We start from the raw sequence: 144179 nt of genomic DNA, 5'->3' as shown, positions 1-144179 counted from the left end.
TTTGTAAATTCTACTGGTCTGGGTTAGTCAAGTAGAGTAATCCAGGTTGTCCCATAAGTTAACATGCTCCTCCTTCCATGGCAGGGCCCATCTATTGGCAAAGTCAGTGCATTGCTCAAAGCAGGCTGCAGCTGGTCCTCAGTGTCCAAGAGCCAGCCCGTGACTCAGACAGCCAAAAGGTCTCTGCACGTTATAGTAAAAATAAATTGTATGAAGGTCAGAACCATGTTTCTTTGGTGTTCTTTTTAATTCAGCCATTGTGCCTAGTGTTTCTGTCAGAATGAAATGCAGGCTATCTTACCATCCCATTAATGCTTATCATAACAGGCATGTTCTTAAGCACACATAGCAAATTAAACCGCTACCCTTCGAGTTGTTCTCTGAGGTTTCTTTGTCACAAGCCTTGGCTTCATGTGCAAATCAGATAAATTTGTTTTGCTAGAATTTCAAGGGTGTGCTGACCTTTTCATCCTGAAAGGAAAATATTGATAAAATCACTAATTAATGATTGACTTTGAATCACTTGTCCCAGATATGTGGATAAACAAAGAAGCTAAAGGTCTAGCTATTAAACAGGAAATAAAGGTTTTTCTTTGTAGAGCAAGCTTGGCCGTTAAAATACCTAAAATGGTGGTAATTGATTTATATTCAATTATTTCAGTGCACAGAAGCAATTATAGCCAATCCTTAAAGCCTAGTTCTACTGTGAAGCTTAACTACACTAAAAAAGATTCTGTATTTGTTACCCGCTGATGAAAAGGGATGGTAGGAGGATGGAATTTTACTTTTATTTATAATTCACACTCAATTTTGTCTATCTGATCTTTGCTTTTTATACATTGAGACCAATCACAGAATCATTTAGGTTGGAAGAGACCTCCAAGATCTCCTAATCCAACCTCTGACCTGATACTAACAAGTCCTCCACTAAACCACTAAACCATATCACTAAGCTTTACATCTCAATGTCTTGTAAAGACCTCCAGGGATGGTGACTCAACCACTTCCCTGGGCAGCCTGTTCCAATGCCTAACAATCCTTTCGGTAAAGAAGTTCTTCCTAACATCCAACCTAAAACTCCCCTGACGAAAAATAAACCCATTCCCCCTCGTCCTGTCACCAGGCACGTGGGAGAATAGACCAACCCCCACCTCGCCACAGCCTCCTTTAACGTACCTGTAGAGAGCGATAAGGTCACCCCTGAGCCTCCTCTTCTCCAGGCTGAACAACCCCAGCTCCCTCAGCTGCTCCTTGTAAGACTTATTCTCCAGGCCCCTCACCAGCTTGGTCGCTCTTCTCTGGACTTGCTCGAGTACCTCGATGTCCTTCTTGTAGCGAGGGACCCAAAACTGAACACAGTACTCAAGGTGCGGCCTCACCAGAGCTGAGTACAGGGGGACAATCACTTCCCTAGACCTGCTGGCCACGCTGTTTCTTATACAAGCCAGGATGCTGTTGGCCTCTGTGGCCACCTGAACACCTCAGCTGGCTCATATTCAGCCAACTATCAACCATCACTCCCAGGTCCTTCTCTGCCAGGCAGCTTTCCAACCACTCATCTCCCAGCCTGTAGCTCTGCTTGGGGTTGTTTACTCCAGACCTAATGAATTTAGCTGACAAATCAATGACAGGGAAGAGTGCTAGAACTGGAAGAAGGAAGGGATTTGTTCACAGAATTGTAATATAGACTGGTGATATTCAAATGAAGTTTGTCTGAGTCCAGCTTGACTCACAGTCACCAAGGCTGAATTCGTATAGCCAGCAGTCATGACAATAAACTGTGTTTTCATACGTAATTCCTTCAGATTGTTTTGAAAAAGCTGAGATTTCCTGCAATCACACAAATTCATCATTAATCCCATTTTTAATTTTTTGAAGAAAAGAGCATATTTCAAGCACCAAATAAGCATTCCAGATAGCTTATAAGTTGAACATATCAGAGACCTGGGAGGAGAAGGAAATATTATTGTGGATGTCATACCAAGGGAGGTTCCAGAGCAACTCTCAAGGCCATCTTGAAGCATTGTTTTGGCCACGCTGGAGACCTGAACACAGCACAGGCTCAAGCTCTTCACCATCAGGACTCGATGATCTTGAGGTCTCTTCCAACCTAGAAAATTCTGTGATTCTGTGATTCTGTGATTCTGTGGATGACTGCTTGCAGAAAGGGCCATTTCTGCTAAATGACATCAATGCAGGGATCATGGAGATCAGTTCATACAAACTCATTCTTTATGTTTTAGTAACAACCAATATCACTGTTTGCAATTAAGAAAATGAGGAAGACAACAAAATCTGTGTCACTGCCTCTTCAATGCTGCCATCCCTGGTCCAGACAACCTTGGACAGGTTTCTTTACCTTTGAACAACAAATTAAAATTATTCATGGAGTTTTCACTACTGTGCAGGCACACAGAGGTTTAAGAAATGGGCCTATACCTTTTATAAAGCTAAGCAAAATTATGCTAATCTGCTACTCAAGAAACAGCAGTATTCCCTATCTACAGTTTCTTGTAAAGTATTCTTATTGTTGCCCCATCTTAGGTATAACTCAATACCACCCCACAAGCTGATTTGCTTAGCTGAGCTTTGGCCAAAACAGCTGAGCTGAACAACCCCCCAATTCACTTCAAACCCTCCATGAAGATGCACTCAGGCAATCTTTGGATTCTTTAACCATGGGACAGTTTACTCGACCCCTGGCCTATTGACAATGGATGAAACTCACTTGTCTCAAATGGGAAAAGAAAGGGGCATAAAACAGGGCTCACCAGAGAAGTGCCTAGGGGAACAATGCTGAAGCTGGGGGTGAGACAGATATCTCATCTGAAGTGCATCTCTGCCAATGCACGCAGCATGGCCAACAAACAGGAGGAGCTGGAAGCGATTGTGCTGAAGAACCAGTCCAGGAGGTTTCTAGTGTGTAGAAGATAGCTTTCTGACACAGCTGGTTCAAGAGCCTACCAGGGGAGGTGCCCCACTAGACCTGCTCTTCACTAACAGAAAAAGACCAGTGGGAGATGTGAAAGTTGGGGACTATCTTGGGCAGAGTGATCGTGAAATTGTAAAATCTTCTATTCTTGGTGATATCAAAAGGGTAACTAGCAAAACTGCTATCTTGAACTTCCAGAGGGCAGACTTTGACCTGCTCAGGATACTTGTTGCAGGGGTCCCTTGGGAGTCACTCCTGAAGGACAAAGGGATCCAGGAAGCCTGGACGCTCCTCAAGACAGAAATCTTAAAGGCACAGGAGCAGGCTGCTTCTGTGTCCCATAAGGCAAGCTGGAGGGGAAGAAGACTGGTGTGGATGAACCGGGAACTATTGTTGAGACTCCAGGAGAAAAAGAGAGTCTATGTGCTCGGGAAGAAAGGACAGGCTACTTGGGGCGACTACAAAGAATTTGCTAAGATATGCAGAGAGGAAGTTAGAAAGGCAAAAGCCCAGCTTGAATTCAGATTGGCCACTGCAGTAAAAGAGGACAAGAAATCCTTTTACAAATATATTAACAGCAAGGGAAGAACCAAGGAAAACTTCCATCCTTTACTTGATGCATCAGGGAATGAGATCACTGCGGATAAGGAAAAGGCTGAGGTTCTCAACGCCTTCTTTACATGTCTTTAATAGTCGGATCAGTTGTCCTCAGGGTACTCAACACCCTGACCTGGAAGTCCCCTGTGATTCAGGTAGAGAATCACCCCCTGTGATCCAGGAAGAGACAGTTAGAGTCCTGCTCCTCCATCTGGAATGTCACAAGTCCATGGGACCAGACGGGCTCCACCCGAGGGTGCTGAGGGGGCTGGCAGAAGTGATTGCCAAGATGCTTTCCACCATCCACCAGTGTTCCTGGTTATCTGGAGAGGTCCCAGACGTTTGGAGGCTTACCGACATGACTCCCATCTACAAGAAGGGATTAGGCCCAGCCAGCACAGGTTCATGAAAGGCAGGTCATGCTGGCCACCTAGAGATGTAGTCTACTTAGACTTCAGCAAAGCCTTTGACACAGTCTCCCACAGTGTTCTCCTGGGGAAACCGCACATGGCCTTGACAGGTATATTCTTCTCTGGTAAAGAACTGGCTGTAGGGTCGTGCCCAGCATGTAGTGGTTAATGGAGTTAATTCCAGCTGGCATCCCATTACAAGTGGTGTCCCCCAGGGGTCAGTACTAGAGCCTATCTTGTTTAATGTCTTTATTGATGACCTAGAAGAGGGGATTGAGTGTACCCTCAGTAAGTTTGCAGATGACACCAAGTTGGGAGATAGTGTCAATCTGCCTAAGGGTTGGCCCTTCAGAGGGATCTGGATAGGCTGGACTGCTGGGCTGAGGTGAATGGGATGACGTTCAACAAGGCCAAGTGCCAGGTCCTGCACTTTGGCCACAATAACCCCATGCAACGCTATGGGCTTGGGGCAGATTGGCTAGAAGACTATGAAGAGGAAAAGGACCTGGGAGTGTTGATCAATGCTCAGCTGAACATGAGCCAGCAATGTGCCCAGGTGGCCAAGAAGGCCAATGGCATCCTGGCCTGTATTAGAAAAAGCGTAGCCACCAGGACCAGGGAGGTGATCATCCCCCAGTACTCAGCTTTGAAGAGGCCACACCAAGTACTGTGCTCATTTTTGGGCCCCTCACAACAAGAGAGATGGCGAGGCCCTGGAGCATGTCCAGAGAAGGGCAACAAAACTGATGAAGGGTCTGGAGCACAAGTCTTATGAGGAGCAGCTGAGGGAGCTGGGATTGTTTAGTCTGGAGAAGAGCAGGTTCAGGGGAGACATCATTGCACTCTACAACTTCCTGAAGGGAGGTTGTAATGAGGAGGGGGTCCGCCTCTTCTCCCAGATAACTAAAGATAGGACTCAAGAAAATGACCACAAGTTGCACCTGGGAAGATTTAGATTAGATATCAAGAAAAACTTTTTTCTCTCAAAGATTGGTCGGGCACTGGAATGGCCTGCCCAGGGAGGTGATGGAGTCACCATCCCTCACAGTGTTCAAGAACGCCTGGATGAGCTGCTATGAGATATGATTTAGTAGCTTAGTGGGTATTATTGGTGATAGGAGGATGGTTGGACTACATGATCTTGTAGGTCCTTTCTGACCTTGTGTTTCTATGATTCTATGGCAAAGAGGTGGTATAGCAAATGCGCTCAGTTATCTGCCACAGCAGCATTTGTCAGAATTTGTTCAGAGCCCACAGACTGATCAACAATTAGCTGCAAAGGCTAGAACGGTCTGAAATGCCCAACAGGAGACATCCTGACACACAAAACATGCACTAACAGGAACATCAGAGCACTTCAGAACCAAGATGGAATCCTGTCCTTCTTCCCTCTCTTATTACAGTCCAATCCACATTTTATGTCCCAGGGATACCAGAACAGGAGGAGCACACAGGGTGAAGTATTTAATTGTATCTGCCTTTGAAGAGAGCACAGGGTAAATTGTGTAGTTGTAGCTGCCTTTGAGTGGATCACAGAGATTTCATAATCAGACATGATTTCCCCCATCTCAGAGAAGGACTAGTGAAGGGTTGTTTAGGAGAAGAGCTGCATGTTCCTTAAGTCCTGCATTTGCCAATTCAAGCAATGAAAAATGCAATTAAAAAGCAATTGAAATGTTCTTAGTGATGGATCCATGATATACAGACAGACATGAGTCTGTGGGCTACAGCCAAAACAACCAAGAAAGATAAGGCTTTGACAATACATTTCCTTTTATATGGAGGGATCTAAAACACATAAAAGGCTAAAACCCCACAGTCTAGTGGAATACTTCTCTGACAGTGAGGGAGGGGAGTCACCAAGGATAATCAAAGTTACAGTAAGGTATTAAAAATATAATAAAATTGGAAATAAAAGTTCTCCCCTCACCTTTTAGTAATCATCTGTCAGTGTTTACCCACACAGATTTTGGAAGGGATCACTGCTTATAACATATGTCTTTTTTTTTTTTTTTTTTGCTCTTACATAAATGCATTACAAATAACATTGGATTTTAAATAAGCATTTACCAATCTTTTAAAAAAAATAGAGATGAGTTATTTGTAGAGAAGATAAGCTGTAGTCTCTTGAGTAAACCTAAAGACATTCCAAATTCCTGTTTCAGATAGTCAGGCTTGTAGGCTTGAACAACTCCTGTTGCCACCTTTGTTGCTTGCATGTCTGCAGAATTACCTTCAGTTTTTGCACTGTTGACAAAAGCAGTTTATTCACAAAGTCATAACGCAAACAAACTTTACAATAAACTTCTGTATCTTTACTAACATTGTTTGAACAACTACATAAGCTCATCAAAGATGACTTCTTATTGTCGGGGTCAGACTGTATTAGAACAACCCCAAGCTCAGGTTCTTAGCAGGTTAGTAAGCCAGTTTCAAAAGTCCATCCAAGAAAATGAGAGATTATTTCAGTTTTCTTGAAGGGGTACAAACTGTTTAAGTCACAAAATAGTGAGATGCAGCAATAGCTATTCATTGTGAACCCTTTGCTATTTGTCAATAAAACACCATTCAAGAAAGGTGAGATTCCCTCATTTTAAAAGAGAGAAAAGCACTCTTTTTATTCTGCTTTTATCATCTTGACTGCATAGGAAGTTATTAAGATGTGTACATTTTCATTTTCCCACCAAAAAAAAAAAAAAAATGCAGTAAAAGCAGGTAATATGTGTAAAATTCACCAGCAACAAAATTGTATTTAGAATATCTGAGAAACTCAGTGAAAACTTTGTAGAATTAAATATTGTAATAGTCTGAACTTGATCTGACAAAGCAGAACCCAATTTCAAAGAACAAACTTATTTTAAGACAAAAATTATTAAATATGACAAGATTTCGTTCTTAGGGACAGACTCCTTGGAAAAGTGCACCAGATAAACCAAATTATCCTGCTCAATTCCAAAAGGTTTTATTCTTACAGGTGCTTTAAAAAATACAGAAAGCTATTTCCCAAGGGCATTTACAAGTGAGACTCCTATGTGACATTTTCTGTGCCCGCACTATTCAAACTGGGAGAAAAAAAAAAAAAAAAAAAAAAAAAGCTCCCACATTCACAAAAAAGCTGCAGTTCCGCTAGATGGCAACCCTGGGTCTGGTAAGGGTTCCCTCGCCTCCTCTGCAGCACAGAGAGGAGCTCCAGCACCTCTCAGGAGTTGCACAGAAGTCTTTTGTTTGGCCTGTGCTGTGGGAAAAGCTGTGGGAGCAGCCCAGCCATTGTGAGCTCCTTCCCTGAGCTTCCCTCACCACATACTCCTCAAATACATCCTCTAGCAGAAATGCAGCAGTACTGCAAGGTATAACAATGCTATTTTTTATTATTATTTATTTTATATTTTTCCAGTGTAAGCACCTATAAACTGAAAACCCCGTTTAATGAACTATTACAGGACACAGGCTAAGCTGAAGCAATATCTGCAGCTGCTGCTCAGTCAAGCTGGTTCCTGGAGCTGCCCGAACTTCTGGCAAGTCCATCAAGAAGAACTGCTCTGATCTGGGCAGCAGATGGAGCAGGCTGCCACACTGGTTTTACACCAGCTCAGCTCTACTGACACCCACAGAACTGCTTCTCCCTCTTGTCTGAGACAAAATTGAACCCAAGAAGACTGATGCTGTGCTCCTGAGCATCCCAGAACACCATCTACAAGGGAGCAGAGCACCCAACAAGTGAGAAACACTGGCAGATCAGATTTGTGCTACTTTACAGCTACCTAAAATAAAAGGGTGGGACTTGTGGGGAACCACACTATTCAGGTTTGCAGAGTCTACCTAGCATATCCCTGAGTCTATTCCTGAAGATCAATTTGAGACTTTTTTTCAAGTGAAGTCCCACTGAAGTCTGTGAAACAGCTGAGAGACTTGGATGACTCTAAGGTTTTCAGAACTAGGTCCCTGACTGAGACCTATTTGCACGCTGAGCTTGTGAAATGAATACATTGCTTGGTGAAACCCTAAATGAAAAAAGGCATTATTTTTCCCTTGACAGAACATTGCATTATAAACTTCCCCTTCATCTGCTTGGCCTCCTGCAAGCACAGATCTGAGATGCACACCTCAGGCGAGAAAGCTGAACAGTAAGGTCTGTTAGCAAACACCATCGAGCCACAATACTCCCAACAGCTCCTGCTAATATGTGCTACAAATTCATACTTGCAGTGGTGAGAAAAAAAAAAAAAAAAAAAAAAAAAAAAAAAAAAAAACTCTCCAACAAAAATACCCTCCCAGTAAGTCTTTCTGGACAATCTAAGATGTAGTTATACATAAGCTATGTTTGGACCTGGCAGCATGCTGATCACAAATGCAAACTCGCACTCTCTTCCCTGGGAGATCTGCCAAGGACGGAAGACAGCGGGACGGAATCCATGGGGTACGACATTGTCCAGTCAACCAAACCAGCAGCAGGGCAGGATTAACCTAATTTGTAGCTACCTTGGCTGGACTGGCTGCCCATTGTTCCTCATACATGCTCTCATGAAGCTTAGTTAAATAAACTACTGCAGAATTATATTTGAAAAGTGTGTTTCCTTAACAGCACACAGCTGGGCTCAGTCCAGATAATGGATGCTGGAGTATCATGGCTGTTCATCCATCATGGTTCCTTTCCATAAAGCTTGTACAGATCTTGGGCAACTTTTGGGAAGGAAAGAAATGGTGTAAGTTACACGTACATTACAGTTCTTGCTATTTAAAAGTAAAATTAAGGCAATTTCAGATACAAATTATCTCAAGGTTTATTTCCGTATCTTGTTTCACTTCTCTGTATATCTCAACTTCTTGACCCTAAGTCTCTTAAATCTGGCTTGATGAATGAATAAAAAAAAAATAAAAAATAATAATAATTAAAAAAAAAAAAAGCTTTACCTTTCACGTCTTGTAAAGATAGAAGGCACATGGATTTATCACCACCAAGGGTAAAACTCAGGCTTATCCATATGTGAATCCCGTTTCAAAAACAAACAATCAGCTTGGGACTGGCAGGGAGCCAAGCTGCAGGATTGCCTTTTAAGACTTGCATCTCAATAGGAAACCTCCAAGTATTTTGATCTGTTTTTATAACTGTAACAATTTTCATCCCCTGGCTTTAGTAAGGTATTATCAGTCCCTTCTTTCTAGTAAATTAAAGAAACAGTTGCTACAAATGAAGGCAAAACAAGCACGGTCGCTGTGGATAAAATACAGTGTTTCAAAAGATTTAGGAAAGACAATAACCACTGCCTGTCTTAACTGCTGCCAAGAAACACTTAGAGAGGATGGAGATGCAATGAAAAACACGGGAACACTGCATTTCAACAGCAGTAAGAACCACAGGTCTTAGATCTACTGCGTAGCTTTATTTTTATAGGACCTATCATAGACTCTTTTACATAACTTAAACAATTATCAAATAATCTCCTGTACACAATGAGACTGAGCCACATTGCTTTCCGAGCTTTGACACATTCCTGAAAGAAATCCAACAGTCTGTAGGAATCACATAGCTGGAGCAGCTACAGTACATTTTTGTCCAGAACTTATGCTGTCTGTTAACTTAAATTGCTGTTTGCAAGATCCTGCAAGACATCGTTAAATTTCAGGACACCTAAGATTTGGTAGCATCATTTGTTTTCAAATTTTGCTTCATTGAATTTTTTTTACTCGCCTTTTGTGTCCTCAGCTGAAAATCTGCCAGCACTCAGGATGCACACACTGCTGTGAAAGACGTTAAACACACCACAAGAGTTGACTGAGTTTTACTTCCAAACTGAAATCAATTACAAGTGGTCATGGCTGCTTTCAAGGAGAGCAGACCCCATTGCAATGTCACGCCGGACACATAAATCAAGTCGCGTCTGCCTACAGTAACACAAAACCTGACCCCTAATGAACGCTAACGCACTGTAGTCACTGTGCACTATCAAAACACCTGAAGGAATCGAGTATTTCACGTTTTTATTGGCACACAGCAGCATCTCCCAGGCTGCAGGAGGAGGAGGCGACTTGCCAGGCACTGAGACATCCCAGGTCCCAGTGCTCTTCCAACAGGAGCTGTGGCTAGCTTTCAGGGGGCTGGCAGGGCGAGCACAGCCCCCAGCCCCTCCAAGGTGGTGGAACCCAACTCTTCCCTCACCACCATGAGCATCCACTGGGTCCCATCCTGAGCCCTCACCCAGGACTCAGCCACCCCACGGGAGGTGGGCTCGCCCGCTCCCTCCTTCCCGCTGCGTTACGGTCCATGTTCGAGGCCCAGGGGGCCAAGCCCACCAGCCTTGCCCTACAGGCCGGAGTAGGTGGCCCGGTGGTAGCCGGTGCTGTAGTCGTAGGGCACCTGTGGCGGGGCCAAAGGGCACTCAGGGAAGAAGGAGCCGAAGGCCTCGCTGCCGGACTCCGCTCCACCGGAGTAGAGCGGGCGTAGCGCCTCGGGAGGAGATTTTTTGGGGGGGCTGCAGGGCCCGGCCGGGCTCCAGGGCGGCTCGGGATACAGCAGCCCACCCAACAGCGGGTGGTGGGCAGCGGGCAGCGAAGGCAGCGGAGCCTCGTAGAGGCCGTGCTCCAGCCCCAGCTCGGCGGGCAGGCGGGCGGCAGGGAAGGCGTCCTGCAGGGCGGCGTGCTCAGGCAGCAGCGCTCCGTAGTCGGGGCCCAGCAGCTCAAAAAACTCGGCTGCCTCCGCCCCACCGCCTTTCTCCGTCTCCTTGGAGGCCGGCGGAGGCCCGCGGGGCGGCAGAGCCGGCTCGGTGAAGAAGGAGGGCGGCAGGTTGCGGGCCCGCAGAGGCACCTTCCGAGGGCCACCCGCAGCCGCCGACCCTCCGCTGCTTCCTCCTCCTCCTCCTCCCGCCGCCCCGCAGCCGCTCGCCGAGCCCCTTCCCGGCTGCAGGGAGCCGAAAAGGGCCGCCAGGCTCTTGCTCTGGAGGCTGCTGGCCGCCGTCGAGGCTTCCCGGCGAGGTGGCGGCGGCTGCTTGGCCGGGCAGGCGGCGGCGGCCGGGGAGGAGGAGGAGGAGGGCGGCGGGGCGGCGGCGGCGATGATGCCGGTGCAACGCTTGATCTGCTTCTGCAGGTATTTCCTGTGGTTCACCTTCCTCTTCGACTTCACCGGTTTGTCCAGCGCCAGCTTGATGTTGCTGGAGGCCGAGTCGATGAAGCTCAGCAGGTCCCTGGTGGCTTCCTTAAAGTCCCCCGCCTCGCCGCCGCCGCCGCCGCCACCTCCTCCTCCTCCTCCGCCCTCGTAGCCCTTCTCCAGGTCGGCATAGCCCAGCAGGCCGCCGGCGGGGAAGCAGAAGGAGAGGAGGTGGTGGTGGGGGCTGAGCAGGGCGGCTGGCACGGCCATGGCCGGCGGCGGGGCGCCGCCGCGCCGAGCTCCGCAGGGCAGCGCCGGGATGCAGGCGGCGGCGGCGGGGAAAAGGCGGCGGCCGGGGGAGGAGGAGGAGGAGGAGGCGGAGGAGGTGGAGGAGCAGGAGGAGAAGGAGGGCTCAGGCGCGGGGCTGGCCCCGGACCCTCCCCGCCTCCCCGCTGTGAGCACGGGAGCCGGGCCGGGCTGCGCGCTCCCGGCCGGGGACAGCGGCGGCGGGGTGGGAACACGGGCGTCAGCTCCTGGACAGGTGCATCGCTGCCTCCCCCCCCCCGGGTACACAGATCACAAACACCCCCCCAAAGTAGGTACACGGCACCCCCAGATCACATAGCCCTCCCCAGGCCAGCTGCACAGCACCGCCAGGTCATACAGCACACCCCAGACCACCCCCTCCGGGCCAGCTCTGGGATGCCCATCACTAGCATGTCACCACCCCAAGCACCGTCCCCACTCCTGCAGCCACGGCCCCGCTGGCACAAAATGTAGGATCGCGCCCGGCACTGTCCGTCAGAGTCTGGAGATGCACTCCGGCTGTGGCACCAGGCGGGACGAGGGCACGGCGCCAGCCTGAATTAGTTTGCAGTGAGATTTCTTCCAAGCATAGTTATGCACTTGTCTTGGGAAGATCCAGCGCTGTGATTCGGGAGAGATTTTAACAACTACTTATTTATGTATGCTTCAAGAAGCGTTTGGGCAATGCTCTCAGGCGCATGCTTTGATTCTTAGGTAGTCCTGTGTGGAGCCAGGAGGTGGAGTCGATGACCCTTGTGGGTCCCTGACAACTCAGGAAATTTTGTCTTCCTATGTGCTCAGTGAGACAGGCTTATAAATCTTTCATATTCCAGGTACATGGAGAAAAAAAAAAAAAAAAAAAAAAAAAGGAAAAAAAAAAAAAGGAAAAAAAAAAAAACTTTTACCTTTAGAAAATTGTACGTGTATTTTTAATGATGCAGAATAGCATCATACCCTGTGAGGTACAGATTTATCTTTACTGATTTTGTATGTCCAAATATGAACAAAGACACATATCTGATTTTGACTGAAATGAAGTGAGTTTTCTTGGGATGCACCAATTCATTAGAAACACAGCAGGAAGGACAAACCAGAAAGCAAAACTTTGTGGAAGAAAAGGGAAGCAGGCTGCTTCCTCAGAATGTACTTAGTGGTGAAAAGGAAAAATCAGCCAAATTCACCCCACTGTGATTTCAAACACTGATTGAACGCAAAACAAACAAGCATTGGAATGAGAAAAGAGGGGAAAACACATATTTCATGTGAGAAAAAAAGGCTCAATATCCTTTACAAAACAAAAATGCCGATTTTCTCAGTCTCTCACGCAGTGCCTCGCAGCAGCAGACCTTGCTCACAGCGAGTTTCTGAGCTGACTGAAAACACTCAGATTATTTCCAAGGGTCCAGTCCTAGCTTGGTGGTAATGTTTGGCTGCAACTGAAATCTTCTCATGGGAAGGATCCATCTCTGCTTCAGAGGAGGAGCCGCCCAGCAGCAGCAGCAGCTCTTTCCCAAAGCATGGGCTCATACTGAGTTTCTGGCCATGCAAACACATCTGGGAGCTCTGTGTTGGGCATTGGCCACTTCTCAGCAGGTCTCAGCAGCAGCGCATCTGGGACAGGCTCACAAAGCCGGCTCCATGTTCTGCGGGAGCCTCCCTGAGCCTCTTTTTGAGGGGAGTTGCCCTGAGTGCAACTGTGTAATTGAAGAAAAAAAAAAAAAAAATCACATAGAGAGCTATGGGAAATCTATATATCTCTCCATATAAGAATGTCTACGTAAGGGGTGGATTTAAACTGCTTAGCTGGAGTACAACCGACACGGATTAGCTGCCCTCGGGTCCTGTCAAGCCCTGTCAAGCTTTGCAGCCTGCTCTGAGCTCCCTTATTGATGGGGAAATGTAAAGAACAACATATACATCCCCTGCCTTCTCCACTGCATAGTTTTACATCCACTTTGAGGCTGCTCCAAATTGCACAAGGACCTGGAAAACAGGCATCTCTATCTGCCCAGTTTGGGGCCATCTGGCCAATGTGAGCCAACACAGTAACAGCAGCAGTGGGGTTGTCCTCAAGTTTTTAGCTGCTTCAGCATTACAGCAACGATATTTCATAGCAGCTCTAAAGGAGGTTGCTAATGAGGCTGGGTGGTATTATATGCAGAGTGGCTAAATATCCGGTGGCTTAGAGAAAGAAGCTGAAAGCCCTGGCTTGTCTTCTGTAAAGCTGAATTCATTCAATTAAACAGCTTTGAGAGCTCAGATACGGTTTAGTGGGAGACTTTATTACCTCCTAAAAAGTGGAGAGTATTAAAACAATTGTCAGGCATGCAAAGCAAACTTTGCATTCATTCATGCTAAGCGGCCAAATTTACATATTCTAGACCAGATCTGGAGATTTAGAAAGCTTTCATAATTGCATTAAACATGCTTATTCTCTGTGTTCTCTCAAGCAGAGCTGATTACCCCAAGTTGGGCAATGCCTGGAGGGAAATTTGCTAAGCCACATGATGTCAACAACTTGCAAAGAAGCCTCATTTTTTTCCAAGGAAATAGCCGTTTGGTTATTCCTGCAAAATGTCTCTTTTGCCCTTCAGCCATATGAGCCAATGCTTGTCTTCTGCCTGCGCTTGCTCAGGATTGCACTGCTCAGCCTGAGCATGGTGGCAAGCACTGAAACTTCTTCTGTGGGCTGGGATTAGACATAGAAATGCTTGGACCAGATGTCCAGGTCCCTCCGCTCGCTCCTGGGGGAGTGAACTGGCTGCAGTCCCCCAGCCCACACCTCTATCCTACTAGGAAGCATTCAGTGCTCAGTAAGGTGCTCCACTGCTGTTTTCTTGCCCTCTTTCACACAGGAGATGTATCTGTCTTGCTCTGATTTCTTGCCAATCCTCACATAGGTAGCAGCAGCATCTTGAGAGGCTTTGAGAATTAAACCAAGGCTTTACAGGCAGCAGACCTGGCTCCCATAGTGGCACATTCTCAGCCTGAACTGAAGGGAGCAGGGTCATACAATGATCACTGGCTCAGGCTTTGCACAGCCCACAAATCCAGCTCTTAGCCACAAAATCAAGCCTTTAGTGAGGAGAACAATTTGTTATCCCTATGGGCTGAGTGGGCCAGAAAAGAGAGATTGTCTTAGGCAGCAGAGGCGTTAGCAAACAAGCAAGCCTTGCCCAGCATTACAGTGTCAGCTCCACACTGGAGGCACTTGCAGAAGAAGAATCTGCCCTCCCGATGCTCATGGCATCACCTTGGGGTCCAAACCCAGAGTAAATCCACCACAACACAGGGATGGGTGTGAGATCCAGCCCGAAGGAAATATCTCATGCCAAGAACATGGGCAAGGAACAACCCCTGCTTCACCCCGTCACCAGCCAAACCCTCCCTGGGGGAAGGCAAACCAAGCCCCTGATCTCCAGTGCTCCTTTTCCCTTCACTGCAGCATTGGTAAGGCAGCATGAAAACAGGACCATCTCTGTGGCAGGGGAAGGAGGACTTTTTTTCCTGCTTGGTTGTACAGGCCCGTATGGTTATGAAGTTACGGGAAAGTCTCGCTTCCCAAACAGGTGTCACTATCCGAAACCTACACTCTCATTTCCTGATCATGTCTTAATCTGCAAGTTGGTTGTGCAAGTTGATTTCTTGCACATTCTTATATCAGTGGGAATTTCTGCCCTTCCCTGACAAGTATTATAGGCAGCCTTTGACATACAGCCCTACAGGACCTAAATAGGCTGCTATTCTTTCCCTACACTGAAAGGGAGCTTTGTGCCAGGGATTCATTAAACTGCACTGCACAGCCCTTCATAAATGGGCTCAATAATGAACAGTCGATTTAACTGGAAAAGCTGCTGGAGCTGTTAAATTAAAGGGAAATAAAGTGCACTTCAGGCTCAGTCTGCCAGAAGAAAACGTTGACCTAAAAAAAATCTTCATTTTACTGAATCTCTGCAAACAGGCTAAAATCCTCAGGAAGTTAATACTGACAACAGTTAGAGAAATTTTAAAACATACCAGTTTGCTTCCCTGCTAATAAAGAAAGAAAAACTAACAATAAAACATTCAGTAAAATCAGAAGTGGGGATGAAGGGGCATATTCCACATAAGCCAGGAAGAGTGAATATATCTTCCTAAATTTAGTGTATGCGCATAGATATAAAGTGGTGTGGCTCACCCAGTCTTTACCTGCCTTAAAGCACTACATACTGTAGAAAGTCTCGGCTTCATAAGATGCTATTTTATTCAAATTAGTTTATTATCAGACACAGGAACACAGACTTGGCACCCTGCAAATGAAGCCCTTTTTACCTCTTGAGGCTTCTGGATGCCCCTGTCTCAGTTTCACCTTCCCTCTCTTCACCTCGTTGTGCATTTCATGCTCTCCTGGAATACATTCCTCCACAAAGAAAGGGGAGGGAAGTTTCTGGTCGCTCTTCTGGCACTGGTGAGCAGGTACCATGTGTTCCTGTCACACTGGGAAGAACTGTGCAAGGACAAAGGCCAAAACAGTGCTGTCCTTGTTGAGGGGATTGGTCCTCCATGGGCCCCCACCCAGGCCATGCTAACTTCTGAGATGCCACTGGAGACTTTAGGATCTCAGCAAAGTGCTTACTGAGATAGATAAGGGTGTCTGAGTTGGGATGAGAGTATTTATATGCTTATCTTAAGCAAACAGAGGGGGGAAAAAAAAAACACCCACATGTAAGGATTAGAACTGGTAAAGAAATAGTTGACTTAGGCCCTCTCACCCAATTGACTTTGTGTATCCAAGGTTTCCACTGGAACCAAGTGTATAAATTCATCAGTGAGAGATTTATTTCCTGTTTGCCAATATTTTCTGAAATCTTTGGGATTTCTGAAATGTTTGGGCCCAGTCCTGCAGCACCCTGTTCTGGGATCAAGTTGTGTGCCAAACAGATTGGTAGTTTGCCCACGTGAGCAGTGAAGGACTCAGCTGAAACATGGGCCATGCACTGGGGGACTGCATTTAATCTCCTAGATGATTAGAAAAGCCCATCACTCAGCTCAACCTGACTCACGTCCTGGTTTTATGAATGGAAGTCTTTATTTCAGTGAGGGAACTCTCACATAAAACTGGGGTGGCTTAGTGGTGCATCAACTCTTCCATGGGAGCCATCTTGTCCTTCTTCACCTGAACAGTCATAAATATGTTTCCACAGCTGTGTTACACACTTTGCATACAATTTCACTTGAGGGAAATGTGTCTATGAGAACATAGTCTGGAAGCTTCAGGGCAAGAAGATGAGATGAAGCACACAATGGAGAAGAGAGATGTCCAAATTCTCCAAATTCACTTTTTGGGGCACCTCCTCTGGAAAAAAAAAAAAAAAAAAAAAAAAAAAAAAAAAAAAAAAAGCAGCACCAGATTCAAAAGTTTTTTCAGTTTTGTCTTGCTTTGACTGGTTCAGGTTATTGCTGTTTTTCCATTCTTTAAGGTTTCCTTTTAGAGAAAAGTTATGGTTATATTCTTCATAGTGTGGTGACTTTTCTCCAAATCTGCATAATTTTAAAGGTGATGGCAGCAGGCTTTCAGTTCACCTCTGCTGTTGCCTTTAGTGGGTTGAATATTTTTTTTTCATATTTTCTGAAAACATGAGCATTCAGGAAGAGTATTCGCTGTAATGTCTTCTACCTACATTTTGCATAATTTTTCATGGGTTGATTACAAATGCCCTGGTATAGGTTAAAATCCCATGAAAGTTGTAAAACCATGAACTTTATTATCTGCTGCAAAATATTGCATTTTGTAATTTTAAGTGTTTTATTTCTTGAATGCAGAACTTGAATGCATTGCCAGCAGCTTTATGCCACTTCTACAAGAGCTATGCAAAAAGCTTTGCCAATTTAGAAAAATGTTTTAAGGGTTAAAATTGTAATTTCATTTCATTATCTACTACTCACAGTTCTGCTTTTAGCTACAGGTAGAAATATGCGTTAAGAAAACACAGATATTAAAAAAATAAGTAAGGATATAATTTTCATATTATTGAGAAATATTTTTTCATATTATTTTTCTTCCCTGGCTCCTATGTTGCAGTGTTTTATCTCCACTCAGAAACATTTCTGCAAGTAAATGTGCGTGTTTTGTGATCAAATTTATTCCTTCATGTTTTATCATTCATGCGGTGCTGCTTGGAAATCCTTTGTTGTGTGGAAATAAGGTGTCAAATCCAAACAAAAAACAGCTAAGGTCCAGCACCATCTTTTGCTGCACGCTGTCCTTCCATTAAGCTCTGTTTGCTTGAGAGCAACCAGTTGAGGTGACTTCATGGCTCCCCAACAGTTTTACCTACATGGTTTGGGGGAGGAGAGAAGCTCCTTGAGTCTTACCAATGCAAACAGTGTGTGTTTAGGAAATGTTGCAAAAATAGTCCTTATTTGTGTGCTGCTTGGTTGCCTGTACACAGCCTGGCACCAGTGTCCTCTCATTCATTATTTACACCCTGAAATAAGGGCCTGGTCCAACTCCCAGTGAAGCCATTCCCATTGAATTTCACTGAGTGAGTCACTGAGAGTCCCAATCTCTCTGCCTGCCATTTGGGAATAACCACTTTTTTTTTTTTTTTTTTGAGCCTGGAAACCCTATGCCAAAATCTTCATATGATGAATGGCATCTTCCCCCTGTATAGCTACGAGCTAAGCACAGCTTCTTCTCCCAGCACTCCCGTGGCCTGGGCTCAGCCCTTTCTGCAGGTCCAGCTGTCTCTCAGACATGTCCCCATGCTGGAGAGCCCTGACTTGGAGGTGACTTCAGCTACCTGAGACCACAGTAATGCTACTGTACAACTTCTTTGTGTCTCTGAAGCACACCTGGTGCAGTATCAGCTCATCCAATGCACCTGCCAAAATATGACCTCTGCCTCTGGAGCTGCTCTGTCACTGCCATGTATACCGGGGCTCAGATACTGAAATGATGGGAGCCATATGACACAATGGCATAAAAAAACAAAGCCCAATTATTCACTATATATTAGCATTCACTAAAGAAAACCTTTATTTTCTGGTGTGTTATAATTGTCATGAGATATTTGCATTGCAGGATCATCTTTGAATGTTGGTCAGCACTGTGTTCCAGTGTTTAAATGGTTAAGTTCTGTTTCTTTCCAAGATTTTTTTTTTTATTTTTTAAGAAAAAGACATTGTGGAATTTTTGATTGTCTTATTTTTAATTGAATACACTATCAAAACTGTTTCCAGTTGCACCTATTGAAAACTGACCCTTAGAAAGGTCATTTCCCTTAGCAAACACCTTCATTTAAGACTTTTTTTTACTTGCTTAACTAAACAGACTAATATGATTTTCTGTTCAGTCTCACCTGCCGTCCACTGCAGGACTGGTCTACTCCAAAGAGGACTGGAGCTGGCCCAGGATGATATGAAGATCCGTCAGCAGATGGGTCCCTTGGGAACAGGACAGACAACACAAGACTGCTGCGGGTAAATCCAGGTCTCATTAATCCCTTCCTGCACCCCCTCCCCCAATAGCTTATCTGAGAGACAAACCCAGGTCTTATTTCCAGTGAATTCCCTGGTTTCCTGATACGAACACCAATTTTGTTAAATCCTTTTATTTTATTCACCATTTATTTTCTACCCTGCTGAGGTATGTCTGCAGTGGGTTTAATCATTTCAGGAGCAGGAACTGGGCCCAAGATTCCCTTTTTTTCAGCAAAAATAACCTTCCTGTTGATGCAGCACAATCTGCAGACATGGGGCACATTGCATCTCCAGCAACTACAAGCTGAGATGGGTACCAGTCTGCAGCAGTTAGGGACGACAGCAGTCCCTGCTCCCAGACAGTGTTTATTTGACTGACCCTACACCCAGATATGATCTTGCACAGAAAGTCCTACACCCTAAATCAGCAGAATGCAAGCCAGTGCCTAACGTCATCCACCCGGCTTAACCTCAATGGGATTACTCACAGGGCGAGATTTGGGCACATCTTTCTTTCTGGACAGAAATCTTCGTTCACAGCAGGAAGGGTTCAAAGTCATTTGGTGGCACAGAGAAGCCTTTTAAATGACTATTAGGAGTTTAAGACAGAAATCCTAATGACTCACTTACCTATAATTTATCTAGATAAATACATAATAAATCATTATATACACAATAAATCATTGTATACACATATATACCCAGAGTGGGAGCATTCTGCTATGTTTGCATACAGAAAATACACACAGGCTGAAAATACTGTAAAAAAAAAAAAAAAAAAAAAAAAAATTCATTTGGAAAGCCATAGCTGATAATGTTCCATTTTTGTTACCAGAAATACTTTCTTAACCAGATGTTTTCAGTCTTTTCTTAACAGAGCCACTCACAGATTGCCCCCTGAATTATTTCATGTTTAGAAATGGTGCCTTGTTAAAAGGGAGAGGGGAACCAAGAGAGAGTAGCACAAACTGCCATTATCATGCAAATAGCCTCAAAGGAAAAAGGACAGTGAAAATGATAGCACTGATCTAATTATCTGCAGGCCAATATAGCTAAGTCACTGAAAGAGGCCCACAGAAAAGGCTGCCACAGAAACACAAAAAACAGCCAGAAAACAATAAGGAACTTAGCAACAGTATAAAAACGGACTTCTTTCTGTGCACAAAGAGTAGTTTTATGAGCATTTTTCTTGCTTTCAGTTTGCAGAAAAGGTTAGAGCACATTTTAAATTCTGCACCAGGGGTTTTTCCCCCCTCAGCCCCTGCAGACCCTCTGGCACACTGTCACATCCCCAAGCACCCAGCAGTGGGAACACAGCCACTCCTGCTTAACATGTCCAAACTGCCACACGTGTCAGGGTTGCTGGCACTGCCAGCCTCATGGGGTCCCCACAAGGCACTGGGTGGATTTTGGCAGTGCCCTTCCAGGGGCTTGGGTTTCCATAAGGATTTATGAAGCTTTTACCTTTTTGCTCTTCTTCTTGGTGCTCCTGAGGCAGTCCCAGCTGAAGGACAGGCTCCTTGCCTTGTTGATGGAGAGGAACAGGCAGTTCCAGTACAACTTTTCTGTCCCAGTTTAGTGATCTGCTTTAGAGCTGAATCCTGCCTTGTGACTGCTTGTTTTCCCACTGATCAGAAGGAGAATCCCCACAATCAACCTAATTCAACTAAACCCACCCAGATACATAAAGTCAGGACACCTGCCAACACTGCTCACCTTCCTTAGGAGCTACAGTCATCAAAACAGTGCAAGACAGTTGCCCAAAATGTCCTGAAAATGCTTCTTTGCTACTTGGAGATCACCACTCTCCTTTCTGAGGGGGCAAATTCTCAGCTGGTAACTGTTCATTGCAAGTTTAGGCTGGGCCAGGACCAAAACTTGAAAGAGAAAATGCAGGACATCACACTGTGGATTCTCCATGTTGTCTAATCTCTCCCACTCCCATAAACATAACAAACTTAAATAACCTTAATAAGATCTCAAAATATCTGTGATTAGCCTCATGCCAAGAACATGCAGGCACTACAGCTTTGCCTTGGAAAGCTGCAGATCCGGTAAGCCCCCTGCGTACGGCTGGATGCTCTAGAAAAATTAAAGGCAAAATATTATTCTCTTGGAAGGAGATTTAATTATTGGCTCTGGGCCTATGAAAGGGAATTTTCATAGGGATTTGAATAGGAACATGAAGAATCCATTCAGCTTGGGTGAGAAGGGTCATCAATATAGGCAAAATTCGGTCTTGAAGTGGCAGCACATGGAGAAAGAAGAGAAACAACTGAGAAACCCTGAAGGATGAAGAGACACAGGCTACAAAAGTGCCCTCAGACATGAGCAGGATGGTCACTTTTGCCAATGACTTGAACCCGTTCTGAGCCTGGTACCCTTTACAAATAAGGTATGGAAATACCAATGTTGTGCACTCAGGTTTGCCCTGAGGCAGTTTATTTGGTCCTGCTTGGAGGGCGGTGGTTATTCCCACAAGGGACCATCTTTAAGCCAACACTCCACAGTTCTGGGCCTTCAGCTCTGCTCTTCACTAGATCTGGACCACTGCAATGTGAACACAGAGCTCAGACTCACTATTTTCCTTAGAAGAGGATTTCCTTAGTGGATTTTCCTTAGAAGTGTGGTGTGAGATCATGGGATGGTATGGGCTTCATGTAGGAAACATCAGAAGTACAACCAGGGCAGAAGGATCCAAAGAGAAACAAAAAACAGGCTTTTGGAATGAATGGACATATCTGCCATATTAATTCAGTTCTTGAGAAAGACATGCTAACTCTCGAGTGCTTAAATAAATCACTGGATTAAAGGTTCCTGTATCGAGCCAGTGAATGCTCGTTGCCCTCCTGCCCCGTTTATCCCACAAGAGCATGACTTGAATGGACTTCTGTGGAAGCACAGGTCAGTAAATGGTATTGATCTGGGCAGCAGAGTGCTTTTAGATTAGATATTTTGTAATGAAGGGTCTAGGAGCTCCAGGCAAACCCATGTGCAACTGTCCCAGTCTTTCTTCCTTCCCTGGTCTCAGTCCCAGATCTCATCACCTTGCCAGGGGCCAGGGTCATGTGTGGCCCCATGGCAAACAGCCCCAGGAGGTGCTCAAAGATAAAACTCTCCTTTTTTGATCTTGTCAGGTTCGTTTGAATGCAGATCGGTTCCCTGGTACCTTCACCATATTGCCAAACAAACTCTTGCACCATCTTTTCCTAGCTTACAGACTTCTCAAATCATGTTAGAAAACAGAGAAAGAAAGAGCAGGAGTCAAATCAGCATGAAGAGCATGGTAGGACACTCCTTCTCCAACTTGGCCATCCAATTGCACAAACTCTTCTGTTTGTGAAGACATAACACACAATGGCAAAAAGAGACAAATCAGATGAAGGAAACCACCGCAAATAATAATATGGAAAAATAAAAGGTACTCAGCCCCTCCATCCAGCTCTCTGGAGCACTCTCTGCATCTTAGTTTGAATTTATGAAGTGTCCCCAAAACCCATCTATTTCCCAGGAAGGTTCGAGGACTTTGTTAGCATTATATTGTGTGTTGGGAGGGGCACTGTCATTTCTGTGAATAGTCAGTTAAGGTCAGAAAACAGATTTTGGTGGCAAAATTGGCTTTGTCAGATAACTGTTAGTCATGGTGATTATCTGCCAGGGAAAGCAAACAGGCTACAAAGTGATAAGAGGAGCTTCTGGCACCAAGGGATCCCGTTTAATTTTTTATTATTTTTTTTTGGTGTACACAGAGTTTAATTTATGCAGGCTTTGCAAACAACATCTGATCACTGTGTCAGATGGTCCAGCACCAGATCAGCAGCTGCCAAACTTGAACCCAGACAGACTGACCTCCTCCTTTGCTGCACTGGAGAAAGAAAGAAAGGATCTGAGCCTTCTTCCTCACAACTGTGCATTTTTTAGGTCTTCCACATAGCAAGTTTCTTCCCATCTGATCTCTTTTGTGACATTATCTACCCTATGCACAACATTCTTCCCTTCCTGTCTTTTATATTTGCTGCTTCCCAGGCTACTCTGTTGGGGTAAATGATGTCATCAGAGAAATATCTGGCATTTTAACTGATCTAAATGCAAAATACACTGAGTGTTGAATAACATGGCACAGAGCACAAAGACAACTGACAGTCACAGGCCATAGTGGATACCTTGGGGAGGAACTAGTTTGAGCACTACTTTGGTTAGCAATGACCATGAAAATAAAATTCTGCCTTGAGGATGAGCCCCAAAGAGAAGGATATTGTATCCATTTGTTGTTTCATGCTGGGCCAAACCTTGAGGCTCACCCCCATGAAGGTGCTGATTAGCCTACTAGTTTCTGGTGTAACTCAGGGAATATTGCCTAAATTCAGGTGCAAGCCATGATGGTAATGGTATTCAGGGCTGTGATACTCAAAGGAGAACATGGCACGCTTATTCAGGTACAACCCCTTCCAACTAAAGCAAATCAAAATGAAGAAATATAAATATATATATTTATTTAATGACACATCAAAATCCCCAAATACTTAAGGAACTTTTTACAATTTTACCCACATTTTCCAGTTTTCCACCCACCACATACATTAATATACTTTTGCTTTAAAAAAAAAAAAAAAGAGTAAGTGAGAGTAAGAAAAATGAAAAAGTAGGAAACTGAAACAAATAATTTCCTATTTTGTCAAGAAAATATCCTCCAGCTCCATTCTGAAATCTCCATCAGCTCTTGGTCACAAGCTGCACTAAGCGGAGCATACTCCTGTACCCATCACCATGGCACTGACATGGATGCACTGTTTGTGCTGAGCTCCTTGACCCCCACCATGTAGCTCCACAAAACATCTCTGTGAGACTAACAAGGACAGCTCACTTGTCCCACTGCCACCTCCTTGCCCTGGCTCCCCTGTGGCCATCCAGTGTCACCCCTGGCCATGCACAAATCCACATGCCGATAGGGCAGCTGCAGCTTGGCTTTCTCATCAGTGTGGTGGACTTTGATATTTGCTGCTGTCACTGTCCTCTGTTCTTCAATGCAATAGCTTGCCCAACAGCCATGGTATAAAGGTCTAATTAGCTCTAAAATGGTAATTACTTGTCACTAGAATAACTTGTGAAGAGAAAGGTTGGAGGATTGGGTAAAGTGGCATCCCTATTCCCCTGGAGGACACTATGATTCTGCCTATTTATTTGGCCCAAAGCTGCTGGCATATTTTTGGGAGCTCATGGCCACATGCACAATGCTACCTGCACCATGCTACATGCACCATGCATGCAGCGGCAGCCCCCCCAGGACACCGCTGATGTCCCCCCACCTAGCTCCCAGATGTGCTTCTCCAGCCACCACTTATTGTTATCTTTATTATCGCCTCAATCCAAAACAACAACATCAGGCAGCATCTCTCTTTCCAGCTCGGTCCCCCCAGAGCAGGGAAAAGTGCCGAATAATCCCCCTGCGTTCGGTGTGTGGTCTGGTTTTCCGTGTCCTCCTGCAGACAGTACAGAGACGGGGGTCGCGCAGGTCATCAGAATGCTAATAAGAAATCTGATTGATGAGCCGGTGCCTCGGGGTTGAATGGGATACTTAATTAATGACTTCTGCTCTGCTTAAGGAAAAAAAGTTTCCCTCAACTCCCATCCCTCTTTTTCTTAAAAAAAAAAAAAAAAAAAAAAAAGGAACCTCTATAATCCTAAGTTTTCCAAACAGCATAAAGGGAACTTCAAAGACAGCAGACATGGCCAGTTTTTATGTGTCGGGTTGGTTCACTGATTCTTTCCTTTCTTTGTTTACAAGGGCAGCCAGGCTTGATTCCAAGGCTGAAAAATAAAAGGCCACATTGTTCAACCAGATTCTGGATTTTTACAAGAAATTTCCTCTTTCCCAGTAGGGCAATTAACTGCTTCATCTCTGGGTCCATGAGCACCAAACCGCACCATTGGCCCTGTGAAAAGCTGCAGTGGTCGGTTCCTGCCAAAATGCGGCTCTGCTTCGGAAACAAGACGTACTGTGGAGATGCTATTGTCTCACTAAAAGCTAACCGGGAGCCAGGATTGTGTTTTGCAGGGAAATAAAAGCCTGTGAGGGAAAATACCTGGTAGGCACTTAGCTTAGGAACATCAGGCTGTGCATTCAGAGCGATTCCAATGGGATTTCAGACCAGCAATTAGCAATGGGAAAACAGCAACAGTTTCAAACGATCTCTTCCGGATTGATTTGGAGGGTTATTTCATGCTAACTGAATAGCAGCAGGAAAGAAAATGAAAAGAAAAGGAAAAAAAAAAAAAAGGAAACCCACACAAATGAATTTTTTAACTATGAGGTCTTTTTTAGGACATGGCTCAGCTGCAGCATTCAGCGCAGAGCAGGCTGCTCGGCATCAGTGCTGGGCTGCTGGAGGGGGACGAAGGGTGACACATCAGGCCTGGGTGGCTCCTAATGTCCATCCTTCACCACGGGCAGCTCAGGCCATCCCCAAGCCCCAAGCACAGCATGTCCTCAACCCTCTTGGCTGAGCCGAGCAGGGAAGGAAGCGGCTTCCCCATGCAGTGGGACAGGGCAGGTGCTTCCCAGCCTTTTGCCAGGGTTTCACCCCACAGTTGGCCCAACCCCATTTGGGGAACCTCCTGGTAAGCAGGAGCTGGTGACGTGCTTGCAGTTATGTGCCTTTATAAGAGCTCTGTTGGTGTGAAAGCCATGGGAGGACGCGATGACTCCGAGCTGGTGGCCGCACGTGATGGTGGTGCTCGGCACAGGCAGGCAGGATCTGCTGGGCTGCTGGAGAGCTGTTTGGATGCTGCAGCATAGATCTTGTTTGTAGTTTTTCCTTGTGGTTGGTATCACCTGTAGGTCTCCTCAGCTATACCTTTAAATACAATTCAAAATCTTCTATTTAAAAAAAAAAAAAAAAAAAAAAAAAAAAAAAAAAAAAAGCAGCATTAAGAATCTGTCTGAAATTTGGGCAGGTAAGAAAATGTGCCAACTCCAGAAGAAACGGCAGGCAGGGTTTTAACCTATCAGCCTAATTTACACACCATCAGCCTAATTTACACACTGCTTGCACTTTTCAAGGAATAGTGCACAAATTTTCGAGGTGACCAGACATCGGATTTGGCCACAGGGCTTGGAGCACCTGCTACTCTCTCTGGTCAGCATTTAAAACCCCACTTGCGGGCATTTAGGAGTCCCTCCTTTAGCTATTTTATTACCTGAGTACCACTGCCCTGCTTAAAGCCACAGACAAATTCAGAGCCACCTTCCTCCATCCAGACTTGGCTTGCAGCCCGCTGTCATCACCTCCTATTTGATTTTGTCCAGGAGACAAACACTGCAGAGCAGACAGGCAACAAAGCAACAGCATAAAATGCTCAAATATTCTCTGCTGGGATTGGTGTGGCCCACTTGACCATTATTCTAGGATATTCGAGTGAGTGCTGGTTTATTTTTAGCCTGTCAGCACTCTCTGCTGAAGGAGAAGACCTTGCAAAGGGTTAATAAGCAAAGGGGCTTTAACCAAGCTGCAGCAGTGGGAGGAGGAGGAGGCAGAGGTGTGGGAATGGAGCAGGTCTCTGACCCTCCTGAAGACACAAGGGTAAAGGGACCGGGAGGAAAACAAGTGAGCAAAGCCCACCAGCCGATGGGCAGCCAGGAAAAAAACAAACCAACATTTACACCCAGAGCTGATTTGCATTTGTATCGGGCACTTGAGGAATAAGGATAAAACACACTTTATTTTTCAGTGGGATACAGGGAATATCAGCAGCAACATCTGTGCATAAGCACAAAAGGGAAAATCAAGGTATTTTGGTGATCTCGTTCTTAGGCTGTGATGGTGCAAGCAGCAGGAAAACACATGGCTTGCTCCTTCTTCCTGGGTGCCACCAGCAAGAAAAGCAGCCCAGGCACGGAACCACAGCAGCTTCTGGAGTTGGTGTGTGCATGGGATGCAAGAGTATACAGGGGATGGATGTCACCAGCAATGTATAGCTAAACGGTGAACAAGATGAAGGGCCCAGAGTGTAAGAGGAACATCAGAGTCCTCTGAACTGCCTCTCTGCCTACCAGGCACTGACAGGGTAAAAGCAAAGCCAAAAAAAAACACACTTGAAATAGAGATCTGGCCAAATGTTGAAAAAGGCCATGAAAAGATGAGCCATTTGTGTCCACTGAAACATTTTTTTGTGCATCAAGCACAGCATCGCTAGTAGGTCAAGGGAGGTGATTGTCCCGCTCTACTCTGCGCTGGTGCGGCCTCACCTCGAGTACTGTGTGCAGTTCTGGGCACCACAGTATAAAAAGGACATGAAACTGTTGGAGAGTGTCCAGAGGAGGGCTACGAAGATGATGAAAGGCCTGGAGGGGAAGACGTACGAAGAACAGCTGAGGTCACTGGGCCTGTTCAGCCTGGAGAAGAGGAGGCTGAGGGGAGACCTCATCACAGTCTACAACTTCCTCGTAAGGGGGTGTCGAGAGGCAGGAGACCTTTTCTCCATTAACACCAGTGACAGGACCTGCGGGAACGGGGTTAAGCTGAGGCAGGGGAAATTTAGGCTGGACGTCAGGAGGGGGTTCTTCACAGAGAGGGTGGTTGCACACTGGACCAGGCTCCCCAGGGAAGTGGTCACTGCACCGAGCCTGTCTGAATTTAAGAAGAGATTGGACTGTGCACTTAGTCACATGGTCTGAACTTTTGGGTAGACCTGTGCGGTGTCAAGAGTTGGACTTGATGATCCTTAAGGGTCCCTTCCAACTCAGGATATTCTATGATTCTATGATTCTATGATTTTGTATGGCCAAGCCTCTTTGCAGGCTGTGGCTGCTCTCCGTGGGTGTAAGACACTGGCTGATCCTTGATAACCCCAGCTCCTAGACGAGATCCTATCCACATGTGTTCTGGCACAGCTTATCCCTCTACGCCCTCAATACGTCCAGTGCTTTGCTTCTGGACTTTTGGGGCTCTCTGGTCTAGTGCCTTTGAGGGTTCTCCCCCTTGGAGGATGAGCAGGCCCACTGGTGTGCCAGTCTGATCTCTGATCCTTCAGATACCCTCAGGAAGCCTCATTATTTGCCCCCATGTTTAAACAAACTACGTGCTCCTCCACATGAAGAAGAGTCGCCCACAACTCTTTGCTTCCACCCATAAAGACAAGTTCCCTAAGGGAATTTCTTGCTGCTTTGAGATGTTTTGGAGAATGGGGCAGGATGAGAAGGGAGGGATGGAGATACAGCGGTTGAGCCCCTGGCTTACTGTGCCGATCAGGTCCCAGGTTGGGCACTACCTTCCTTTTCGGCTTACCCAGTTCAAGCGTTGTGATCACTTATTCCCACGCCACGTCAAAGAGAAGGTTGACATTGTTCACTGGATATTAATTTAAATTATTCTGGGGTGCTTGGAAACCACCTCCCCCCCCGTCAGTCTCCATGGGGACTATCACAGAGGCTGGGAGGTAGAAATGGAGACGACCGACACACTGATCTTTCTCCCTTCTGCTGCAAACTGCCGGGAGCAATTTTCACTGTCAGAAGGGGAAACGCTCAGATTTAGTTGAACGACTCGCTAGGACAAGACAGGCAGATAGACAGATAGATTTTTCACTCGTTAGGGAGCGGTACAATATCCTATTGATACCAGTTTCCATTTGTTCCTTGGGTTCACGCGCTTGTGTTGTGGTTCTTTTCTTCGCACCAACATCCTGCTGCTTGTTGATGGTATTAATAATGCAGCCAGCGGGAGGCTGTGCCCCCTGGGCTCCAGGCTGCCTGAATAATTATTGAATGACACTTGGGTTGTTCTGTAAATTACTTTGTGACCTAGGAATTCAGCAGGTTACTGCTATAACTCAGGCTCTTGCACTTGATTGCACTCACCTCCCGCTGCCCCGACATTTATTAGTCTAGTTTGCGTAGCAAGGACTGACTTCATCTGCTGGGAGGAAAGGTGGGAACCTCTGCTATCCTCCCGCCTGACCCAGGAGGGCCTGGCTTCTATTAGTGGCCCTGTTCATGGTAAATAAGAATGGGGCACTGGTCATTGCAAGGAAATAGCATCATTCACTTCCTTCCCACCCCCTGGGGCACACAGTAAAGGTTGAGAAAGGAGAAGGTTGTCCCTCTCTTTTTGTAGGAGGTATCCTATTTTTTCACATGTATGCTTGCACATACATACACATTCCGTGGAGCTGGGTACCACCATTCTCTAGCTCTTCTTCCCCATCCCATTTTTTTCTGGGATGGGGCTTCACTGTCAAAGGGTACACAGACTTGAAGAAATGACTGAGTTTGTTTTCATCACAGCACTGAGATAGTGCTGACTGAATGACGCTTCTAAAATCCATCACCATGACCTCTGAAAGCCCTGCTGCACTCAGGGCTGTGTGAGCAGAGTGGTGTGGGGCTTCCCCTTGTCCTGCCAGCTGGTCAGAGCTCTGCTGCAGAGCCTACAGCAGGACTCACATAGGGATGCAGGCAGCCAGAAGCTAGTCAAGAAAGATGTCATTCAGTGTCCTTTCAATGTTGCAAATACTGTAGAGAACAAGAGCTTTTAGGAATTGTCCAAGCATATCCTCTTTAACAGAGAGAGAAGAAAAAATAAAAAAAAAAAAGCATTGTTTTCAGGTTTAAAGTTCTTCAGCATTTCTTAGTCTTGCAGATGACACCAATTTGGAGGGAACAGTCAAAACGCTCAAGGCAGGGCTGCCCCTCAGACAATCTGAAGGCAGGAGACAAGAAGAAGCTCATGATGTTCAAGCAGAATAAGCACAAAGTCCTGCCCCTGGGAAGGAAGAGCTCCTTGCAGAAGTGCAGGTGGGCTGAGGAGCAGCTCTGCAGAAGAGGCCTTAGGCCTTCTGGTGGACAATCAGCTGTGCATGGGCCAGCTGTGTGTCCTGGCAGCAAAGACACATCCTGGGCTGAACATACAGGAGCAGAGCCAGGAGATCCAAGGAGGTATCATGTCCCTCTAGTAGGCTCTTGGTGACCACAAATCAAATACTGCATCTGCTTTGGGATCTCCCACTAGAAGAAAGGCATCGATGGATTGAAGTGAGTTCAGGTGAGGCTACCAGGATGGTCAGGACTGGAGCACTTGTCCTGTGAGAGGATGGGGGAGCTGGGCTTGCTCAGCCTGCAGAAGAGACAGATCTGGGGGCACCTAACAGCAACCCCCAGTGCCTACAGGGGTCATCAAGGACACAGAGCCAGGCTCTGGTGCATGGCAGGGGGATAAGAGACAAGACACGTAAACTGAAACAAGAAATTCAGACTAGATGAGACACTTTTCCACCATGTGGGCAGTGCAGGAGGTTGCCTGTAGAGGCTGCACAAGTTCCTTCCTCGGAGGCTTCCAGGATCCAGCTGGAGACATCCCTGAGCAGCCTGGTCTGACCCCACAGCTGACCCTGCAGCGAGCAGGACGTTGGGCCAGAGACCTCCCAAGGCCCCTCCAACCTGAACCTTCCTGCAATTGCTGACCATGCAGCAGCCTGCTGGGGAGATGCCAAGGCCTCTGCTCTTCCATCCTTGAGAAAATTCCCTCCATGATACAAGCTGGGACTAGTTCGTAGACTCTGCACTGAGCCCTTGCACGCCATCTCTCTCCACTGCAGAGAACCCAGCACCACTCCGCAGCCCGGAGTAGCCAGACAAGCAAGCAGGGTTAGCTCGGTGCCCATCTCCACAAAGAGGCTACACCAATTCTGAGGCACCTCTTTTCTCTGTATTTCACATAATCATAGAATCACAAAGTGGTTTGGGTTGGAGGGGACTTCAAAGATCACCAAATTCCAACCCCCTGCCATGGGCAGGGACAACTCCCACCAGACCAGGCTGCCCAAAGCCCCATCCAGCCTGGCCTTGAACACCTCCAGGGATGGGGCATCCACAGCTTCTCTGAGGAACCTGTGCCAGGGCCTCACCACCCTCTGAGTGAAGAATTTCTTCCAAATATCTAACCTAAACCTACCCTCTTGTAGTTTAAAGAACTGTTTCTGCAGTGGGTGGCCAAAGGAGGCAGCTCGTTTCACTCCAGCAGAAAAGGGCAGCAGCTCAACATGCTTTTTCTCCTTATGTGCTGTTTTGAGAGTGTTTGCATAACTAGTTACAAAATACAACCTGTTTGCCCCTGCTATACAGCCAAATCTATGTACTGAACAGCCCCAGAGCAACTACTTGCTTTAGTAAATACTTCAGCAAGGTGAGGGGGGTTCTGTGTATCTTGCTAACCACTGCAGACAACAGGATTGCCTAATGTTTCAGAGATCTGTGCACACGGATGGATGTAGGGAGATCACAGATCCACATCCACAGCCCTTCAGACAGCAGAGCAGCTGAGCGGTGCCAGGCTGGTGCCAGCTGAGAGCATCCTGCATCCCGCAGCACCTCCCCTCGTGTGGGTACGAACTTTCCAAAGGGTTGATGTAGAAAATGTGCCCCTTGGAGAATTCCCCAAAAGACAGTGGGTCTGCGTGGGAAGTGTTGTGTTGCTGGCACACAGACCCAGAAAGGGGACAGTGCTTCTGCGTGTAGTGTTGTGGGGACATGGTTTTGCAGGACAGAGAGCCCCACATTCACATCACAGTCAAAGGGAGCGGAGGGTGCTCAGCAGCCTGCAGGATGGGCCCAGGGCCGGTTACACCCCCAGCTATTTGAAGAAAATCTTGTCCTCTCACAGCTCCCTGCCTCTCTCCTGTGCCTTTGTGTTCTCTAGAAGGTGAAGCGTAAGGGTATAAAAAGCTGCAAACAGTTCCTACCTCTGGAGACCAGGCATTTACTCAAGAAAGAAAGACCAATTGCTTCCCAGAGCATTGTCCACCCACATTAGAGAACGGATTAAGCAGATACATTCAGCTATTCTAACAGATTTTCTTTAAACCTTGAATACGCCTCTCACACTCGGTAAGATAATCACATTAGTTTTGTCATTAAAAGATCCCCTTTATAGAAAGTACCTAAACCGCTTAAACCACCCAGAGAGGTCGCATACATTAGAAAACAACAAGACAAACGGAAGGGATTTGCTATCCCCCCTCGTAGTGTTTCGCTGCCCTTGCTTTCTAAACCAGGGGATTGAGCTAAAAGATTGTGCAGATCGTCAGCGCTCCCCAAGGAGCACTTGCTCCCCGCCGAGGGAACACCCCGCTACCGCACGGAGAGCCACGGAGAGCACATTTCCCACTGCAGGGATGCCCACGCCTCATGACCGGAGCACCCCAACAGCCTGCTGATTTTCCTGGGCACCCAAAAAAAGAGGTGACTGCCTTGGGGAGCACAAGTAAGGGCCAGGTTCCTGCTCTTTGCTGCTGTGGGTGTTTGCAGTCCCTGCATCGTGCCCTGGGACAAGTGGGGATCCCAAGCACAAGGCTGCAGAGGGGACAGAGCAGGTCCCCGCTTGGCCAGGCAAATTTGGGGAATTTGGGCTCCCTCAATGAGCCCTACAGTCAGCTGATGGCAACAGAACTCATGCTACAACCAGCAAATTTTTCACTCATCCTACTGCAAGGAATGGCTCTAAAGCACAAGGAGCAAACAATTTCAGATTTGATGTTGATAACGAGATGGGCTGGGGAAAAAGGAAAGGCTGACTCGGGGCGCATAGGCTCACGTCTCAGCACCTAGAGGCAGTGAAATCGAGGAACCAGAATGACGCAGGAGCACAGGTCACTCATTTCAGTGGAAGCTGCAAGCAGACGCTCAGCATCTTTAAAATGATAAAATAGTTGTCCCAGATGATAAAATGATAAAGTGTTTATCCCAGATATCCTCAGTTCCGACCTTTTGCTGTTGCCTTACTGCTCAGGTAACACAAGGTAACACGTTTTCTGTGAACCTGCATTGCCAAAACAGACTATTTTATTTGTTTAACATTGACAGTCTTAAAGAAGCTGGATTTGTGAGCAGTTATTTTTGTAAAACTAAGGTTGTGATTTAAAAACATACAGGGAAAGATTTTCGAAATGTTAAAACAAGTAGTAACACGCTAAACAGGTGGCAGTTGCAGCAAATGACAGAGATGGAAGCACAATGGGTTTCAAACAAATTCCTCCAATGACCATTTATAAATTGCTTTTAGGCAGTAAAAATCACATACACAGTTTCAGCTCCAGAGAGATTTATATTTTAAGGAGCAGCAGTGCATTTTAAGGAAAATGACAAATGCATTGCTCGCTCAGCTCTGCGAGCACCTACTCTGTTGTTCCAGCAGCACAGATCTCCCCCCACTGCAGTCTTTTAGTATGGTTAATTCCTTCAGCTGGTCAAGACTGAGTGCAAATGCCATCAGTCTAAGCAGTTTCAGATGGTATTTTTAAAATATATTTTTAATGTATTTTTTATGGTAGTTGGAAGTTTCTCCTACATGCATGGTGTCACAAACATGTGCCACCTCTTACAGTGGCTGAGGACAGCACAGCAGTGATACTCTCCTGGTTTGACAGGGAAGAGAAAAAACTGGCAGCCACTGCCTATCAAGAACATTTAAGGCACCTTAGGGGGTCCTTCCTTGAGGTAGTCTCGTAGTATGTGGTTCCTCATGTTCTCTCCCAACCCTGTGTTCATGGGACTGATGCCACCCTCCTCACTGTCAGACAGACAAGGATCCCACCACTAGTCCTGGAAGGTGCTAACGTATCTGTCAGGAAGCAGGTCTGTGAGGTACAGAAAGCTCTCTAGGTCATCGACGATTCCTTTTGATTCATTTAGAGGTTAGGTTCAAACCACAAAATAGTCTTTTTAAAAGCAGAAGTAGAAAAAAATCCATTTAAGTAAAGCACATTGACATTTATCTGTAATGTAGCTGATGCACAGCTAGCCTGGGAAGCAAAACTTGCCCTGCATTAACACTTCGTGTACACTTTTCTTCCGATACAGAAATTGCAATGCCGGTTCCCGAAGGGGCTTTCCTTTCTATAGCTTCCTTTGATGACACAATATTTATCTTCAAAGCTGAAATTACCTACAAACACAACATGTAGTGGCCAAAAGGCACTTAGCATCTCCCTAGACACTGCAGCCTCAGCCTCCCCAATGATCTCCGTGAACTGCACAGCCTCGTCCAGCCCAGCAAATGCCTTGGCCCCGCTGCCTGACACTCATCATCGCTGGCACGTGGAAAGCACTTACTTGATTTGGACTGAAATAAGCTTCCAAAACTAAAACGGTTTATTTTTCTTAACAACTAACATCCTGACTGCCATGTGTGTAGCTTGGTGATTTCCTTAACTACTGCTTTCCTGCCGCTCCATCCCAGTTGAGCACAAACACAAACATGTATTTGCAGAGCTCCAAATCTGCCACAAGACAAAAGTTTATGTCCTTGCAAAATAAAAGCCAATTCCAGAAACTCACATTTGATTTTTTTAAAATGTATTTTTATTGATACAAACTGCAACTTCACCAGCAAGATTCATGCTTTGGATAAATCATTTTTATTTTTTATTTTTTTTAGTTTTCCTAAATCAGCAGGAAACACAAATTTTAAATTCAAAACGTTCAAAGCCAAGTGCCTGAGAAAGTATACCAATAAGCCTGAGATGAAGTATGGCCCACCACCTGGAAAAAGAAATCAGCAATTTCCTAAGGCCCATTTTGTTCTCACCTGCATTTCACAAGCAGGAAAGCTAACATTTAGATGAGGTAGTTAAACATACACAGTCCCTCACTAGCACACATAGAGGTGTGCATAGTTCTTCAGATGAGGTCTGAATGGTTGTGATAACACCTTTAAGGTTTCAACTACTCACGGAAAACAAAAAAAAGTAAAAATGAAGAATGATTAATAAAAGCAGTAAGTCAGTCACCTAATTCATAAGCTGGTCCAAGCAGTAAAAACCTGATCCAAAGTGCACTGGAATCAGACCATCTCAGACCAAAGCTGAGTGGATAGTAAGATTTAGGGGGAAAATGGACAAAAACTAAACAATTTTTGGCTTTAAATGTAACTTCTCACAATTCAAGGCAGCAGGGTTTTTTTGATTATTTTTTATTTTTTTTTTTTAAGAGAAGTTCCCCTGAAGGCACATTTTTCTGCTTATGAAAGGAGGAATGAAAGCTTAAATTACTCATTCTGATTGAAACTATGAAGTGTTTTCCAAACAACAAACAAATTGTTTCCTGAGACAGTAAGTTGCTAGCAAGGGAAAGAGAGGAGGAGGAGACATGAGCTGATTAAGACAGACAATGGCTGTTAATTTGGCTGTTCACAGCCCACTGCATGAATATCCCCACGTCCTTCTCCACTCAACATATAAGAGTTTATCCCAGAACTGGCACTCAGAGCAGTCAGTGGGAGCAGTTGGACAAGGCTCTTGCTTGCCCAGTTTCAAACCATCTGTAATTCCCAAATTTATGTCTACCCTTGTAAATTCCATTCCTTGCCTTTCAGTTAACTATTACTATGCATTAATTAACACATACAGGTACAATGGTGTTTTTAAGAACTTGACTGTAACTCATTTTTTTCATAAACATTTAATTTGTCAAAATTAAATTGATGAAAAATTCAAGGCCACAATGTCATTGCAAAGTACACAAGAGACTGGCATATGTTTACATCACAGTACCAAAAAAAAAAAAAAAAAAAAAAAAAAGGGACTTACTGGAACAGAGATTACCAAAAGCTTTCAAGCCAACAGGTTTCAAGCAAGTTCTTACATAGCTCTTCCTCTTCCCTCTGTTGTCCTCTCATATTGCTCTCCATATTCTCTGAAGTAATCACCTTGCTCAAGACAGAGCGTGAAAAGTTCAGATTCAGCAAACCTGAATATAAACACTGCTTTTAACACATTAGAGCAAGATGAGGGAATGCCAGGAACTCTGTTGGGAAGAGAAGATGCACAAGAGTGTATGCAAATATAAGATTTCAGTGTTGGGTTTGGTTTGTTCCCAAAGGGTGAGAGGAGACTAGAAACAGAAAAGGCCACCTGGTGTCTTCAGAAAATACTCAACCATCAGGCACATCATCAAAGCTGAGAAAACTTTTCAACAGAGTTGGAATTTTAAGAGCCTAGGGACAACAAGCCTTGCCCGAGTCTTTCTGAAATGGCGTTGTCCTTTAAACCGCAAAGCCTTTCTGAAGAAGGGCTCCAGTGTGAATGAAGCCAAAGCTGGAAAACGAGGGGACTGCCCCAGCCATTTATTAATGTCAAATATGCTGTCTCATGAATCAGGGCAGTTTGTCTGTTTTGGAAGCCTTACAGAAAGCCCACTGCACCTGGCTTGTTGAGCTCAGCATCATGCTTTAGGCTGCTCCAAGAGGATAGCTGCATTCTGTGTTTTGAATAGTTTGTCCTGCAAACATTTTTTTTTTTAAAAAAAAAAAAAGCTTTTATTGAATAGCCATCAGCAAACAGATCATGCAGAATTTGAACAATACACAGAATGGGGGGGAGGGGGAAACCCACACAAGGCACAGCCCCAATTATTTGTCACTTCATAAGATCTGGCCAGCACAAGTGTCACATTTGATCTTCAAGAGAATAGCTTCAAAAGCTTCCTGATTTGAAAAAAGCTAAATGCTTGTGGGGGACACACATACAAAATACACAAAGTTTATTCTTTGGCAACTGTTATCACAGTGGCAGATATTCCAGGATTAGGATGAACTCCAAAGGAAGAAATAAAACCCTGATACAGACTGTGCAGGCTCAGCCAGTTAACAGCAGAGGGAGTCTGGGCCCAGCCCTGACCATTCAACACAGCACAGAATGGAAAAAGTCACCAAAGGCAGCTTTGATTAGTAAGCTGCCAGAAAATTAAAATGTTTCTTTTCCAGCACTGATTCCAAAGGGTAGGGGCTGTTCAGTTTCTTTACAAACTGCGCAGCCAGTTTTCATCCATGCCTTCGCTACCTCTCCAGCAAACATCACAGCAAGATATGACTTCTGTTCCCTCGTTCTCTCTGTGCCCCTGCCATGACAATTTACACCAGCAGAGGATGTCCAAAATTCAATACCACTGAATGCAGCGGGAGTTCGACCATCAGTGTAAACAGCACTGCCATTTAATCCATTGTATACACCAGCAGTCAGGACAGTAACCTAGCGAGCAAGGAAGGCATCAAGCCTAGAAGAGGCACTCTACCCTAAGATACAACATTTGGGAAGAGCAGAAGAGGAAAGCAAGGCACAGCAGGCAGCTCAATCCATGCGCTTTATCCACTACAGGTTGTTCTCTGATAACGCCCTCCCATCTGTCTACTGCCTGCTTCTCCCATGGGCACAAGCAATGGCCAGCGCTGCAGCACAGATGAGGAAGCAGGAGTGAAATGTTTGGAGTGTCTGCGATAAGGCCTGGCCCTGCCCCCAGCAAAGCCAGCAGAGGTATAAAGGCCACAGTTGTCACAGTACCACTTCAGTGCTCACGCCTGGCCTTTTCAATCCACTGCTTCATGTAGTGGACTTCCAAGACCCGAGCTTGCTTCACAGATTTGGGGTCACAAGGGTTGTGGCTGCGCAGGTCCAGGTGATGAGCTCCATCTGGGATCATGACAGCCACAAGGGAATCGCTGATGTTCTGGGTCACCCCACCTGCAGACCATGGATCCAGGCCACCGTTGCTGTAAGGAAACCATGCTTTATTAGGGTATATTTGCACAGAAGTCAGCAATCCATCCACGCTGACTTTCAACCATACATACTAACAGTAACAGACCTCAGCCTTGCCTCCAAGCCCCCTGCCCACCTCTCTTCAGAGAGGCCCTCTTGCCAGTTACACAGCTATGAGTAGCTTGAACAAGGCTATGCTGCCATCACCAGTCATCTGCTGATTCCAGTAATAACCTCTAATAGTGTCACAGCTTCTGGAGATATACATGTACACCTACAGCTACCAATCTTTGTCATGAAAAGGTCCAGGTCCCCTGTAGGAAGACATGCTCAGTTCCCAAATCAAAGCTTTTTGCTTTCCTTCTTCACAGTCTGCTGTAAGCTAATAACCAACCCTTCAGAGCAGAATTTTCAACTTTCAGGAAGTTCTACCTTTTGTTCTCAGCTAGGTACCAATCTCTTTCTATAGAGAAATTCTTGGACCTTTCATTACTCACTTTATTGCTAATAACCAAATTACTATATAACATTTATCCCACAAAATTCTGTCTCCAACAACTTTCTCTGTGACAGAAAGAATCTGATGCAATTTACTCCTCATCCCCAGGTCCATGAAAGCATTTCTGGCAGGGAAAACCTGGTTCCATATGGTGCCTGTTCTACGGAGCAAGCCAATGGCTGAACTGGGAATAGATTTGCATCTTTTTTTTTCCCCCCTACGTCTGGGCTTAACCCAGTAATCCCTACCACCTCTTATTTTCCTTTATTTCAATGTTCTTCCTCATGTGCAGTCCATCTTTCTGCACGAAGAAAGCAACTTATGTGTACTTACGAAACTATACACAAACCTAGATCGGTTCCTCGCATAACACACTGACCTGCTCACACAAGGAAACATTAAGTATAGGCTACTGTATGCCAGTTCCCAGAAGGATTTAAGAAATCAAAACACCCTGGGACACAGCTATACACAGCTAGAAAAAACACTACAGTGGTAGCACTGCAAATCACAGACAAAACAAGTGAAAAGTGTTTGTAGAAATACTAAGTAAAAGTCTGAGTTCGTTTGCTTCTCCAATGAAGCAAACAAGAAGCTTGAATCTGCATAGGTCTTATTTTTCAGTGGTTCTAAATATGGCTGCAAGTAAGAGAAACGTTTTGTAACTGCAAAACAAGAAGCATACACAGCTGCCCAATAACTATAAAGCATTTGATTTAAAAGGTCGTCTGAATCAGCAGAGCACCTTGGCAACAGGGGGATGAGTTGCTGAGAGACCCAAGATGTGCATGGACTTGGATCTTTTGGTCCCAGTCATGTGGAAACTGAGCATGCTGCAAGAAAACAATCTCTGGCTTTTTTAGGAGCTGCTGGCTGCATCCTCTGCAGCTCCTGCCAAACGATGGCTACAGAGGCACTGACGCACTTTGAAAAGTGATACTTGCTGAGGGGAGGGGGAATGCAGGGCTCACCCCAACATCATCCTGAGGCTTGAAGTCTTACAGGACAAGGTAATTCAGTACCAACTGGAATGGATTATTTATATGTTAAAGTTAAAAATGCAAGTGAGTAATCAGTTGCCCATCTCACAAGACAGAAGTTTCCTGATGTATTCAGAAGTAGAAAAAGAATTCGACATTTCCTTTCTAGCAGTGGTCAGGCAAGAACAGCTTCAGAATGATACATTTCAATGCAAAATATCAGCACACCGGTCCTGTTTTCAATTCATCATACTTTCCTGAGAGCATAAACAGGGTCCCACATATCCCCCAGCAAGAAGTCTCCTTTCTGATCATCTCTTTAGAGCCTCCTCAGCCCTCCAGCTCTACCCAGCACCAGAGAGGTATTGCACAATCAGCACTGTTTGTGCATTTCTTTAATTTGTACATCCACCATGGTTCTGTTTTCTGAACTTTTCTCACCTTTGTCTTCAGCCAGACATTGTTTTGCCTTTTTTTTTTTTTCTGATTTTTCCCCTCAAAAAAGTGCTTCTTCTGCAAACAGCTCTAGCATCTCTCAAAACAGAGACCTCACTTTCTGCCTTTCTCTCTCCAGTACAGAACTGGATAGGTGGGCATCTCAATTTCAACGTCTACAAGCCCAAGTATGATCTGCAGATTGAAAAAAAATGAGTTTTTAGACTGTACGTAAGTTTGTACTGTTTGATAAAAGTTGGGGTGTTTCTGAATGCAAGGTACAAGAAATGCAAGCCCAGTTCATCTAAATACATTCAACCTGTCACTTTCCAAGGCTATAGCACAGAAAATTTTCTAAACCTCCCTAAAAGAAAAAGTCCGTTTCTACCAGAGTTCGTGATCTCAAATCAAATTCCCATTCACACCTGGGCCAATTTTGACTACCACTGGTTATTAATGAGATGCTACCAACTGCTCCAAGCTCTCTGCCACTACAAGCACAGAGGGCATTAAAGCGTCATTTCCCCTGCTCTGCAGCATTTCCACACCAAGCATGTGCCGCTAAGAGCATCAGGAGTAGAAGCTGCTGGAGAAGAAATGGAAGTTCTGAAAATCCCATCTCCTCAAACCAATGTTTTAATAAAAATGTTCTGCCCAGGATAGGCAAGCAATATTTGTCTACAGCTTAATTAAGCACTCACATGCTAAGAAAAAGCTCAGTAAGGTGTCTCCAAGAAGGTACTGAAGAGGTGCAATACCTAGACCTCACCACGGGTCTGCAGAGAGATGCACTGCTCCTGGAAGGAGGAACAGCAACAAGAGCTGAAGTATCCTAAGCAAATGCCACTGCAGATAAATCCACCCCGGAGTGGTTCTGTTGAGATGCAGTATTCTTCCCTTCCTGTGTTAAACTGCTGTGCAGCAAGTTCCTCAACATTAATGCAATGCTTTTTACCCCACAAGGAGGCTCATCCTCTGGTAGACATAGGGTGTTTTTTTTTTTTTTTTGCCTTTTTTTTTTTTTTTTTTTTGGTAAAGCACTCTGTGGTGTTTGGGGATAAAAGGCTCTTATATAAAATGTACTGTGCTGACAATGTATTTGGTTGAAGAGAAACAACCCAGCTTGAGATCCAAAGCTTTGTGTGTACAGCACTACTTTTTCATTCAGTTGGTTGTTTTCAAACTTCTCTCATTTCAACCTCCTTTGGCTAGCATAAATTCTTAACCACTAAATTTGTTTGCTTGTCTATCGCTTACAAAGCCAATTTCTGCTGTACAGATCTGTAAAGCCTAGGAAATAAACACCGCAAAAGTTAAATTAGTTAAAAATAAAGAAAAATGACCTAAAGAGAAATTCTACCCTTTTTGGCAATTTTTTTCCTCACTCTAGAGAATATATCCTGCTGGTACACAGTAACAGTAAGAATCAAATGAGAGGAAAGCAACAGGCTTTTGGAGCCAGACAGACCAACATTAACAGATCCAGAGAATAATACCTAATTCCACTGAGGACTCTTACTTTAAAATACACAGCTGTTTACCAAGTCCAACAGACTAATTCTGATTTTCTTTTTATGTGTTTTTCTCTGAAAAGGCTTTGCACAATGTGAGGCAGAGCACAGAGGAATATATCCAGGAGCTGCCTGCCATGGGCAATCAGTACAGAGTCAGAACTCCTGAGGGCACAGGCTTTGACTGCGTTTATTAAAAGTCTCTCTAGCACATAACAGCATCACAAACAGCCAGTCTTAAGCTGTTCAAAATAAGCATCGCCTCACAGCAGACGTATAACTGTATAAACCTTCCACTATAGAAAGCTGAGCAGAGTTTAACCTTAAAATAAGTAATGGTTTTGAGTAGACAGAAAACAGCATTGACTAGTTTTTGTACTAGACAAACATTTAATTTACATTTTGTCCATATAAAAACATTTTCAGACTTTCAGACAAACTTGAAGTCAAAGAGAAAGGGGAACATCACACCAGCCTTCCACAAGGCTATCACCCACAGCAACAATTTCAGTGACCAAGATCCTGTGTTATAGCTAGAGCTTGATTAGACTTTCCTTTTATGTGGAAGAGACAGTGCTTTGGCTTCTTAAAAGCTAGACAGATTTACCAGCATGGGAAACCTGGACTTTGGCCACAAGATAAGAAGAAATCAACAGGGGAAGAAAATTACATTTGGCAGAATCCCAGCCCAGACTCTTCTTTTAGAGTTCCCCAGGCAGTGACAGAACAGTTGGCTTCTTCAGCCACTGTAGATCAACCATTTTACTCTCAAGAGCAATACAAAGCACTCCCATCATTTATTCAGCTGGGAGGCTAGAGACAGATCCTTTTGCTACTCAGTAAGTGGGGGGAGGAATGGGTTAAAAAGTACCCAAATATGGCAAATTCCAAAATAGTAGAAATGAAAGTTTGGCAGGTCCCCCAGAATTGCCACCACTGTACCTTCCTAAGGTGAGGGGGACTGACACCCCTACATTCCTGCAACTATAAAGCAGTAGTCTTGAGGGATTTTGTGTGCATTAGCTCCGGTGGATAATGGAGCTGAAGTTACTTTAGTACACAGTAATGTGAGTTGTAAAGAAGCTACGTCACAGATCTGTGGATTGGAAGAAATCCCACCCCCACCATCCCAGCTAAGGTTAGTTTAACAGTAGGAAATTCCACCGTTTGCCACAACAGTGTTAACAGATATACTTGTGGTATTAATGTGTTGGCAGGACAAACAGTTGAAACTAAATGGTCATTTTTGCTTCGGGACACTGCAAGGGGGATTTATTATTTCATCTATAATAGCTTTGCATTGATTCCCAAAATGGGATCTTCTTGTGCTGCCCATGCCTACCAAGGTGGTAACTCTAAAACAGTATCACATTACTCAAGAATTACTCAAATTACTCAAACTATTCAGACACAAGAAGTGGGAATTGTTAAAGAAACCATGATTGCTTCTAATAGTCCTATTTTGCCTGTTCAAAAATCAGCACTTGGGGGGATGATTGCAGACTACAGAGAATTGAACGAAGTCACTCCCTCCACTTGCAGTTACGGTCTCCAGACACGATTACTCTCATAGACAAAATTAGTGAAAATTTACAGCCCTGGAATGTGGTGATAGATCTTGCTAATGCTTTCTTTTCAATAGCCATTGCTTCACAAAGCCAAGACCAGTTTGCCCTTACCTGGTAACAAAAGCAATATACTTTTCAAATATTGCCTCAGGGATATAAACACAGTCTCTATTTGCCACCAAATGATAGCAGGTGATATAGAGCCATGGTAAGGTACCATTGTTACTTATCATTATGTTAATCTGTTGATTACTGCAGCGTAACTACAAGGAATTAAAGTCCTGCTGGCCACACTTTCTGGTACCAGCCAGAATGCTGCTGCACCTGAGCACACTGCTGGCTCCTACTCAGCTGGCCATCAGCTACTACCCCCAGGTCCATTCCCAAAGGGCAGCTTTCCAGCCACCACTCCTCCCCCAGCCTCTGGTGCTGCATGTGGTTGTTGTGCCTCTAGTGCAGGACCCAGCACTTGGCCTTCTTCAACCTCATACAGTTGGCCTCAGCCCATCAATCCAGCCTATCCAGATCCCCCTGCAGAGCCCTCCTACCCTGAAGTAGATCCACACTTGCACCTCTTCTGCTCCCTGTCAATATCTATCAGCTCAGGGGGCTGAGTATCCAGAGAACTGGTCTTGCTGCTAAAGACTGAGGCAAGGAAGGCATTAAGTACCTCAGCCTTTTTCTTATCTCTTGTCACTATATATCCCCCCACATCCAATAAAGGATGCAGTTTCTCCATAGTCAGACATCTGGTAAGTTAAAGTCCTCCATGAGAACAAGGGCTAGCTATTGTGAAACTTCTCGCAGCTGTTGTAGAATGTTTTGTCTGCCTCTTTGGCTTGGTTAGGTGGCCTATAACAGACACCCACCAGGACATCTGCCTCACTGGCCTTCCCCCCGATTCTTACCCATAAACATTCAACCCTGTCATCACCATTATTACTCTCAAGGCAATCCAAACACTCCCAAACATCCAGTGCTACTGCGCCAGGTAGCACAACAGCATCCAGTTCCTTCTGTTTGTTGCCCATGCTGCATGCATTGATGTAGATGCACTTGAGCTGGGCTTACAACCCCAGCACCTCTTGGAAGGGGTGTGTGTGGAAGCCCAAATTCCTATAGAACCATTCTCAGGCACTTGTGATTTCTAACCCATCAATACCCCTTGTCTTTGCTGTGACATGGCTCTCCATCTCCTGTCTCCACTGGGAAAGGGGACCAAAGGACTTTGCTAGCACACTGTCCCACAAACATTGGTGTGTCACCTACCAGGTTTGTTTCTAGCAAGTCTGGATTTATCTCATTTTCCCCCTTCAAATCTCCCCTCTTTCTTCCCTCTTGGAGATAGGTCTATCCCATCTGCTGTCAGCAGGCCTGGTATCATGTAGAATGACCCATTGTCAAAAAACCCAAGTTCTGACAGTGACATCAGGCCTGGAACTAGGTATTGGTCTGCTGGCTCTTCCTGTTTCTCTCCTCATCACTTACTATAACTGGAGGAATGGAGGAGAACACTACTTGTGCTCCTGATCCCTTAAACCAGTTATATGAGGGCAATAGGGCCTTGGGACTCCATGTTGGAACTTCATTGCTACCTACCCAAAAAAATGGTAACAGATGGGCCTGTACCAGGGTAGGAAGCTTTCTCTTCATATCTTTAACCCCAGGGAGGCAGCAGAATTCCCTGTGAAGTGTGTTCAACCTGCATATCAGGCCTTCTGTTCCCTTCAGAAGGGAGTCTCCTATGATAACGACCTGTCTTTTTTAATTTGCTGAAGCTGTTTAACCTTTATAAGGCCTCCAAGCCTAGATGAACTGTCATCCTCAGTATTGTTCAGTTCCACTTACAGAGTCTCATACCTATTGCACATTGGCACCTGGGAAGGCAGGATAGTCACTGAGATGTGCCTGCTGCCCTGGGCAGGAACTTGTCACCATTGCCCCTTACCTTTTAGGTCACTGTGGTCAGCCATTTGTTTTCTTCAAGGTTTCCCTTTTTTTCCCCAGCTTTGGGACTACACTGGTCTTTTGGGCCTGCCTCAGGGAGTGAAGGAAGTGATTCTAGTAGTCTCTCCTTCTCATGCTCCCTGATACTCCCCATCTTACCTCCTCCCAGAGCTGTCACTAAGCGGAGAAGTATCTCAGTGTACCTTCCATGTTTGGAAAGGTAACAAAAATAAATTTACTCTTCACATTTTAGCCATAGGTCTGTGGTTGTTCCTGCTGCCTGCACCGACCCACACAGTTAGTACTGACAGCCCAAACTGGAGGAAGACAACTCTGAAACAAGGCTCACCTGAAAATGATGTTGCTGTGTGAGCTGATGTTCTTCCCTCCGTACATAGAAAGAACCCAAGAGGGGCGAGGTCTCACTCCCCATAACCTGAAGCATTCTTCTGAAAGTGCATCAAAGTCCCATTTCTGAGGTTCAAACATATCATTGACACCATCTGTACACATGGGCATCACCATCTCGGTGCAAACCTGGAAGAGAGCAGGGCAACAAGATGCATCCATGAGACTGTCCCTTAACTATGTGTGTAGCATTTAAAAAGCATAAACAACATGATTGGTAATTACCAAACTATCACAACACAGGTATCAAGCAAAAGCTTCATCTTCCATGCAAGAACCATTTCCTGACATTAGCAATACTAGAGAGGAAGAACAAAAAGTTGTAGCCTGGAAGCCACATAGATTAATTGCCATGGTGGGGATTAACTCAGTCTATTCCTACTTGTGTCTTTCCCTCCAAGCCTTCAGAAGCACGTCATCTGCAACAAGCTGCAGATTGGATGTATTTTTGAGTCCAGCTGCCATATTCTTTGTTACCCACATGGTGTCCCCCCTGCCTATCTCAAAGTAACTTCAGAGCCTGCACATCTGGTGCTGTCTGGAGCACAGGAGAAACAGTAGACAGTAGCCAAGAGCAGATGACAGCCTGAACACTGATTTTTATACCTTTTTTCTGGCATCACTAGCTCTTCTCAGCAGAGCAGCTGAACACTAAGTGCTACGTGTGCTTGCTTAGTAAATGAGACAGGAAGCGCAGAATGCCCTGGACACCTTAACAAAATTACAGATCCCTGTGGTATGTGAAGGGAAAGGTTGCATCTCAGTGAGCTACAGGATAAATAGCTTTAGTTGAAAGAAATCAGTATCAATATCTCCTGACATATTTGCACAGACAGTGGGCTTGAAGGGTGCAGTTCAAGGAGAATAGAAGACTAAAATGCTGCTTCTTCATGTTGACTAGAAAGGGATGTACAGAACTGAAACTCTGCAATCAAAGACAACCTAAACCTCCTGGGAAGGTAGCTTCTCTTTCATGCCTTGCCCTCCTCGCTACAATCATACTTGCCTCAAGCTCTCTATCACCAGGAAATAAGTTGCTTTACTATAGTAGTACTTATTTCCTCCCCTCCACCCCCATGTTTTCTACAGAGCAAACATTAGTAGCAATATTTCAACCGGTTACCCTATTTTCCCCAGTGATTGCTTGTTTATAGGACTAACAATAAAAATCATGCATAAGAAAGAGTTCAAGCTCTAAACCAGACAGAAAAAGAGATACAGCTTGTGATTTTGTTTAGAGGACATCTGAAAACATAACTCATCCTTGATGTGTTGAAATGTTATTGTAATCCCATTAATTTTCAGTTCTAAATCCTACCCTTTTTTATTTTCAAAGACCTGGGTTCTGTTTAAAGCAGTGTATAAACAGGCAGAGTCCTTACCGATGCTTGTGCAGCACAGCCCCATCAATTTATATCTGGTCCAACGTATTGACATGGCAATTCCCATCACCTCTAGTCCAAAAAACCTCACTGAGTTACAAATGAAAGGATAGAGCACATACCTGATAGTACCAACCCAACTGACCAAGATTCTTTGTTGCAGTCTCAGACATGTCAAAGCATGAGGCTTCCCCTGAATAATTGTAGTAGACGTTCACTGCCTGGTAAACATTCTGCAGCAACAGTTTGTCAGAGAGACTGGGATCCTTCAAGAACTTGCAAACTTCCTACAATGAAGAGGAGAGATGGGGTCTCAGTCAGCAAGAAATACAGTTAAATACACAACACCTGACAGGACATCAGTTTCATCTTCAAAGTATATCCAAACCACCACCAGAAAGCATCTGTGATGACATACCCTGAGCATTATCATTAAGCCATATTCCATTTGTGCAGTGCATGTAATGCAAGCAAACAAACTTTACGTTTCCCAATTAAAATTCTTGGCTCTTGATACAACCTGTGGCAGTCAACAAACAGCTGATGCACAAGAATGATGCTCATTCCCCTTTTTCAGCCATGTTGGCTATACAGATCCAAAAATACAAGAAAAGAGTTAAACTAAGTGGAAAAGACTTCAACAGTCCAAGCTTTAATCAATCCTCCAAGACAGTCCTCAATTACCTGTATGGGCCAAGCTGGCAGAGGCTGTAAGAAGTCAGCTTTATAGGGATAGTCCACCATAGCCAAGTCTACCCATGTTTCACTCAGCCAGCTTTTCAACATAGAAGCATCCTGAAGATTTTTTAATGGGCTGCACAAATGAAATGTGTTGGAAAGCCATTGTAAACCTGCATCTTTAATATAAAAAAAAGTAATGTATTAATAGTAGCACAACTGACCCATGTTAGGTATTTTCACCAGATCAGTTATACTGAGTGAAGTTACCCCACATGCACACAAGCAGAGCAGATCAAAGTTTAGTCAGCATCTTTAAGCAAAGGGAAACATAACCTGAATGGACGTTAAGATAATGTTATCTAAAAAAAGGGATGTACAAGTCACTTGGCATCTTTTTGACAGGAAACATCAGGGCTCTCTTCTTCCAGAAAAATAAAAGCTTCTAACAAGCTAGCTCAGGAGTCTCCTTGCCTTTGCTGTCATTATATCATCTGATCTAGAACCGATCTAGAACCCCTCCAGTTCAGCTTCTCTGACTTGAATTGGTTAACTCAGCATACCAGGATCTCTGTAGGATGCTGAAGTGGCAAAGGTGTGGTTTTTTTGTTTGTTTTTTATTTTTTTCCCATAAGCCAGAGACCTCATCTGAAATATTCACCTTAGCACTAAAACTAGTGCTATAAAGACTGTAGCAATTTCCTATACTTGATTGCCTCAGTTGGTTGTTAAGTTTTGTTTGTTTTATTATTTTTAGAAATAAAACATCTGTTCTACTTTGTCAGAAAGGAATACAAACATTGAGGTTCTAGCTTGTTAGATCTCAGGAGTGTTTGACCCTGGATTCCAAGACCTGCCACGTGTGAATAAAGCACATGATCCAACAAAACAGACATTCATAAAATAACACTGAACATAATTAACAGGTTTTATTACTGAGAATATGGTTAAACAAAAACTTATCACCACCACAAACACATCCACGCGCTACAGTTATGATGCAAACTCACTGATTTTATGAAGTCATAACATAATCCTGAACATTACGACCCTTTAAACATGTATTGGTGAGGTCTCACCTGTTGAGGAAAGGTGGTTAATTGCACTCCAGGAATTCCGGATACTTTCTGAGCAGCCAGTCCCACTCTTCTTGAAATCATTAGTTACTATAGTGAAGTAAGCACCACAGGGAACCAAATCACCAAACTGCCAGATTGGGGCAGAGGCTGCCAGAGCTCTACAAACAGATATAAAACAGGTATTTTTTTTGAGAAACATACGCATCCTGAACCCCTGCAAAGTCAATTTCTATCCTCTGGGCAACACTTTCCCTACAGTCACTATTTAAGTAGCATTTATAATTCAGCCAGGTACTCACCCCTTCCTGAACTAATCAGTGTTGCAAAATTCTTCTGTAGGCCTGTATGCAAAGGCTGTTGAAGGTTACAAGTTTTGGATAGTAGCACAAAGACTCAGTAAATATATTAAGTATAAGTTCAGACAGACATGATTGTTACATGAGAATAATAAAGTAAGCTTTCTCACTAGGCACTGTACTAACTCAACTGAAGACAGCCCTTGCCCACAAGTAACTGCTCTCTAGCAGAGAAAGGTGAGAAAATTACTATTTGTGTTTGCTAGAGAATAACTAAGGCACTCAAGAGATTACACACCTGCATCAAGTCACCAGGAATTCTGGTGACCCTAGAGAAATTAGGGCAAGAGTTAGTGTTCAGAATTATTACTTAAAGATCTTAATACACATCTCTGAAAGTACACAACATTCTGTACCTGCTGCCCTACAGCTATCTTTTTTTTTGGTAGATAGTACCTAGTCCCAAATTCAGAGTGACTTACCCTGTCCTCCCAAAAGTGAAAAATTCAAGCTGGTTTGAATTACAGTCCTTATCCCACTAACTCAAGTTCAATGGGATAAGGTTAGCACTTCAGTGCTAACACTTATAGCACTGAAGCAACAAATGCCTGCTGGGTGTTTGAGCAGAACAAGTACACTCACCCAACCACCACATGGGGGTATTTCATCCGAAACCAGGCTGCAAGCATCCCTCCATAAGATCCTCCAATAGCTATGACAGGACTGTAACGGGCTCCTGCAATGGTCTCCTTTAAGTATTCAATTAGTACTGCAAAGTCTGCCAGAGCTTGTTCTGATGTCAGGTAGTTCAGATGCTTGGAATCCTGAGGCAAAGAACACAGGTTACATACAGCATGGGAGCTATATCCAGCAGCAATCTTTCTCCCCCTGAACAGATGTTGAGTTGGAGAGCTGCCTGATAAATTAAACATTTGTTACAGGTGTCCTTTGAAGTGCTAAATTCTAGCTTGTTGTTTGTTCATTTAGAATTAGTAATAAAAATAGGATAGTTGTGTGCTTCTAGCACATCTTACTCAGGCAAGCAGTCATTGCACTGACAAGTATAACAGGTAGAATTATTTTGGTATAGAACATATGTAAAGAAGAAAGTAAAGACGACACTTACACTGAAAGATTCATTTCCAAATGGCAATGATTCTCCATAATATCTGTGTTCAGCAAATACTAACATGGCATTAAGTTCTTCAGCCACATCCCACATAAAACCCTGATTGGGGGAAAACACACATTTAAACATATTGAGTTAATCACTTGCAAAGTCTTTACTTTCAATCTACTGTACCTCAAATCTTATTCTTTGATTAGCAAAATATCACTATCAAAATACAACCAGAAAAGCAGACTGCAGTTTGGTTTTAAAGCATCTTTGCAGAAAGAAAATGTAGAAGACAAACCCTGAGCTAAGGCAAGTGTACCAAAAAATGCTGCAAAGTATTAAGCAACGTTGTTTTGTGAGTATACTTGGGCAATCCTGCCAGAACTCCTATGGAAGGATTAACAAGCTTAATCCACAGGACATCAAAAAACACAACAGGAAAAAAGCATGCATTTGAGTTAGGACTGTATTACACAAAGAAGCAGAAAGAAGTGTTTGGCAATAAACAATCTAGAGCACTGAAACACTTATTTTCAACTAATAAATAATTAGGACAACTTATTATAACTTGTTGACAGAAGCATGTTATCACCCACCAGCTTTCACCTGCTGACAAAGCAGTGCGTAAGCAGCCCTCAACTTCCCTCAGGCCCAGGACATCACCTCTGTTGTGGTAGTGGACTTTGTATCGAAGTGGCTAAAAAAACTGCCCACACACTGCATCCTGCATTTGTCAGGAAAGCAAATTTTTTCTATGGATTTTGTGAGGGAACATGCATCATCTCATCTATCCTTGATGTCTGGCCAGATGAATCTCACTTCATACTTTTCTCAGATAAACACAAAACAGCCATCAAAACCTCTCATTTCATTCATTTCTGAAGTAATGGTATTAATGCAATGGGTCCATACTTTTACATCCTTCGGTTGAGGCACCACAGAGTGTTTCCCCTAGAAGATTTCTTCACAGCTCAAGGAAGTGTTCCCCTTTGATTTCTGTGGAGTTCAAATAGGACCCCCAAATCCCCTAAAACTTGTCCTATACTTTTTTCAGCTTACTTTCTCCTGTAGCTGTCATAAAGCCATTGCAAACTTCTCTTTAAATAATGTTCTGATATTGTCTTCCTCCTCCTTCCTTATTTTTCCACTAGGCCACTGCTGGAAAAAAGGTCTCTTAATTCAAAAGTCAAGGATCTGTTTCATACATACTGTGTTGTTGCAGAACCACGTGATGTCTCCTTCATTGCCTGTATAGAACAGTATTGGTCCATTGTCTTTCTTCCAGTGCTGATCTGCTATCAGGTACCGCTGCTGGAACGTAAGGTTTTCATCAAAGCCAAAGTGATCAATCTGTCAAAAACAAGGAGTAACATCACACTCAGAAAGCTAGAAGTGATCACGGAGTCCACTGTAAGTGCTGACAGTCACTTTGCAGAGGGGAAAAAAATGTTTCAATAAGACGAAAAGTGACAGTAAATTCATTCATATTCTTAGATTCCTAATGCATCAAAACTCTTCAGCCTTATGAGGAAGCCAACAAAAATTACAGGTCTGTACAATGAAGGCAAAATTTAGAGATCAGAACATTTTTATAGTATCATTCTTAACATGATTTCCAAATATATTCAGGAGAACAAACAAATCATAACAGATCAAAGTCTGACTTAATAAAAGTTAACAAGCAAAAACAGTCATTGTCCTGCAGTGTTGAACGTCTTAGGAAAATTCATTAATAACCTTACCATTTATTTAAAAAACCTCCCCCTTTCAGGATAAGATTGAATTTTAAAAATATTCCTGTTAGAATGTGTCTTTATTATTCTTAGAAAAGCATTAATCCTCTGCAGATGATGTATAATTGACAGATTTTTCAGATTGTTTTTTCAAGTTCTTCTCCTTTTCTCCTTAGAATTTTCAGTAAGTCACATCACTTCTCCAACTCTCCTTCTTTCTACTACCCTAGAAATACTGGAAGAATATATACACGCAACTTGAGACGATAAAGCTAACGCTGTGTTTTGACTTAGAAATTTATTCTCAATTCATAAGATCAGTTTTTTCAGTTTTATTCATATTGCTTTGTATGCACTACCCCCCTTGACTCTTCCCCAAGCATTCATCTGTACTGGAAAGTTTATCAAAATAGCTTTTACAAGTTAGCTCCCTGCACCAGCAGGTTCTTATCCTGCAACCAAAACACCCACACAAGCTTTTAATCAATAGACTAGCCCCCCCCAAGAGCTATGCTGCCTAATTTCCATGTATTCACAAGTCACCACTATTTTTACCCATCAGCTGAAGATGACCTGTACTTCCCCAACTTTGACTTCCATCAGCACAAAGCAGCACCTTTTCCTTTCGTGCTGCTTCCTGCAGATGTCAGGCTGTTGCCATCTGCTGGCTTGAGCATCTCTGCTCACCCAACTGCTTTTACACAGACAACTGCCAAACCTCTCAGATGATCCAGGAACCAGCCTGCCACATTCTGTTTTGAAAATACTTTCAAGTTAAGGTTAAGAAGCAGACCAGGAGCAAATCGAAGCACATGCTGCTAACACAGTGAACTAACTGCTGGGCAGATTTCTCCTGGCAACTCAGGAAAGACAGCCCAACTCCTGACCTGCAGGATCCAGCTAATCCATACCACGTATATACGCATTCTTTGCGACAGAGTGCAGAAACTTAAGATACACACTGCTGCAAAGTCTTACCAAACTCTCTCAAAGCTCACTCAGTCTTGGACCAAAGGATCAGACTTGTTGCTGAAGTGAGAGGGCAGCTGTGCTGTAACTCACTGAGCAGCTGAAGGTCTGTGCATTGTAATCCTGACATAAGACAGGGTCTTCATGCTGAATAAGCTCACTCCAGTGTCTGGTGCTGGACCTAAATAAAGCTATGTTCTACAGTTCTGCTTTGTGGGACAACTCACTACTTAAGCACATGGTGGTTATTTCACTGAATTCAAGTAATGACAACACACGCCAGGCTTATTTCACACAAATAACTTACCTGCTGCTTCTACGTTTGCACGTTACTGTTCATTTTAAGTTCACTTTCTATATCAACAATGATTTGTAGCAAGGCAGAACAAATGAAAGTCCTTGGTCCAATTAAAGAAAGATTAGATAAGGCTGAGCTAAAAAAAATACTGCAGTTATTAAACTCCAATACTATTAGGAAGTACAACTCAAGCATCTTTTGTTCCATGTCTGTCTGCAAGAGGGGAAAGCATCTTTTCCTATTTAACCTTTCTGATTAGTCTGCTGGTCATAAATCGTTGAGAAAAACAACATAAGACACGTGCCTCATCTGTCTTTTATGGAAAAAATTAAACATCTAACATTGAAATTTGATTATTTTCCTGCAGAAAGCCAGAGTGCACAAGACTGCATGAAGCATTCAATTTTCCTAACCTACAAAGTTATATACCAAAATCTTCTCAGTGCAGACAGCTTAGTGCACAACAGACAAAAACATTGGGGGAAAAAGTACAATAGGTGAACACATCAGCAACCTTTGGTGAGGCAGGTTGAGGCTATCCAGTGGGCTACTGTGCAGAACTGATTCTAAAGCCCTTCAAATCATTCCCATTCCTCAGAAACTGGAAGATCTAGATAGTAATATTCAAATATAAATGTTTTCCTGAATGATAGATAATACTCTGTACATAAAGGATTTACAAGTTTACTTATGATGCAACCTGTTGGTCTGTTCCCACAAAACTGAGAAATATCCCAGTGCTTTAGGAAGTCTGCCTCTCAGTCATGAGAGGGAGAGAAGTACAGGAACTAAAGCTTCCCTCTGCCAGTTTTAGCGACCATGGTGACTGTAGTAGCACAATTCTCCACCGTGATTCTGAACTATGCTGCAGACCAACTCATTGCCAGTCCCTTTTTCTCCTTCTTCCCTCCACCTATCAAACCTGGCTAACCTCTACAGGTAAACTGCCTTACTGTCCTGGTTTCAGTTTGGACAGAATTAATTTTCCTCCTAGTAGCCGGTAGAATGCTATGTTTTGGCTTCAGATGAGAAGAGTGCTAATAACACTCTGTTTTAATTGTTGCAGAGCAGTGCTTACACCAAGCCAAGGACGTTTCAGCTTCTTGCTCTGTCCTGCCAACAGGCAGGCTAGGGGTGCAGCAAGAGCTCGGAGGGGACAGACCCAGAGCAGCTGACCCAAACTGGCCAAAGAGGTATTCCATCCCATCAGAGGTCATGCTAAACAATATATAATATATATATACACACACACACACAATAAACAAACAATAGATAGGGGTGGCTAGCCAGGATAGGAGGGCTGGACTGTTCGGGGTTAGGCTGGGCATCAGTCAGCAGGTGGTGAGCAACTGCATTGTGCATCACTTGTTTCATGTACATTAGTAGTAGTACTATTATTGATATTATTTTCCTGTCTTAATAAACTGTTTTTATCTCAACTCACAGGCTGCACTTTCCCATTTTTCTCCCCCCTTCCAGAGAGGGAGGGGGGAGGGTTGGCGAGCGGCTGTGTGGTGTTCAGCTGCCAGCCAGGTTAAACCACAACACTTACGTTCATAAGAAGTCAAACCACAGACACATGCAAAATCCCAGACAGCACAGACAAGTCCAGACTTCTTCACAAAAATCATAAGTACCTATTACTCAACTGAACAGCAAAAACTCTTACTGCTAGATGATGGGGCTTCTTACCTTGTAGTAACTTGTCTTTGCATGAATAAGACATAACATGAATAGCAAAGAAAACCTCATGTTTGTAAAGCAAATGGATGTCACAGCTACCAGTTATTGCCAAGACATTTAAAGAACTTAGAAGAATCCAGTACTGCAAAATGAAAGTCAGGAACATCCCAAGCAATGCCTCCTCCCAAGAGTAAGGGCTGTCTGAAGATGTATGAAGTCGGAACGAAGAAGCACATGAACCACTATGAAATTGTGAAATGGGAGGTTCAAGCACAAAGGGAAAGTTGTAGCTCAGGAACAGCAGATGGAGCTGTCGTGTAGTCAAAGCACTACAGGATCGCACATGAGAGCTGCCTGGTCTCATTCAGCAGGTGGTTTCTTCCCCCGCCTTTTTTTTTTTTTTTTTTAAAAAAAAAAAAAGGCAAGAACGTTAAAAAAGCTCCGTGTAAAGTGCACCTCTAACACACACTAACTCTGATCGCCCATTCAGATTTTATTAAGATGTTGAACCAGAAAAATTCTTTTCTACTCCTATGCCCAAAAGGAACAGGCATGACAAAAGCAATTTGACTTTCACAATCACACTCAATTGGACACAACAGACCATACCAGCAAAATAAAAGTTTAATATATGGGTACAATACCTTAATTGCTGGTTAACAGTAACATTAGTTATGGTACACCATCATACATGATTTTTTTTTTTTTATTAGTTTTCATTATTACGATTACTGCCAGCAGGTCAGCAGCAACTACAAGGCCCAGAGCAGCCAATTTGGCCCTGATTTGAGCAGGTCGCAGGGCCAATCCATGCTGCATTCAGAGCTCCGTTCCAAACTACTCCAGGATTTATCCAAAGCAGTTACACAGCCTAAAATTTTAAGCTTCTGTAAATGCTACCTGGCAGATTTGGTTAGAATTAAGAAAATAGCCTTTAGCAACAACACAACAGCAGCCTCTTACAAATGAAGCTATGATGTACACACAACACCATCTCTGTCACAGAATCAGATGTTGTGATCAAAGGAAAGACTAAAATAGAAAGAGGAGGAGGAGTGGAAGCAATAAGTTATAAGTTTAAGGCAAGGTTTTGTCACCTGAGGTAGGCAGGATGTGAAAACTTTGGAGAGCTACATCTCAGAGGCAAAGAAAGCAAAAGCAACATTTCAGTTCCACATACTGAAACAAGGTTGACAGGGGTTTTTGTAAGAAGTGGAATCTCCCTGTATTTCCCCCCACTTTGTCCTAGAGGCTGGTGAGAGCTTCAGACTGAAGCCTTGAGCCAGCAGCTTTCATTCTTCAGCACAGAGACTTTCTACAGTGCAGCTCAGGATGAAGAGCTCTCTCCGGACTGGCGTCTGCCTCTCTGCCTTCCGCTCCAAGCATGTGGCACAGTTTTGACCTTACCTTGTACATGCACCTGTCATGTGCTTATGTTGACCTCTCAAAGATGACTTACCTCCTTTATGTGATTTTTTTTGTCGTTGTTTTATTTTAGATGTACTTCCCAAAACAAGCTGCCCTGCTATACACATCTCCCTCAGGGAGGAGACAAAAAAGGCACAGCAGCTGTTTTTTATTGTACAGCTGTTTGTCTGCTTAATGCTCTCCTGGAAATATTCTGAACCCATGGTACCAAGTGAAGTACAAAGACAAAACAGGACACGTGGGCTAAAACCCACTTCCTTCTCAGCAGCACCTTAAGATCATTAAGGACTACAGGGACAGGACAGCACCACTAAGTTTTTTCCAAAAGGAGCTGATTCATAGGGTAGCATCTAACAAAACACATTTAATGTCATCCAGGGTGGTAAATCTAACTGATGGCTTTATGCTTTTGAGATTCTGGAAAGACTGAAAGCATCAAAGCCTTCATAGAGTCACACAATGTTTTGGGCTGGAAGGGACCTGAAAGCCCATCCATTTCCAACCCCCTGCCATGGGCAGGGATTCCTCCCACCAGACCAGGCTGCCCAAAGCCCCATCACCCTGGCCTTGAACACCTCCAGGGATGGGGCATCCACAGCTTCTCTGGGCAGCCTGTGCCAGGGCCTCACTGCCCTCTGAGTGAAGAATTTCCTCCTAACATTCAATCCTCATCTCCCTTCTTTTAGTTTAAAACCATTCCCCCTTGTCCTATCATTATCTGATTGAATAAAGAATTACTCTCCATCTTTTTTGTAAGATGCCTTTAAGTACTGAAAGGCTGCAATGAGGTCTCCCTGGAACCTTTGGCTCATGTTGATCAGTTCATCCACCAGAACCCCTAAGTCCTTCTCTGCAGGGCTGCTCTGAAAGGGTTCTTCTCCCAGTCTGTGCTTATGTCTGGGATTGCTGAACCCAGGTGCAGCACCCTGCATTTAGACTTGTTGAACCTTGTTAGATTCACATGGGCCCTGTCCAGGTCCCTTTGGATGGCATCCCTTCCTTCTGGCCTAACAACTGCACCACTCAGCTTGGCGTCACCTCATTTTAACATTGTTTCATAGCTTTTTCCCAAACTTGGTTATCCCATTTGAGATTGAGTCAGTTATTTTACTGGTGAAAAGCCAGAGGATTAAGAGGCATGCTCCACCCTCTAAGAGTTCATGGAGTTGTTTTGAGTGCTCATCCTGTCTGAATTATTTCCTGAGGACAGGAAGATGCAGGATGGTCTGAGGATATCCTCCTGCATGAACGGCAGCATGGGCACTAGCCTCCCTGGGATTTCACTGGTGTGTTTCTATTCAAGGCTTTACTCCTGGCAGGCTGTGGGGCTCCTGTCCAGTTCGCTGGCCCTATTAGCTTTGTTTCCTCTTCTAATCTTTGCTTCCTCCATCTGAGTTGAATGTTCACAAGGGCAGAGACTGCCTTGCCATCTTTGTACGGCATCATATTCAAAGACACCCCAAATTTTCCTACAAGTGCTGCTTGTATACATAGTCAAGCTCAAAAACCATGGCAGCACAAGAGTACCACCAGAAATATGTGCTCACACACTACTTACCTCCCTATAGCAGTGGAGACATGGGAGCAGAAATGGAACTTAAATAAAACATCACTTAAAAACTACATCTCCCTAACATTATTCCCATTGCTTTGCTTCCTCCTGTTGTGCGTTTTCTATGACAGCCTTTGAGGCTTCATCTCATTCACTGCTGGGCAGATTCTCTCAACTCCCAACAGGCTTATTGACTTAAAACTACTAGCTTTATTTCCTTATCTTTTTCACCTTAAATGCATGGAATGAGGTATTCAACAGCTGAGTTCTGCATTCCTTGCTCAGCAGACTGATACTGGTGCAAGGGACAGCTGAGACTGAAGACTAGCACCAGTCCATCAAAACACCTAATCGTTGGACGCTCAGTGGAAGAGCATGCAGATTGGAACTGCATCTTCTTGCATCAGGCTACATTGACCCTTTAATCTGAAAGTCCTAAAAATAAACAAAATTGCATTTCAGAGACAGAATCTTGATGCCATTGTAATCTTTTGTATTCCCCATAATTCAGAAGTCTCATAGCAATTCAGAGGTTTTGGTCCATGGCTTTAGTTTTATCTCATTTATCACACTTAACATGACACAGACATAACACACAAGCTTTCTGATTATTAATTCCAGCTTCCATTTTACTAGTGGTGGTCTAGAAAACCACTTTGTGATTTTTCCATTGCTACAGTTAGCTCTCAGTCCAAGAAACTCCTCAAAAGCAGATCCAGACTTAAGATCCTTGGATTGGAAGGATCTCCATTGTGATTATGTCCTTGTGAACACATTACCCTTTGACTGTAATCATGAGTTGTGTATTTTGCTGAAGCTTCCTTTACACTGCAGGAACTGTCTCATCTGCTCTAGGGAGGCTGCAACTGTTTAAGGAAGTCTGCTTTTGGCACTCATTTATCACTTCAGTGATTAAAAAGAAGTGACAAGCAGAGTCTCAGACAGGAACTGTACCCCCTGCCCTGTGTTGCACAGCTTGGACGAAGCACTTAGATGAAACAGACCAAAGAACATTTAAACAGCTACAGGATATGCTGTAGGGAAGTACCAGGTTACTCAGGTCAGCCCTCATTAGAAATAAACAGTTCCCAAACGCTACATGATGAGGGGTTATTTTTATGTTAGAAACCAGAGCAACCAAAGAGAACACAAACAAATTGGTTTTGACTTCCACAAACCATTAGTAGCATCTTACCATAACCCAAACTCCAGATGCCCCAATCACGTAAAGAAGAACACCACAGTCACGCTTAGGCTTGGACTATTTGGGTGAGAAATCCTCCAGTAGTGAGTCAGGACATAATTTGTTCCCGTTTCTGAGAGGTCCCAGGCCCCCCACAATTTTCTGCCCCAGACTCTACAATGGCAAAGCTCCAGCAGAAGGGAGAGGATGTGATGAGAACAGCTTGGTTCAGCTTTCCTGCTGAAGCCTTAACCAAGCTCTCAATTGCACCCACACCCCGCTCTTCTCAAAGCAGTGGGGGCTTGTGCTGCTGATAATCAGTCAGCTACGTGAATTTAAACAAGCTGGCGATAACACACTGATGCTTCCAGTTAAGGCACCAATATCCTGGAGAAATTCTTCCACAGGACAAGGGATGGAGCAAGGGGTAGGGAACAAACAGGTCAGGGCTATATTGCCCAAAGCATGTGATTTCATAGAGCACTATGATGCACAACACCAGCACAAATGAAGTTACTCTGGTGAAAGATCTCTCAGACCCATAACAGGCAAAGGTCTCTCATTTTTTTCCCCCCATCTGCCTGCCAGATGATTACAAATCCATCACAGTTGGAGGACTGACTGCAGAGGGAAAGAAGTTGTACAGAGCCTCTCAATACGTCCCCGATTAAGCAGTACATGACACTGGATATCCAGTTTTGCTGAGAACACCCGATACCTTGAATACAGATAATCATTTAAACAAAGCCTTCCAAAAATAAATTCAAGACTATTTTGATTTGGTCAAACTAGAACACCTCTACCCCTCCTCCAAGAGAGCTAGAACTTTAAAAAAAAAAAAAAAAACTATTTGGCAGTTTATAAAGTTCAACTCAAGCTACAACTGTTTTACCTCCCAGACTTGCAGAGCAGCAAAGTGCCGCTCAGTCACTACTGAGTATCTTGAGCAGGGAAGGAAGAAGCATTTTGGAAAACAAAGCACGAAAGCCACAGTTAGTCATACAGCCCTTGTGCAATACCAAAATGCCACAAGCAATTGCTCCTCCGGCAAGCTTGCAACACATCTGGACAGAAGAAATGCCTACCTGCTGGGCTCCGATACACTGGTAGAGGGGCTGATGGGGAGATAGCTGCAGTCAGGGAATTCACACCTTTGGCTCTCTGCAGGTCAATAGGTTTCCTATAAACTGCTCTACTTCCGAGCAGAAACACACGGGTCTGTTGTTCCAGCTGTTACAGAAGTGCTCCAGTAGCTGAGAAGGTCTACCAAGCAGATGAATACTTACCAAGTCTCTACACCAGTAGAATTAACTCCCACAATTGACCTGGACTGATGCTTTTCTCATGGCAAAGACATGTCTTTCCCTTCTAAACAGATGCCCCCAGATTTTAGCTGAAAAATATTTTTCTATTTCCACTTTTATTTCTCAAAAAGAGGCAAACATCTTTTTACAAACTACTCCATTAAGAGCAGACCCTGAACCAGAGACATTTGCAAAAAGCAACTTGCCATCAGCCTGTAGGACAGGAGCCTCTGCTTATGAGTTGAAGGAACTCTGCATTTTACCCCGGTAACTGTGACTTGAAGGATTGAAAACTGTACATTTGTAGGTGGTCAGCTATTTATCACCGTGCAGGGAAGAGTGGAGAAAAGCCAGCATTTCCAGAGCAGCACGTGGTTTTGAAGAGCTTTTGTTCAAAGACTCCATTTTCGGGTAGCCAGGCAGTAAGGAGAAGCAAGCTGCTGGTTTGAGGCATAAATCAAACGTTTTGTTAATGCTAGTTTTGCTTTCACCCACTTCCTTTAATTCAGCCTAGCCTCAGTCCAAGTCCAGCTGAAGTCAAAGAGTTCAATACCCACCACTTTCTGTTCCTGTTGTCTCGATGGGAAGTTCCTGCATGCAAACTACCATCTCAGCCTACCTCCTACCTTCTCAGTTCCTTTGTTGATGCTTTTAGAAAGTTTTTGTTGCATCACTTTGAAGAAGAAAAAGACAAAGACAAATTTACTCTTTAGAAGTGGAATAAATTAACCAGAAATGAAAGGAGATGCACCAAGTGAGTCCATATCAGCAGTCAGAGGTAGAAGCTACAGCAGTGTACCACAGCTCCCTGCGAACTCACACCCCATGCAGGCAGGCCCTTTGCTGGCCACCCTCCTCTCCTCTGAAGCTATCTCTTTGATCTTGCTCCACCATCACCTTTTCCAGGTGAGGTGATCTTCACCTAAACCACTCTCAGCCAGGCTGATGCAAGGATGAGCTTGTATTTAAGGTTTATACTGTGACCAAGTAACTGAATAAAGGAAACATCTGTTAAGTCACTCTGACAATAGAAACAACAGCCCAGAAGAGTGCATGTTTTTTTGCTCACTGTATGCATTTAGAGAGCTGTCACCACAGTGCAGCACCACTTAGAGTACCAATGCCACTTGGCAGTAGCACTGAGGACCAGCTTTGCCACGTATGTTAGGGCTGAACCAAGCCTAGGGGTCAGTGCCGAAAAATTTAAAGAAAGAAAATTAACTCCTTACTCCACAGGCAAGGAAGACTGTCTACAAACTGTTCTGAAAAGAAACAGCATTCCCATTCTTCCATGCAGGTTTAATTCTGACTTCAAGGGCCTACAAAACAAAAAAGTTAATCATTTTACAAGTGTATGGAAGATCACTGACTGCAGCCTGGTTTTCCCATTAATTTCTCACCAACGTTCACTGCCTTAGCTATAAAAACCTACGTATTCCAGAACATATGAAGTAAAGAAAGTTAAGGTGTTTCTTCAGTTTTTGAAGACTTAAAGAAATAATCTAATCTAGTGCCAGAAGTAATCTACTCTCTCACCTGTTTGGCATATGTTACAAATTATCTGTACTGTCTCTGACTATGCTTTTGGCTGTTTTGATGGCCTTGATCTCTTCAAAGTATCCATGCAGAACACATAAGCATTGAATTCTGCTTTGAACTTCATTTCCACCCCCCTCTCCCTCAAAAGCAAGAAACACAGCTGGCATCTCAGGCAATGGGTGCAAGTCAAAGTAACTTTAACAAAGCTAATAGAATTTCTTTCTGCTGCTTGCTACTTCAGCCAAGTGCCATTTTGTTTAGTCTTTAGTTCTTCGGATTTTATTTAATAAAAAGCCTTACGGAAGTATTTCAGCCTTTCTTACTGCAGCTTTTTAATGGTTAAAGCTAGAGATAAAAGTGCTTATTTTCAGAGAGAGCAGTGATTATTGATGCTTTTTGTAGCCTTCAGAATTAACTTCTCACTCAAAGGAAGAGACTGCAAGTTGTGAGGAAATTAAGTGTTTCCTGCTTAATTTGAGAAGCTGATGCCTGCATTGTGACCCACAGATAAGCAGTGCATAAAAATAAAAATGCACTGACGAGCTTTAACAAGTACTTCCCTGCTTTCCTGTCCACTGAATAAGAGCTATTGTTTTGCTTATAGAGCTGGTTTATAGCTTACAGCTGGTGTTTTAAATCACACTATGATATCACAGAGCAAGAGCTGCCAAGTACTCTTGAACTCCTTGATGAGTAAAACATATACGCCAAGTAATTCACCTCAAAGACAAACATCAGCATCACTTCTCTGACCACTAGACATAACTACTAATGGGTACCAAGGGGCCACGTAAAAAGCACTTTGTTTTTCCAGTCTGGCAACACAATGCAAGAGCACCTTCCACTTCTGGTGAAGGAAAAAACAAACCCTTCTTAACCATTCCTGCCACATGTTACTATTCTGAGACACCACCCTGAGTCACCATAAGCTGCCAAAAAATTTATTAACCACAATTAAAGCTGTTAAACCAGATTGAAATCAGCAGCTTTATAAGGAAATTTGAGGTCTAAAGTTAAAAATTACGCCATTAGCATTACAGCAACTTGTACAGCACCAGTGTATGTACATATGAATATACTTCGTGCCACTCATTTGCACACAATATTCAAAAAAAACTTTAAAAGACTGTATTAAACTGGATTAAAAGATAGCTTGTTCCTTAATTGTAAGCTTCCTTCTTGCGGATACAGCAGATGCAACATTCAATGCAAAACTGCACCTTTGGTTTGCATTCAATCAAGATAGCACTGTCAGAGAGGTGATCCAGTCTCTTGACCTCACTTCCCTTACACTGCTCATTCATACAGTTACCTGAAGGCCTTTTTTCTTTTTTTTGCTGTAGCACTGATATTCAGAGTAGAAAAATTCTAGGATTCACAGGTTTCCTCTACATTGATCCTTCCCATAAAACAGAAAGTACTGCATCAGTTCTTCTTCCTTCGCTGATAGGTGTTCTTTTGCCTGTTGCTGTCCTTCTCAACTTTTATTTTCTTACTTGAAAATTTGCATTCAAGTTTTCACACACTTTCTAAATTTGCTTCTGATTTTTGCACCTTCAGTCAAAGCTTTCATTTTCTATGCCTCAAAACTTCAGTCTGTAACACAAAATAGGGCATTAAAGAAACATGACAGAGCTAGAAGAGATCAAATTGCATTACTTCTCAAACTTTAGGAGCTTCCTTTTACATATACACAATGTGAAGCACGGATAAGTTTTAGAGCACAGAGACTTGCATATGAGTTTGCTAAGCTATGACATAGTGAGATGTGTATGACATCTACAAAGTGATTAAAAGCAACCAGAGCTCATCTTCTGGAAACGGCCACATCAGTAACGTGTTAGTTCCAAAGATAATCAGTTGAAGGACCAAGCTCAGTAACTCGCTGAACAAGAGTTTATTTGTACACGGTCACTGGTTCTTAGACCAATTCACAACTGTTTACAGAGTGAGTGACGTGCACACGAAGTGGGATTGTGCAGAAGAGCCCCACAACCACGTTAAGTCTTGCACAACCACCAATTATCATACAGAGTGAAGAGACATCACTGTTTTCTGAGGAGGCAGGCTATCACCGAGAAGCCTTTAACGCAGCTCTGCATTTAGAGCAACACAAACTTTTTGTTGTTGTTGTTTTCCCCCCAACACTAGTGATTGAAGACAGGAATGATGCAGATGCAAGACAAGGCTCCCTAAAGGTCAGAAAAAGCAGCCTGACTCCAGACACTCCCCACTGTGGGATTATTTCTACTTGGGTAAAGAGGAGACAGCCCTCAGGTGCCTCAAAGCCCTTTCTGTCAATTGTCATTGTGGTCACTGACACAGCTGCTTACAGAGGCCATTCAGAGCAGTCTTGTGCTTGCAGCTCCATACATCCTACACATCTCAGTGAAGGTCAGTTTTACATGGATTGATTTAACACACAAGCCTCAAGTCTGAGAGCAAGATACAAAAGCAGAAGCAAGCACGATCTTGTCTACAGAAGTCACACCAGGCGATCATGAGATCTAAAAAAGGGACTAACTCCCCCACAACAGGTATGGTTTGCTGGTATAAGGATGTGGGTGATGGCAGTTCCTCCTACAAGGGTTGTGTACCAGCCCATGGCAGCATCAGGTACCTTTAGATCAGGTAATGTCACTTACGCATTAGAGAAGTAGAGAGCTTAAAGGCAACCTTTACTTACTGAAGGGGAAAAGAGTCACACCCCCAAGCCAAAATAATATGGAACACTAAGGACAAACAGTTCAGTACATCTGACACGCAAGCTGAGGTCCCAGTCACACTGACATGGGCATCATGTGACTTATTTCTCCAGTTCTAGACTTTAGTCCTGCTGTCAGGGGTGTCAGGCACTTAAAGTGGCAAACAGAAGGAAGCTTAGCCTAAACTACTCTCAAGCTGAACTCTGACCCTGTTTCTCCCCCGTTTTTTCTGAAAGCAGACACATACCAGACTCATCACAGACTCAGACGTCAGTAAGTGCTGATGCTGACCCCTCAAGCAATGTTCTAGGTCTCCAGGCTTCCACGCCAAGCAGCTCTGCTTAGAGACTGTAACTCCACAAGGAAATTTCCAGCTTTTGCAATTCTGTTCTGTAATGTACAACGTTAATGAACTGTTCACTGTGCTTAAGAGATAACTTTCTAAGCAACGGGATTCATGCAAGCTATCTATCTAGATTATTCAAAATTGTCTTTCATGGAAGTATTGAATATTTAAAGACTATTCAAATAATTTTGCTTTTTAACAGAAGTGTGTTTCCTTTGTGACAGCATAATAGTTTGCCATATTGCAAAAACATTTTTATATTGTTATTTTTAATATAAAACAATAACAGAAAAGCTATAATCAAAACAGCAACTTTAACTATGAAAGAACAGAGGCTGATGATTCAAGCCCTAAGCAACTTTCATGTAAACAAACATAATCAGCCCTCAGAGGTGGCAAAGTATCACCACCCCTATTTAATACGGTAATCACAGTATTTATGTTCCACTACAGAATCATAATGTAATTACAAATTCCCAGACAGCTGTGCTCAGCACACGATTCATAAAGGCTGGAGAGCTGCCTGTTAGTTCTGCACACCATGCCACTGATAAACAAAAGTCTTACGCCTCTGTGTGATTAGACCTTTTATGCTAGCCCTACATCTTTCAGGTGACAGGCAACAACATCCAAATCTGATGATAGGAAAACACCCAAAAACCCAAAACGTGAATAGGCACACATCTCCCACCATGTACTGTGATATTTGTAAGCCTTTGGGCAGCAAAGGTGAGGATTTCAGAACCTGTCAGCAGGATCCAATTGCCACAGCAGGTACTCACAGCCAACAGGATTTGCTTGAGGTAATGGAAGAAGAAAAACAAGGATGAAGTTGAAGAGAATGAGATCTGGCATCACCTTTACAACAGTGCCACTGGGATTTCCCCTTCCCTCCTCTCAAAATTTATCTACCTCCCCAAATCCACAGATCCCAGGCACATGGCAGCTCCAAAAGGAGACAACTCCAAAATGGGATGAAGACAGAGGTGTGAACATGGTGACAGAGGGCGGATCAGGCCACAGGATGACTACCACTGATACGATGGCAGCAATGCATAACAGCCAGCGTGCTACAACTGGGTGTCACACAGCAAGATACACCACAGAGCTGATATCCTGGCCAACACCAACACGCACTGCAGAAGGCATCTGCAGTATGAGGTAAAGGGCTAGCAGGAAAGCTGGTGGAGGGACCCAAGCCTCCAATCACTCCCTGAGCAACTTGAAAGTGTTCATTAGGTGGAGATGTTCTCAACCCTCAGGAATTCCATAGATTTTACAGGCAAACCCCTGGAAGAAGACCACTCACAAGCAGAAACAGACCACAGCAGTATAATCTCAGTGCATGGATGCACGCTTAAATGCACCACACTCACCTCTCAACTCTAACAAGGAGAACTTTGACTCTAAAATTATCTTGTATCTAATTCAGGATGACCTTACGCAGCTTACCTGTTTTCTTCAACTCTGTTCTCTCTGAAAGCATACCCCTCCCATTTTCATCTTCCCATGAAGACTTCACCATCTCCAACACCGAGATGTTCAATCCCCACGCCACCACACAAGATGTGGTGCCTGTGCATTAAACATCTCCCTCCCACAGCTCTCCCATTTAGACCAAGGCATAAGACTCAGAACCAGGCTGCACGCTGCCTCCAGCCGGAGCCAGACAGTGCCAGAAATGTCTTCTCCTCTCACTACGCCTCCAGGCAAGAGGATCCATTACCTCCCCAGCAAAGTCTGGGATAGCGAAGGTCAAGATGCAAACCTTCCATGACACATCAGGAGAAACTGGTTACTGCTTTGGGAAAACTGAAGGGGAAAAAAAATGATTTTGAGGCTTCTGCAAGGGGACTGCACCAGTGCTTATCAAAATCATGGTCTGCACACATGCTATGGTTTTCACAAACACACTGAGAACTGTTAAAACCACCAGCAAAATAAAGCTAAGGTTAGTAACAGAAATCTGATTCCTATTTTAAAGAAACAAATAATCCAGGGGATGTATGCAGGTATCACTGGAGGTGCAGCTGACCAAGCCACAGCAAGGCAGGCACCTCGTGGCTGCAGCCAGCTGCTTCACCTACAGCAGGAGCACGGAAAAAGAGCCTTACCTGAGGAATTCAGCACCGCAGCACCCAGAAAGCTACGAAAACATGCTAATTAGCTAGGTTAGGCACCGAAGAGCAGCAAACACCCCTCGATCCCCATGGAAACGACCTGCCTGAGGACCCAGCCCTCTGCCAAGCCCCGCCAGGCTTTCCCTCAGCCAGCACAGCACCCGGGCAGGGAGAGAATGGATATTTTACTGCAAAACCCGCAGCTCCTACCTGCTGCGAGAGGTAACGCGTCAGGTAAGGGGCTGGAGACGGCGGCGGGGCACCCCGGCGGCGGCGGGGCGCCAGTAAGGCACTGAGCTGGCCGAGAAGAAGGAGAAACAGCAGGAGGGGGAGGAGGAGGCGCGGCATGGCGAGGCCTTGGGGTGCTGCCCGCTGCCCCGCCGCTTTATGGCGGCCCCACCGCCCCCTCCCCGGCCGGTGCCGGCAGGAGCCGGCGAAGGGGTGTGTCCACGCCTGCGCCCCGCGCGGGGCGCTCTGAGGGACGGTGCCGGAAGGGGAGGAGTTTCCGCTTCTGTGGGCGGGCGCTGAGGGGGTTGGACGGTTGCGATTGGTTGAGATGAATGCGGACGGCGCGCGCGCCCTCTCGCGGTTGGCCGGCCGCGGTGGCGGGCGTGAAGTGGGAGGGGCTCGGTGGCGCGTGAGGCCGGCACCCACGCATTTCATTGGGTGGAGCTGGGGGAGGTCTCACGCCGCGCTGCGTCGCCATTGGCTGAGCGCCTCCTCGTCCCCGCCCTTAGCAACGGCCCTTGGCAACCACCCGCACTTCCGCCTTCTTCTCAGGGGCCGCGCCAGGCCCTGAGGCGACGGGGACCGGGCCGAGGCCCCCGCGGCGGGGCGTAGGGGGCCTGGGGGGGGGGGGGCGCGGGGCGCGGGGCGCGGGGCGCGGGGCGCGGGGAGCCCCGCGGCTCCCTCCGGCCCTCGGTGTCCTCTGGGAGCTGGAGGCGGCGGCTGCGCTGGGGTAAAAGCAGCGGTGCGAGCCCTGGGAGCCGCCAGGGGGCGGCGGGCGCCCGTGGAAAGCGGCGGTGAGGAGCGGCGTGGGGGGGGGGAAGCAGGAGCTGGGGGTCCGGGCCCTGCCTCTGGGCTTAATGCCTTCGGTGGGGCCGCTGCGTTTGGTTTTGTGAGAAGCGAAGTCGTGTTTTTGCGGTAGAAAACTGACCGTCTGTGTGCAAAGGTGGTTGTGTGGTCACAACAAATAGAGGTGCTCAGTGGGTAAGTGGGCAATAGAAGGCCTCGCTGTTCCAAATGAGGTAGAAGCTAGAGGAAAACAGGGTTAGCAGCATGAGGACATTAAAAATAATGAAGATCACAAGTCCTCAAAACATAAGAAATAAGAAATGAAAATAGGGAAAAAGGAGAAATTAAAGGCTTAATTAAAAAAAAAAAAAAAAGTACATATATGTTATAGATCAGGTGTTGGGTAATAGGAAATAAAAGGTTATGATTTGTTTGCATAAAATATGCTCCTGATTGACAGGACACTTGCCATTGCAATCACGAATAAAATAGCTTCACAGAAGATCCTGTCTGAAGAGAATTATTGAGAGTTTTCTCACAGTTTGAAAGGCTAGAAAACATGTGTTTGGGCTGTGTTCGCTTCCGGCCTTCTGGTGGACGTTATTTATACCATAGAAAGCGTTACTGGGATTGAGCCCCTTGCTCTTAAGGGGTCTCTTAACATAACCCGTGGAAAAATACAAATTTTTCTATGCTTTAATTCTGAATTTTCAGCAGAATACTTAAAATATTTGCTGTACTTTCAGGAATCTCTTTAGTTCTTTCAATAAAAAGTTCAGATAGGTCACAGTATGCTTTGTTTATATAGTTCTGAGTTGAAAAGCAATTGAAATGTGGAGCACCTGCTGATTGCTCTAAGTCCACCTTTGGGGGTGCTTCTATTACTTCTTTTTATTACTTCTTTTTTCAGTGTTGCTGTGTTTTATTCATACTGTGTGGTGGTGTCTTGTACTGTAAGTAAAACAAAAGAGTTCTGTTTAAGCACAAATTGAAGGTGGGCACCACTTAATCAGTCAAATGAGTTCCTGCTAATTTACGTTCTGAAGCGAAATGTTTCATTTTGGTTGACCCTCCAGTAAAGCTTTTGCCTTTTATTGCATTTTATTTTTTTTTCTCCAGGCCTTTCTGGCATAGGGAATATTTGGTTATCTGATTTTTTTTTTCCTCTGAACTACTCAGAATAATGACTTCAGTCACTCACGTTTTTCTAGTACATGTGTTACAGTTGTTTTTACCAGAATGCTGAGAACAGTGCCCCTAAGGGCCAAGGAATTGGCCAAGACTTGAACTATTTTGTAGCAAAGTATGAACACAATGTCAGTGTTGATTATAAAACGACTTTTAACTTACAAAAGCCATATTCAAGTCTCCTTTATCTCCTTAGCCCTCGACTTCCCTGAGGGAGTTATGGGGTGAAGAAGTGGAATTCACTTCCTATTCTGGGTTTGCTCTGCAGTATACATTGAAAGGAGATTTATAAATAACTATTACTGCAATAAATATGCTTTTTCAAAGAAGGATTTATAAAGCCTTGTTTACATCAGCTGTAGAGAACATTTTGGTAGCTAACATTGGAACTCTCTGATTAACGTTTCATAAAACTAGAAGTCATTAAACATTTTGACTTGGTTGTTTCAGATGATTCTGTGAGCACATGAACAAAGCGAGAGGACTCCTGGCTGCCTCTGTAATTTCTGTCCAGAACTCCTGCTTCATTTATCCAGCTTGTCAGAGCTGCTTTTCTAGGCTGGTGCTAAACCCCAAGAGGTACGTGCTGTAAGCTGTTCCATCCCACTGGCTGTTTGCTGTCAGAGGCCTTGCAGGTCTCTGAGAGCTGAGCACAAAGTTACCACTAACTAATCAGAGAAATAAATGATAACTAACAAATACCTGAAATTAACACCATTTGGATTTCTTTAAAGTCCTGTAGCAGTTTGGAGATCATTAAGAATCAAGAGTTATATTGTACCACATGAAGTCAAAGGACAGTTCAGGAGAATGCAGATGTGTGTTAATATCTTCCACCTGCGTCCATTGCACTTTGATTCTTCGGTGCTGTTCTGAAGTTAGAATGCATTAGTTAAAAGCCCCTGCAAATTAAACCATATATTTTCTTTATTTCTTCTTATTCTGTGTGTTCAATGCATGATGTAATTCAGTATGATTCTTCCACTTGCTGTGTGTCCAGGTAGATATGAGCTTTCCTTTTTTTTCCTCCCACTGTTAATGTTAAACAGATGACACATAAAAGAACAACAAATCTATGAGTATCAGCACAGAATGGAAGGAGCTGGCTTTGCAAAGGAAGGATATCTGTTGCTTCACATGCTGAAGTCAAAGATACAACAGTGCTGTTCCCTGATGATTTTTTTAATCTAGGTTTTATACTAAGCTTCAGAAAGAAAAATCCCAGAAGACAGCAAAACGCAAACAGACAGAGGTGCCAAGGAGTTCAGAATCCCCCAAAGGTCATTCAAAGCCCGCTGTGTCTCTCCAGCTTGACAACAGACTAGCATTTAATCAATCTACCAAAGAAGCCAGATTGATACAGGCCCCTTGCTGAGCTTATGTTAATATTCATGCCTCAGGGGGTAAAGACCAAGAAATAATCTTATAATTTGCAATGGAATATTAAATGCATTATTCTAGTGGCATTTAAACTGCAGATAAGTTCTTAGCTCCGCAGTGAAGTTCACGTGTTCAATTTGGTTTTTATTATTTTCCTGTCTTGTCAGGTTTAACTGTCCAAAGTGTGGCTGCACAGGTGAAGCTAAAGATGCAGGGTACAGATATAGATTGTCCCTGAAGATTGCTGACACAAATGATTTGTTTGACATTACTGTGTTTGGAAGTTGCTTAGATCCATTCTTTGGTGTCACTGCGGGAAATCTGCAAAGGTAAGGAATGCGTTGCTTCTGCCTATATAACTAATGCTTTTTTGTCAACCTCAAAAAAAAAAATGAGATGAGCTTGGATTGTGGGGAGACAAATGGGGAAAAAAGCTGTTAAAACACTCCCTTCAAGCTTTTCCCTGGTACCCGTAACTTTGAGAAAATGGTTGAGTTTGGTTTCCTGCTGAAATATTGAAATTTTGATATGTATTACTTTTATGTAAGAAATCTCTGCTTTTCTGCTGAAGATATATTAGAGCAAGTCTGGAGGAGGCCACAAGGATGATCAGAGGGCTGGAGCACCTCTCCTGTGAAGACAGGCTGAGGGGGTTGGGGTTGTTCAGCCTGGAGAAGAGAAGGCTCAGGGAAGACCTCACAGCAGCCTGCCAGTACCTAAAGAGGGCTACAGGAAAGCTGAGGAGGGACTCTGTCAGGGGGTGCAGTGATAGGACAAGGGGGAATGGTTTAAAATTACAAGAGGGTAGGTTTAGATTAGATATAAGGAGGAAATTCTTCACTCAGAGGGTGGTGAGGCCCTGGCACAGGTTGCCCAGAGAAGCTGTGGATGCCCCATCCCTGGAGGTGTTCAAGGCCAGGCTGGATGGGGCTTTGGGCAGCCTGGCCTGGTGGGAGTTGTCCCTGCCCATGGCAGAGGGTTGGGACTTGGTGGGTTTTAAGGTCCCTTCCAACCCAAAGCATTCTGTGATTTCTGTGATTTCCGTTACTAAGATGCTGCCAAGTGAGTTTCACCATTTAGTTGGGCCCTTGGGTGGATCCTTCCACCTAAATTTGAGATGATGTAATTTTCTTCATCTAATGGCAAATTACGAAGTAAGTTGACTTTTTCAGAAATGTAAACATATTTTCAAATCTTGTGGCAAAATTAAGTCTTAAGGTAAAAAGAGCCTGTCAGGTTTGTGGGGCTGTTCATTTGTTTTTGGTGTTCGGATTGGGGTTTTTGGTTGTTTTTTTTTGGTTAGTGTGTTTTTCTTGTCACAATTTTTTTTGGTTTGGTGTTGAAAGGGATGGATTTTTGGTTGTGTTGTTGTTGTATTTTGTTGTTCTTATTGTTAGGATTAAGAAAGAAGTGTGCCTCTTACAGCTTTTTTTTTAATGGGACCAGATTTTCCTTTAGCATTGAGGGATTTCTAAGAAAGGCTGTTAATCATTAGAGCCTGACCACCCACATTAAAAGCTTCAGACTTTCTGATACGTCAAATTGCAATGATAAGATACTTAGATATGTTCCCTTTTTCTTTCTCTCTGTTTTTATTTTCCACTGATTCGTGTTATCATCGGGTCAAAGATAACTCTTTCTAAATCCCATATTAACAGCATTAAAAATACTCTTATGGGAGTCATTCTCCACTAGACCGCTGTACTACTGTGAACTGTGAAAAGCAAAACTAATTGCATGGCTTGATATGGATGCTGCCATTGCTGTAAAGATGCAGGCAGAAAGGATGTGTAAGTAACAGCAGCATACATGGCAGCATTATAATATGTAAATCATGGTGCTGATCCAAAAACTGGAGCCACGTAAGGAATACCCAAATGTTGTATGCATATTAAACCTATATGAAGTATTGTTTAGTTTTATTTCACTGTAACAAATTAAGTGAACTAAACAATTAATTTTAGAGGTTCACGATTTCCTGTGTTCTGTCTGTTTAGTTTAAGCTACCACAGTATCTTCTCTTTAGTCTGTTCTACCTACACTACAGCTGAACAGCTGTGTAAATCTTACTGCATCGATGCATTATTTCTGTATGTTTTTACTCCAGGTGTATTGAAGACTTTAATCAGCTGTCAGGAGAAACAAACAGAGATGCATCTCCAAGAGTGTTAGTTGAAGCAGTTGAAGCCTGTTTCATTGGAAAAAGATTTATATTTGGAGTGAAGGTAATTTTTAATCCATATTACACTCTTATAATGAGTTTTTTCATTAAGTTGTAGCCAGCTGGGGGTATAAACTTATCAAGACATTTTTTTCAGAATGTCAGTATCCTGAGGAGAAAATTTGGGGCTAGAATATGGGAATGATTCTGCTCCTCTTCCTCAAATTCTTCTGTTATTTTAAATGAGTCACATTCAAAAGCCATCTTGAATGGCAGTAGTCAGCTTGACAGCTCGTCAGGGCTGCTTTTCAGAGAGGCTGAGCAATGCCAGCTCCTGTGTGTGTCAGTAACAGCTTGGAATCTGTATTTAAAAAAAAAAAAAAAAGCATATACAGTTCAAGCATGAAACAGACTGCCTTTGCAAGCCTTGCCTTACCTTTCCCATGCTGCATAGTCTTCTGGTTTCTGAAATGTAGGGAGATGCACACATCCCCTTGCAACATTTTGACATTTCTGGATTTAAGAGTGTTTAAAAACGCTGATAAAGTACAGCTGCTGAACATACGCATCTGTGCTTTGCCTGTGTGCTTAACAGACTCTGAAATATTAGCTGTTTGTAATATTTCCATGCGAACTGTCTTTTAAGTTCTCTTAAAATGCTGCTTTTGAGGGTCATTCATATTTTGAAGTCTGCTGATGAAATCTTACCTGGCTCAGGTGTTTTTCCTCACCCACAAAACTTGTATCTGAGCCAAGATTTTCTTCATGTTGTGTCTTAAGCAATGGAAATTGGAGAACCTTGTGGATTAACTTTATTGAGCTAGAACCATTCACCAGCTCTCTAGGTTTAATACCTTTACAAATATGAGTAATCCTTTTGTATATCAACAGCCTTGTTGCTGCTTTTGCACACACAATGCCTGAACACGTATGCAAAGACCATTTGCTCAGCCTGTAGCTACAGACATTTCTATATCATTTTGTTCAGCTTTGCCTACAGTTGCACTCTCCCAGACATAATTCAAAATCAACACAATATACTTTTAAAAAATACAGAGAGGGATGTATAAACATACATATGTATTTTAAGACTTACATAGAAAGTCATTGTGCTTGGCTAACAGTCTTTGATTTCAATCTTTGCACCGTGCATGGATTCAGGGAATAGAAGGGTGGATGAATCTGAAGACAACTATATTTGCTTTTGTCCTCTTTGGTATTGTCAGACCTTCAGGGGGAGATAAAAGAAGGTTTATCCACTTCTCAAAACATTAGATACTCCCTCTGCTTTTAATATCATTTTCTACCCGCTGTTTCTTTGGAGAGTGGAGCAGGTGTTACAAGGAATTGCTGCTGAAACTCCTTTGAAATACTGCTCTCTAAATGTATCTGAGAAGATAACGGTTGTAAATTACTCCATGAAATGGAAATATTGCATAGAAAATAACATGCTGGCTTTGGTAGCTGAGCTGCCAAGTCAGGTAGCTGGTACCAGAGTGCTTCGCTTCAAGTATTACCCAGTGCCTCCTAGACAAAAGAAAAGCACTGGCATCAGGCAGCTCGCCAGTTGCACAGAACTGTACTGGAGGAAGCTGTGGAGCACCCAGTGCCCTAATGGGAGGAAGAAAATTTCTGTGAAGTTCTTGCTTAGAATTCTTGGTTGTTTTTCCAGCTCCAAAACTCTGCATAATTGCAGCAAGCAAAGTGCCTCTCACTGTGATGCCCTTTATAGCCCTTGCCAGTTCTTATTTCCCAGGGAGTGCTACTTTGTGTGACAGACTGTTTTGTCTTCTCTTTGCTGCAGATTCTGACCTAAAAGGGATACCTAAATTTAAGCCTGACTTAAACGGCATGCCTTAATTATTTTTTTGTCTTAAACCAAAGCATTATACTAATTTTTCCTTTCCCCCCTCAGGGTTGTGCAAGTGAGGATGGAGGGTGTTCTTTTGCCAGCAGCATCTTGCAAAACTGTTCCAGAATTAACAGAGGTACAAAAACCCTTACAGCTTGCCAGATCTTCCTGCCAAATGCTGCTGTTACTGGCTTTACTGTTATCACCTACTTCCATCGGCTCCTGCAGTCCAGGAAATTCAGGAACCATAATAACAGCTCACACTTACCTGATTCATTGTCACCTCCAATAGATGAACCTGTCAGCGAGCTCAGCAGCTTGTCTAGCTGGAACAGAAACTCCTGTTTTGTTCAGTCTAGTGGCGGAGAAAGTTTTTTAGGGTGCTGGCAGCAGTCCTTCAGCCTGACTTCATCTGTTGCTTGGGTAACAACGGAAGACTTTCCCACTCTGAAAGTGGGAAAGCTGGTGAGTGAACAGCATGAAGAAGAGGGGAGGCCTGTCTCTGCAGAATCATGCAGTGTAAGCCTTAACAATCAAACTCTTTGGGAGTCACAGTGTTGCAGCTCTTCAGTGAGGGAAGAGAATAAAGAGGAGGAGGATGAATTAAATTCACAGCCTAGTCAGACTGACAGAATCTCTGCGACTGATAAATTAGAGAGAATTTCCTTCTCAGAGTCTAAGTGTTCACCCCCAAACCATTCCAGGTTGTTAAAAAATCCCTCAGAGTTTGGAGTAAAAAGCATTTACCCAAATACTAGTATTGGAAATGATTCTTACAAAGAAAAATCCCCAAACTCCCTTTTTTACAACAGACATACCTCAACTTCTAATTGTGTAAATGTTGTAACTAGAGTGTCTCAGACAGACTCTGTGCTTTGGGAAGAGCTCCCGTTCTCAGAAAGTCTGAATGAATTTTTAGCCAGAATAGAAGGTGAGAGTTTTGTAACGGCACCCAGTCTTGATGCAGGCCAACGTACCGCCCTTGAAAGCAGCAAGTTGAGTGTAGGTCTTAACAAATCATGTCCCAGGCAAGCCCCAGGAGTTGGTGGTTTACCTGAAGGGAGCATATCTGGGAGGTTCTTGCCACCAGCAGAGAAAGATAGTTGGGAGAGTATATCATTTGCTTGGCAGCAGTCAAATCCAAATCCTGTGAGTGATGAGGTGTCACAACGTGAGTCTTTCTGTAGCATTTCATCTTCAGCTGACAAGGAATGGGGAGCATCTTGTGTTATACCTAACCCTCGTCTACTTACTCCATCACAGTCCTTACTGGTTACATCAGAGTATTCTGCTTCCAGAAGAAACAGACAGCCCAAAGAAGCAGATACTGAAGTTTCAAAGTCAGCTTGTTCTTTTATCAGTCTGCAGCGTGCTGCTGAACGTGAAGAAAGCTTCTGTTTACAAAGGAGCAAGAGGGCTACCTGTGTGCAGTCTGTGCGTGATAGCTGTTTAGCTGGTAGTGGAAGTAAAGAAAATTCTTCTTATGAAGCAAACCAACGAAAAGGTCTTACATGCACAGGAACATGGGACTCTGATCCAGCAACTCCCAACAACACAAGGAGGATGTATGAAAGAGAATTAAAAACATCGACAGAACTGCAAGAAAATGCTTTCAAAAGTATAAATAAGAGAGAGGTGATACAGAACAGTAGCTGCCCTGAAGGCAGCTACAATGCTTCTGCTGATCTCTTTGATACAAGTGAGGTAGCAAAAACTGTAGAGTTCTTAAATAAGTCATCTAACTCTTTGATACAGGAAGGTAGGTTGACAGGAAAGGTCACAACTCCTGAACTGGGGCTTTTTCCTTTGGATGTTCCCTGTAACAGTTTAAAACAGACCCCTTCCCTACATAGGTCCCCTCTTGCTTTTCGTAAGCACAGTACACCAGTAGCGTACTCCTTTTATGATTCAGAATGCAATTCTGTTAGTGCTCAAGACTTTGTTCCTTATTCTGAGTCAACTCCTGTGGCAAAACCTGTCCAAAAACTGTGGCCTTTGGGGGAACAAAGCTCTCTTGTCACTATATTCACCCCTAAAAATCCTGCTAAAGTCCATTCCAAAAGCAAGCGATCAAGGTCTTCCTTTCAAAACACTCTGTTACAGCAGCTTACTGGCAGGTTAGTGAAACGTCAGAAGCTGTGTAATGGGGAAGAAAAAGAAAGTAATAGCTCTGTTTCACAGCTGTTCCAAAACAGCCAGTTGCCTGCCGACTTTGAAGAGTGGATCCCAATTTCTGGAAGCAAAGAGAACAGTGGAAAAGATGCATGCTTCAGAAGTGAGGGGTTAAACTCTGAGAATACGGCCGGGATTATAGCAACTCCTGTGTCTGCAGGTACCACCAAGGCCTTGTTTTTAAATGATTCAATCCTGGAAACTTGTTCCTCTTCAGAAGGAAAGAATCACCTCTCACGTGCAAATTATTCAGGGGTTATATTGGAAGGGGCAACAGGCTGGTCTCCTGAGTTGTTCTTCCAAGCAGAGCCCCTTTTTCTGTAAGCCAAAACAGTAAAAAATGATTTTATGCTGTGTTATTTTAAATTATTTTTAAGATTTTTTTTTTAGAATGACTCATATAAAGAAAAGAGATGTTTAAAAACCATTTTTATACACTTTTAGGCATATGTCTTCCTAAGATTATTTGCAGAACTTTGTACCATAGAGATGGGGAAAAGAGAATTCTGCTGTTAGTTTATTTTACTGTAAATTAAAACATGCAATAAACACTTATGTAAATGTGTGAGCGTTTAATAATCTCACTTTTACACATACAAATAGGTGAAGTATTCTCTGGTTCCCTATTGTCTCTTCCTCACTAGAAGAGCCCCTGAGTCCATGTCCCTTCCAGGTTCTTACTGGATGACTCTGGGGATCGATCTGAGATCGAACACACAGCTTCTGCAGTCGAGCAGGATATTGGTGAGCTGTGCCCCAAGAGCACAGGCATGCTGAGACTGCAGCATTCCTGCAGGCTGTGTGGAGACAACAGTTTCTCATGGCTACACAGTGAGTCTGCATAGGTAAATAGGCTACAAAAAAGTTCTTCCATAGCTGTTGGTGGTGGTTTTCTTCCTGTTGTTGTCCATGTCCCTCTTTGTTCTTTCCCCCCACCTTACAGTTCAGGAAATTGTGGCACAGGTTCTGATTTGTCCAGTATTAGCCTGAAGCCTAGTTCTGGATATAACTGAAAGACCCTAGGCAGCAAACCATTTTTTTTTCTCCTTGCTGTCCAAGATACTCGAGCACAGCCCAGAATTTCTTCCTGGTGTTTGAGGCTGCTGGAACAGTAGGTGGCAGTGCAAGAGGCTGGGCTCGGTACGGTCTTTCAGGCCAAAGCCCAGATCTCTGTAGTCCCTGGGTCCTAAACATAAATGGAAGAAAAGAAACATCCAATTGATGAAAATGATGAATATGATGGGGAAAAGAAAAAAAAAAAAAAAAAAAAAAAAAAAAAAACAGAATTAAAGGTAGTTAGATGAGATGACTAAAATAATGATGAATGTTGTACCTGTGGGTAGAGTCACTTGTTAAGTGCTATGCCAGTGACGTCAACCACACAAACCACCGTGGCAGAGTGCAGCAGTGACGTGCTCTGACACACAGACCCCTGCGCAGGACTTTCTGACCCATCTGAAGGGGCATGCCAGTACCAGAAGAGGACAGATAGTTGTCATATGCTGGTGGTGAGTTGCCCAGCTGAGCTGCAGGCCTGCACTTTGCAGCAAGTCAGAGCCCCAGAACTGCTCTGTGGTTGCTCCAGGACAGTGCAGGGCTGTAGGGTGAGCCATCCTAGGTCTGTGTGTGCCTGCGTTTACTGATGTTCAAATAAAATCCTATACAATGAGTCTGTTAAGGGGAAGTGAAAAGGGAGTAAGAAATGCAGCCTACTTGGAGATGGTAAATCTGAATTTATGTCTTCTGTGGAAGAAATAAAGGGAAAGACAGCATTACCCACATTGACATCACTGAGTACAGGAAGGATCTGTTGAAGGGTTTTTAAGAGATTGGTGCCCTAACCAATAAAGCACATGATTAATTAAAACTACAGTCTCCTACATAAGATGAGACTGGTGCCACTGGCTCTTAAAGCACTCCCTTGAGATGAGCTGGACAAACACCCAGCTGGACAAAAACCCTACCGTGGGGGTTTGATCTGATCTGAATGATATGCCAGACCTGATGCATCTAGCACTAAAACACTGCCAGAACTTCTACGTTGTATACCTGACCATGCCTTGACATGAATGAAGTGTTTCATCCAAAGTAAGTGCTTTTTACATGATGCAATTATGTGTGTGTGTGGGGGGGGGGGGGGGAATAATAAAAAAAAAAAAAAAACTAAAACACAGCATATTTAACACTGAAGGTAATTAACAGAACACCTGAAAAAACACCAAGTTTGTGGTTGATTCCCTAACCTTAGAAAGACATAAAGGGAGATTAGATTTTAAATTAGATGGGACTGTCTGTAAGATAGCATTGACATTCACACAGGGCAGTCAGAGCCCTCTGTTTTATGCAAGAGGACTGCACCAGTAAGACCAAAAAGTACTGGTGTGTGGCAGGTGCCAGTCAGTGAGCTGGCATCTGGGCAGAGTGCCCCAGGTGCTCTAAAGGAAGGCTTTGTACACCAGAGGATGGAGGCAGGCAGCAAGTTGTGTTGTTTTCACTCTTGCAGTCTGTGGGGCTTGCATTTCTCCCCCTGTGCAGGTTGTTCCCTTTTTGTCAGGAGCCTTTGTGCTCCTGCAGTGTTTCCAGCCCCATCTGCATGTAGCAAAGCCTGGCTCAAGCTTCCTTCTGTAGCGTAACCTTGCTGCTACACCTTCCATTTTAATCTATTCTGTTCTGTTCTACTTATCAAGGAGAAGGTTGCACATCCCAGAGGTTGTGTGGTTCTTGCAAGGAGGAGCAGCCCCTCCAGCCCAGGGAGCAGCACATATGTCCCTGCAGTGCCAGGCTGGGCCAGTCGCACATCCTGCACACGCAGACTTTCTCCGCACCCCAGCTCATCTCTTACTCTCCCCAGGAGGAAGCTGGCCAGGCTTTTCCAGCCATCATCCCCACAGGGAGCACACTCCAGCCCTCACCTCGTTCAGTAAATGCTCGTTTCCCAAACTGTCTGAGCTTCAAGGATGTTTTTTTCCCCCTCCCTTTGCCCAGTTCCTGCTTAGAAGCACGCAGGGACCTTTCCCTCTGCAAATACCTTTTCCTGTTTTAGTGCTGACTCAGAGTGCCAGCTTCCTGGGGAAACGCAGAACAGATGGTCCAGCCCTCATGGCAGACATTTACCGAGGAAAGACTTTCAAGGTCGGTGGAAGAGGCAATAAAAGACACACGGTGTCTTCAAGCTTCACAGCTCATTTCTCACCGTAAGTGTTAGCAGAAGGGAGGAAATCTGATCTCCAGGATGTCAGAGCACAAACTTTATATATGGACCAAAAGGCTTAAAATGGGAGATCTCCTGTTTGGATCCCAACCCCAGAGAAAGGCAGATCATTAGGGAAGTCCAGCAGAAGAAGCTGTCTGCTGTGGGCATGAAGAGCATCTTGAATGCTGAAGAGAACTAGAATAAAAAAAAAAAAAAAAAAAAAAAAAAGACAGTAGGGCAAAGAATATGAACCAACTCAAGCATCATCCAAACATCACCTTCATCCACACAGCCCCAGCATCCTGCTAGGACAAGAGTTTAACCAGCTACAGGTTTCAATACCCTGGAGTGAGGATGCTCCAGGATGCTCCCTCTGCCAAATACCACCCTCTGCTGACTGCAATTTGCATTTCTTTGGCATTTCCAACATGGCTATGAAGTCTCTGGTTGTGATTTTTTTTTCTTTTGCTCTAGTGCAAATGGACAGTGCTCCCATGGACAACAGCTCTGCCTCTGCTCTTGCTACGCTGAACCCAAGCAGAAAGTCCTCAGCAGCCATCCAGCTCTAAGTCCGAATTAAATCACATCCTCCTAAAGGAATCAGTTTGTCTGATGTTAAAGGCAACTTTGCTTTGCAGATCAAATTGAAACAAAACTCAAACCTCACAATAAAGCAAATCAGACGCTTTAAACGCCAGCTGGAAAGGATTAAACATTTATTTACATACAGATACATATGTAAGCAATTTCTAAGTATAAAAAGGACATTACAAATGAACATGAAGTATCATACATTCACCATCCTGGTCATCCAAAATACATTCCTTTCACAACCTCACTGTACCACACTTGACAACAGGAACTTAGAAAAAAAAAAAAAAAAAAAAAAACAAACAAAAAACAGACAGGTCCAATGCTTCTGACAGTCTATGGTTCACAGGGTTCACAGTTTGGCGATTTGCTAACACCTACACCCTTTCCAAAGACAGCACTATCCCAGCAACTCGAGATAAATGGTCTGACCAAATGTAGGGCATTTTCTCCACTGAAACAGTTGTGCTTGATCATCACAAAACATGTCCGCTCCTCATCCTTTTGGCCATGTGTTTAGGACACTTAAGCAATCAGGGTTCTTGCTAGAATTCTGTACATTGTGCTAAATTCACAGTTGTTGGGGAAAATACAGCAGGTCTTTGCAAAACAGCTGAATGTGTGGGAAAAACTCCAGTCCAGGATATTCCTTTAATGCTGTGACTTCACTGGCATGGAAGTTGCAAACAAAATGCTGCTTTTAGTGCCTAAGCAGGCTTCTAAACTACAATTCAAGCTACAGATGATGGAATAAAATGTACTTTGTTTGTGGTGTAAAAAGAATTACGTGCTTCAGTATTGATTTGTTAGTAATCAAAGCTGAGAGTAATTCAGTTTCTCTTCTGTGGAAATGAAAACACCTTTGTAACTTCTCTAAAAATTATCATAGCTTTTCAGGAAAGAGGAAACATTTTAGACCTGAAAAAAAAAAAAAAAACTAAATGTAAGGCAGAGTATGGAGAACTTGTCAGTTAGATAACATTACAAAGGGAAACAAGCCAGTAAAGATAAAATTAAAATGCCTACTCAATGTATTAATGAATTCAAATGGGATCTGGGTGAGTCTTTCTGTATAGATCAAAGGCAGTTGGGCAAAAAAAAAAAAAAACAACTCATGATCTGAAAATTCACAGAAGAGCCAAATGTGTGCAGCAGAACAGAGTGAAGTGAAAATAAAAGAGGAGCAGAAAGAGGCTTGTCCCATATTGACAGCTGAGTGACTGCAGCTGCTCCAGTCCCAGGGGGTTTATTTATTTATTTTTCTTTTGTAAACAGCTGTGGGGAGTGAAATGGATGTGACATATCTGCAGTGCATCTTGTTGTGCTAAAAAATATGGCACGTTTTAAACTATTCCTCTAAAACCCAGTGAGAGACTTGTCACTCAAAGCCAGCATAGCACCAAGCAGTGGTGTTCCCCACTCCCCTCATTAAATGGCCTTTTCTCCCCCAAAATATTGGCTTAGGAAGTTGTTATTTTTTTCCTTTAGTGCTATGTGGAGGCCCGTGCTAAGGCTTTCTTCCAAACAGCTTGCAAGAGTGGAGGCAACAGCAGTGCCTGAAATCACCACCGCCCTCCCCGTCATAAACCAAACATTTCATCCTCACTCCATTAAAATGTCAAAACAATGTTCCCCGCTCCTCCACTCCCCTCTCCATAAAGGCTCGGCTGCTGGGGATGCTGTGGCTGCTGCATTTACTACAGCTCATGCCCACAGTGTAACCCAGAGCCTGGGTGATACCAGAGCACTCCCCAAGCAGAGCATCCCAATCCTGGAGCATCTCCCCATGAGGAGAGCAGCATCCGCCTGCGTGTTGGTGATGTACTCGCCTGCACCATCCACCACTGATTCTTCACACCTGAATCTCTTCTGTTGGTCCCACAAAAAGGGAAACTCCTCACAGGCTGCCCTGGCTGAGAATAGGCTTGTTGAACTAGTTAGGTTTATGCTTTCCCAATAAGAAAGTCAGGGTGGCCCAGATGACAAGCCATGGATGCTGATGTAAACTGCATCTTCTCAGAATCATGGGATCACAGAATATCCCAAGCTGGAAGGACCCTCAAGGATCATCAAGTCCGACCCCAGGCTCCACACAGCACCACCGAAAAATCAGACCCTATGTCTCAGAGAATTGTCCAAACACTTCTTGTACTTGTGCAGGCTCGGCGCCATGACCACTGCCCTGGAGAACCTGTCCCAGTGCCCAACCACCCTAACCCTACTTCTAACAACCCATCTTCCCTGGAGAACCTTTTAGCACAGCTGAAAGTGTGACTCACACAAGCCATGTCATGTCCCTAGGCACCAAGGCTGGACTCCAGAAGATGCTCAGCAGGGACAACTCCGTGGTGCCCTCACAAGCATGCATGTCCTTGGGAGTGGTGTCCCAAGATAAGCAGTGGAAAAAGCATTGGCAAAGGTGGCATCTGCTGCTTCAGCTGAAGACTTGGTTATTTAATTATAGCACTAACCAGAGCTAAAATTATCTTCTGAACTTGCTGGAAAAGGAGAACGGCTTCAAAGAATGTGATCACATCCAGGAAGTGTTAATAGCTAGATATTAATGTGAAAACAGCATCAGAGAACAGCACGGCCAGCTCCTGTTTATCCACAGCCAGGAGAACTGAGCTCTTAACCCTGGCTGTACTCTTAAAACCAGAACAACCTTTCCCTGACAGCATTTACTCATTGTTGTCTCGGTTTCAGCTATATCTGGGTTTTCTTTGCCCAGTTACCCAGCTGACTGTGCTCTGAGGTGCACGTAATGGAGATGACATTTCCTCTGGATCTGTGACTCCCAGTTTGTAGGGGGGAAAAAAGAAAAAAAAAAAAAACACAACCACACCCATAACTCCCATGGCATAGTTTTCACTTCTGCTTTAAGTTACAGCTCATTCACATGAGGGGAAAGGGTGCGATTGCATCCATGGGTGATGACAGCCAGCCACCTATCTGGGCTGGATATAGCGCAAAAGGCGGCTTTGGGTCAGTTCAGCTCGGTGGTGAGTGAGGCAGTAGGCTGATGTGGGAGTCTGGCATCTCAGCCAGCGCATTAACCCTGTCGTCTGTTCTTCCAGCCAAGATAAATCCTAAACGGAGGCAGATGGGAGATCTGTAACCTTTACAGGACATTCAGCTACATTTCAAGGGGGTGATTGCATTTCGAAGACACAACAGGTTCCAGTTTGGGCTGCTTTCTTCAGGATGCACTCATCACCCATGGGAGATCAAGCAAGCAGCTCCCCACCACTCGTTGTCACCAGAAATCAGGACTGTCCTTCAAAACGATGATCCTTTGTGGACAGTAACTAGAGCAATTATTACCCACAGCAACAAGAGGACAGACTCAGTTGATACGAGCAAAGAGAAACTGGCTTCAAGAGCCATGTTCATTCAAAAAGCTTATAAAAGATCTGAGGAAGAAAACATTTTGATATAACAGCTTTCACTGAGCTGTCACTATTAGAATTGCCCAGAGCATTTCCTTTGGCTCCAATGAGTTTTCTTGTGAGCCCTAATGTACATCAGTTTTTGGGAGAGTTCCCACGCTTGCTCACCGGGAATACAAAGTGTCCTCTAGAAACACATTTTCTAACTGAATAAACCCAAAAAGGTCTTCTGCTTGGTAGATGTTGGTAGGAGCAGCACGTGTAAGGGAATGGAGTACTTTGACACTGCAAGTGACAATACAGGAGTCTCAGGTAAGACCCAAATTCATAATTATTAAAATCCAGAGCAATCAAAAGCTAAGTCATAGATGCATTTTGTAAGAGGATGGGATTGAGGAAATCCCGAGAGAACATAACCATCTCTTTATGCTGCATCTTCAGCTCCACCCAGCCATCTTTCCCCTGGCACAAAGGGCTGTACACGGTACACACTGCTGGGATATGCTTTCTGGGACTGCGTCTCCAGTCCCATCTGACCACGATGGCACCACAGCCCCCCAAAGGGCAGCTCACCCCATATGTTTGCTTGGCATATTTTAATTGATGGAGAATTTCATCTGTTTTCCAAGTGAATTCAGTCTCTGACTACAGAAATTATGTAAGCTCAACATCTCAGCATGATTTACGGACAGTTCTTCAATGCTGAAAAGGCAAGACAAGCAGAAAAACAGCTGATACAAAACCCAGAGGGTCTGACCATAACCAATTGCATCCCTTGTAAGCAAAATCTCGGGCAAGCCTGTTGTCCCACGTGTGCGCACCGACAATGCTTCTGCATCACGAATTCCAACTTTCCCTCTTTTCAAATCACTGTCTGCTGCGTCAACCTCAGCCTGCTGCTATTATTACTGATGCTGAAGGAATTCAATAGCCATTAACCGCTAAACGTAGACTAGCAGGAGCCCGCTGTTACCGATACAGCTATTTCCAAAAAGACAAACAGCACCAGCAGGCTCACAGATTGTAACGGCTGTTTCACACGTTCTACAGCAAAGAACAAAGTGTCTTATCTGACAATTCATGACATGTGGTTTTCATTAAATAATGATCACAAAGCCACTTAGCATTCAGCACAAATATGTATCCAACTGCATACTCCAACTACTTACCTGTAGATCAAATTGAGATTTCAGTATTAGAGGTAGGAAGAGGCACCCAGTGTCCCCTTCTTCTATAGAGTTCATAATTTCACATTTTTCTATCATAACTCTCTTGGAGGAAAGTTTGGACTTCTTTTTTTTTTTTTTTTTTTTTTTTTTTTTTTTTTTTTCCCAGCACTTGCTCTCTGATGTGGAACAGAAGGGAATTGCAGCTTGTGCCAGCAAACTTGCGTTGCAAACATCTAACACAAAATACTCCAGAAAGTACCTCACAAATAGTGAGCAGATGCATAGAACATTTAGTGTTTTACCCAAGATCATCTCAATCTATCAGTAAGAGCTTTGACAAATTAAATATGAGTAACATTGATTTTTAACTCAAGTGTTACCCTATGTGCAACGCCCCGAGTCTTGCTCCAAACAACCTCAAAGCTGTGCAGAACCAGCTGTGTCAGGGTCAGGTTGTCTTCACGAGCTCACATCAGGCTGCATTTGGCAATCTGGGGAATGCTCAAGGAAGACAACGCTCTCCAGCACAGGCTGTACCACACAATCCAGAACAGCAGAAGCCACCAAATCCCACACGTTTCTAAATCCTCTAGGTTACATCATGAGCAGAGACCAAAAAGGACCCTGACAGGCCAGTGCGTCAGATGACATTTCCCCAACATCTAACGCTTACAGCAGCACTTTGCAAAGTGTTACCTAAATGACAAGCAAGATTTGTACCACAATTTCTACATCTTCATTTTTAGCACTAGTCACAAAAGAAGTGACCTAAAAATAGCAAGAAAATATTAAAAATTGACATATGATACACCAGTCCCTCCTCTCTCAAAGACATGTAGAGTCAGCTCACCATTACAGATCAAAGGCACGCCATGATACAGCCCAAGGAAGTCTTTTCAGGAAAATGTGAAAAAGCATTTTAAAATGCTACTTTTTTATTATTATTATTGTTTTCAGGATGAACTTACTGGCAACTTTTATGTCAATACAAAAGTTCTGTTAATAATCTTCAGTAAATACCAAGTGATATTAAGGTGATTAACTTTAAATTACATTGTATCACAGTCACGTAACTGCCAGGAGAGATTTATCCAGATCAGCTAAACTGAACTCAAACTTCTAAAACTCATTTTCCATGAGTGCATTCACTATCTCTCAATTTTGCTATAATGTCAGTGTGTAAATTTACAATGCATTATTCGCATATGGCACTAGAGGTGTAGTAATAAATTCCATAATGCTTCCACTTCAGGGGTTTTGTAGAAAGAAATTGCCTAACAGTTACACATACACTGGAGTCTGAGATTAAGAGTACAAAGCATCGAGTAAATTAAATGACTCTACAGCCCTGAATGTGAAAGCTACTCAAGCAGAGAGGAGAGAGGCCAAGAAGATACCTTCAAGAGCTCCTCAGAGAACAGTTCCATAAGGTGATCGTTGGATGGGTCAGACACAAAATGATGCCACCTGCAACCTGCTGCTATTTCCACTTCACGTTAGAAAAAAGAAAAAAAAAAAAAAAAAAAAAAAGAAAAACTTCTGCAAAATTGTATGCCTGCCTTTCAACAGGAACTGTATCTACAAGCTTTATTTTTATCCCAGACATATTGCAGGCTGCCACTTCAAACTGTGCTCTCTTTGAACCCTTAGGCACAATCAGTGCACACAAAAGATTTTGGTCGTGCCTGGTGCATTTTTTCAATTCCACCAATAACTTTTCCCAAGGCTAATTTTTCACTTTAGGACAATACTAATTAGAGGTGGGACAGTTCATTTTCTTATTTATTTATTTATTTATTTATTTTATTTCTGGGAAGTCCTTTCATCCTGTGTTGGATATCAAAGAAGCACAGTCCTTTCTCACTATGTTCAAGCCTAGAAAAAGAGGTAATGGGATTTTAATGAACAGTGCTTATTAGCGTTCTTTTTCTAATCAGTCTAAGTTACACATTCAGAGGACAGCAATGTAGTAAGACTACGCTTGGTCTATGGAATATTTGCTGAACTGCTAGCACCAAAGGAAGCAATGGAGCTGTAGCCTTGTCTTCTCAAATCCTTGTCTGAAAATGTTGACATATAACTTTTTTTTTTTTTTTTTTAATTCCATGTTTATGAAAGTGCCTATAGATGAGAGATGTAACACTATTTCAAACACCAGTCCTCCATGGAGACACGTGGGCAGACACTATGTACACGTCCTAAGAATTCACTTGGCTGGCAGTCCAGATGATTGCCAGTGTAGTCCAGGTTCAGTACGCATCGTTGTGTTGTTTTTTTTCTTTTACAAAGGACCAAACACATTGTTTTGTAAGAGAGATCTTGAACTCTTCAGTGTCTTCTCCAAGAGAGGTTGATCTCATCACCTGCAGAAGGAAATGCTCACATTCTGCATTACACGAACCACTTGTCCAACTCTCCTTTTTCCTTTCCCACTCCAGAAACTGCAAGAAAAAATTAAATTTAAACCATGTTATATTCTGCTACGTTGCCATGCAGCTGGAGCTGTCAGCCTGCCATGCTTCTAGGTCTGCAGCCTGACTCAGGGGAAGTCAGATGGGTCAAAGTGGCAGGAATTCCCTCCGAGGAGATAAATCCCGGCAAAAAATCCTGTGGGCCCATGGTGGATGGAAAATCACATGCCAGCTCTTTAATTAAAATTACAGCAAGTCAAATAGCTGATACTTTTCCCCTCTCCTGGTAAGGGGGATGAGACATTGTTCACAAGGGTGTTCTGCCGTGCCTCGCTGATCAGCCGACAGGCTAAGTCCAGGAAGAGTTTTTCCACATTATCCGATTCTTTCGCTGAGGTTTCCAGATAGTACATGTCCTGTGCTTCGGAGAACTCTGCAGCTCTTTGCTGGGAGACTTCCCTCTTATCGGCTAAATCAATCTTATTACCTGCATTGAGGGAAAATTGTAGAAAGGGAATTAATGTGACTTCCAAAACAAAAGAAACAGAAGTTGATACAGGACGAAGGAGAGTTCGATGCTGTATGTATGCATGGGTAGGGCTTTCGATGTGAAACTCAATGCTTGCTCTCCCCTCCAAATAATGGATTCCCTGATACACAGGCCAGGTTCATTTAATATCAGCTCACTTAACAGAACATGCCCTGTGAACATCCAAGTCCGTCAGCTTTAATTTAGTACCAGTGCATCTGTTTGCTGCTATCAACTGACATTAAAGAATTTCCATTTTAATATCTATTGAAAATTCTCCTGCTCTGGCTCTGAGGAGCACTTAAAATGTCAATTATAGCACGTGAGACACTAAGTGTGATATTTCTCATGTCGTTACAAGCTTTAAAGGCAGTCTGGTGCAGAAGGCTGCTTTCCTATCTTAATTAAATATCCCTGTGACTGATTTGGCTGCTGAGGCTGAAGCACAGACAGGCTCGGGGGCACTCACAGAGCGAGGTGGGGCAAGGAACCAGCCCCCTCCTTCAGAGAGATCATTTTAGCAGGGAGTTGATTAATGCCTCCAGCAACCATCTGATATGATTACAGCCTATTACAGGCCACTTCACTTCAAACGTGATGTCTTTGCCATAAATTAATCTTACAAAGAAGGTAACAGAGCAGGGCCTGTGATAACAAGGGGCTGTGTCCAGGGACTTGTCAGGTTCAGGAGGAAACCCCTCCTGGCCTCGTGTCTGGAGCTGGCGTGAGAACCAGCAGGAGAAGACTGCACTAGCAAGCCATTTCCCATTGCCCTTCTTTCATCCAATATTCCTCTTCTTTCCCGATGAAGCAATTTCTTGGACCCACTGTATACACTGCAGTTACTCTTTCTAAACAAATTCTCACTCAACGTAAGCACTTTATAGGTGTTACCATGATTAAAGTGTGTGCTGTGGAAGTTATTTATATTTTATGCTGTAGATGCTAATAATTAACTTAATGTTCCCTAAAAAATCTTATGTACATTTGTTAAGTCATTTATTGTGTATTTCTGAGCCATTTGTACATGTGCCATACTCTTCTTCTGGAGTGTAGTGAGTTTCTTGTATGGCAGCTCCTTAAATCCCAAGACTCACCTGCAATACCACTGGGGCACGTAAAGCTCAAAAGACCTTTAAAGACACCTTAAACATATTTTGTAATCCTCTAGATTTTTCTTTTAAACAGCAAACTATTAAAGGAAATAATGACACTGCAATAGGAAACTTTCGAGCTTTCCCCAACTTATTTTTCTGTTGTTCTTTGTATATTCTTGGGCCTTTAAAAGCCAAGTCCTGACTATCAGATACTGAGAGCAGAGCACACAGAAGCACGGGTAAGCAAAATAACCTTCACCTCGCATATAGCAGACAGATGGCCTGGGGTCTGTTTTAGCTTGAGTTGAAGCTGCTAGATTAACATGGCATTCAGTATTTATTTTTAGGTTTCCTAAAATCCAGGCAAAAATAACCAGTTTTCCAGCTCTGTCTTACCCATGAATGCTAAGATCCACAGAGCCATTGCATCCTGGTCTGCTTCCCACATCTTGTCCCACTTAAGCCAAGACTCCAGCTGTCCACAGCTATGGGGTGCATCAACCCACAGCCATCACCAGCTTGAGCAGATCCTCATATATTTGTGGAGATCTGAGCTGGGAGTCACAAGGGATAAGTCTGCATTCTTAGCTCTGCCATGATCAATGCTTCAGTCCCCTATGGGACCAACCCGAGGGAAGTATCCACCTCTGCACACAACAGCCTTGAGGCTTGAGACAGGACCACAATTTGAGAAGCAGCTAGGGTGCCCTGAACATCTCCACCAGCATGTTGGGGTTGTCTGCAGGAGGAATGGTCCAAGCGAGTGTGTTTAAGGCACCAGCTGCACCCACACACGGTTACAGCTCTGCTTTATTTGCACCAGTTTGAGCCTCCTGCACCTCCACGACACGCAGATCCGCTTCTTCCTCCCTCCAACACCTCCATCTGCCACCAAGTGCCCACCATCGCTGCACCACCCCGCCAGGGAGGCCCCTGACTTACCCACTAGCACGGTGATGACCTTATTGCTGGCGTACTGCTCGATTTCTCTCAGCCACTCGGGGAGGCATCGGAAGGACTCCTCGCAGGTGATGTCGTAGGTGAGTATCAAGGCGTTGGCGCTGCGGTAGTAACTCTGCGTTATGGACCGGAACCGCTCCTGTCCTGCCGTGTCCCAGATCTGCAGCTTTTGGCACAAAAAGGGGGAGCAGGGAGAGGAGAAAAAAAAAATCATTTTAAGTTTTTTTTTTTTTTTGCTTTGGTAGAAGCACTGTTTTGACCTAAATGCCTCCAGGGTACAACCACTGCTGGGAAAACACTTAGCTCTTCTCCCCATTGGCTTTCCATCCCCCAACCTTTTTTTGCTTGTTTGTTTCCATTTCTGCCTTTTCAAATTGAAATGCAAGGCACAAAGTCAGCTGGCATTGCTGCCGACTTCCCCAGCAAGCTGTAGGTCCATCAGTGTTCACAGGACTTGCAGCATCTCCCTTGGCCGGAGCTGTTGGCCTGGAATTACAACACAGGCACCAAAGGCAGGAGGTCTCCTCTCTCTTCCTTGCCCTGCAGTCAAACCCACAGCAAGGTCTGTTCCAGAAGGAATAAGGAAGCCACTCCTGTAGCTCCCAAGGTTAGTTAGTTATCCCGAGATGAAGCACTGAAGGGTGGAAACCACAGGAGTGGACAAAGCTCAGGTTTGCAGCTGAAGGCTCATCCAAGGACTCCGACATGTTTCCTCTACAAAACTTCAGACATCCCGCCCAGCTGCTTGCCGCCTTCCTTCCTGATGTGTAGAAGTGGCTGGCAGGTCCCTAACTATAGCTAAGAGGTCATGAGCTTAACCGCTGTTTGGCAAACTCCCTGGGTCCAGAAAAAACAACATTCATTTCCCAATATGAAACAAACATGTACCATTTTTGTAACAACCATCTGACAGCTTTTGGTGGCTCATCAAAACCACAACTTTTCAAAAAGCAGGCAAAGAAAAGCATCCCAAAAGAAAATATTTCAGCATAAAAGAGCATTTCTCTGCTTCAGCTTTTATTTTTTAAGCACCCCTCCCTGGAACTTAGTATGCAAAAGGCTGATTTCTAGCCAGAATCCTGTGTACTTTGGGAAGAACAAGTTAAAAGTATTTGAAATTTTTTCCGTATTTACAGCTGCCCATAATAGAGCAAGCCTTGTTCTTGCCCAGTTCCAGTGTCAAACTATGTCAGCTACTCATCATAAATATGTGAGATTGAAACAAGAGCCCCCATTAGCAGCTTTCAGATGTGGGGTATGATTCTGAAAAAGTACATTTTTGCAGAGGAAGGAATTTGCTGCTGGCTCACAGCTCCTGGCACCTTTGAGCTTAATTTCTCAGCATAGCTGTGTTTAAATAGCTGAATATGGCACCTGCAGTTAAGGGCCACACGAAACCATGTGTGACATTACTTGCATACAAAATTTAGATAACAAACAAGTTCTGTTTAAAACAAACCAACCTACAAACTTCAGTAGATAGAAAAAATACAGATAATTTTGCTGCTGTTGTTTTGCAGCTATTTCCCAGGAAAAATATATACAGCTTTGTCTAGTGGCTAACTCTAGTTTGCATTTCATTTATTGAAAAGATCTCTGTCAGATTAAGACTTGATGTGACCATGCTTTTCCACCGCTTTAATGTAAGGGACTTTGAAATCAAATGGGGGAGAGGGTTTGTTGCTGGCCAGGCCTGTGACTCTACCTGCAGAAAACAGTTACCTGGATGTTAATTTTCTAGGAGCCAGATGATACTTTCCTCTCCCCCAGCATTTTCAGGTATGTTCAGCTTTCTGCACATGGACATTTTCACCAAGTGCAGTAAGATCACAGGTACAATGCACTTAGTACATTTTTACCAAGTGCAGTAAGATCACAGGTACATCACAGGTACACAGCAGAGCCTTGTGTTTGTAGCAGTGAGGATGCTTATCTTTGACTGGCACTATAATTACTATCGAATGTGTGTAGCCTCTCAGTACATACATTGCACATATTTTTGGTTTTGTTAGAAATGATCACACACATATATATAAATAAAATAAAATGCAAAGGGCTGTCTTGGTTTATCTGCCAGCGAGTCTTAGTATCCACTCATATCTGAAATGGCTTGCACACAACTCTCATGCTAGCAAGGCTCTCTCCTCTGACTTTCAAATGCAATTTTAAAGCGAGAAAGTATTTTTCCCAGAAATTGATTCACACACACACACATGTATTTTTTTTTAAGTCTTAAAACCTCCTTGGTGAATGGCTCTGCTCTGACCCTGGATCCCAATGCCATGCAGGAGATGCTGCCTGGCACTGAAGCAGTCACAGCTTGGCACTGTTCCATGAGCTGGTGCCTCGTTTGACTGAGATGTCATTTTTTCCCCTCTCAGCTCTGAGTCATCCCTGCTTTTCCCACTTATTAAATGTTTACTCTCACTGGCGCTGCTTGCTCAGAAAGTTTCAGCTACAAGCTCAGTCCTTGCCTGCACCAATGCAAGAGACAGAAAGGAATCATTTTGCCTTTCAGACTCTAAGACTTGTTCAAATACCAAAATGTGTCCTAGTAAGCTTCTTCCCACACTGCTCTCATTGTGGCTCTCCAACTTACTCCAGTCGTGGGCATTGGGAGTGGGCTTTTTGGGCTGTCCTCCACCTGCTCAGGCTGCAAGGCCTTTTGGTCAAGGACCGTCACTTGCCATAGCAAACGTACAGCTCTTCACACAGCAACTTGTGCAGCAGGGTGGCAGCCTCTTGATATGCTTCTAAAATCTGATTTCCATCTGATTTTCTACTCAAAAAGCCTCTGCACTGAAACACAGGTGGAAAAAAAATACAGGGCTGAAAATCTGCGCAAGTCCACTGTTTCCATCCCATCACTTGCACACCCTTAAAAACGAGTCTCTGTTCACCCAGCCACTGTCACACTGCTGCCACTCTCCCACCTGCTCATCACTAGAGAAGATGAAGGTATCAAGGAAAAAAATGTTGTTTTTCACTTCAATGCCCATGGGTTTAGTGCAGGAAAAACAATTCCAGGTGTCAGGGACCCTGTACACCTTGACATCAGAGGCTCATTCTCTTCTCCCAACTCTCAAACGCCACAATAGCTCTGGTGAAAGCTCTGCTAATGACTTAAGTGGTGCCAGCCAACATCTCTGAGCACTAGAACTGAACCATGGATCCCATTAAAGCATTAACTTGGGCCCTGGTGTGTTTTAGCCCAAACAAACTAGCTCCCTGCCAAGCAATACCCAAGCTAGGTTCAGGAGGTAGCATGGGACAAGGAGTTTCCCAGTGATTATTTGGTTGCAACCACCCTATCTTGGAAGCTGAAAGAGTCAATAGTGAGACACTGCCCAACACAAGTTGAGTAAAACCTGTTGACCAAAGCACCAGCAAGCATAACATATATTCTTTCAGGTCTATAACTCAACAGAAGTAGGAAACAAGCCTTCATTCTGCAGAACTGCACCATCCCAGGAACCGGCCATCTCAGGAGCAGGAGAAAACCTTTATCAGGCACATCCCAGTGGGAACTCAACAGATTTCATCTTACCAGCAGTGCAGTAAATGGAAGCTGCATTGAAATGCTTCTCTGCGCTTTCTCAACCCCTGCCAGGCACCATCTCTGTGCCTTCTGAGCAAGAACAGAGCTTTGCAAGATCTCATAGAACCACAAAATGGTTTGGGTTGGAAGGGACTTTAAAGATCACCTAATTCCAACCCCCTGCCATGGACAAGGACACCCTCCCACCACACCAGGTTGCTCCAAGCCCCATCCAACCTGGCCTTGAACACTTCCAGGGATGGGGCATCTCCCCTTTCCATGCTCCTGATGGTGCATTTTCGAAGACATGACAGGCAGCTCTGGACCTTCCAGCAGCAGGCATGCTGCAGCAAGAAACCCAAACTACAGTGCCACCGTATGAGTTTATACTGAAAACCATCAGGTTCCTACCTTTACTTTTTCACCATTTATCTCCACGGTTTTAATCATAAAGTCAACTCCAATCGTGGCACCTTGGCCTGGTGGGAAAAGCCCCTGAAAGAAAACACAGTTTTGTTTAACAAGTTGTGTAGCAAGGAAAACTTCCCTCTGGGTGCCCATCCTTACTTTTTCCCATCCCTACTCCTCCCTTGCTCCTTAGACAGGAGAACACCTCTAAAGGAATTGCACTGAAAGACGTGCCCGCTTCCTTCACCACACAAAGTAGGGGGGACAGAGTCCAGGGCAGGCTCTGCACACTGATCCATCTCCACAGCATCCATCAGAAGAAGCCACAAAATCCACTGCCATCTCCTCATTATGAGAAAAGGAAAACGTATAAAGTGAAAACGGAGAGAGGAAAAACCCTTCTGCTTCTGTGCACTCAGAAGAGGCAGGGGAAAGGCAGGTTGGGTCCCTCTGACCCAATTCTCCACCGCCTTGGAAGAGATGAGAGCCTTCCCTCTGCCCTCTGCCACAGTGAGGAAAGGGATCCCCAGGGCACCCCCAGCAGCTCCTGAGTGGCCAGATCCTGCCCCCAGAGCACAGCCCATGGCAGGCAGTGCTTGATTTTGAGAAAGGAGCAACAGCCAACTGAACAAAAACAAGCAGAGCTTTCTGATTTCTGGTGTCCCAGCCTGCAAAGCCGTGTTGTTTTTGGGGCACATCCATCCCCTATAGCAGCAGCAGCATTGCCAAAGCACAGGCAGCAGTGGCGGCTGCAGACTTCGTGGTTAACCCTTTGGGACTAACCAGCTTCATTGCCAGCAGCTGGTACAGGCAGAGAGCATGTTTAACATCACTACAGTTTTAAAACTTAAACTGATGATTCCCAGTAGGGATTGCAACAACAGCAACAAAAGAAACATAACTTGCATTTTATAGTACACCGTGCAAACTCTTCTCTGAGCCCAAATCACAGGTGCCTAGTCCTCTTCCTGCTGTTCTGTTACACAGAAGGAGGGAAAACAGTCCTCAAACCTTTGGATTTGATTCATTTTCCCCAATCAGGCAGATATGAGCTCAGCTGGCCCCCACTGTTACTGCAAGCTTTTCAGGAGCTGCTGTACGTAAAGCCACAAACACAGGGAGCACAGATTTTTCCCAGGCAATGCAACATCTCATTTTGCTGCCAGAATCACACTCCACTGCTTCAAACCATCATTAAACGCCCCTGGTAACGTTTCAGGTGCAATCCCTGGCCTGATGTTTAACAGAAGACCCTGGGCTGACAGCCCAGGACCCAGATTATTTAATCATTTACTAATGGACAACACGAGAGAGAGTTCAGTACAGCAGCAGGCTGGTCCACCCTGGAGGGATGGGATGAGAGGTCCATAGGAAATGCAACAGGAGGTCCTAATAAACCAGAACCCCAGGAAAGCCACACACAGCACTAGTTACTGATGCAGTGCTCATGCTGGTACTTCAGTACAGATAACATGGATGCTGCAAGCATGGATAATAAAAGCCTGTGGAGCGGGGGTGCTGGTGGAGACCACCGTGCTCCCATGCAATGCCCCACGTCTGGCAGGTGCCCGACCTTACCTGCGTGAAGCGTCGGACCAAGCAGGTCTTCCCCACACCAGCGTTGCCAATTAAAACAATTTTGAAGAGGAAATCATAATCTTCCATACTCATTTACGCAGCTGCAAGAGAGAGAGGAGGTGAGACAGTGTGAACTAAGGGCAGCAGTGGCCAAAGCTGCGTCTCCCACGCTGAACGTCCAGCTCCACCACAGGACGGCTCTGATTTTTGACTCCCTCCCGCTAGAGAAATGTCCTTTCATTCCCACTGAACTTTATTCCTCCAACTATCAGCACAAAGGTCTTCCCAGCACGCGTGTGGCTCCCCAGATAAGGGACAAGAGCCCTTCCCACCCCGCCCCAGTGGCAACACGCAGGCAGAGTCCACCTGGGCCAGCAACGTCAGCCACTGCACAGCCACGACCAGTTTTTGGCTTCTGTGACATCCCACGAGTCATCGATGCTGCATTTCAGCAGAGCAGGGATCGGGGAGGACACGGGTGTAGAACAAACAGAGCAATTGGTTAGAAATAAAAGCAGCGGTGTTTGCTGTAAAGAAAAGTTCATTTGCTACAATATTAGTAGGGAGCAGGGGTAACAGTTTGGCTGAAGTATATTAACAGAGGACTTTAAAAAAGGAAGAAATATTACTAATAATGTTGCAATTATGATGATTTATTTTTTTTTATTTTGTGAGGATAGCTTGGTATAGAAGTATCAAATGGGAAGAGAAAACAGGAGGTTCAGGGGAACCCAACACACACACATCCTGTGCAACCCCCTTGCCAGGATGCATGGACTGGCTTTTTGGCAATGTGTCAGATTACAGGCAGCATTGCCTACGTGGGGGAAGACCTGTCAGGCTTCCTTCAGTCCCATAAAGCACAGAGAAGGCCAAGCAGACCCATGCAGCTTGCTGCAGCTGGGCAAGGAGCGAGGGATGCACCTCCATCTCCACAGCACCCAAGGGTGCTGCAGGCAGTGTGGCCAGAGGAGGGAGTTGTAGCCATCGAGACAGGCAAAAGAGATTCGGTCAGAGATTTGGGACAGACAGAAAACCCACAGTACTAAGGGATGTGGTTTTGGGATGGGACTCGGTAGGTCAGGTGGACAGTTGGACCTGATGATCTTGAAGGTCGTTTGCAACTGAGGTGATTCCATGATTCTGATTGTATGACAAGGGAGAAGAAGGGCAGTGTCCCAGAGCGGTTGTGTCCAAGAAAATACTGGTGTTAAAGACCTGTCCTCAGTCCTGGTCTGTAGTAATGGCATAGGACAGTAAAGAGACAGATCCATGAGCCATCAGTTGGGATATCTGAGCACGGTACCTAACCTACCAGCACATATAGATTATGGATGAGTAGACAGAGCCAAAGCTGGGAAGCACAGAAGATGGAGGGTGGTGAGGAAAAGGCAAAAATACGGGGAAAAATTGTATTAAGGAATTGCTATCCCCAGTCAAGCTCCAGATTGCTCACAGAGTTGGGTCAACCCAACAGAGCACACCGGAACAGCTCTCCAAGCACCACCATGCACCTGATGGACCTGAAGGCAACAGAGGGGTAACACTGATGCAACTGCTTGGTGTCTATGTGACCCTTGACCTCTCCAGGAGCCTAAAAAAAAGCTAACCTCACCAATCAGTGACTAATGACCTGCATCATGTTGGCAGGCGGTCAGAAGGGACGCAGCTGAGTCACTACAGGGATGCCTCATCGCTGAGCTGGAGATACAGTCACCTGCATGGTGCCACCACACAGCAACAGCTGGAGCAGCTCTGAGGATGCTCAAACCTCGCAGGAGCAGGACCCTAAAAGAGCAGGCTTTGAAAATGCTCTGGTTTGTTTTCTGGGACTGTTATGCTGTGTGATAGCTTTGTACTTCCCATGCCTGGCTTTCCCTGGATGATAAAGACAGTCTTAAGAACATGCTGATGGTACTTATAATCAAGGCTAAATGTTAATGCACGGCTTCAAGCTTTCAGACAAGCCAACATGAAGAAAAATGTGATCATCTACTAAAAGCTATTTCAAGACTAACGAGACTTGCTCAGCACTAGATAATTATCCCTGGGATTCTTCAAATCCCAGAGGGCATTGCTTCCCTGGAGCAATTTCATTTATATTACTTGTACCCTAAACAATCCAACATTCAAATTTATCTTCTCAGGAAGCTTAAAAATAAACTTCCTCTGCAGATCTTTGAGCTCAGAAACACTAAATGGCTCAGACATACCCTAGAGTTATGTCTGATCCCCTTCATTAGGCTCCAAGACTAATCGTATGTGATAACGACCCCAAACTGGAACTGAAAGAGAAGCCAGGGACATAAAGCAAACGGTGCAACGATGAGATTAAATGCCAGAGCTAAAGCAACAGAAAAAGGGTACAGTGGGAGTGGGGGCATGGGAGGGGAGGAAAGTACATGAGGGGTACTTTGGAGGGAGAGCAGGCAGCCAAAGCTGACCATCGCTGCCCTATCACCCCCAGCCACAAAAACTGCTGTTCCTCCCTCGTGCATGCCCACAGCCGCAGACAGGCAGCCCCGAACAGAAAGGCATTGCATCAGTTACCGTTACGAAATCGCCTCCTTCGCAACTCAGCCTTTCAGCCAAGTGACCTTTCCTGCTGACTCAGCCTCCCGCAGCCCTCCTGCTCCCCGGGGAAGATGTGTCTCAACCTCTGCCCGCTCTCTGCTCTCCTGCTGGGAATGCGGGTCTCAGCAATACATCACACATCACTTCTTTTTTTAAAAAGGATATTATTTTCTTCTTTTTCTTTTTATTTTTTCTCTCTTTTTTTCTCCTCTGTTTTTTTTTTTTTTTTGTGCTTCTAGGCACGGGGCTCTGCCTTGCATCAGGACACTGCTTTAGGGCACTGGGGCCGCAGCTGCCTGTCCCACCCCCTTTGGCACAGACAAAACCCTGCAGCAAGGGCAGGGAACAGGATGCCCACCCATGCCTCAGCAACCCTTCACCACCAGAACATTTGTTTAAACCACCACTCTCATCAGAAACTGGGCCAGCTATGGCACAGAGACATGCTCTAGCTTGCGGCAGGACAGAAAACCAAGTTTCATGGTTTTTTTTTTTTTTTTTTTTTTTTTTTTTTTTACCCGGAGGCAGTTTGTACATCTCGCACCCCAGCCAAGCCCCAGCCGCTTGTGCCTGCCATGTGCTGCTCCCACCACTCACAGGTCAGGCACGGATCTCAAAATGAAGGAGTTTTGCAGGGTTTTATTTAACCGAGGTCACTGCTCTGCTCCATTTCAGCACTCAGCCCCTCATGTGGATTTCATGGGGCAGGAACAAGTGGCCAAGATGGATGACTCGAAGCTGGGTGACCACATATTTAATCCTAATTCAACCAAAAGGCTGTTGAGATCCCTCCGTAACGAAAGCGCACAGCAGGGATGGGTGCTTTCACCCCTTCTTCCCCCCTCTGCAAGTTCCCACAAGCAAGCTGACATGGAGACATTCAGAAAAAGACGCGCAGAAGCCACGGGCTGCCTACCCTGTGCAGTGAGCACCGGTGCAATCCAGCAGTCCTTCCCCCTTCACCCAGAGCCCCAGTGAGAGAAACTCTCCTGTAAGCGTGGTCAGCAGGACCTGGCCTTCTGCTTTACCTTGCTATGGGCTCTAAATGTGAAAGCACAGCTGATGGAGAAGGGAGATACACGCCCACCTGCTTCTGATCACCACATGCCACAAGGCAAGGAGCTTATCTGCGGACACGCTTTACAGAACACAGTTTCCAGGCTTGATTTAATTTATTCCCCACATGATGTCCTCTCCCTGCATTTGTTCTGTTCACCTATTAGTTCTTCCTGATCCAATTCAGTTTACTTCACAGTGTTTACCATTGCCCTCTCTACCATCTGAAGTATTTTTCTTCTTTTTGCAGTGATTTTTCAGCCATTACCTCGGATGGGCACAGAGGGTTCCTCATCTCTGAATGGCTTTGACTGTGGCGTGCTCAATCTCTTTGAGGAACAAATAAGCGGCAAAAACATGAGGCAGAGGTTTAAAAACTATCTGGGAGATGCTAATGGCTTTAGAGTGATCAAGTTCTCCTTCAAATGGATGAAACTCCTACCCTGCCTGTCCCACACCATTTTTTTTACTGGTGAGTCTTTGTAGTCACTGCACAGAACACAAGTATGAATGAGGTTTTCAGTTGGTGAAGAAATCCCTGGCACTTTTCTCTCAACTCCTTTGCTTGAAGAAGAATTTTCACCTCTAGGCTTGATAAGAGCAGGTTCTAGGATGATGGTTTTGCCTCAGCTGTTTTGGCCCATGGAGCCAAAAGTGAAGTGGGAGACTTCAAAAGGGCAAGCCTGTCTTGGTCAGCCACAAGGTGTGCCAACCTCTGCCTGCAACCTCTGAAGATCACCAGATAACGCGTCCTCAGGAAACACGAACAGCCTTCATCTGAAGTCAAAAATCTTTTATGTCTTAGAGAATGTTTCAACACCTTTGTTTTAGAAAAGCAAAACAGAAATAACTTCTTGTTTCTTTATCCCCACAACATTTCAGTCCCTCCTGACTTGCAGAGGCTGGTGAGTCCGTGGAACCACAGTTCCAGCTCTGTAGGGCCAGGTGACAACCAGAGCAGGAAGCACATTGCAGAGCATGGCATCATCATCTCTCCCTACCACTTCCACTCGTGGATTTTCAGTTCCTGCAGCCTGCAGGAGTGTCAGAGACATGGGTATGTTCAGCAGCGGTCAGGGGACCACTGTCTCCAAATCCGAGCATGCTTAGTGCAGCCACCTGATTCAGATCCACGCATGGTGTTTGGTCATGCACGGCTATCCACAGCCTAGGGTTCAATCCCCACTGCAAGGGCTTCTCCCCATTTAGGGATAAAGAGTGAAACTGAGGCACTACATTAAGCCAGGCACTGCACTAATATGCATCCCAGCCTTATCCCACCTCAAATCCTCACAACACACATTTACCAATTAGACACAGAGAAGAATCTGCAGCCTCTTCCACCTGCTGTATCTATCTGGTAGGCCAGGGTGGGTTTTGATGTATTTACACAACTCAAAGAAGAAAGATTTTCTGCTCTTCATCGTCCAACAGCTATAAACAAAAATAAATTTACCTAAACAACTGAAGTTCAAACAGTAACTGTTTTGTATACAGATATTACATTGAAGGCACATGCCGTATGACCCAGAAAATTCATCACTAAAGCTAAGATTTCAAGCAGAAAATTATTCCTTGCAGGCCAGAAAATTGCAGGGGACTCAGTTCTGGACATGCTACTGCATTACGTAAGGCAGGATAAAATATTTTCATTTCCAGAGCACCTGCCAACCCAAGCAGCATGTGCCTGCCAAGCATGAGCCCAGCTCATGCCCCTCTGAGAAGCAGCAGCCTGGATTTCCTCCCACCCCTTGCCCAAGTTCCTCACTCCTTCTTTTCACAAAGTTTAATTTTTTTCCACCCAAACAGAAAGAATTAAGAGAGACTTCATCCCCATTAGAACCTGGATCAGCACAGCCCTACTCTATGCTCTCTCTGCAGAGGCAAAGCCACTTGCAGATGGGATCCATGCTCTCATTTAGGTAGGATATTAAAATTCCAGGGCCATTTTTCCTAATTCTATAGAAAGATTTATCGCTTACACATAGGGCTGCACGGTCTGGCATTTCTCATCTCCTCCCATCACACTTTCTGTTCCAGGGGAGCAGCACGCAGCTGCCTGCACACTGGCAACCCTAAAGGTGTCTCTTCATCAAGGCTAGTCCCTTGCAGGAAGGGAGAAGGTTTCAAATGAAGAAATGCCATACTTTTAAGTGTGATTTCCCATGCAGAAACACAGATTAATTTAGTCCATGAGCCACCTACTACACCCAGCACCTCCAGGGTGCGTGGGGCTTACAGTGCACTCACACCACCACTGACAAATTCAGGGTCAGTAAGTCCATCTCGCCCTTCCAGGAGACACTGAATTACCATAAAAGTAGTGCAGGGAAAATTGGGGGGTTGCTGCCCTGCACGCTGCACCCTCATCAGCATTGGCTGACATCTGCTAGCCCTCCAGAAGTCTAGACAAATATTGGGGAGAAAAAAAAAAAAAAAAAAAAAAAATCGGCAAATTGCATCCAAGGCTTCCAGCTGGAAAAAGCAGTGTATTGTGAAAACCTCAGCCCTACACAAAGTTATTTGGACGGATTCCTGCCCTTAAGCCTCTGCTCAGGATATTTCTTTTGCAGAAACAAAGTGAGCTAAGTGGCACAGTGGCTAGTTCTTGCGTCTCACAGAGACGTTTCTATACATAATAGAAAAGCTAAAGCTGAGGGGCTTCCATCAATGACTGCACAGAGCACACAGGCTTTCCCCTTACTTCTTTTGCCACCAGGTAAAATTTGGAGCTCAGTGAACTACTTCAGTCAGGTCATGGTTTATATGTTCCTTCTCCATAAGCTTCTCCATAAGCCAGCAGGTAAATCCAGCACCAGTGTCATTCATTCCCACAAACCCATTTCTAATGCTCTTCAGTACTGGGAATGGCCACAGAGGTGCAAGATACCACACACTGACAATAAGTTATATTCCATCAAATATATTTGAGGACTGAACTGTTAATCAGTGATTATGTTACTCACATAGATAGACAAACTCTCTAATTTCTGCATTACTTAGGAAAAATCTCGCATGCACATTACCTGAAAAAAATAACAAATAGAAAATCCATTTCTTTAGGACTGAAAAAAAAAAAAAAGTGCTGACGTGCACATCCACCATTCCAAATACCAAGCTGTGTACTGCACAGCAACACATTTTTGCATGGAAGAGGTTAAAGAATCAACCAGCACAGCAGACAGGCTGACTTCCAAGTGTGGAAAACTGCACTGCCAGAAATACAGCCAAAAATGCTGCTTTATCCACTCAAAAACAACAGTCTTTTCCCAAAAGAAAAAAAAAATACAAAATGATTTTTATTTTTTCTAAGCTACAGCCAAGCACTAACTGAAATGTGCCTTGCATGGAAAAGCCAGAAAAGTTTTTTAGGTCCAGCTTGCTGTAACTGGGAGCTGTATTTTAAGCAGATGCCCCCCCACCACAGCTGAACCAGAGGGAGAAGCAGCAACACCAGCTACGTGTGGCAACTCCAAAGGAGGAATGATTCATCTTTGATGCCGAAGAAAAGTTTGTGTGTCAACTGGGTAAAATGCAAAGTCTCATGATGTGTGAGTTCGTGGGGTTGGCATGGTTTCAGTGGTGTCGTGGTTGTACGTGGAGATATCTTGGCGCTGGGTGACAGAGTTCTGATAAACATTTGCTAGATTAGACTGACACCACCATTTTTGATAAGATAAGGGAAAAGCTATCATAAATATAGGATTTGGATATTTACCAGAACATCATGACTCGTATGAGGTTACAAATGCGGAAGTAGCATAGCTGTATGTCATTAACCAATGACATAAGATGCACCATGAAATATGAATGTGTACAATAGATGTTTGGGGTTATAAATGCTTGTCCAAGAAAACTTGAGTTTTAACTATAATGATGCATCTTACTGCTGTTGATCACTGGGCTTTGTTTTTGTCAGAGACCATGATATGAGATTTTCTTTTCAAAAAAATGCTTGTAAGATTTTGTTTTGTAAGAATGCTTTTTTAATTTAAAAAGAGGAGTTATTTCCACCTCTTGCTTTCTGCTCAAGTCAACTTGTGATTTACTGGCATTTACGTCACTTCATCAAACCTAGCAGAAGTATCAAGGAATTAAGCCTCATCTAATCTTGCTTTCATGTGGCTGAGATCAGCGTCCGCAGGGCTGTGCACCCTGTGGCACCCAGGCACCCTGGGGCCTGGACTGTGGGGTCCACATGGCACCAAGCTCCTGTGTTGTGCTGTTCCACGCTGTGCTATGTCATGCCACATAACTGGTGAGGACATGCTGGGCCAGCACAATGGCATCCCACGGTTTCAGGCCTTCTATACACCTACTGGCAATGCTTTGCCTAATGCAGCCCATTTCCACAGCCTGTCAAGGTCCCTCTGGAAGGTAGCACAACCCTCTGTCAGCCACTCATCCCAGTTTTGTGTCATTTGCAAACTTTTTGAGGGCACACTTTGCCCCATCATCTAGATCATCAATGAGGATGTTGAACATAACTGGATCCAGTACCAACCCCTTAGATACTCCACTTGTCACAGGCCTCACACTAGACTTTGCTCCACTGATGCCACCCTCTAGGCTTGGTCATCCAGCCAGTTTTCAATCCCTCAAGCTGTCTGCCCATCCAGCACATACATCAACAGCTTGTCTATGAGGATCTTATGGGGCACAATTTCAAAGACCCTACTGAAGTCTATGCAGACAATATCCACTGCTCCCCCATCACCTACCAGGCCAGCTATTTCAACACGGAAACTTATCAAGTTGATCGAGCATGACTTCCACCTGACAAATCCATGCTGACTATTATTGATAATTTTCTTGTCCTACATGTGCTCGGAAATGGTTTCTAACATCAGTGCTCCATCACCGTCCCAAGGATCAAGGTGAGGCAGACCAGCCTGTCATTTCTTGGTTCCTCATTCTTGCCTTTCCTGAATGTAGAATTGTTTGTATTTCTCCTGTCCTCAGGCACTTCTCCAAGTCACCATGACCAACCAAAGATTATTGAGTAGCTCTGCAATGACATCTGCCAGCTCCCTCAGCACTCTTGGGTGCATCCCATCAGCATCCATGGACTTCTGTATGTCCACTTTGCTTATTATATTCCCTGCCCTGATCCTCTTCCACTAAGGGTACATATTCCTTATTCCAGACTTTCTCCTGGTCTTCCTGAAGGTGGTTCTGCTAGTAAAGACTGAGGCAAAAAAGACATTCAGCAGCTCAGCTCACATTTGGTTTTGTCATTAGAAGAAAGAAAAAAAAAAAGGAAAAAAAAAGCTTTGTATATAGAGGAGGTGAAACGACTTTGGAAATAACTATTGAACATAGAATCACAGAATCATAGAATATCCTGAGTTGGAAGGGACCCAGGGTGCAGTTGGCTCTTTTGGCTGTCAGGGCACACTGCTGGCTCATGTTCAACTTGCTGGCAATTAGAACCCCCAGATTCCTTTCTGTGGGGCTGCTCTCCAGCCTCTCATCCCCTACTCTGTACATGCAGCCAGGGTTGTCCCTTCCCAGGTGCAGAATCCAGCACTTGCTCGTTAAACGTCATGTAGCTGGTGATTGCCCAGCCCTCTAGACTGTCAAGATCTCTCTGCAAGGACTCTACACCCATGTCTGAGGGCTTCACACCTTGAGCCCAAGTAACAGCACAGACAGCAAATCCTGTATTTATGGCAAACCAGGGTCTTCTAACAGTACAAGCACCTATGGTGAGAAATGCAGATTGACAGGGTGGTCATACACCAATAGGGGCTGCAGGCCCAGGATTATGTTGTGAGAACACTCCTCACCTGCTTCAGCACCAAGTCACTGCTCACACAAAATAATCGCTGAGCAATAAGGAACACATGGTGCTGCAAAACTTTCATGTGTATCACCACAAGCAAAAATGGGTAGAAATAAAGTATTTACACTGCTTACATGGTGACTAGGCCCCAAGGTGATATGTCTGTGGACCAGACTGACAACTATATGCCACAGAGATGTCCACCTCAGGGTGGCAACAGGACCTTGATCTCTACTGAGAGTGAGCCCCAACATATCTCCGCTAATGGGGATGAAGTAACGGTTCAGCAACACTGACAGCAAGATCACAGAATCACAGAATGGTTTGGGTTGGAAGGGACCTTAAAGCCCATCAGTTCCAACCCCCTGCCATGGGCAGGGACACCTGCCACCAGACCAGGTTGCTCAAAGCCCCATCCAGCCTGGCCTTGAACACCTCCAGGGATGGGGCATCCACAGCTCTTCTAGGCAGCCTGTGCCAGGGCCTCACCACCCATTTTGGTGATGTGGCATCACTAAAAGGCTTTGGTAAGAAAAAGTGAAATTGAGGCTTATGATGGGGCAATAATTAATGTGGGTGAATGGTAAAGGATCTTTGCCTATTTGAGGCAATCAAAAAGCTAACTGTTATATTAAAATGAAAGTTTGCTGCTTGTTCAAAACGGACAACAGTATCCACAAATATATATATATGTATGTATATAGGCTTCTGGATTGGTGGCTTGGGGCAGATATATCAGACTTACAAGCAACATTTCCAAAATATGATAATAAATCAGCAATACCAGCAGTAAAGGGAAGAATTGATAAGCAAGATGAAAATCATTCTTGACATCATACTTCATCCATTAAGTTGATCTTATTAATATTCTGTCAGACTCACCTCCTGAGGAACAGACACAGTACCTGTTAATCATCTCTGCCAGGTTCAGTCTGCATCCTGTTTCACCGAATTTCCAAAGAGAAGATGCATGCCCTTCCACTACAGTTACATGCACTTGTGCTAGTTCTCTTAAAACAGTAAGAATCAAAGCCAAGACTGCAAAAAACAAGACACTGCAGCTGTTATGTGCATGCACTGTAGAAACTGATGAAGGGACAAAGGGAGGAAGATAGATCACAATCCTCTGGAAATAAATAAATCACATCCTTCTTATTTGGACAGATAATGTTTCAATGAGAGTCTCAATCCCTAAACAGCATCTCTCATATGTTTTAAATCACACTCTGAAGCACAGTAACGAAGTCTTCCCAAGCCAATTGAAGTTGTTTTTTTTTCCAGGAAGAAGCGCAAAATTATTAGGGCAGTTATTAGCAGCATGCAGGTAAGTTGCCTTAAGTGGGTCATCTGCATATGGATTTTGTGAGGCAGCATCTCCTTGAGGACCAAGGGAGAGGCTAGCATCTCCAGGGCTATGTGCTGCTCTGCTGCTGCCTTGGCACATGGCCTCAGGCAGGCCATTTAGCTGCCCAGCACTTCCATGTACCCAGAGGTAGGAGAGAACAAGGCAATTACAAAAAGGATTTCAGAAAGCAGTAGCATTTGCCACTTTGCAGCACTTTACCTTGAAGATGCAAGAGTCTCAGATGAGGTGTAAGAGCAGACAAGTCAAAAGGCACTTAAAAATAAACCGGCTGTGTTTGTTTCTGTCTCGTTTGTCCCAGCCCTCAGCATTTGTACAGAGCTAAGAGAAACCTCCTGAGTGCCATTGCCCGGCAAAGAGCAATTCAAGAGTATAGCCTATTATTGCAGAGCAGGGTTGTTAAAAAAGTTTTATTTTGTTTTGTGTTTAACAAACACTTGCATGAGGATACAAAGCAGTAATGTTTCAAGCAGAGGCTTCTTTCTCAGCCACACACTCGTCACAAGCCAGCCACGCTGTGTGTTATGCATCTGTGCAACCATAATGGGAAAGGTGGCAACTTGCAGCAGTGCGTTTGTCTTTAAGGAATTCTGCCTTTGTTATGCACTTTAAAGGAAAAATTCTCTTCCAGAAATTAATACTTTTTGAAAATGAAGTGATGGAGGAGTACCATAAAACAGAGTTAAGAGCTACAGACCCCTGTGAAGATGGCAGAGGAAATGCCATAGCATCAGCTAACAGAGACAATTAATAAAATCCTATTATTTCCATAAAGAAAGCACCTTTTACCTGTAGCATCATATATGCTTGTGCGTTGGAAGACGCAGAAGGGCACACACAAACATTTCTTTCTCGTAACAAAACCATGCCACCAGTACAATTGTTTTCCCCTCTAAAAAATGCTGTCATTTGACAGCAAACCTTCAGCTGAGCTGACAGGGAATATGCAGGCAGCTGCACTTCTGCAAGGAAAGGCTCCAGAACATTTTTAACTGCAGGAATCTGCCAGAGCAGCAGATGTTTCATGAAAACAAATTGTTCAGAGGGAGGAAGAAAGGGGAAATAACAGAGAGACTTGGGTGTAGCTTCATGACTGGTTTAAGTTGATCTAAGCCCTGCTGCCTCCAAGGGAAGGTCCCCAGCTATTCCCAGCCCTGCCAGCTGGGACCCGTTCCAGATGGGAAAGAATTTGGGGATGGGAGAGCAGAATTAGATTTTACTTGGCTCAGATCTCGGGTGTAGGTGACTGCAGGGCCCCAGATGCAGGGGAGGCAGCAGGAGCCCAGGACAAAGGACAGGCAGCAGTTCCTGCTGGCCCAAATAGCCTGAAGCAAAGTGTAAAACTGCAACTTTAGTGAAAACCCAAAAAGCTCGGCTAGAAGAAGTGCAGTCCTGATCCCTATCCTGCAACGATGCACCTATATGCACAGCAACACAGGTAAAATATACTTTCCAAATGGAAAGTCATAGAATCAGAGTCATTTAGGTTGGAAAAGACCTTCAGGCTCATTAAGTTCAACCATCAACCTGCCACATCACTCAACTATGTCCCTTAGTGCCATGTCCACACGTCCCTTAAATACCTCCAGAGATGGGGACTCCACCATTTCTCTGAGCAGCCTGTTCCAATGCCTGAAGTAATGGCAGGTATGAACTATTGCATCTATTCATCATTTCAGGATTTGTTGCAAATTAACAACAAAGCCTGCTCCAATTATACTTGCAAGAATACAGTTTTGTTTTCAGTGGAGCAGCTTCCAGCTGGAACAGGGGGAACAAAACAGGACTGATGCCACAAAACCATCCCAACCCTGTAGGTGCTGGCCATACAGGCACCTCCCACAATTTCATTGCTATAGAAAAGTACTTTAATCATCACTACTATGTCTGTAATGGCAATTTCTCATCAAGATGGCTCCTGTGTAAGGGCTTTATAAGGATATCATCAGTCTCTTCAAAGAGTGAGGAATGGACTTTATGACGTTGAAGGTCTTTTCCAGACTAGACTACAATTCTGTATTCATGTTCTGGCAAAATTTTAGCTCACATGCTAACACGTGGCCAACTTTCAATTCCCCTTATAGTTGGTTAAAGTACTTTTCACATGTCCTAAACCACTGCCAAAGTACAGTTTCCCATCTAGGGTGGCTGGCTACAATTCAAGAGGCTATGTGGGTTAAAATTGACACTAAAAGAAATCCCCAAAAGCAAAAAAGCAGCTCTTGGTGGAAGCTTTCTGCTCAAGGTCTCCTACCTCTGCAGAGACATTACTCAAATAGCTTACCTAAGGGCCTGAAATCTGTGTAGGGATGACAGGGGGGGAGTGTTCCAGAGGCAAGGTCCTTTAGATTTATTATTTAGAGCTGGTACAGCAAGTGGTACCTTGAGGCCCACAAAAAAAAGCTTTGCATATGCATGATGTGCATGCACACATTAAACTACAGTGCTGGTCACAGCAGTCTCTAGCCCACATAAATCACGTCCTCACCTCTGCTCACATCTGCTCCCTGCTCAGCTTCTCCATGTCTCCAGCCACCCAGGTTAATAAATTATTGCAGAGATTTGCTGATAGAGATTTGCATTTGTAGAGAACAAGGAGCAACTGCAGCTTCTGCAGCACTGATATTCACCCTTCTGATGCTGTCCACATACAACAGCCCTATGACACAGCCCAAGATCTTCCAATGCCCAGCACACGCACACCCTTTGCTCAGAAATATATTCCTATCACACACATAATCTCTCAGGGCTTTTCCAATATAGACATTGCTGGGCTACACATCAAAATTCAGAACTTGTCCTTTACTCATCCTGATCTGGCAGCGGCTGACTTGAGTTTTGACCTCTTCAGGGCTAATATTAGGAAGCAGGAAATTATTTCCTTTTGTTTACCTAGAGCAAACAGTAGCCAGCCCTCCTTAGGCACCGATGCCCACACGACGCGTGCAGTCTGGGAAGTGCTTGCTGTCACCCAGCTACAGAACTCACACGCATACAGCTTCATGGTCGTGGAGAAGCCGGATGCATGTCAGCTCTGTATTTGTGACCACTTATTTTTATTCCTTAGCAACAGAGCTTCTCTCAGTTTTCTTTTTTCTTTTATTTTTTTTTTTCAGTGTCAAATCTATATTTGGCACCCTGGGGAAAGTCCTGACAGAAGATAGCAATTTTTAAAAGAGAGGATAAATGCTGGCACTCGAGCCTGCTGACAGTAACACCAGCCCTAGGCTATAGGTTCACGTGAAGTGTTCAGAACTGGAGCCAGGGGATCCAAGGTCCAAACCTTGCATGGATTTCCGTGGCAGCAGGACTAGGCACCAAATCTTTATATTTTCAGAAACCTTTCCCCAGCATAAGAATGAGAAGATATTTATTGGGTCACAAAGTCTCTCTCTGATCTGTCTGTATCACACATAAACCAGCATCCCCAAGGTCTCTAAACCTCACCACTGTTCAGCAGCATTCCTAGGTCCCATGGTGGTTTTTGTCCTGCAGCAGCCAGGACACCATTAAGAATACCAGAGTGTCAGGAAAGAGCAAAAAAAATGATGCTTCAGTACAAAATAGTAATTCTGAACTAAGACAGTGTTCATAACATGAATCATGGAAATATCAATATCCCCCGGCTCACTCAGGCTCCCAAGCAAACGTGCAAATTAAATCCTGCCTAATCTACATGAGAAAAACAAATAACACCTGATGTTTCCCAACTCTGCTGGCAACATGGCCCTTAAAAAAAAAAAAAAAAAAAAAAAAAAAAGATTTAATCATAGGAAGGATAGAGAAATCACATGGCTCTGCAGTTTCATTGGTTGTCATGGCAAAAGAAAATCCCTGACTCTCCAACTTGTGTGTTTTGGAGGAGAGGAGACAACAGAAATGCCTTTTTTCATGGCTAGAAGGGAATGTTTTCCTAATAACTGCTCGTGAACTCGAGACATTCAGTGAACCCTGCACCACCAGCAATGCACACATTTCATCAGAGCAGATTTACTGAATAGAGGCAGGAGCTAATTTGGCTGTAACTTCAGGAGCAGGCCCCCAGAGAGCCGGCTCCTTCCAGCCGTGCTCGCTGCCTTTTGTTCTTGGGCTGCACGCTACAGGCCTGGGAAGCGCAGGATGCCCACACAGGAGCTTTACGTCACCAATTTCACCACCATGGCTTCTTCTGCTGGTTTTATGTGCAGCCCTTCCCCTCCTGTGAGCCTTCCTCTGCACTCCCAGGCTCTGGCTCTTTTGTCTGGGAGGAACAACAGGACCCTAAGGAATCGTGTTTGTTATAAGCTGCTGGAAGCGATGCTCCTCTGTGGGTTAGGCTTTTTCCTGCCACATTTCCCACCCCCATCTGCCGGGATTGCAAAAGTTGCACAACCGCGCCCTGGAAAGCAGTCCCTTCGCTAATGAAAACCACAAGCGCCTGCGCTTAAACTCTCTGAAAAGCAGCTGGGGTACAACACTGCAGCATTGCACTCAAACTCACTGAGTACATACACTGAGGGCCACATCCGAACAAAGCGATGGGCACTGGGGGGTTGTTCGCCCTGCGGATCCTTCACCGCTACAACAAACCACACCAGGCCATGCTTCAGCTTGACACTGAGCTGAGATCAGGGGTGCCCTAGCAAATTAGCCTAAGGCAATGGGATGTACAAGGGTAACTAGTTTGGATCCTTCATCTTTTATATATGTGGTAAAAGGAAGGCGTTCCCTCATCTTCCTTCTCCCTGACCAAGGACAGGCTGTGTTTGCAGAGCTGCAGATCAGACCCTGCAGCATGAACATACCAAAAAAAAAAAAAAAATCATTTTGCATCCAGGATGGGATAAACAGATTTCCACAATATTTTTTCAGCTCAGAAACACTGGATTGTGTAACAAAAGACTCACACATTAACCCTTACCCACACCACAGTGCTGCAATTTTGAGGTTGCTAGAGTTATTGCAATTACAGCCACGACAAGGAGAATCAGCTCTTTCACCCAGAAAATAAGCCAAAAGCACAGGCAACAGGGCTTTCCAGGTCAGGGAGCTGCAGCCTGTGGAGAGGAGCCCACACAGGAACAGGGGATCTGGGGGGAGCTGCCACCCACCCGTGGGGGACCCGTGCTGGAGCAGTTTGCTCCTGGGGGATGGACCCCATGGGACGGAGCCGTGTGGGACCAGTTCCCGAAGAGCTGCAGCCTGTGGGCAGCCCCCACAGGCTCAGTTTAGGAAGGATGGCATCCCGTGGGAGGGACCCCACAGGGAGCAGGGGCAGAGAGTGACCAGGAAGGAGCAGTGGAGATAAAGTGTCAGGGACGGACCACAGCCCCCATTGCCCTGCACTGCTCAGGAGGTGGAAGAGGATGTATATGAGGGAAGGTGTTTGTATTTTGCTTTTACTTCTCACATCCCTAGTCTGTTAGTAATAGGCACTAAATTGTATTAATCTACCTTATGCTGAGTTTGTTTTGCCTGTGACAGTAACTGGTCAGCAATTTCCCTGTCCTCACCTCAGCCATGGAGCCCTTTCTATTGTATTTTCTCCCCCTCTTCCTTTTGGGATGTGGAGTGGGAGAGTGGTGTGGTGGTGCTCAGCTGCCCTATGGTGTGAAACCACCACAAAGGGCTGCTGCCCTCTGGCCATCTGGGGTGCAGGGCTTTCCTGAACTGCTGTGTGAGGGGGTGGATACTGGGAGGGACAGGCAAAGGACAAAACACAGGCAAAATGGGAGTTAAAGGTAGGCTGAGAAGAAAAAAGGAAATAAAAGAAAACCAAAGCAAGTTAAAAGAACTGTCTGTAAGTTGCTGTGTTGCAGAGGGCTGACACTGGGACACCACCCAATTTTAGTCCTTTAAGGATGTTGCAGAGAAAATGTTTTTCATCCTGGCTAGGAGACTTTATCCTGACGCTAATACCAGCTAGTCACATTCAGGAGCTCAAGATCTTGACACACAATCCTGAAAGAAAAGTGTGGTTTAAATAAGTCACAGAAAAAAAAGGCTGCCATTATCAGCTTCTTAAATACACATACACTTTGACATTTTTCTTTAGGATATGGCTTATCAGAGGAAATGGCATGAGACAGACTGTGCTTGTGCCTTTGTGTGGGTATGTAATATCTCGCATTGATTCCTTCTTTGACGTTCCCTAACTTGATACAAAATTATTTGGACTGCCACCATTTGTTCCTTAACAGAACAGGCTGTCTACCCAATAACAATAATTGTAACTCAAAGCTGAACATAAGGCATTTTCATTTAACAAAACACAGTTTTCCCTCTTAACGTTTCAATTTGCCATTTAATTCCACAAAACAGAAGGGCAGCCTCGCTGTCCCCAGCCCGTTCCCACGCAGTGTCAGGCCATGCACAAGCACCAGCTCGAGCTGCAGAGCAAGCTGCCATGAGCTGCGGACAGCTTTCATGTCTGATGCAGCATCCCTGAAGCAAAGAAAGAACTGCTCTGAAAGCATTGCCCTGAAGTGGCACTGTAAGACCAAACTCACCCACTCCGTAATGTTCTGTGTAAGGGACTTTTCCAGAAGTATCACCTTAAAAGTTAACTTTGAAAGCAGATTTACAAAGTCAGTGTTATTCTCCCCAACTTCTCTCTCTCAGTTATCAGGGAGTTTGCAAAGACTTGCACTAATTTATTGTAGTGAGGCAATTCTAGCAAAAACAAGCAAATTCCAGCTTTGAAACACCTTTTCAAATTCCTCTGCTTTTCCTTTTTGTAGCTGCTTTCCAAGGGATGACCCTAAATGCCAACTATTTTAATGACTGACATCTTTACCACTAATAGCTCCCTTTTAGCACAAATGCAATAGTCGCCTGCAGAACTGAAATGTAATCAGCTTGAGGAACTGGATAGACGCATGATAAAAAGCAAAAGTGGTAACAGAGCTAGAAAATTGTGTTCATCAAGACTGGGATATTTGCTTAGCTGGCAGTAACCAGAATTGCTAGAGATTATGGTTAAAAGAAACACGTTTTAACTCTAAAATATAAGTTCACAAGGGGGGAAAAAAAAAAAAAAAAAAAAGTGGTGGAAATAAACTGTAAGGCAGTTTTGGTTATAGTTATATATATATATAAAAAAAAAAAAAAAAAAGAAGGTTTCAGGGTGCAAAGACAGGATCTTGGATAAAGATGCCTCGCAGAGGCTGTTGGAGCACCGCAAGCATGGCTGGCACCTCTGCAGAGAGGAGCATCAGCACCTGGTGCAGCATGGCCAAAACAAGAGAAATGCAGCCAGGAGGGGGCAAGAATGAAATGGCAAAACGTGTCCCTAATCCTTGACAGACACAGCCAGATACCTACAGAGACAAGGTCAAGAGCCTTAGGGTCACCTCTGCCAAAAATTAGAAAATATTTCATTGTTAAAATTACAAAGGCCATGTATATTCTGGTGAAATTGTACATCAGACCCAGGAATCTGAATTCAACCGAGCATAAAACGGGTTAGAGTACAGATCTCCATGCCAATCCGAACAGGAGTCACCACTTCCCACAACTGAGCCATGCATCTGTAATAAACCACGCTCTTGTAAATTCCAAATAAGCTTTGGGTTTGCTGTCAAAAGCACAAAACAGCCCAAGGAAATCGTGGAAATTTAGGCATTAAGTGTCAAGTACCCCATTTGTGGTGCAACACAAGCAGACAGGTTTAAGCACCATTTTGGCATCGAGATGTAGGCTGGCTTGTGGCAAAAACAAATGCTCCACATCAAAAAAAAAAAAAAAAAAAAAAAAAAAAAAAAGTCTTTTTGTAGCCTTTGCAGTGAAGAACTTTATTTCCAGCAAAGAAATCTGCGTTTTCACTGCGTGCTCACTAATCCGCTGCCTTGGTTGCTGGCTCTGTTTCTGCTGCTCTGCAGTGGCCTCACGCCCTGCATGGGGTGAAGGCTGGCAGCTCCACGTTCCCACTTAAATTGGTTCGAGTTTCTTCTCTTGGCATCCAACAGCCTCTCTTCCCCCTCCATGAAATTGGGTTTGCACAGAGGGAGGCTTCCCAGGTAGGACTACAGGAGTTGCAGATAATGAAAATCACAGAAAGCACCATTTGTATATTTATTAAACAGTCAGTGAAGACAGCACATGCTCTTTGGAGTAGGTCTGTGTCATCTTGTGTTTGCCCCAAAGGCAGCAAAATAAAGCCCAAGCATGGCTATGAACATCATCTTCTTCACACTTAGCACAAATGCATTTTTTGGACAATCCAGATCTGTCCTAAATGAGTGTTGTATGCTGTCATGAATGTGTAAGAAGCCACGATTAAAAATATAATATTGCACTGAGGTTAAATTATTCATTCATCATGTATTACAACAACCAGCAAGTCAAACATGAAAGTCACTCAAACATCAGCTTGGTTGTTTAAGAAAACAAGAGCAGTGCTACAGATCCCACACATGTGGCTTCCCTACCTCACACACTAAGCTTCTCCTTCTTGCTCCTGGTGTTTGCTGCTTGGTTCTATTTTGGCTTGCACAATGCGAGCTTTATATATACCAGGCTCTACAGAAGGTTGTACAGATTCCAACAACATAAAAATGAGTTCTGCTTTGAAATAATATATTATAATTTGGTGGGGGCTACCATGTTGAAAGAGGAAAGTCTGGGAAGTCTGACTTACGACTCAAAAAAATCACTCAGCATTTAACTCCTGTGAGGAGCATAAAAGCACGCTTTCCACCACGCACATGTGCCCACACGTACATCCTTTAGACTTCAAAGAAAGAACAAGTTGTGCACCAACAGTACGTGCATTTTTCCCGTTTCTTCGTTCTTAAAAGTAACTTCTAATCTGTGTAGGGGTAACACTCAAGCCAGGCTGATGACCTCACTGTACTCCTTACTACACAAAAATCCCTTAGTAAGCATTATTTTCCACCTCAGGGCTATCACTACACACAGGCAAGATGAGAAAAAAGTAACAGATGAAGGGACATCAGGAGAGCAGGGAGTTTGGAGGGATTTGAAGAAGCGTCATAACATGCATTTTTGATATTTACAGGGATTTCTGTAACTGTTCAGAGCGAGTCCTTCCCACATGAAAGCAGGAGTGGTGGGGAGTACCATGGCTTTGCCAGCTATGGTCAAAACAACCATTAGGAGTTTGTCCCTTTTTAAGAAGAAAAATGACCTCAGCCACACAGTGAGGTAGGTAACACTGGGAACCATTTCAGGCTTAGGATAAAATACAAGATGTTCCTTTTTAAAATCATAAATTTGAGGGTAAAACATCTTAGACAAAGCCCTCTAAGCCAAACTAACTTCACAAAATAGCCTGTACACCAGCACTTCCCTGCAGTTACTGAGAATAACCCACATTTCCAGCAACATGCTCACCTTACACGAGAAACCCAGCTAGTTTCAGTGTGTAACATTTTCCAATGTGTCCTTCTGTGGCACATCACACATTAAGACCCAATTAATACATCCTCACTGTTGAAAGGGCATGCAAATTACGAGCTCTTCCTTCCTAGGAGGAGATAGATGCTGATTATGGGAAGGTGTTCTCCGGGATAATTCTCTTCCTAAATCACGCCGATTGCCTTGTCTATTTGAAAGGTGCATTTGAAATACCAGAAGAAAAAGGCCCTAATTATTAGCAATATCTGAACAGCTATCCATCAAAGTTGATTCCATACCGGACACGTTATCTTTTTCTGCACTGCACTGCTTGAATCCCCATTAACACCTTTCCAGACAAAGTGCCATTAACATGCAAATGAAAAGTTCACGCTCCTCCTTCGTTCAGAGCACAAACAGCAGGTCCTACTCGAGATGGTACACAATTAAAGTCATAAGCAGAGGTAATGAAAGGATCAAAATAAGACAGGTTGGTTATACATGTCACAGTAATGCTTGCAAATCAGCCTCTCCTCTAATTACCACAGTATTTCTAGGAGGGATCAATTGCAGCAATATAGATGAATGAGATCCTAAAGCTGAAAAATGTACTGGATTAAACATTAATGCAGTCATTGACTGTCATCACTACGTATATTCAATGGGGTCTGGGGTTTAGCAAAATATAGAATTTATTGGGTTTTAAATATCTAGAAAGACCAGAATCCATGACTCAGAGGCTTTCAGAGTCCCAGCAACACAATATACCAAAAATATAAACTCAGCCAGCAGGCTATAATTACTGTGTTTTGTTTTTATTGTAAAGATCAGTGTAAGCATATAACTGGGAGGCACAGGCAGGAAGCCAAGCCTCAAGCTCTGCTCTATCGACTAATGTGGTCTCCATTAGCCCATGGGTAATGGTGCTCCAAACAGAAATACTGGTTTGCCGGGACCAAGCCTAAAGATACAATGCAAGCTCTTCTCCATAACAAGGTGAGTTTTGGATGAACATTGCCAAACAAGCACCTGAAGTCAACAAGCTCCCCTTTCATTAGAAGTGTTATGCACACCTAATTCCATGTTGTAAGGAAAGCAGGCTTTAGCAATCACCTAACCTGGCTGGCCAGCAGGCTCAGAATTCCCTGAAGGAAAGACTGTTTCAGCAAAAATTACAAAAAGAATCCAATATCTATAAGTTTTTTGACCAACCAGCACCTAGGAGGAGGCCAAATGAGTGTTTGCACTGTAGTGAAGGTGCACAATCCCTTACCCTCACCATTTCTGTTTGGCTGCAGCTGCCTGGTTGCTCAGGACACTCATCCCTGTCCAACAAGAGCACACACAACAGCCACACATTTCTTCCCCACATATTCCCGTTGTAGCTCCTTCCAGACATCACTACTAATTTGCATTATGTACTTTCTGAACCTCTTTGGCTTGGTTTTTAGTGGTTCTGAGCCTTTGAAGCTACAGTACTTTCTGAAGTGCTCAAAACCTCTCTGAAAAGTGTTCTCACATGGCATCCACAGAAGCTGATGAATCTCTTGTTAATAAATCGTTTGACAGCTTGAATCTTTTGTCAAGTCTTTAAAAGCAGTAACACGTGATACAGGCATGGAAGACTACACTGTGGCACTGTTTCTTCTTACCTACCTTTGAGGAGCTTACTGAAATGTCCACGTTAGTCTTACAAAAGGTCTGGACTCCTTATCTCATCTGTGAATAAGACAAGCGTTTCAGAGCACTTCCAAATCTCTTTCCAGTAACAGTGTTTGGCATCTACAACAACATTTAACTTCAGATAACCCATCCTAGGTGTCTCCAACTCAGGGAAGAAGGCAAGGTTCCATCACTCAGGGAACAGACCTAACTGAACTTAACAAGCCCTTTAGCCAACATCTTTGCTAAGGGATTTGCACTTTGTAAAAGGTTTTAGGGTTAATGGGAACTTCAGTTAGAGTGTAAATTGCTTGGGTTTGGCTTTCAACTTTTTTAGATGAACAAACAGCAAGTGACTGTGCCTTCTGTCTCCATAAGAGGACATGATATGTGCAGTCATCCAGGCTGAGGAATCCCTGAAATCACACTGTTGTACCACAGTATTTGAATGCAGATCTCCAGAAAAGCACATGCTCTGCAAGAAGGAGCCCCCTGAGAGCAAACAGTGCTCTTTCTGCTTGAATGGGATTGAACCCAAATCACAGCACAGTGGGACTGCAACAAAAATGCCTCGTTTCGCATGACAGTCACTTGAGCTCTAGGAATCACAGATCATCTCAAAGCTACAATTCACAATTCGGGTAGTACTAGTTTGTCTCCTTATTTGCCTGCCTGCGCCATCCCCACCGCACGCAGCATTATTCCTCTTTTGCTCTCTTCTCACACACGGCTGCCAACTGTGTTACAATACCCATCACGCAGCACCTCGCCGAGAGCTGGTGGCTGCAAAGGCAATAGTTACACCATGGCTCGCATGACAGCTTATAAAATTCTTTGGAGTTCTTCCAAAGGAAAAGCCTTGCATAAATCGGAGTTATTATTGTCATCTACAGTCTGAGTCCAGTTAAGAATTTGCTAGTGCTCGGTGTGGAGACTGTGGATGTCTGAAATACTGATCAATGCTGAGCTATAAACTTCATTAACATTGCCTGTAACACTTTTCATCAGCAGCAAACAATAAATCACTGATGAATATTCAAGGCATTCCTCTGAGGTTATCTCCATTTTAGAGATGGAGGCAACCGAGAGACAGAAAGTTTGGGAGTGCCTTGCCTCTAACCATAAAGCAGTTGGATGCAGAATTCAACCATCTTGCCTTCAAAGTCCTTCTAGAGAAAGATGCAAATTATATACAGATCTCCTTGCAGTGAAACTAAAGAGACTGCATTCCCTAAATAACTAATGGTATTTATTCCCCATGCACTGGTTACCTTTGCTACTGTAGCACCTCCACGATACAGGTAATTCCATATTCTCACAGTATGAAATGGGGACTATCAGAAAAAATGCCCTATGTCAAAGACTTCACCACTGGTAATAAGATCTGAGTGATAAATAAAACACAAGAATGGCCAAAAAGAAATGAATGACTCAAACCCTGCATCAGAGGCAGAGCCAGGCATGGACAATCCCTCCAGACTACCAGACACAGACATTCATTAACTAAGCATCACCCAGCATCGCACAGGAGGTATTTACGGCATTCTGGCATCTCCGAGAACTGATGTCATCAAGCAAAACCAAGGAATATTGTGAAAGATGTGTTAACACAATGGAAAGAATTTTGTATGCAGTTTCACACATTTTTCAGCAAGGCGTTTGACATTGAAGCGGGATGCCCTGGTTAGATGGCTACTCTACGAGCTGATGCAGCACGCTCGCCGCCGCGATGACTGACAGCTGAAGTAAACAAACGATAATTCACGCCAGGTTTTTCCTCCCTGTGGCGACAGCTTTTGTAAAGCTGCACAACTTAATGAGACACGTTATTTAATATTTATTTCACAATCAGACTCCTTTACCCTAACAGAATTAGCCTCAGCCCACAGTGAATGTATTCCTTGGTTGTTTACTTGAACAAGTCAATACTCAATTAATTATGAATTTCTTCAGTTCTGAGTTTCTAACTAGAGGGGATTTGTTTTAAAAACTTTTTTTTTTTTTGTAATTAAATACCAGCTGTATTTAAATTAAATACCGTATGTATGGATGCAAAGTGAACTAGTTTGGGGGCACTGTCCCAAGAAAATTAACCTGGAAAAAGAAAATCACAGAATCATAGGGGTTGGAAGGAACCTCGAGAGATCATCGAGTCCATTCCCAAATCATAACATTAAGATTAGCTTTAAGCAGGTAGTTTCTTGATCTAGAGGCACACCAGGTTAGAGACAACACTGATATAAATGGGATGGCCACTGACAAAAGATTTTAGGTTTATGATGTATATGGCAAAATGATTAATGGTGGAAGCACAAATGTGTCTGACAGTGCAGCAACTCCATGAGGAGCTTTAAAAACTCCCTGGGCTTTTTTCATGGCTGCAGCAGAAAGTTCAGGTATGGCCACCACACAATAGGGCAGGGAAAAGCACAAACATCCCAGCAGACACTTGTCAGAGGCTGTGCATTCGAAGACACTTCAGTAACTGCTTTCTGGTGCCATGGGGGGACTGGCTACCTGTGTAGTCAAGCGCAAATGCACCAAGACAATTTTTCTGCAGGACTGTGATAACAGAACTGCTACTGAAAATATATATATATGTATATATATATGTATATATATATATATATATATATATATATACACACACACACATAAAGAGAAGAAATAAGAAACATAAAATGAGAAGAAAAAGATTTCCTAATATAGGACAACTCTATACATTAACAAAATTAGTTTCTGAGGTTTACAAACCTAATGAAAACATCAAGAATTACCTAAAGATCACAGTATTGATATACTTACAATTGTTTTCCGCTTTTGGGGGGAGGTAGAAGAGACCAGATGTGGGGTTACTGACTGTAAAAAGGCACAGCTTGATCCTGCACCAGGTACATGCTATATCCATACAAGGGATGGTCAGTACATGGCAGCATCCAAGAACCCAAGAAGAAACCTTATTCCTACAGATACCACAGAGCAGTTTCCAACCAAGCCACACACTCACAGTTCTCCCTCATAAGTAGGTCGAGCACAAATCTGTTAGCCTGAATTTTAAGACCTCAACTCCAGAGTTCCCATTCAGCTGCTGAAATTAAAGAGTTAACAGAAATCTGGGTTTATTTGGGGGTTTCAACATGTGCACACACACATCCATCTCTCCGAGTAAAATGCTACTACCATATTTTTGAAATGCGAGTACTGGTAGCTGGAAGAAAATGGGCACGGTTCCCTTTTTAGAAGGAACAAATTGTTCAGAACAAGGACAAATGCAATAGAGAAATCAGGCACTGGCTTCACTTCTGATGTTTGAGGCTTCTAGTACATACAGCCTCTGCAGGATTTATCTTTATATGCACACCCCCAGGGTTGTTCAAGAATTGCCCCATAACAACATAATACTCTCAAGAGCAAGTATTTCCAGTGGGATTTGAATATTATCAGATGCATATGTAAGAAATTAGAGGGTACCACGATCTTGTTGGCTACAGTATGGGGAGACTCTGGAGGCCGCTATTGCCGCAGGGCTGGTGGAACCGAGGATGGCGCAGACATTGGCTTCACTCGAGCAGATTTTAGATAGAAGACATGGAATTAGCTGCAAGCTGTGTTAAAATGACCCCTTTCTAGTGAAATCTCTTTTCTGCAGTCATGACACAGAACCAGAGGGATTTCAGGGAAGAGGAGCAGAGCCCAAAGCCATCGTCACACAGGTTGAACTTTCAGCCTATAAAACTCATCCGTACCGTGGGGTGACAGGTCCTACGTGAAACCAAACACTGGGAACAGCCCTCCCCCAGTGTCCTTGGGAGCCCAGAGATGTTTGTCAACCCCAAGCCTGCCCCTGCTGCCTTGTGAAAGCTACAGATCACTTCAGTCTTTGCTGAGATTTTAATTAAACTCATTACCACAGGTTTATCGAAGTTAATACCTTTTCTCCACAGGACATGATGCACCACAGACGTCAGAGAGGATGCACGAATAAAATGCCTGTTGTTTCTCTTAATCTCCCTCTCGATGCAAAGAAAATTAACCGATATCCCCACAGCAATTTCAGGATGAAGGACAGAGGCTACCTGATTCTCACATCCAAATATTTTATTCATCTCTGAATGGAATAATCTGATTTCTCTTGAGATTCTAAATAAGCCAGTAAAGCTTTCTCAACCCTAGGTTTATTTTTTCAGGTATTTGAATTAATAGCTATAGAGCAAGAACAAACAAAAGGATTATTTTCTTCAAGTGGTAGTCTCTACTTCTCTTTGTTGATCAGGTTCAGCAGCCATTGTAATAAATCCTGAAGCTCCTGAGCTAGAGAAGGTAAAAACTCCCTTTGTCATCAGAAAGCAACAGGAAAATAAGCCAACAAAGAGCTCTGTTTGCAGCGTGGAGACCCCTAACTGGATATCTTGAGGCTACTAACAGGAAATCAGGTTGTCCAAGAAATAAATTTATATACAAGTTTGTCTTACTGTGTTTTTAAGAAAGGATGTTCTTTGAAATAAATATCCTCAGTGCTGCATCCACAAGTGTCACAAGTACACCATGCATTAGACCTGGGAAGCAGAAAAGATAGCCCCACAGAGAACTTCTCACTAATTAGAAATGAAGCTGGCTCCCTTTATAAACTTGTTAGATAAAAAGCTTTGACTGATCTATTTTCCATTACTGAGTTCAGGCAATGAAATTTAAATCACAGTGAAGTGCTAATGATTATTTTTCAAGTCAGCTTTTTATTACTGAAAGCATTCTCTGCAACACAGCAAAACCAAAATCCGGGCGTCTAGAAACATGACTTCTTTTCTAATCTCAGCAACCCTTCCACTTGTTCTTTGACTGTAAATCTGAACGTCGGCATTCACCTCCAAAACGAAGGCACTGGTCTAAATCCTTAACAAGGATGGTCTCAGCTTCTACCGCAGTTCCCATCACTTTGGTATCTACGGGTGAATGGTTATTCAGAGCAGAAGAGCGATTGCTAGAAAGACAAGAGGGCTCAACAAGTTCCCGTGCCTTATGATTCACCCACCACAGGGCAGAGCGTAGGGGGACCAGTTTGCTAATCAGACACACATCCTTCTTTCCACCCAACATCTTTAGCAGCCCATTCCCTAGTTCCCTATTGGTGTCACGTTTTCTGCAGCTAAGAGTCACTGTTTCTGCCCATTCACAGCATTCCCCAGATTCATTTGTAGTCGGGGAGTACCCAAGCTCCCCAGGGCTATTGCTGAGCATAACTACATAGAAATGCAGTGGGAGGGTGGCTGCACTGGAGTGGGTGGCAAAGAAAGGCTCAGGCAGAGGAAAATCCTCCACTGGAGAAAGCAGATGGGCACAAGCACGTCAACAGTCCCCTTTGAGCCAGTGCCATCTCAGTAGGGCCAGCCCAGGTGAGACAGCCCTTACAACCAGCTGGCTGCTCTGAGAAGGGGCTGCATCCTTCCACAGCCAGGCAAAGGGGCAATCCCAGCTGCTCCTTTCCTTCCATGGGTGCACAGATCAGCCAAAAATACCTGAAAGCACATGGACTGATCACGTACAGGCTCTCACATCCCAACAAACCAGTGCCAAAGCTCAGCACCATCCTGCAGGACCGGGATCCATAACTCCCTTGTGAGAATACCAGGATGGATTTGTATCGGGAAATACTCCCACTTTAAATGCACACACACTGCCCTTCGACTAACTGACTTTTTGCTGAATGCACAATCAAAAAGCACAATTTTGGTTTCTGTGACTTTGTTGCAGATGAGGAGCAGCCCAGGGCAGCCGTGGGTCAGGCTGCTGGGGCCCTGCATCGTGTTCCTCTCTTCGTGAGCAGCATCTCTAGCAGGCCTGAGTTACCCAGGCACTGTTTGGCTTCTGTACACTTTGGCATCTCTAACATCTTTTTTTTTCCTCCTTCCTTTTCTAAACTCACCCTGCAGGATACAGTCTTTTGGGAAACCATGTGCAAGCTCATCTTTTTTCATGCCAGCACAGCTTTCCCTCTCCTTCCTCTTCTGTCTTTTCAAGGTCTAAAAGAAAACACCATTCAGATACTTAAAGGTTACAGTTAGCTTTTACTTCATCAGTGCCTTAAAAAGGAAGTATTTCTTCCAAAGGGAGAGTAAGTAAGTAGGGTATTCACAGATCTTGAACAGGACAGTAGCAAATTTCAGTGGAACTCCATACAGCTTGAGCAATATAAAAATCTTACTGAAGGTTTCTTCCTCTGTTTGTACAAGTATTCCCTAATTATCTCTGGAAAGTAATAGCTAGGTTAGTTTAAACAGGTGGTTTAAATTTTGCCTGAAGTACATCAGGGAACAGTGCACCTCTGCACAGAGAGAAGTGGGAGAGCACTAACTCCGGGCGAGACAGGATGACAAACAGCAATTAACTCTCGAGCTGTTTGCAGCCTCTATAACTATCTAGAGCTCAATGCAACAAAGCTCTCCAATGATTTTTATCTATGCAGGGCGAAGACAAGTAACATTACAACACACATCTCACTAATACCTTGCTTTTGCCCTATATTCAGGGCCAACCCTAAATAGCACGGATGAGTTATGAAACTACTATAACAGTGACATACTTTCACGGGGTCTTCATTCTGTCTAAATATTGACAAGGGACATGTTCATCCCTGTTCTGCCCTAATTAATTCAACATATTAGCACCTGAGAAATGTTTGACCCAACTCCCTCAATTGAAATTCATAATTTAAGCGGAAGCTGACCAAAAGGTACCGGGATTGCATGGCAAACAGGACAGGACTGTTGTCTCACACTGTAAGAGAGCCAATAAAAATAAAATGAAGATTTAGTCAGTTATTGACAGAATCAATGGGGGGGGCAGGAAGCTAAATGACTTGCTGCAAAATGAAATCACAGGAACTGAAGAGTAAATCAAAGCACTGCCTGAGGTCATGTAATCTGTCCTCCAGCCAGAGCTGGGCTGGTGCTGAGCATCTCTGCCCCAAGCCCTGTCCAAACGGGTGGATGTTTCTAGCATTGGAAACCCACCTGTAATACAAAAGATGATTTTATTGCCTACCAAGTCTCCTGCCCTGAAGTTTTGCAAGCATCCATGCAAGCCTTCTGGTTTAAACAGCCTCATCACTGCTAGGTACACCTACCCAGTGTGCTTCTGCCATGCCGGTCCCACTACTGCAATGAATCTCAAACTTTCCTATTGCCTGGGCAGTTGTTTAGCAAAGTGCACAAACCAGCCCATACCACACATTTTCTCATTCCTATCTTTGTACTTGCTGACAGCAAGGCTTGCACTCACGCTGCTGGTCCCGCCCTAAAAAAAAAAAAAAAAAAAAAAAAAAGACTTTTTTTTTTAATTTAGAAAATGAATTTATCTAATTCCCAGCTGTAACAATTTCTTTCTTGGCTATATTCTGTGTAAAAATAAGAAGAGGGGGAAAAAAAAGCTGCTGGTGAAGCAACTGCTCAGCCCCTGCACCGGGCCCTCCTCACCCATCCACTGCTTCTCCAGGAACTCCAACTTCCTCACAAGGCCCTGACTCCCGGCTAGAAAATCCGCAGCCTCCCATTGTTCTGTAACAAAGACTTAAAAAAGCCTTAAAAGACAGCAAATCTGCTGCACCTCTGGGTCTCAGCAAGTTCTTCGCATCTCCCCAGCCCTTGGGTCCTCCAAACGTAAGGCTGGGAGACATCACAGCCTCCAGGGAGGCTCGCACCTCTTTGTGCAGCAGCTCTGGGCTGTGGATGATGTTAGTGATAAAGCCAGTTCTGCCTTTTACCAATACGCCAAACAATGACACCAAATGCAGTTTGATCCAGAAATGAACTAAAACCAACCAACCAAAAAAAAGCTGCATAGGGTATGGCCAAGAGCTTGCCCTGAAGCCCTTTTCAGATGCTGGACACAAATAAGAAATTAAAGGGGAAAAGAAAATAAAGGAAATTTTTAGTGCTGCCTTGCTGGAAGAGTCCCTCTGCTTCCAGCAATTGGCATCTTGGGGGCTTCCTGAATCACAGTGAATGTAAACACTGCATTTAGCTCCTTGCAGGATCAGGACACAAATTACTCAGGAGGAAGAGCCACTTTGCTCGTCTTTGTGCTGTCACTGGAATCACTCATCTCCTGAGCAATTTGCAGCTTTTGGTCCATTTTTTTTCCTCAAGTTCTGTCGCTGCAAAGCAAATTTTCATCTTATTAACAGTGTAGATTTCTGGACTACATCTTTAATCCACTTACTGCTGTAGTATCATATAGCTTGAAAATGCTAGCACACAAAACAATGCTGCTAGAAGTCTTTCTAAATTCAAGAGACCTAATAATTGGAGTAGTGATTAGACAAGCATAAATAGCAATACACATGTAATGACACACAGGTATATAAAGATGAAAGCAGAATGAAATGGCGACATCACAAAAATGTCACTGCTTTTAAACTACAAAAATCCCTGGCCACAGACATCCTGTTCCTTCTCCACACGGTCTGCATCACTATTTCCCAGCATAATTCCCAGGCAAATTATCACTTCATTTCCAGTGCCTTCACTTCACAGCTACCCAAATTGCTGCCATAAAACTTCTCCTTTTACAGCCAGGTAGGGAAACCCTGGATCAGATTGCCAGTTCCCTCCCTTATAAAATAAAGGGGAAAATGCTATTCCAGGAAATAAATACATTAAAAAAAATAGCTAAACAAAGGCACCTCCTGCACGCACTGGTGTTCTTCCCCTTTGAGTCTGTAACAGAGAGGAAGGAAAATGAAGCGATGAAAGGGATGCCAGGAGGTGGGGGGGATGCTGCGCGCGTCCCTCAGGAGCTCACTGCAAGAAGGGAGGCTACGAAGCGCTGCTCAGGGGCACCCCAAGCCCAGAGTGTTTACAAGCGGGTGCTGGACCCAAACAGGGAGGCTCATTGTCCCCGCTGCACTCATGTCACCCGTCCCCAGCGCTGCGGCTCAGGGACAGCCTGCCAGAGGACACCCAGTGCCAGCGACACGAAAGAAGGGCAAAAGCAAATAAGCAGGAGAAAGGAGGAAAAAAGTAAAATATTAAATACCCGCTCGGCTCTACGCTCTCTTCCTGCCCTCGGGACAGGCTCCAAGGAGGGTGGATTAAGTTTAAAGGGCACGGAGAGATGCTGAGAGATCTGCGGGGAGCAGCACCCCTCTGCCCTCGCCCCTTTTCCAGCCACCAGCTCCAAGGCAGAGGTCTGTGCTCCGCAAGGGGCTGCAGAAATACGAGAGGGGAAAGCACCCTGATGTCATGCTAGGGAAAATGCCTCGGATCTTGCACCAATATCGCAGCAGCGGTCACGCAAAGACCCCACAGAGGGCAAGGAGCAAGCAAAGCCGCACCACGGCAGAGATCTGCTGGGGCACAAAGTTTTTCAGAAGTTTAAAATATCTGCCCTTATCACATTTCTAAACAGAGAGGAAAAGAAAAAAACATCATTCGACAGTTTGTGAGTTGAAATAAAACATCAGGCTGTCCAACTGACAGCTTTGAAAATCTGCACTCCTGACACAGCTCAGAGAAAAAAAAAAAAAAAAAAAAAAAAACGAAAAAGCCACTCGCAGATGGATGCACAGCACCACCGGACCCCTCTTTATGGGAAGGACTTGGGAATGAGGGAGACAAACAGGAGAAACCCCAAGGCACTGCACACCAGCGACCACAAGCCCCATCCTTAATAAAAATAACAATAATAAAAAAAACTTATGTGACTTTTTGAAAAGCTTTTATTTTTTCCCCATCTCAGCAGCAAAGCACAGCGAAGAAAAGCCCACCCCATTTATTTTTCGCTGCTGCACCGTATGGGATGCAAGCAGGGCAGGGTCCCCCAGCATCCCGGTACCCGGCACGCACCATCCCGCATCGCCCCCAAAGGACCGGGGAGGGGTCCACTAATCAGTGCTCTAATTTATTTATTATTAAATAAATAAATAAAAAAAAATCTTTTTTTTTTTTTTTTTTTATTTAATAGCAGTAACCCGGGAGAGCCCGCACAGCACAGCCCCACGTTGGGAAACGCGCCGTGCGGGTAAATGTATTGGGGTGGGAATAGAAAAGGAGAAATGAAATAAAATATAAGAGAATAACTAAAATAAAATAGAATAATTAAAAGAATAATTAAAATAAGATAGAATAATTAAAATAGAAGAGAATAAAATAGAAGAGAACCAGATAGAATAAAACAAGCGCAGAACTCACCTGGTTCGGGATTTTTCCTCCCCCTCCACGACCACAAAACCAGGCGGGAGCCGGGCGCTGCTCCCCGGCGGTGGGGGGTTTTTTTTGGGGGGGGGGGATGAGGTGCAGCCCCCCGGGGGTCGGTGCCGGGCACCCCCCGGTGCTGTGCTCCCCCCCCGGGGCTGGGGGCCGGGCTGCGAGCACCCCACAGGGCGCCGACCCCCCCGGGACCCCCCTGCGGTGCCCCGCGGCTCCCCGGGCTGGGCGCGCAGCCACCCCCGGGGCAGACCCCCGCTCTTATTATATATATATTTTTTTCCCCGTTATGCACGCAGCGAGGCACTGCCCCCCTCAAGGGCTCGGTGCGGGAGGACCCCCCCGAGGGGCTGGGCGCGAGGGAACCCCCCCGAGGGGCTCGGTGCGAGGCCGCCCCCAGTGCCGGGGCTGCAGGAGCGGAGCCCCCCCCTCGGGCCCCCCCTCCCCTCCTGGCAGGGGGAGGCGGTGCCAGCGGAGCACAATGCCCGGGCGATGACATCACCCCTCTCCCCCATTGGCCGAAGCCGGCCCGCAGCGCAGGCTTCTGGGAGTTGTAGTCACTCTCGCCGTTCCGTCCTATAGGGAGAGGGGTGAAGGCGGACTCGCTTTCCCGGCAGGCCCCGCGCCGCGCAGCCGCATGGAGGAGGAGGAGGGGGGCGGTGGCGGGCGCCATGTTGGTGGCGTGAGGGTGGTGGCGGTGCGGGAGGGGAGCCGGGCTAAGATGTCGGAAAGGGGGGCGGAGGGGGGGCGCTGGGTGCCTCCTGAGCAGGGAGAGGCTCCGCGAGCCCTCGGCGGCGGGGCCCTGAGGAGCGACGCCCGCTGAGGTGGGTGTGAGGGGGGAGCCTGGGAGCTGGAGGCAGCTCGGTGAGGTGAGGTGGGGTTGGGGCATTTTTGGGGGGTTGGGAGGTGTTGGGGGGGGGGGGGTGGAGGCCGCCTGGGGTTGTGCAGGAAGGCGGTGTGGCTCTGGGATAAGGGCTGTGTGCTGGGTTGTGGTGCAGGAGTCACGCCACCTGGCTTGGGGTGAAGCGCAGGGGGTGGTTTGAGGAGCCTCGGGGTGGGAGCAGGGGACGCGGCCTTGTCACGCAGCTGGCGATGGCCTGTGCTGCCGCCGCCGCTGGGCTCTTCCAGGGGTCGTGCTGGTGGTGGCCGTGCTGATGGTTTGGGGGGCGGAAATAAGTGGCAGAGTGTGCCCAGCAGGAGGAGCTGTGCCGCCTCCGAAGGACAGCGCTCCTCACTGCCTGTAGAGCCGTACGCATGGAATGGGTAAGGTGGTGTTAAGGCCTCTCAGTGTGGTCTGGAAGTAGCCCAGCTAATTTGTTTTCCTGTCTTCTTATCAGGGCTTAAGCAGCTGACCGGTTCCAGGTGCTGTCTTGGGTTCAACATACTTGCTGCCTGGCTTGGAGGATGCCAGCTAGATTTTTTTTAATGGCTGTAGAATTTCCTGTATTGACCATAAGCTCTGCTTGTGCTGTTCTTTGTGAGAGAATAGAAAATTAGCCATTTATCAAATGAGAGGCTCATCTCTGGTAAAAGGACTGGAGTTCTCTTGTTATTGCTGAAATAATTTTTTCTCTAAACTGGGAGGAAACGCAATGATGTATTCTATGGTTTGTGAAATAATATGGTTTTTAATTACAGCTCATTCCTGTGAAATAAAGTACTTTATTACTTCAAGAGGACACTCCATTGAAAGGAGTTGAAGAGTTTTGTAGGCTCCCTGCAAGTGTGGGCCTAAGTCCAATAATGGTGTAGGTCAGGAAAAAGGATTTAAAAGGTTTTATTTCTAAAATATTTTGGCTCCTCCTGGAGGTAAGTACAACGCATTTGCTTAGGGTAATACCTCACAGTAACTACACAGGTATGGAAGTTGTTTGCCCAAGGGTACATCCAGATGATGGAGGAAGGGTGTCATGAGATATTAATTCCTAACAACATCATTAAACCTAAATGTTGGAGTCTTTCAAGATTTGTTGATACTACAGCAATGCGTGCCATTCTTCCATCTCTTTAAATCCAGGTCCATCTAGTTAAAGAATCTGAACTAATTCCTAGCTTTTCCCATCCTCTTGCAAAAGACCAGGTGTCTTTGGAGGTGCACCTTACATAGTTCTCCCTACCCCAGTTTATCCATTTTGCCATCTTCATCACTGAAGGAAAGGAGAATATAATGCTCTGTTAGCGCTATAACTTTCAGTAATAGTTGTAAACATCTGAAGAATCCTGAATTACAAGCATCCCTGCCTTTCTCTTCTTTCTCTGTGCAGCTATGGCAGTTGTGCCATGGGAAAAAAAAAAGGCAGTGGCATGATGACATGTCACAACAGTTGCTCTCTTTAAACTTTAAACCTGTGCTTATATCTGTGTAGCTGATGGCCAAGTAATGATGGTAAGTATTGCAATGTCTTCTCTATAACTGGCAGAAAACATGGATGTGAAATCCTCATCCAAGGTTCAAATATATACTTTTAAACTGGTTTAGAAACAATACCACTGGCATTGGTCCTTCTCTTTCTGTCCTTCCTCTTTGATGCAATGCTGCTGCTCAGGGTAGAAAGCAAGGATGCATCCTGCTTTACAAGTAAAATTACTTCACTGTTTTACTATTCTTCGTTATCTGAAGGTGCTGCAGATGTCTCAGCTAGGAGTTGCTTTAGCAGGTTGAAATGTAGAAATAAAGAATTTATGTAAGAAAGTACCCAGATGAATACCCAATGCAGCAGACAAGTAAAATACTCCTGTGTTGTATGGTTTACTTTCATGATTCTGGGGTGGTCTGATATTTGTCACCATGAATTTTACTGATCACAACTTGCAAGAGTTTTTAATAGTAAAACCTTTGTCTCAAATTTAGATACTTTTTGTACAGTGTTTGTTTGAAAATGATCATGTCTGCTTACCTTCTGACTCAACAGGTCCTAATTGCAAGATCTGCAACGAGCTTATAACCCTTATAGCCATGCTGTGGAAATAAGTGTTGTCGCTGTTGTCTCAGTGTTTCACACAAGAAGACTTAAGGTGACAATAGAATCAAATGCCTGCCTTTGCCATTTCTTAAATACATGGGTATACTCTGGTTTAATAGTTTATGAAAGCTTGTTCAAGTCTCTGTAAGGTGCTGAGCCTGCTAAGCTGCCATAGTTGTTTATACTTCAGTTATTTTGCCAAATTCTATGCGATAGGAGCTACAACTCCCATGTTAGAAAAATGATTTTGGTCGCAGTAGACTCAGGTAAGCAACTACTCAGTGCCCTGAAATAGGGAGAAGCAGTTGGAAGTCCCAGAAGATGGGTAAAGAAGACAAGGATAAGTAGGAATGTGTGATGCCTGTTTGCTGTTTTGCTTAAAGAAGAAATTAATGCATTTTCATACATGGAAACTTCATATCTCAGCTTTCATTCTGAAAGGTTCTTTCTCTTCCTTAAAACCTGAAGGATTTGCATGCTGTCAAACCTGCTGGGTGGAAGCATTTTCATGTGCACTCAAACAGGAAGTGGAGGATGGTTTCTAAAGGTAACTGATAAAATCTGTACTAGTCTTGGCACTTAATCAATTTTCTTACTATCCCAGCTACAAAACTTAGTTGTCCACAGTTCCCCTGGGGAAAGGGGTTAAGCTGAAGAGTCACAGCCAGGTTACTTGCTTTAGAGCTTATGAAGAAAGGGGGTAAAGACTTTCAAATTACTGCTCTGATTTGGGGGTTTAAGGAGTTGCTGTGAGTTTTCTTGTTTGTAATGATCTCCAACAGAGGTGCATCCTGAAGAGTTTACAGCTGCAGGGTGAGAGTGGATTGAGCTGGGCATAGCAGGTAAAAGCTGCTATATGGTGTTACTGTTTTCAAGAATCTTAATGGTAATTCAGGAAAATGATCTTAAATACATTATTTATTCTACTTTGTTCTTAAACAGAACTTGAAAAGGCACAGGTAAGAGCAGAAGGATTCTGTACCTCAAGTGTTCATAAATTATGGGAACACAGTTAAATGTCCAGGAGACCCTAGAATTCCTGCATTAACTTTCTTTTATTTTTCAGTGCAAGAAGAGTGCTTTCAGAGCAGTTGAGAACCTCTTCAGGTGTCCTAAGTATGTTCTCCAACTGAAACGTGGCAGCAGTTCAGTAGCAGTTACACAACAGAAGGGGGTTTGCACAGTACTGCAAGTCCTGGATTCAATGGAACTGGTTTTAGTAGAGAGAAAACCTCAGGTTTCTCCAGAACTTTTAACTCCTGTGAATGTAAATGAGGACTCATCTGCAGTACTGAAGAGGAAATTTACTCCTACTGTTGACACTGGACAGGAGGATTAGGATAGGGGACTTATTTCATTCTAGGCAGAGCACTGCCTTTGAAAAACTGCAGGCTGTCCACATACAGGACATTCCAGTTGTGGGAAAATGCCCCTTGGGAAGGCACACTAACAATGGGGAGAACTTGGTAAACAAGGGAAACACAAATGTGCTGCTTCTCAGCTGAGTGCAGGCATTTCTCTTCAGGTGACATGAATTAAGGTGTCCTTTGAAGACCATAGAGTTACTGCCAGACCACATTCCCATTTCTCTTGAGATCATAAATGCACTTGCACAGTCCAGAGCCACCCAAGTAGCTTTAGTCTCGGTCAAGTGGGAGAATATTTCTTCATTTAAAAATAAGAGTACTTCTTGGTCCCCTTGAGTCTTGCAGAGCTATTGGAGCGGTGCACTGAAGGTAAGCTTTCCCACCCACATGTTGCAAGAGACTGGCACATTGAGATCACTCAGGGGTCCAGGGCTGAACATAAAGCCTTTGGCTGGCTGTGATCTAGCCGTCATGTACCCAACAAGCACACCTCAGCAATTCCACGTGGAACAAGAAAGTTAACACTGGGGCTGCACTGGTTCAGATGTGCCCTGTGTGTGCATTGTGCTCATTGGCACAACGCTCAATTTCATGCCATGTTGCATAAAGCACGCAGGGTATCATGCTGAGGTTACACTGAGTACAGACCCTGCTCTCATGCCAGTAATCCTGGGAAGGTCTATTTTTGTTGTGTAGTGGTAAACCTGGGTTTGTAAATGATACTGGCTCACTCAGGAGCCAGTGTTCCTGTCCATGCCAGAGCAGTACTCCATGAGCTGGCAAATCCTTAAGCATGGTACTAGTTTTCAGTTATTTAAAAAAAAAAATAAAAGGGAGGGGAGGTATGAGGGGGTTAGGCAGGGATTTTTTTCTGATGGGTGACACCAAATTTAAAAGCTGACTAAAAATATCTCTTTGGGAAAGTACATTTTAGGAAAATATAAATGCTGTGATTAGGGTAATGTAACCCATCAGTTATGGCCATTTTCCAGCACAGTTCCTCGTCCCTGGTTGTGTATAGTTTTTTGTTTTGTTTTGTGGTTTGCGTGAAAAAGCACGTTGGACATAGGGAGACTGTGAAAGCTATAACCATAGGTAAAAATGTCACAGCTGCTTTTTTGTTAAATCATGCACCATTTATTTTCTAAAATTCCTGCAACTAAATTGTCAGTGCTGGAGTCCCAGGTTATGCATGTGTTCCCACTTCTCTGGCTACTTAGGTGCAGTGGCACAAAATTACTCCTTGCTTTCTACATGATTCAGTTTAAAATACAAACTTTGGCAGTGTGAGTACCCTGCAGCAGTATCGTTGGAGCATTCCTTAACATGCACAAGCTGTTTCCATGTTGGTAAGTAACACTGCAGTGTGAAAAAGCACCCAGCTGCAGGGATGGTGCCATTTGATAGTGTCTCCTGTGCTGGAATTCCCTGGTTTTACTCCCCTTGCCTTGGACTCTGGTGAGTGGTATTTTCCTGAGTTTTTTCTGTATGTTCTCACTCTATCATGTACCTGATTATTTTTTGTTTGTTTTTGCCATTTCTCTGCAAATACCTTTTCATGGAAAACGGGGAAGAACAGTAAGTACCTAGGTTCCTGGCCAAGTTTCCATTTGCATGGTTTCACTTGCTCTGTTCTGTCAAGTTACATGCAGTGTCCGAAGGATATAATTTAGCGGACTGCTGGTAACAAGCTAACCTTTACATCTTGGCCCCAGCCCACGTAGGTCAAGTTTATACAAGCCTGCTTCCTTAGGATGAATCCAGTGGCTAGTCTTTTACAGCCTTTGGTTTCCTGTTCCACCGCTTTATGACAAAATAATGTTATGCTGCTCTTGCAGACCCTTAAAAAGGGGTAATGTTGGGGGTGATTGCTTTATATCTGCTGAGTTGCACAGCCCAGAATCTTCTGAACATTGCTCTTCTATTTACACAAGACCTCGGGCTCTCAAGTGTCCTAACTGCTCAGGTTCTGGGTTCATCTATACCAGGGTGGCTTTGTATCCAGGAGAGCCTTTTGTGGCATGCATTCCCAGAAGGTGCATAACCCAAGCTTTGCATTCTCAGAAAATGTAGCTGTGTGATGTGGGCTTGGTGGCGTGGCTCATTTAAGGAGCTTGCTGTTATCTTTTGCCCCTTGCACTCCTGTGCCACAGTACACGGTTCCCTGGCATGCCAACGCTGCCATCTGCAGCGGCACAGAGATTAGTCAGGGTGTTATGTGCCCTGCCCTGTGTGCTTTTCTTTGGCCTGGAGTGGAAGCAGGAGGGGTTTGTAGTTCTGTGGCTCTTTTTTTTTTTTTTTTTTTCTTTAAACCTGGATCACGTCAGTGAGGTGGTTGAGAGCATTTGAAACAGGGCAGTAAAAATCAGCGATCAGCTGCACAGCAGAAGTTGGCCTCTGGGATGGTTGCTGAAGCTTCTGTCTTGTTAAACCATACACTTAAGGATGCAGTTCATTTTGTAGGGGAGGAGCAGCACCGTGTCCCTTGTGTATGATTGCTATTGTTAACTGTGTTTTTTCTGCTTTAGGCCCCTGATACAGGACGCAGCCAAATGCTTTGCTGCATGTAGCCTTCTGACTAGGGAGTGGCAGCTTGAGAAACCCTGATGCCTGTAAGCACAGGGGGAGAAGAGATTTAGAGATGTTGGAGGAGTTTTCCCAAAGTGTTGCCTTTTATAACTGCTACGGAGAGTACTAACTTCTTACCTTATAATGTAAGTATCTCTCACGGTTAAGGAGTTCTGTCGCCCCTGCACACCTAGCTAAATACACCTTTTATATTTAATGACAGAGTAGATCTACACAAAGAATTAAGTACTGAAATGATTCACGTGATAGATGTTTTTCATGTCAATATTTTCCAGTGGTCCTGATAAAAGTGAATCAGTTTCATTACAGTGGACTTCCTTACTATGTAAATATGATTTACTGCCTCCGCTCTGGTAATGGTGAATCTTGTCCTCTGGTGAGCCTGTCTCTCAAAGTGAGCCTGGTGAGGATGACGCAGTGGCAGCCATTTCAGAATGAAATGTGTAGTGGTTTTACTGTTACGGTTCTGCTTTAGTCAATGTCAGCTATAATAGTAATTGCATCCCTAAAGAGATTATTGCTGCTGTTAAACTTTCTGGAAAAACAAATAGGTAGAGGCAGATGCAGTCCTCATGTGAATTGGCCAGAGGGTGTTGCACAGCCAAGTGGGTACTGCATCTCATGTGAGATGAAGGACATCGGTGCTTTATGAGTCTGTGGCAGTGAAGTCCATTGACCTTCCTGCAAATTCCTGCCTGCTGAAAGCTCCTCTTGCCTCTTGGTTTTGTGAGTGGAGCAACTACTGGCATAATGCTTCCGGCTGGAAACAAGCAGGTAAGGAAAGGGAGTTGATTTAGTGGGTACCCTGAACCAATGAAAATGAATTATTTTGTTTACTCTTAATTTATAAATATTACTCACATATTTATAAACCAATGCATCATATTGTAAATATTCATAAACGTGGACATAATAAATGTGTATGTATTTGTATAATATGTATCACCCATATTTATAGGTATATAAGATTGCAGTTTATACGTATATAAATCAATAAGCCAGGGGAATCAAGGAAAAATAGAGAAGTGTGTTGCCAACGGGATCCTGGGATGGAGCAGCTGTTCCCTGTTGAGAACAAGTCAAAGGTGACAGTCTGGTCCCAGGTGAGTATGGCTCGTGCAAATTTTCTTGTTTTGTTAAAATTTCTAATTATTTCTCTCTTTCCAGCTCTCATCCTTGAGCAGGTTCTTTGGCTGTGGGTTAACCTTGTCAGGAATATCAAGGCATGTGACATACTTGGCCACAGAAGTCGGTACGTGTGGGGTCTCTCACAAGTTCCTGTCAACACTTCAGCACTGCAGCTCTCCAGAATGGATAACGTTGCTGCCATTCATTCTGAGTGGCATCATGGTCTCCTTTACATGGGTTTTACACTATCTCAGTTATCTCAACCTTTTGCTACAGTCAGTTTTTCATTATCTGAAGGTAAATTTAGGTACAAGTCATGACAGGCAAGGTCCTGGCTTGGAATATGCCTGCCTTCCTGTAGCACTCAGTCACACTCTGGTATGGGTAGATTTTCCTCTTAGGTACAGTCAATTTGCCAGTCTTATTCCTCCCAAAGCCATTTGCAGCTGAATTTTCTATCTTTTCCAGTTCTTTACCTTCACGGCTTCCAGGTAATGTGTACCTTTGGGGCACAGTGGGATGGCTAGCCCAGGCTTCCCCAAAATTACTGCTCAGCAGTCAGGCATTGATATAAATACAACGTATTATTTTGCTCGTGCCCACCAACCATGAATGGTTTTTTGATTTGTCACCACTTTCTTTCTAAATAACACCCAGGTTATCCAAACTTTGTTCTCCCTGCCATATGCAGCACCATGCACTCTGTATTCACTCTGTAGGTTACACCCTGATACTGGTGATACTGGTGGCTACAGAATTCCAGCTATTACATCCCATCATTAGAAAAAAGGAGGGGAAAAATAAATCTTTCTCTTTTATTTTAGGATGCCCTGACTGGCTCCAGAGCTGGTGCAGGAGGTTGTGAGCAGCTGCTGCCCTCTGTCCTGTTTTCTCCTGCCCTGGATGGTGGGACAGCAGCACCCTATGGTGAGGGGGCACCACTCACAAGCTGCTCCCGTCTCTGTCTGAACAGGCATGGTGCTTCTGTCCCTGTCTGTTCCTAGGTCTGTGTCCCCCTTCCTGAAGCTCACTTCTTTTATTGTTTGAAAACAGCTCTTCTAACGAATATGACCCTTTTAGCACATGCAGTTCTTAGAGTCCTTAGGTACAGGAGGGCTTGGATGTGTCTTGGCATGCCACCAGAAGACTTTTTTTTCATGGGTGACTGAAGAAATCTGCTCTTCCATATATAGTTTGTAACAGAGGGGACATGAATGTGGACAAAACCAAAGAAATACCTTTGTAGAGACTTGATGAGCTTGCAACATGAAGATGGGCCTAACCTTTTTCAAAGGATCCTTCAGAGGAAGTGTTAGGTGGGGGGAGGGGAGAAACTTCTGACCTTTTTCTACTTTCTAGTGAACGTTTGAGCTAAATAACAGCTAGAGAAGCCCTGCATGTTATGTGTAGTAATCAGTTAGAGCGAGGGTTGGATGCAGCTACAGTGGGAGGGAACGGCACGGTTCCTTCATCACAGAACCACAGCACCCGTAACACTAATGGGCAGGGAGACAGGCTTGGTGCCTCCACCTCTCGCTCAGGTCACACATCTGAAGCCTTCAAATACTACATGGTGCTGCAAAATGCAAGTCAGAGGTGTTCTGAAGTTGGAGAGGCTGCTCTAGCTGCTGAGCTGTTGTACTGGTGGGTCTCCAGCAGAGGGGAGCTCTAAGAGTGTTCAGGCATTGCTTTAGTGTTTGCTTTTCCAGAATCACAGAATGGCTTGGGCTGGAAGGGACGTAAAGGATCACGTAGTTCCAAACCCCCTGCCATGAGCAGAGATGCCACCCACGAGATCAGATTGCCCCAGGCCATGTCCAGCCTGGCCTCAAACACCTCCAGGGACGGGGCATCCACAACCTCTCTGGGCAGCCTGTGCCAGGGCCTCACCACCCTCTAAGTGAAGAATTTCCTCCTAATCTCTAATCTAAATCCCCCCTCTTTTAGTTTAAACCTATCCCCCTTGTCCTATCATTATCTGCGTGAGCAAAGAGTCACTCCGTCTTTTTTTTTTTTTTTTTTTTAAGCCCCCTATAAGTACTGAAAGGCTGCAATGAGATCTCCCTGGAGCCTTCTCTTCTCCAGGTTGAACAACCCCAGCTCTCTCAGCCTTCCTTCACAGGAGAGGTGCTCCAGCCCCTTGATCATCCTTGTGGCCCTCCTCTGGACCTGCTCTGACAGCCCCACATTCTTGTGCTGGAGGCCCCAGACCTGGATGCATTACTCCAGGTGGGGCCTCACAAGGGCAGAGCAGAGGGGGACAATCACCTCCCTCCACCTGCTGGCCACTCCTCTGTTGGTGCAGCCCAGAACACAGTTGGCTTTCCGGGCTGCAAGCATACACTGCCAGCTCATGTCAAGCTTTCTGTCCACCAGAACCCCAAGTCCTTCTCTGCAGGGCTGCTCTCAATGAGTTTTTCTCCCAGTCTGTACTCAGGGCCAGGATTGCCCTGTCCCAGGTGCAGCAGCCTGAATATGGAATCTCTGTTGTTATCATAGAATCATCTAAGTTGGAAAAAACCTTCAAGATCACCAAGTCCAACCATCAGCCTGACCTACCAAGTCCCATCACTAAACCACATCCCTTAATGCCACATCCACACATTTCCCAAATACCTCCAGGGTTGGGTATTCACATGGTCTCTGAGAAGAAATCATCACTAATGTCCAAACTAAGCCTCCCATTGAGAACTTCCAGTTGCATCCTATCGCTTGACATCTAACTAAGCAGCCCAAATTCCCCCAGCTGCTCCTCATAACTCTTATTTTCCAGTCCCTTCACCAGTTTCATTGCTCTCTCTGCACGTGCTCAATCTGTTCCACATCCTTGCAGGGCAGGCCCAAAACTGAGTACGAAATTTGAGGTGCAGTCTCACCAGGGCAGCATGCAAGGGGATGATCGCTTCCCTGGTCCTGCTGGCCACACTAGTTCTAATCCAGGCCAGAATGCCATTTGGCCTTCTTGGTCACCTGGGCATGCTGCTGGCTCGTGTTCATAGATGTTCTTCCAGACAAGAATAGCCAAATGTCATAATATAGGAAGAGAGATTTGAGATGTTACCATTGATTAGTAACTTCCAGTCCATGACCAAAATATATGGAAGAAATAACTGAATACGTTGTCTAGCGTTTATTATGGATTGAAACTAAAACACTTACTGAGTTTGTGTGTAGAGTGAAAGGGATTCATCTCACCAGAATTCAGGCATGCAACAGATTCCCAGCCCTTGCCTAGCCTTTGCTTACAATCCATGGAGGGGATTGCGTACATCACAAGGGTTATCCATCCAATCCCTCTTTTCTTGATTTGGGAATCTAAGTTTGCAGAACACAGGCTAGCCAGAGCCTGATCCCAAACATTATTTGTGCATATATAATTATTCTCATGTGTAGTCCCCTATTTTTGACAGTTAATGACTAGACAGTTAATTATGTGAGTAACTATTATGCAGGAATGGGCTCAATTCTCATTGCTTGTGTTACAGAGAGACTAATTTGTCTCTGGAGATGTCTGTTCCTCCTACAGAGGGACTACAGAGGGAGCAGAGGCTAGAGCAGTTCATAGGTAGACTTCTAACCTACACACGTAGCTTAGGTAAATCTCACCCATTGTGTCTACCACTAATGTTACTAATATTGGGTAATACCTGCTTCATCTCTAAAGGTCTGTAGGTACTTATCAGATTTTATGGGATCTGATTTCACAGCTGATGGCATAAGGTGTAACAATTACTTATGTAATTAGTAGGTAGTCATTAGCTTTTCTAAAATCAGAGGAATTCCACGTGGGAGCAATTGCATGTGTGTAGGTAGGTTAGGCTGTTGTTGGCTGGAGATCTGTTAGGAAGCACTACATAAAAACAGTCACTGTAAGCGATGATGGAAAATGTATTGTGTTCTAATATATAGTGATTCTGTATTACATGTTCTGTTGGGAACTCTCCTACACAATAATTGTTTTTAACAAAAACTGAAAAAAAAGTGTTTGAACAAAACATCAAAAATTCCTGTCCTTGACTTCAGAACAGTCATTTACTACTCAGGACCTGTATTTTCAAAACTGAAATTTTCAAAACTCCTATCAGTTTGCAGAAACAGAGCAAACTAGTGACCAGCTCAAGCAAAAGACTTCCATGGTCCAATCCAAGATTTCCATGGCATCTGCCATAAATGGCTACAAAGAGCAAATAATTTCTGTCTATCCTTTCCACAAAATATAGGCAATATCAAAAACACGAGTAGGATTTACATCCTCCTCTTCTGCAGGAATAAACCCTTTTGAACCAGTTTCCAAAACTGTGTCCACAGCACAAGAAGAGTGATTTATTTGAAGGCAGAGAAACACCACAAGAATTACTAAAGGATTAGAGGAACAAGGTTGGGAAGATAAGTCAAGGTTATTACAGGCATGGGGATATATTCATGGCATCAGCATATACTGTGGCTCTTTCAGAACAGTTTCCAGTCTACACAAGACCGTATAGAGCTATCTGCATGGTTTTAAGTATGATCAGCACTTGAGCTCTGTTTTGAGTTAATAATATGGAAAACCTGCTGTGTGATTCCTTGCCGTAATGACCTGTTAGTATACACATGGGCTTTCAGGCTATGAAAATGACCCATGATTTATAAAATATCCTCTTCCTGTTTGCAGTGATGCAGTAAAATACTGAGTCATCTCTAACCCTTTAGCTTTCCCTGTACAGGGTTGTTCTTGTTTGCTATGTCTCCTACTGTTTGGGTTGATGATAACGCACAGCAGTTTTCACTTGAGCTAGTTCCAGTGGTATCACTTCTGGATGAATTATTACCCTTTCTTAGGGAAAAGTTTTGAGTTACATCACAGTTGATTTGAATTACAATAAAATACAAAACAATGAGCAGTCTGTGTAGTTTTGATGAAATTATTGAGCTTTGACTTGGGGGATTAATTACCTGCATTCACTGCAAGCTCTATTTCTTGATTCCCTAAAGCAAGGTTAAATTATGTCAGTATTATACTCCTTATCTTTTCCACAGAGGAGGCTCTGATTTGCTTTTATTTTTCCCTGTGATGACCAATCCATGTATACAGATAGATAAGTACAGGAAGGTCAAGGTCTAGTCTCATCTTGATGAGAATGTTTCTTGCTTTGTTTAAACAAAGCCAAGCTGTAAAGAAAGTATGCCCTAGATCTCTGTTTCAGATCTACTGTTATCAAGACTTACATCAAGAATTCATTCCATTCTGAAATTATATCCCTTACTCTTACAATCTAGTTCAACTCTAAGAATGGTTTGGGTTCTATCTACTAAAATAGTTTTTTTGTTTGTTTGTTTTTCTAGTAACAAAACCCTGTCATCCAAAATTCTATTTGTCTATGAATTTGCCCATCACCTTACAGATCATGGTCCCTTATGAAGATCTTTTCAGCCATCTACACAAACGGCTCTGATTTTCTAGGACTTGCACTGATTTGTTTGTATGTCCTAACTCTATGCCTTAAGCATGTCATGGCAGCAACCACTCCTGTCCTCATCTTTTCCAACATAATATGGGCAACTTCCCATTTTGCATATCAACTTAAAGTGGCTTCTTGCCCAACAGATTGCTTTGCATGGCATGCCAAGGCACCTAATTCTCTTCCTACAGTGTAAGGAGCTCAGGGACCCAAGTTCTGGCTTTAGCTAGAATGTGGCTATGCAATGCTCCACCAGACTGTATTTCTGACGTTTGGAGCGAGTCCCTAATGCCACTGAAATCTCAGCAGTGTGCTATCGGACCCTTCAGTGGGTCAGATCTGACCCTATCTGACCCCTACTCCTTCAATGGAGTAGGTGTGTGAAAACTGAACGTAAATCCTTTCATCAGGCTGGCACAGTTGGGAATTGTATCCCTTGTCTACAGAGTATAGTGCAAGTTTGAATAAAGCATGATGGTAGCTCCCATTTCTCATTCAGAGCTTAGTTTAGTTTAGCTTTGTCTGAAAACATTTACAGTGGCCGTGCTGTCTGGTGAGCATGCTGACAAAAAGCTGGAGACTGCAGATGTTTGTTGTTGTTGATTCCTTTCTGCCACCAAGACATTCCTGCTTATCTCTTGCCCGGTGTCACAAGCGACTTATTGGTCTTTCCTATCACTGGGTTCAGCTGCTTCAGAGCAAATTCCCATATGAGCTGTGCCACTGTAAAGTCATCACACCTTCCTATAAACAAGTCTTTTTCGGATATTTTCCCCCAGAGAAAGAGGAAAGAAGATGGAACAACCAAAATGACATTCTGAGGTAAAAGAGCCAGCAATTTTCCAGATTTGAAAGGCAGTGCCTCTGGATCCCCACAATTTGCAATTGCTTTGTCAAGACATAGAATTTTTCAAAACCTTTGGCAAGGGAAACATGCATGTGACATGTTGTTTCTCCTCGTGGAACATTTTAATGGCTATGTTCAGCTCTCCCAGTGGGATCGTACTTTCTTAGAGCAGGAATTTGTCACCACTTACTTGACTCGGATGAACTCTCTGCCAAAATCAACAAGGAAGGAATTGGCAGGACGGACGTTAGCAATAGGGAAATTGTGACATGTTTGAAGAGAACACATGCTCGGAGGAGGAGCTACTTCTGTTTCAAAATGCAACATCTTATCTTCAAAACAAGCTTTACTCTTTCCTGCAGATGTCTCGCCTCTGCCTTGCAGCAATGCTAAGATGTTTTATCTTGTGAAAAGCCAAGGGAAAGAGATCTTACTACAGTGAAAATACGTACTCACATGCTATTTAAACACCGGTCATTCTATTCAGCTGAACTAAAACAAGCATTACAGCCAGGTGGGACTGTGATGATTAGAAGTCTCAGCAGTTATTACAGGGTTTGTTTTTCTACTGAATCAACACATGCTGCAGACTCTAAGCTGAAGGGAGGGAGGACATACTTGTACAACAGCAGACAAAAATACCACTCATTATCCTTCTGCTTACTGGCCAGGGGTGACTTGGGACAGACAAGTTTGTCTTCCAGGAGAAATCAGCAGTGCAAAACCTGAGTGGATGAAAAATCCCAGTTTTTAACACACAAAGATCAAACTTAAAGCAGTAGAGATGCTAAGCAGTGTGCAGAGCACTGGTATTTCTCAGAAATTTAACTGAAGACAAGTGCCCAAGAGCCCAAGAGCTGACTTCAGGTGGCAGTGAAGCTGCAGTCTTCTCGTCAGTTGCCCCTGAAACATCCCAACCAAAATTAATAGTGTTCCATGTCTGTCCAAGGCTGAATAGTCACTCACACACAAAGAGGAATATGTAGGGGGCTTTTAAAAAAGCTGATAACTAGGAGAAGAAAACTTGAATTGTTGAGCTATGACTGGAATGTCCTCTTCTAAAATGCCAAACAGCCGTGTGTTTTTTAGGTCAAAAGCTAACCAGATGAGCTATGAGCTCTTGTTACTTCTTCTGTTCCTTCACAGTAAAAATCCAGAGTGCTTTTAAAATGCTGAGAACACAGCAGCAATTGAAAAGAAGGGGTGTGAGGAAAGGCTGTAGTGAGTAAATGTTAAATATTTTTATAAAGCCAAATGGATGCTGATGGTGGTCTTGCATTTGCAATCTCAGCCAAAAGCCAGTGGTAAGTTTTCTCAACCAAGACCTTTATACACTCTGCCTTTCAGACTGGTGGAAGAACACCTGGCCTGGTAAAATCCAAGAGTGGCTTTAAGGAGAGAGGGAGGAATAACTTAAACAGCTGCTTGAATGTCTTATTTTCAGCTTTGTTGCAGTGTAAGCATGTCTCACTGCCAGCGTGTGCAGTGCACGTGTACGTGTGAGGCTGTTCCTACCATTGCTGTTACTGGATCTGTGCACTACAGGATCACCAGGCACATGGGTTTTGTTCCAGTTAGGTGTGGGCACATGACTGCATTTCTCCTGAATCACTCCAAATCTCTGCTTTGGAGTTCAAAGGAGTTTTGCCACAGCTGGCACCTGATCTGACATAAAGTGACGGTGTCACAGAGAGACAGTTGCTGTAATTTCATTAAGTGTCTCGGTACAAAATTAAATTTAAAAACTTTTGAAATTTTAACTGCACAAATAAGGGCTGTGTCTGCACCTTGGGTGGCGGAGCTATGTGGTGTGGATTGTAACATATCTGGTCTGGTAGAAGGGACCCCCATGTCACACTTATTGTGTTACCTAGCCATAGGCAGAGAAGAGGAGGGCGAGCCTTGTCTTTTATAGCTGCTGAGAATGGAAAGCCATCCCTGGTAGTGAAAAAGCCAGCGCTATTTGAAAACTGCTGTTGGAGATTATTTAACCATCATCTGCATGTTAAATCTCTGTAAAGATCCTGCATTATTGCATAAAGTAATGACAAAGAGCAACATCAAACTGCTACCACGTATTAACAGTGAGATATAAACAAGATGTGGCACAGGCATTTGTATAACTGTACATTGCTGAGCTGAGCCAGGGTACAACTATTGTCTGCTCGGATCTTTTAACTGGCCCGAGACCAAAATATACTCTTAATATCCAACAGACTCCAATGCCCAGTAATGACAGGGTTCTCCAGTGAAATGTTAACCACATCAGTAAACAATTAGCTAAATAGGTGCTGGGTTCTTCTGGTTAAAAGAAAACTAGACCTTCATTAAATTCTAAGATAAGGGTAGAAAAATAATTTTCTTTATGTAATCTGGTTATCTGCCATATCTGCTTGTAGACTGGACAATTCGGACCTGTTAATTTGTTGACATAACTGAAATTGCAGTCTATGTTATATAAAATACAGGTCATTGCTTTGTTTTTGTTTTTGTTTTAATCTGTTTGGTGAAATTAAAAGTAAATCAGGTAAGCAATGCACTTTGTGAGATCTCTGTTTGTGCACTCTCCCTTTGCGTGCAGTCCAAACAAGGAACACAAGATCTGTTTTACTTCATCATGTTGCAACCTGGGTCATGGACTCAGAAAGCAGACAGCAGCTCTGGTGTGAAATCACAAGCCTCTTCTTGCGTCTGCCTCCAGAGCGACTGCCTACGTCCCTCACACTGTGCAGGCTGCAACATCCCCGAAACCAAAGATCAGCAGAGTTATCCATCTCACCATACTCAGAACGTAGCTCATTATCAATTATAAATATGCATATGTGGATGTGCTTGAACACCTTTATTCACCTGCATAAATCAACATAAGACACACAACTGCCAAATGTATTCACCTATAATGAACACCTACCTGGATACACAGCTGGTTTGAAACAAGACCAAGCAGGTGATTATGTAGAGCAATAACCAACCTGTGCAAAGCAGAACAGCCACAGTCATTTGGCCTACTTTTTCAACCTGCAGAAGTGGTACCTGTTCTGCTCATGTCTATACGTTTCCTCTACGTATTTCTGTTCATTGCTATGTATTGTGTTCCTTTGAAGATTTATTTAGAAACTTTGTGTTTCTGTTCTACCTCATTGGAAGGATTCTCTATTTAAAATAAA

General features: G+C 44.3%; 4 protein-coding genes and 1 long non-coding RNA gene across 8 annotated transcripts; 2 read left to right on the top strand and 3 right to left on the bottom strand.

Moving 5' to 3' along the window:
- Window positions 1-9331: 9331 nt before the first annotated feature.
- On the bottom strand, window positions 9332-11359 carry FAM181B (family with sequence similarity 181 member B). The gene has a single exon (XM_082776244.1). The coding sequence runs from the start codon at window positions 11288-11290 to the stop codon at window positions 10241-10243; it is 1050 nt and encodes a 349-aa protein (XP_082632370.1). The 5' UTR covers window positions 11291-11359; the 3' UTR covers window positions 9332-10240.
- Window positions 11360-23112: 11753 nt separating this feature from the next.
- PRCP (prolylcarboxypeptidase) lies at window positions 23113-66517 on the bottom strand. Of its 2 annotated transcripts, XM_082775022.1 has the most exons (10): window positions 66283-66517; window positions 50422-50562; window positions 49222-49323; window positions 48738-48919; window positions 47800-47957; window positions 46727-46899; window positions 46165-46329; window positions 44602-44789; window positions 37115-37323; window positions 23113-25664 (listed from the first exon to the last, which is right to left on the bottom strand). In XM_082775022.1, the coding sequence occupies exons 1-9, from the start codon at window positions 66418-66420 to the stop codon at window positions 37119-37121; spliced, it is 1452 nt and encodes a 483-aa protein (XP_082631148.1). In that variant the 5' UTR covers window positions 66421-66517; the 3' UTR covers window positions 23113-25664; window positions 37115-37118. The 2 variants fall into 2 exon arrangements, with proteins under 2 accessions (XP_082631148.1, XP_082631147.1); XM_082775021.1 differs by lacking the exon at window positions 23113-25664 and having other exon boundaries at window positions 34117-37323.
- Window positions 66518-66968: 451 nt separating this feature from the next.
- DDIAS (DNA damage induced apoptosis suppressor) lies at window positions 66969-76398 on the top strand. Its single transcript, XM_082757717.1, is given in 7 exon segments — window positions 66969-67094; window positions 68725-68853; window positions 69822-69983; window positions 71762-71879; window positions 73731-74186; window positions 74931-76144; window positions 76146-76398. Coding segments are annotated over 6 exon segments (2094 nt in total). The 5' UTR covers window positions 66969-67094; window positions 68725-68740; the 3' UTR covers window positions 76177-76398.
- Window positions 76399-79758: 3360 nt separating this feature from the next.
- RAB30 (RAB30, member RAS oncogene family) lies at window positions 79759-127084 on the bottom strand. 3 transcript variants are annotated; one of them, XR_014319136.1, is made up of 6 exons: window positions 126663-127084; window positions 94703-94803; window positions 93128-93211; window positions 89161-89344; window positions 85579-87079; window positions 79789-80541 (listed from the first exon to the last, which is right to left on the bottom strand). XR_014319136.1 is itself a non-coding variant. In XM_082780444.1 (5 exons), exons 2-5 carry the CDS (start codon window positions 94793-94795, stop codon window positions 86829-86831), a joined length of 612 nt encoding a protein of 203 aa, XP_082636570.1. In that variant the 5' UTR covers window positions 94796-94803; window positions 125513-125635; the 3' UTR covers window positions 79759-86828. The 3 variants fall into 3 exon arrangements, 2 of the variants coding, with proteins under 2 accessions (XP_082636570.1, XP_082636569.1); XM_082780444.1 differs by lacking the exon at window positions 126663-127084 and adding an exon at window positions 125513-125635 and having other exon boundaries at window positions 79759-87079; XM_082780443.1 differs by having other exon boundaries at window positions 79760-87079.
- Window positions 127085-131869: 4785 nt separating this feature from the next.
- On the top strand, window positions 131870-143539 carry LOC309889410. The gene is made up of 3 exons (XR_014319230.1): window positions 131870-133721; window positions 134148-134370; window positions 134555-143539. It is a non-coding gene; the product is annotated as an uncharacterized lncRNA (long non-coding RNA).
- Window positions 143540-144179: the final 640 nt, after the last annotated feature.

Source organism: Aythya marila (genome assembly GCF_965140915.1).
Source record: "Aythya marila genome assembly, chromosome: 1".
NCBI classification, from domain to species: domain Eukaryota; kingdom Metazoa; phylum Chordata; class Aves; order Anseriformes; family Anatidae; genus Aythya; species Aythya marila.
This window is presented reverse-complemented; position numbering and strand designations above follow the sequence as displayed.

Coding starts and splice junctions, on each gene's coding strand:
- RAB30 (XM_082780443.1), bottom strand. CDS start 94,795: ATGAGTATGGAAGATTATGATTTCCTCTTCAAAATTGTTTTAATTGGC. Junction 93,212..94,702: donor TGGTCCGACGCTTCACGCAG/GTAAGGTCGGGC, acceptor GTTTTCTTTCAG/GGGCTTTTCCCACCAGGCCA. Junction 87,080..89,160: donor GGTCATCACCGTGCTAGTGG/GTAAGTCAGGGG, acceptor CCCTCAATGCAG/GTAATAAGATTGATTTAGCC.
- PRCP (XM_082775022.1), bottom strand. CDS start 66,420: ATGCCGCGCCTCCTCCTCCCCCTCCTGCTGTTTCTCCTTCTTCTCGGC. Junction 48,920..49,221: donor TTGGAAATGAATCTTTCAGT/GTAAGTGTCGTC, acceptor TCTTTGCCTCAG/GATTCCAAGCATCTGAACTA. Junction 46,330..46,726: donor TGCCAGCTTGGCCCATACAG/GTAATTGAGGAC, acceptor TCTTCATTGTAG/GAAGTTTGCAAGTTCTTGAA.
- FAM181B (XM_082776244.1), bottom strand. CDS start 11,290: ATGGCCGTGCCAGCCGCCCTGCTCAGCCCCCACCACCACCTCCTCTCC.